Raw genomic sequence first — 143,057 nt, 5'->3', positions numbered from 1 at the left:
CTGCACGATCATCAGAGGCTGTTTTTTAACTTTTAAAAGCATTTTTTTGGCCAAAGAGGTTGTAGAAAAAATGCTTTTAAAAATTTAAAAAAAGCCTCTGATGATTGCGTGGCTCAACTGGGCAAGGGGGGGGGGGCAGGGATTTTTGCTACTGGTTCTCCGAGCCACCCGCCTCCATCACTACCAGATCGGGCGATCCGGTCCGAACCGGGAGCGTTTCACCTCTGGGGGAACATGTCCCACATGCACCTGCTCCACATGGAACAGGCTCCCACAAACCCTAGCTCGCGCACCCCTTCTCTTAGTGGCGTCCGCAAAGAGCGGCTGCAAAAAAAACTCTTGCCAACCCTAGCTCTGTCGACCTGGGACTGGGGCGAGTGGGACTGGCACCGGCGTTCGGAGCAGTGGCTGGTGTGGGCTGTCTACACAGCCATGAAGCGGGATCAGTGTGGCCGGTTCTCGCCCACAGCATGGCGGGTAGGGTGGCAGAGAAGCGAGACGCATGGAACAAGATGGGGCTCCCCTTGCCGTCTCTTCTTCCCCCCTTGCTGGGCATGGCAGGAGCTGGAAGTCAGGTAAGACACAGCGGAGAAGCGACCATTTGAACGTAAGGAACAGAGCAAAAGCTTTTTTTTTTCCCCATATATTGGATTTGTACACCGCCCTACTCCCGAAGGACTCAGGGCGGTGAACAGCCACAGAATAAAACACATAAATACAAAATTTAAAAACAGAATAAAACCGAATTAAAACAATTTGGCCGAGACAAATTAAAAACACCCAATAATTTTAAAAACAAATTAAAATTTACATTTTAAAGGGGAAAAGATTTAGGCCAGGCCGGCTTGATGGAATAAAAAAAGTTTTGAGAGCGCGACGGAAGGTGCGCAGATCCAGGATCCTCCGTATCTCCAGGGGGAGTTCATTCCAGATAGTAGGTGCCCCCACAGAGAAGGCTCTCCCCCTGGGGGCCGCCAGTCGACATTGTTTGGCTGATGGCACCCGGAGGAGCCCCTCTCTATGAGAGCGTACCGGTCAGTGGGAGGCTATTGGTGGTAGCAGGCGGTCTCGTAAATAACCAGGTCCTAAGCCATGGAGCTGTTAGGCGGAGAGCGCTCCAACTTCGAACTTTAATCCAAGTTTAGAAAAGCGGTCCGAGTCTCCCTTTGCATCTCCTCATCCAGCCTTCTTCTGCAAAACCATGGCCGACGACGAATTCGCGTAAGTGGACGTTGTGACCGAGGCAGCTCTGGAGGGAGGTAAAGCCAGAAAGTTGAATCGGTTTTCTGTTAGTCAAAAAAGCTGGGATGGAAGACCATGCCGCGAGTTGCAGCCGGCTCTTTCCAATCTGCTTCTTTGTAACTCTTGGGTTCAGTTCATGTGGCCGGGACATTGAAGGCTGGGGGGGAGGCTTCACTCTGCTGTCAGGTTCGGGGCTGAGGGGGGTGAGCATCGTTTTAAGGCCATTTGTGCAGCTGAAGCAAGAAACGCCTCGTCTCACACCCTCCCCTCCTGGTTAAAGAATGAAGTTGTGGGGTGGGGGGAGAGAAAAGCAAGGCGGAAAAAATAGTCACCTCCCAAATCTCCAAAGGATCTGGAGTTGAGATCTGGCTAAATGGTCAGCGTGCCATTACCAAATAAAAACAGACGGGAGGATATTCACTCCTGTTGCTTCTCTCCCTGTCTGTCTCTCTGCCTGTCTTCTCCGCCGTGTCTTACCTGACTTTCAGCTCCTGCCATGCCCGGCGAGGGGGGGGGAGAGAAGAGATGGCAAGGGGAGACCCATCTCGTTCCATGTGTCTCACTTCTCCATTGCCCCACCCCTTCCCTTCGCCGGCCTGAGGTTGGCAAGCCAGATTCAGGAAGCTGAACATGCTACTGCCACCGGGAGGAGAAGAACATCAGAAATGGGCTCTCTCGCAGCACCTCCTCTCTCTCTTCTTCTCCCAAGTGGCAGCGGTGTGTCTGGCTCACCGAATCTGGCCTGCTGATCTCAGGTGGCAGCAGCAGCAGTGGCTCTGACCTGATCCTCGCCGGCAATGCTGCGGCAAGAACCAGCCACACCGATCCTGCTTCATGGCTCCCCAGACAGCCCACACCGGCCACTGCTCGGAGCTCCGGTGCCAGTCCCCACTCCCCAGTCCCAGGTCGACAGGGCTAGGGCTGGCAAGACTTTTTTTGCGGCCGCTCTTTGTGGTCACCACTAAGGGTCGCATAAGCTAGGTTTGCTGGAGCGGCCTCCATGAGGCCATTCTGCATGGATGGCAGGTGCATGTGGGGCACGTGGGGCATGTTCCGTCTCTCTGTCCCCCCCTCTCCGGCCTCACCTCCTCACGTCGTGTTGTTTGCGTGGCAGCTGCACATGCGTCTAAGTATTGGGGGGAGCTTATTTTCGGGGGGGGCTTATTTTAGCACATGCACTCGAAAGCCCAATTGGGCTTATTATCCGGACATGTCCTAGTTTCGGGGAAACACGGTAGTTTAAGAGGTACAGGCTTCTGTACCTTCTGGGATTTGTGTGAAGCATCTTTGCAACCCTTGCACTGATGGAGTTACCTAGTTTGGTATCAAAATGTCTGCAAGCAAACAGGCCAGGTCAGAGAGCACCAAGGACCACGTCTGTACATGTTTACCCCCCAACCAGTGACTTCATCTTTTCTTCTTCCTCTCCCTGTTTGCTTGGTGGGCTCCTCCCCAGATTGGACAGGTCCAACATGTGGACGCTATGGACTACCAGAAAAGTTTTGAGAAGCTGACCGAAATCAGCATCCAATGGACTCAGAGGAATTCCCTCCCGCAGCAATCCGTGTGCCTGCAAACTGAATCCTTCTCCCCTGGCTCCAGTATTGATGAAATTGGTCCACGAGTTGCCCAGAGCAGCGATAATGAAGATTTGGGGGTCTCCATATCTATAAGTAGCAAGGTCGAAGAAAAGCAAGAAATTCCTATTGAGGGTGAGATTGCGGAGATGGTCTCAACATTTTCCACAGAGATTCACTACAGGGAGGAGATTGAGGTAGTGCCGAGCAAAGAAGTCACGCCGCCTCCAGACGTCAGCTCTGAAAAGTTGCCAAGTCCTCCAGCAGAAGTTGAGCCGGAGGCGCCACCAAGCCCTCCAGCAGAGGTTGAGCCAGAAGTCCCACCAGGTCCTCCAGAAGAGGTTGAGCCAGAGGTACCAAGTCCTCCAGAAGAAGTTGAGCCAGAAGTCCCACCAGGTCCTCCGGAAGAGGTTGAGCCAGAGGAACCAAGTCCTCCAGAAGAGGTTGAGCCAGAAGTTCCACCAAGTCCTCCAGAAGAAGTTGAGCCAGAGGTACCAAGTCCTCCAGAAGAAGTTGAGCCAGAAGTTCCACCAAGTCCTCCAGAAGAGGTTGAGCCAGAAGTTCCACCAGGTCCTCCAGAAGAGGTTGAGCCAGAGGTACCAAGTCCTCCAGAAGAGGTTGAGCCAGAAGCTCCACCAAGTCCTCCAGAAGAGGTTGAGCCAGAAGCTCCACCAAGTCCTCCAGAAGAAGTTGAGCCAGAAGTTCCACCAAGTCCTCCAGAAGAAGTTGAGCCAGAAGTTCCACCAGGTCCTCCAGAAGAGGTTGAGCCAGAGGTACCAAGTCCTCCAGAAGAGGTTGAGCCAGAGGTTCCACCAAGTCCTCCAGAAGAGGTTGAGCCAGAAGCTCCACCAAGTCCTCCAGAAGAGGTTGAGCCAGAAGCTCCACCAAGTCCTCCAGAAGAGGTTGAGCCAGAAGTCCCACCAAGTCCTCCAGAAGAGATTGAGCCAGAGGTACCAAGACTCCCAGAAGAGGTTGAGCCAGAAGCTCCACCAAGTCCTCCAGAAGAGATTGAGCCAGAAGTTCCACCAAGCCCTCCAGAAGTTGAGCCAGAAGTTCCACCAAGTCCTCCAAGAGAGGTTGAGCCAGAGGTATGTTACAGTGGTTATGTCTGCTGTGTAGGCAGCTCTATTCTGAGATGCATTTCCTGCCTCCCTAGGAGTTGCCTTTAGCTGCTCCTGTGAGGCATTTTCCGATTCCTGTCATATGCATATATATATATATATACTTCTAATGATGGCTTATCACTGTTAACTGCATTTTGATTAAACTTCTTGAAACATGGTGTCCGAAGTCTGAATCCAAGTCTTGAGGCATACTCCCGAAAGCCAAGCAGTTGAAGGCAAGGCACGCACCAGCATGGCAGCTGCTAATAGCATACCTCTGCCTGAGGCCATGAAGGTGAGTGGAGACTGCAGCAGGAATTGGGATACGTTGAGGGCAGAGTTTGAAGACTATTTCTTAGCTACAGGCTTGAATGATAAGCCAGCAGCAGTACAAGCCGCCACATTAAGGAGATTGATGGGCAGTGAATGCCTCCACATTTATAAACACAACAGTAACCCTTATTGAGGAGCAAAAAAGCAACATCAAAGCTATCCTAGATGCTTGAGAGGTCTATTTTAGACCTCTTAAAACTGTCATTTACGAAAGATATATATTCGGCAGCTGCAAGCAAGAAGAAGGTGAAACAATAGATAGCTTCGTCATACGCTTAAGGGAAAAGGCTGCAAGCTGTGACTATGGCCTCTTAAGAGACGAACTTATTTGGGACAAAATAGTTTTGGGCGTTTCCAGTGAAAGCACACGCCCACCACCTCTTGAGAGAGCATAATTTAAGCCTACAAGCAGCAATTGAGATGTGTTGGACTATAGAACTTACTGACAAACGGCTGAGAGATCTAGAGCGGATTAAAGATTGTGTCAATACAGTCTCTAAACAACAGCCAAGTATGACGAACTACCAATACAAGCGCCAGCATAAAACACAGCTGTATAATTCATTTGCAAATAATCAAGTAGCATGCAAGTATTGCGGCCTTGTGCATATACAAGAGAGAGAGCAGTGCCCTGCATATGGAAAAACCTGCAGAGTGTTGTTGTTAGTTGTGAAGTCGTGTCCGACCCATCGTGACCCCATGGACCACGTTCCTCCAGGCCTTCCTGTCTTCTACCATCCTCTGGAGTCCATTTAAGCTCATGCCTACTGCTTCAGTGACTCCATCCAGCCACCTCGTTCTCTATCGTCCCCTTCTTCTTTTGCTCCCAATCTTTCCCAGCATTAGGCTCTTCTCCAGTGAGTCCTTCCTTCTCATTAGGTGGCCAAAATATTTGAGTTTCATCTTCAGGATCTGGCCTTCTAAAGAGCATTCAGGGTTGATCTCCTCGAGGACTGACCAGTTTGATCGCCTTGCAGTCCAAGGGACTTGCAGGAGTCTTCTCCAGCACCAGAGTTCAAAGGCCTCGATTCTTTGGCGCTCGGCCTTTCTTATGGTCCAACTTTCACAGTCATACATTGCAACTGGGAACACCATAGCCTTGACTATACACACTTTTGTTGGCAGGGTGATGTCTCTGCTTTTTAGTATGCCGTCTAGATTTGCCATAGCTTTCCTCCCCAGGAGCAAGCGTCTTTTAATTCCTTGGCTGCAGTCCCCATCTGCGGTGATCTTGGAGCCTGGGAAAATAAAATCTGTCACTATCTCCATTTCTTAGAATTGAGAATTGAGACGAATTGAGACTGCAGAGTGTGTGGGAGGTTAAATCACTTTGCAGGAGTGTGTAGGGCACGTAAAATGGAAGTGAGGAAGCTGCACACAATTGAGCAAATATCAGACTCGGATGATGCATCCTTGTTTACCACTGATGTGGTTTATAGGAAAGAATGTATTGGCGCAGTACACTCTAAGGGCAAAAAATGGTTTGTAAATCTCAGTTTTAACAACATAATTCAACACTTGCCAGCTGGTCTCGGGTGCAACATGTGATGTTATGAGTCTAAAGGATAAAATGAAACTGGCACCTGAGATACTTCTTCGGCCTAGTAGTACTAAACTGAAGTTATATTCAGGGGAACTAATGGACTCACTAGTCCTATTTCAAACAATGCAGCATATGTGGGGATATTTATAAACTTGAATTTGAGATTGTGGAAGCTGATCAGAAACCGCTATTGTCGGGACCAACATGTAAGTGCTTGGGGTTAATGCAGTTCACCATTCCGGCCAAGTTACACAATGTTGTGAGTTAAACCCCCCCACAAACCTCTGGCGAGGCCATTGACAAAACAGCAAATCCTCCAAGTTTACAAGGAGGTGTTTGAGGGCCCCATAGTATCTGTTTTAGGAGAAGTTCATTTTGAACTTGATTCTACCATTTCTCCAGTACGAAGTGTGCCATGTAATGTACCTATAGCTATTAAGCTGCAGGTTAAAGAACAACTGGATAAGTACAAGGCAGAAGGACATATTAAGTCAGTATCTGAGCCCACCGATTGGATAAGCAATGTGGTTGTAATTAGGAGGCCGGAGAAGATTAGAATCTACATTGATCCTAAATTTCTGAATATGGCCCTAAAACGGTCACACTACTTAATGCCAACACTTGATGACGTTTTGCACTAGCTATCCAAAGCACGGGTTTTCATGCTTGTTGACACCAGAGATGCCTTCCTACAGTGTAAACTGGATGAAACGAGTAGCTACATGACGACGTTCTGGACTCCATGGGGCAGAAAGAGATGGCTCAAATTACCCTTTGGAGTTTCCGTAGCACCAGAGGTGTATCAACGAAAGCAGCACGAATTACTAAGTGGGCTGAGTGGAATTGAGCCAATAGCTGATGACATTCTTATATAGTTGGCTGTGGTGAAACAGACGAAGAAGCTGAGCATGACTATGATGAGAAGCTAATAGCACTATTAGATCGGCGTAGGCAGGTGAGGTTAAGGCTCAGTGTAAAGAAGTTGCAGTTTAAGGTTCAAAAAGTCCGCTTCCATGGGCATATCTTGTCCTCACGAGGTTTAAAGGCTGATCCAGATAAGATTAGAGTCATTGTGGAGATGCCACCGCCTGCTGATGCTAAATCAGTGCAAAGATTTATTGGTTTTGTTATCTATTTAGCAAAATTTCTGCCGCACCTGTCAGAGGTATGTCAGCCATTGAGACGCCTTCTGGACAAAGATGCAGTTTGGCATTGGCTCCCCAAGCAGGACCAGGCAGTATAGGAGATAAAACGCTTGGCCACCATTGCTCCAGTGTTAAAATATGATGATGCTACAAAGACCGTTACTATTCAAAGCGACTCAAACAAAAATGGCCTAGGATGTTGCCTATTGCAAGAAGGTCAGCCTGTTGCAAATGCGTCCACAGCGCTCTCTTCTGCCGAGTTGAATTATGCTCAAATTGAAAAGGAATGCTTAAGTATTGTACTTGCCTGCCAGCGTTTCCATCATTATCTTTATGGCCGGGATACAATCAGAGCCGAAACTGATCACAAGCCGCTAATAGCCATATTCAAGAAGCCCCTTTTGTGCGCTCCCAAGCGGCTGCAGAGCATGATGCTTAGCTTACAAAATTACAACCTTAATGTTGTCTACAAGCCAGGATGCGAAATGTGTATCAGTGATGCCCTGAGTAGGGCTACGTTAGATCAGGTGACACTCGGGAGGAGAACACGAGCCTCAGATGATTTGCTGGTTGCAACAGGAACAAACTTTCTTCGCCGAAGTTAATCAAGCAGACTATCTACATGTCACAAATCAGTGGCTATGTCAGTTTAGGCAGCACACAGGTACTGATGTAGCTTTACAGGCCCTGAAGGCTATCATTCTGAGCAGTTGGCCAGATGAGAAGGAGGCAGTTCCGGCAATAGTGAGGGAATATTGGTCTTTTAGAGATGACATCGCCGTACAAAATGAGATCTTGTACAAGGGCCCAAGAGTCACAGTGCCAAGGTCACTGAGAGCAGAGATGCTATTGCGCATACACTGGAGCCATATTGGCGGAGAGGCATGCTATAGACAAGCCCGTGACATGCTTTACTGGCCCAACATGCAAGGCGAAATTAAGGACTTTTGTTAGCAATTGTACCACCTGCAATGAATATGCATATTCGTCACAAAAAGAAACCATGATGTCACAAGAGATACCATCTCATCCTTGGCAGATTGTTAGTATCGACTTGTTCAACTATGCAGGAAAAGAGTATCTAATATTAGTTGACTTTTGGGAAATTAGAACCCATTCAGGACTGTTCGGCCGAAACTACCATTAAGAGATGCAAGACTCAGTTTGCACGTCATGGCTAACCAGATAAAGTGATCTCGGATAACGGTCCTCAGTTTACGAGCCTGCAATTTAGGAAATTTGCCGCTGAGTGGGAGTTCCAGCATGTGACCTCTTCACCGCATCATCCACAAGCCAATGGCAAAGCTGAACCAACTGTGAAGATCGCGAAGAATCTATGTAGGAAAGCTCACAGTGAAGATAAAGACTCATGGAAAGCCATTCTACATTGGAGAAATACCCCAACTGAGGGCATGGACAGTAGCCCGGCACAGAGACTGATGTCAAGGAGACTAAAGACATCACTGCCAGTGGCAGACAAGCTGCTTGAGTCCTCGGTGATGCAAGGGGTTCCAGAAAAGTTATGGCTGAAGAGACAAGCGGTCAAGGCAAGATATGACAAATCAGTGAGAGATTTGCCAGAATTGAAGATTGGGGAATGGATTCGGATAAGACCGCTGCCTGGGGATCGAACAGTCCGCTCGAAAATGGGTAGCTGCTTACAACAAGTGGCTCCATGCTCGTATGTAGTGGATGTTGAAGGAACTCTGTATCATCGCAATCGGGTAGATTTGCGCACAGCTGAGCAGCCAGATTTTACATATCCTGCAGACAGGCGAGATGCATCTAGTATTACTACGCCGCACTTACCCATGGACAATAAGCAACGCACAGGAATGAGGCCTCAGACAAATGTCGATGAGAGCTTGGAGCAAGCGGGTATACCCAATAGCAGTCGAACACCGGACGCCCCAGTAAGTGGCGAGAAGAGCCCAGTGGTCCCAGTGAAGCTGGAGAAGCCCGTAATGCAGAGAACCAGTCGGCGCCAAGAGAGCCAGTCGTCACCCGTAGCGGTAGATGTTTGCGACGACCTGACAGACTTAATCTGTAGAAAGTATTGATACGGTCCTGATCTGAATGTTTATAATGTTTCACAATGTTTTATAATGTCCTATAATGTTTATAATATGTGTTAGTATGAAAGGGGGAACATGTTACAGTGGTTTTCATCGGAACTTGTACAATGTTTTACAATGCAGATGCATTTCCTGCCTCCCTAGGAGTTGCTTTTAGCTGCTCCTGTGAGGCATTTTTTTTTTAAAATTTGATTTATATGCCGCCCTTCTCCGGAGACTCAGGGCGGCTTACAATGCGTTAAGCAATAGCCTTCATACTTTTGTATGTTTATACAAAGTCAGCTTATTGCCCCCACAAACTGGGTCCTCAATTTACCTACCTTAGAAAGGATGGAAGGCTGAGTCAACCTTGAGCCTGGCGAGATTTGATCTTACTTTAATTGCAGACAGCTGGTGTTAAATTACAGAGCTCTGTCTGTTGAGCTATCCAGGCTTCTATTTTCCGGTTCCTGTCATATGCATATATATATATATATATATATACTCCTAATCATGGCTTATCACTGTTAACCGCATTTTGATTGAACTTCTTGAAACAAGGTACTACCAAGTCCTCCAGCAGAAGTTGTGCCAGAGGTGCCACCAAGCCCCAAACTTCCAACCCCTCCACCAGAAGTGGAGCCCAAGAAGCCGCCAACCCCTCCACCAGAAGTCACCACGCCCCCCAAGAGTGTATCGTTGACCCCTGTGGAGAAGGTCCACAGAGATGTGGCTCATATAACTCTAACAACTCCCGGTTGCGATGAAGACGATACTCTGCTTGTAAGGATGGCTAGAAGTGAAGAAGATTTCGCTTCTGAAGTAAGTGTCCCTCGCCCCCTGCTCCCTTCCCCCAAGTCATAACGCTCTCGGTGTCTCGGTGATCAATACGTTGAAGACACCCTACCGTACAAACTGGATAGGCTGCCTCTGCATGAGTCCCTGTTCTGGACTTCGAATCTTGGAACACAAAGTGCAGAACAGCAACTCATATCGAAGTACCCCTTTCAGTTAAACCTCCCCTCCCTCCCCCAGTGCAGCGAGGAAGTGGCTACCCCTTTCTCAACCTTGGTCACCTTAAGCTCTGAGAACTTCAACTCCCAGAATTCCCCCAGCCAGTCCTGGACTTTTATTTCCCTAATCTGGAACCCGATGAGAGTAGAACCTCTATATCACGTGGATCGCAATGGCAATCTGGCGTATTGATGAAGCGGCAAATTAGCGAAGGCAGATTCATTTCAGATACAGAGTTGGAAGGGACCTTGTAGGTCATCTAGTCCAACCCCCTGCCCAAGCAGACCTTACATGATTTCTGACAGATGGCAGTCCAGTCTCTTCTTGAAAGCCTCCAGGGATGAAGCTCCCATAACTTCCGAAGGCAACTTCTGTTCCACTGGTTGATTGTTCTCACTGTCAGGAAATTTCTCCTTATTTCCAGGTTGAATCTCTCCTTGTTCAGTTTCCATCCGTTATTCCTTGTCTGGCCTTCGGGTGCTTTGGAAAATAGCTTGACCCCCCCCTCCTCTCTGTGGCAGCCCCTCAAATATTGGAATAACTGCTATCCTGTCTCCCCTGGTCCTTCTCTTCACTAGACGAGCCATGCCCAGTTCCTGCAACCGTTCATCGTATGTTTTAGCATTTCGCACTTCCCTTAGTAGCCACTTACAGCTAAAAAGCCAGATTCTTCTTTAACTGGATTTATTGAAAGGGAAACCCAAAAGGGATCCAGTCTTGGCAACTGGATGCTTCCTTCAGTGTGCCAGTTCACTTCTAATTTTGTTAGGCTCAAGATGCTTTGATTCTTTTGCTCTAATCCTCTGTCGGTGCTATGGGTGGAGGGCTACCCATTTTCCTGATGAGGAATGTGCAGACACATGGGGTTTGTAGTACTTTGTCAACTGCTCTCCTCTGTCAAGAATCAGAATAGAGTTGGAAGGGACCCTGAAGGTCTTCTAATCCAACCCCCTGCTCAAGCAGGAGACCCTATGCCATTTCAGATAGGTGACATCCAGTCTCTTCTTAGAAACCTCCAGTGATGGTGCACCCACAACTTGTGGTGGCAAGTTGTTCCTCTGGTTAATTGTCCTCACTGTTAGAAAGTTTCTCCTTAGTTCTAAGCTGCTTCTCTCCTTGGTTAGTTTCCACCCATTGCTTTTGTTCGGCCTTCAGGTGCTTAGGAGAATAGCTTGACTCCCTCTTCTTCGGGGCAGCCCCAACAAAGATTTACTAAACTGCCATCTCCTCCTATCGATACCCTCTTGGCCCCAGCAGCCTTTTAACCTGCTTGAAGAAGACAGGTGATGTAATGTTCCCAGCTTACCACATCTTTGGCCCAAGGGTTTTATTTATTTTATTTTATTTATTTATGTAATTTATATGCCGCCCTTCTCCCGTAGGACTCAGGGCGGCTTACAAAACAAAACAAAGAATTACATAAACAATTAAAATCAGTTTAAAATTAAATTAAAATCAATTAAAAATTATTAAAATTATTTGAAGTCACCCCTACGGATTCAGCCCATTTGGTGAAAAAGCCACGTCTTCAATTCGCGACGGAAGTTTCTGGGCCTTATTGCAGAAGTTCTCTTGTTTCATGTGCTCCAGGAGGCAGGCCGGTGATTCTCACATCATCAATTCCAGGTTGCTTCTCTCCCTGATTAGATTCCACCCATTGTTTCTTGTCTTGCCTTCTGGTGCTTTGGACCACCTAACCTTGCTTAGGGTCAGTTTTATGATTGCAGGAATGTAGAACCTTGAGACTTAGTTCTCCAAGGTAAGCCAGAGACAACATATGGACCATACGAAGAATGGTTGCAGGAACTGGGCATGGCTAGTCTAGTGAAGAGAAGGACCAGGGGAGACAGGATAGCTGTGTTCCAATATTTGAGGGGCTGCCACAGAGAGGAGGGGGACAAGCTATTCTCCAAAGCACCCAAAGGCCAGACAAGGAACAATGGATGGAAACTGATCCTGGAGAGATTCAACCTAGAAACTTTCTGACGGTGAGAACAATCAACCCATGGAACAGAAGATGCCTTCGGAAGTTCTGGGAGCTTCGGAGAAAGGGGTGGAGTTTCCCACGATACCAGTCACGAAGAACCAAGCTCTTCGTTCTTATGCTGGCGGCTTCTTCTTAGTAGGCTCTGAAAGGAGCCAAAAAGCTGCCTTGTGGGGACAGCGAAGCTAAGGAGGGGAACCCTGTGAGGTCCCAGGAGAGAACGCAACTCTCCTGTCGAAATCCAGGGTTTTTGCTTTCTCCCTCTATGCCATGACGGGAAGAAGAGACAGCCTAAGGTGGCTGCTACAAAGCTGGGATAGCAGATGACCATCTAAGCAATATGCAGGAGCGGACCTGGTGAACAATGAACTGGGTGAGAAGAATTATTTTTATTCAATTTTTAACCTCAAAGAAACACGGAGAAACTATTGACTTAGAGCTATCAGTTCAATGGCAGACAAGCGCTTTGGAAAGTGATTAAGTGATTAGCAACCGGAAGGAGGAGATTTAAAGACAGAGGAAACAATTTACTCTTTAAAAACAATTTTAAAATGCAGGAACTATGGATTTAAAAAATTAACACTGCTTTTTCACTTGAATTTGAAAGTGTTGGAATTATTTACCTACAAAACCTATCCTGCTTTAATAACTGTTTTATAATTAACTATCAATGAGTAAACTGAAACTGAAATTTAATTGGAGAGTGCCACCTGCTGAGGAAAGGAAAAATTACAAATTTGGAAATGCCTATATGAGAGACAGTGCAAATACTTATTGAGGCTTTTTGATAACTTCTGGGACTATCTGTAGGGAATTGATTGTTTACTTATGTGACATAAAGAATTGGGACTAGTGCACTCCTTGAAGGGTAGCAGAAGGACTGAATAAATAGCTCTTGGACCGTGGATTTTCAATGGAAATGGAATTATTTTTTCAAAATACAAAAGACGCCATGGAGAAAGTATTTAAGGAGTTTATGGGGAAAATGGAAAATACCATACAAGGGATGATGAGCAAAGATCAAGACGCACAGGAAAGGGAGGAGTCAACAGAAGAAATGAAGGAAGAGGACAAAGAGGAGACAACAATGAAAATAATAGTGATTGATGAATTAAAACAGGGGGAAAATATATTAAGAGAGTTGGAAGAGGTGTTAGAAAGGGAGATAAGGATCTGGGTAGAAATCTTAGAAATTAGGCAGTGAAAGAAGGGAGAGGTGGGAGGAATATCCAGATTGATCATCCAAGAAACAAATGTAGACAGAGATAAAGATCTAAGAGAGGAGCGTGGAAGGCAAGTCCAAAAAAAAAAAAAAAGAAGGAGCAGCACAGCAATTAAAGTATTGAAGCGGGCAAGAGACAATGGATAGATGATGATGATTGTTTTTTTAATTGTTGTTTTGATTTGCCTTTTCTTCTCCCTCTCTTTCGCTTAAAGCAGGCATTGGCAATCTTAAACATGCAAAGAGCTACAAAGGTCCTAACCGGAAGCCCCTGTTCATTTCTTCGTTGAAGTCCAGTTCCCCCATCATACTCCTTGTGCGGTGTACTTTTTTCTCTGTTGACTGGAAGTCTGGTTCCCCCACCAAAGAGTGTCGTCCTAGCGCAGCATCCTTTTTCCTCTACCTGTCCTATCCGAAAGCCCTATCAATTGTGGAGCTGACCAGCAACAGGGAGCCGCAGCAGAGGGATGAAACAGCCACATGCGGCTCCAGAGCTGCGGGCTGCTGACCTCTGTCTTAAAGCATAGCAATTAAAAGTATCAAAGCAGGCAAGAGACGATGTATGGATGATTTCTTTTCTTTTATGTTGTTGTTAGGAGTTGCTCCTCCCTTTCTCTCTTTTCTTTTCTCTCTCTCTCTCTCTCTCTCTTTTTGGTGGGTGACATGATTAGAAGTTAGAAAGGAAAGAAAGACTTTTAATAAAGGGTGATATGATTAAAAGCTAGAATAGGTGATAGAAATAAGAGAAGGGGAATATCAATGTCTAAATTTTTACATAACGAAAGCAATAACAAGAGAAAACGTGGAATAACTGAACAATGATAGATTGCAATCTAAGATAAATGTGTATTATTTACTAGAAACATATAAGTTGATTGAATATAATAATTATGATTAACTTTGATAGTTTTATTTGTATTAGAATGCATGACACCCAGATGTCACACCATTCATGCATTGATTTGTTACATTTATAAAAAAATAAATTAAAAAACTTGATTAAAAAAAAAAGTTCTGGGAGCTTCATCCCTGGAAGCTTTCAAGAAGAGACAGGACTGCCATCTGTCAGAAATGGTGTAGGGTCTCCTTCTTCCGCGGGGGTGTTTGGATCAGATGACCTACAAGGTCCCTTCCGACTCTGTTGTTCTGTTCAGATCAGCGGAATGGCTTGCCTTCAGAAGCTGTGGATGCACCGCCGTGTTCCTATAGGTATCCCAAGGTTGACCAAGGAATTCTAGGAACTGGTCGGAGAAGCACTGAGCTACTGAAACTCTGTTATCATAAGATATAAGAACAGATTCTCGGGAGCCTGACGATTTCTTTCCATCATTCTTAAACCAAAGAGAATCAACGTGAAGCAATCTTGAGTTTCTTCCTCACTTGCTTCTGTTTTCCCAGCTAAACTGATTCCCCCCCCCCCAATGATTGACCCATTTCAAGGCTATAATCAGTACCCTCTCTGCTGGGAAATAAAATATCCTCCTTGAATTTAGAGGCCTCCAAATCCCTAAAATTCCCAATCAGGATTCTGGGATGCTATCGTGTTTCCCTGAAAATAAGACCCTGTCTTATATTTTTTTTTTTGAATCCCGAAATAAGTGCTTGGCCTTATTTTCGGGGAGGTCTTATTATTTTGGGGCGTGTAAAGCAAGATGGGGCTCCTCTTGCCGTCTTACCTGATTTCCAGCTCTGTGTTTAAATATTTTCAGGGAGGGCTTATTTTCGGGGGGAGGCTCATTTTAGTGCATGCGCTGAAAAGCCCGATTGGCCTTATTATCAGGGGATGTCTTATTTTCAGGGAAACGGGGTAACATATTCCAAGGGTGCCAAGTCTCAAAAGGAGATACAGGTAGTTCTCGACTTACGACCACCATCGGAACTGGGATTTCCATTGCTACCTAAGGTGCTTGTTAAGTGAGCTGCAAACTCCGTTTCCTGACCCAACTAGGCAACATCATCAGGGCTAGAAGGGAGAGGGGCTTGCTCTCATTTTTATAGATCAATGGCTTGCCTTGTCAGTGTGGGTGGGAGTGGTCTTGGTGGCCCCCTGATCAGGCTGCTGTTGACTGTTAGCTTGTTTGTCTAAGTTGGTAGTTCTTTGGTAATTAATACTAAGATTAACACTAGATTAATATTCAAGAAGTAAACAATTGTCCAATCAAGCACTGATGATGTAACCTAGTTTGGTCACGAGACCTCTGCAAGAAAATAATCACACTCAGAGAGCACCAAGGACCCCAAAACTGTCATTCTCCTCCTCCTCCTCCTCCTCCTCCTTTCCACAACCCCACTCCCTACTAGCACTGAGGATGTTCCCTAGTTGGGTCATGACACATCTGCAAGAAAACAACAAAGTTCAGAGACCATCAAGAACTCCACAGTCTTCCTCTCCCCCCCTCCCCCGCCCACAAACCCCATTTCCCTTTAGCCCTGAGGATGTTCCCTAGTTGGGTCATGAGATGTTTGCAAGAAAAGCACCAAATTCAGAGGCTACCCAGAACTCCAGAGTCATCGTCCTCTTCTCCACAAACCCCACTCTCTTTTAGCCCTGATGATGTTCCCTAGTTGGGTCAGGAAACGTCTGCAAGAAAACCACCAAGCTCAGACAGGACCAAGGACCCCACCGTTCAACCCTGAGCTACTACAAATATCCTCTTCCATCCATATTCCTTGATTCTCTCGCTAATCACCTGCTTAATGCAGTGAGGAGGAAGTTATCCCTCTTCCTGATAGAAATAGGCCAAACTTGGGTTTTAATTGGTTTAATTGCTGGTCAGGGCTGCTACCTACTCGACGAGTAGGTAGGAAGGAGTATGCATCTGAAAGAATGTCTTTTGGTTCCAACAGGTAGAAACCAAAACCCTAGAAATGTCCCGGAGCCTGACCAGCAACTTGAAGAACACCTATGAGAGCCTATTGACCAACCTGAAAGACCTTCCCTCTAATCTCCAAAACAAGCTGTACCAGACCTGCCGAGATATGAGCGAGCTCCATTCCACCTTTGCCTCCGCCCACTGTTTCAGCGACCTGTCCAGCGGCCTCTTGAACAAGAGCTTCGCCATCATGGCCGAAGCCCAGGGCTCGATGGATGAACTCATGGAATTCGCCTTGCAAAGCCCCAAGGCCTTGCTTTGGTTGAAGGACTATCTCCCTCCCATCTTGACCAAGAAGCGGGAGACCCAGGTAGAGGCGGCGGAGAGCAAGGACGAAGCCAAAGGAGAGGTCCCCCCGTACGACATGAGGGATACCGAGAGCAACATCTTGAAAATCCAGAAAGCGTACGAACCTCGAGAGTGCTACAATGACACTCTTTTTGTGAAGAAGGAGGAGGCGTCCGCGGCCGAAGTGGTCCCACCTTCTAGTTTAAGAGAATCGGAGGACATCCTCAAAATCCAAGAGGCATATGATCCTCAAGGTTGTAAGGAGGACGTAACTCCTAGCAGGGGAGAAAAGGAAGAGGAAGAGGAAGAGGAAGGGCCATCCCCGAGAAAGGAAGGGTCTAAAAATTGGGGCATATTGAAATTGCTGGTGACCTACGTGCCCAAAATCTCCACCATCCACGCACTGCTAGAGAAGAAGAACATCCAATCTTCTGGCCAGAAGGAAGAGGAAGAAGTTCCTGCTCAGGAAGAGGAAGAAGCCTTGCCCAGCAGGGATGACATCTTGAAGCTCCTCCAAGCTTATGACCCTAAAGGTTGCGAAGAATCGTTCAACGAAATGGAAGTCTCAGATCCTGACCAAAGAGAATTCCTTCCACCGAGCAGGGCAGACATCCTGAAACTCCTGAAGGCTTATGAGCCTCAAGAGTGTCTTGACGACACACTGCCCAGCAAGGAGGAGAAAGTGGAAATGGAGGTGTCCCGAATTTCTATTAAGGAAGCACCTTCCATTAAGAAGGTAGAGGTCCCACCTCCTGTCCAGAAGGAAGTAGTCATCCCACCTCCTATCCAGAAGGAAGAAGTCATCCCATCTCCTGTCCAGAAGGAAGTAGTCATCCCACCTCCTATCCAGAAGGAAGAAGTCATCCCACCTCCTGTCCAGAAGGAAGAAGTCATCCCACCTCCTGTTCAGGTGGAAGAAGTCCCACCATCTACCCAGGTGGAAGAAGTCCTATCATCTATCCAGATGGAAGAAATCCCATCATCTATCCAGGTGGAGGAAGACGTCCCACCATCTGTCCAGGAAGAAATGTCACCACCAGCCTCTCGTTCAGGGCTGGAAGTCCCATCTACTAAGAGCCAGTTGATTTCAAGCATGGATAACATTCTGAAACTCGAGGCCAATAAGAGCAACAACAACAACGAGGTCCCACCTTCGACCATGGAAGAAGAGAAACAGCCACTTCCTGAGAAACCCAAGAACCTCCTGGACATCCAGAAAGCCTACGAACCCAAAGAATGTGAGGACGGGTCCTCTATCAGGAGGCAGGTGGATGAGGCTTCCTCTTCTGCTCCAGGGGACCAGGTGGACATCCTCAAAATCCAGCGGGCCTACGACCTCAAGGAGTGTGAGGAAATGACTCCTTACAGGGAGGCGGAGGAAGAATCCTCAACAGCAGCATCCCCAACTTCCGGAGGTCAAGGGTGGAGCATCTTCAAACTCGTGCAATCCTACCTCCCGAAGAGTCTCAAGGAGGATCCTTCTAAGAAGGAGGAAGACAAGTAGGAAGATGGAAGGAAGCGGGGAGGGGGGGTGAATGCTTCGGAAACAGGAGTGCTTAGCGGGGGCTGCAAATGGCGGTGGACTCACCCTGGAGAAGGTCCCAGGTGGTCGGTCTCCATAAAGCCAGATGTACAGCATGAACCATTAAAGAACGAGATGTTGAGTCAGAAGCTCACTTGACCGGTGCTCATGTGTTTGCTCCTGACTATCGCACCCCACTTGTCACTCCCTGTTCTGACCCAGCAGAACCAAGAAACAGAACCCCTTGTCCCAAAAAAACCCTCTTTATTTAGCTACTGGAAATTCATGGCGTTCCCACACAGAAAAGTCCAGGCAATAATCCTTCCAAGGGTTAACTGCAGTACAGACCTTATCAGTTCTTGGATAATTGCCAAGCCCGGAGCTTCCAGCCACAAAGCTGTAAATCAAACACTTTCAAATAGTCTCTGAGACACGAATCACTAAATTGAATGGTTGTTTTCCACGGACGCCATTCCCCTTTAGCTTCTATACACATCTATAACAGGCCCCAGCTGTTCTTCTTCCCCACTTATCTCCGACTCCGAAGGCAGCTGGGAAATGTCGGATGGCCCTGGCTCTATCTCTGCTTCCGACACAGAGCCTCCATCAGAGCCTTCCCCAGACTCCAGGACTGGCCCAAGTTCCTCCCCAACCTCCTCATTGTCCGAGTCACAACACTCCCAGGTTCCGTAGGTTAGGAACTACAAGGTCCACACAGGTTTTCTGCTCAAAACAGCTGCAATTCAGACTACAGGATAATAGAGCTGAAGGGACCTTGGAGGTCTTCTAGTCCGGCGGTCCCGAACCTTTCTGGCTTCGTGGACCAGCGGAGGGTGGGAGGGGAGGGTTCCGCGCGAGTGCCAGGCACGTATGGAGCTTGGTGTGCACACAGAGTTGTCTGCTGCTCACACAAATTGAGCTGCGCACATGCTCGCCTGCCACTTCCACTGCCTGGTTCTGAACGGGCCACTGCCCAGTAGTGGGTCGCAGTCCCAGTGGTTGGGGAACCCAGTTCTAGTCCAACCTCCTTCACCATTTCAGATAAATGGCTGTCCAATGTCTCTTGAAAGCCTCCAGTGATGGAGCACAACTCGTTCAGAAGAATAGAATAACAGGCACGTCGTTCAGAAGAATTCGCAAATTCGGTCGTAAAATGGGACAAAGATTATTTTCACAACTCTTGCTTCGCAACAGAAATGTTCGGCTCAATTGTAGTAAACCAAGGACTACCTGTAATTGAAAAAAGAACAGTGAGTGGTGGACGGGAATCCCGTTGGCACAATTTGGGCACACCGTCTGCCCTGTTTCCATTTTTATCCCATTTTCAGACGTGTCAGACTACAGCTCCCAGCCTCCATGGCCAATGGTGGGGCTTCTGGAAGTTGCAATCCCACCATGACACCCAAGAAGTCAAAATCCACCTTTGTTCCCAGATGTCAACCCACAGGGCAGAATAATAGAATAACAGAGTTGGAAGGGTCCTTGGAGGTCTTCTAGTCTAACCCCCTGCTCAAGCAGGAGATCCTCTGCCATTTCAGACAAGTGGCTGTCCAATCTCTTCTTGAAAGCTTCCAGTGGTGGAGCAGCCACAACTTCTGGAGGCAAGCTGTTCCACTGGTTAATTGTTCTCGCTGTCAGGAAATTTCTCCTTAGTTTTAGGTTAGTTCTCTCCTTAATTACTTTCCATCGTTTGTTTCTTGCCTTCTGGAGTTTTGGAGAACAGGTTGACCCCCTCCTCTTCTTTCTGGCAGCCCTTCAAATATTGGAAGATGCTATTGTGTCACCCCTCGTCCTTCTCTTCAGTAGACTATAGGTAAAGGTAAAGGTTCCCCCTCGCACATATACTGTACGCTAGTCGTTCCTGACTCTAGGGGGCGGTGGTCATCTCCGCTTCAAAGCCGAAGAACCAGCGCTGTTTGAAGACATCTCCGTGGTCATGTGGCTGGCATGACTCAACGCCGAAGTCACACGGAACGCTGTTACCTTCCCACCAAAGGTGGTCCCTCTTTTTCTACTTGTATTTTTTATGTGCTTCCGAACTGCTAGGTTGGCAGAAGCTGGGACAAATCATGGGAGCTCACCCCGTTATGCGGCACTAGGGACTCGAACTGCCGAACTGCCGACCTTTCCATCGACAAGCTCCGCATCTTAGCCACTGAGCCACCGCGTCCCCATCAGACTAGCCAAACCCAATTTCTGCAACCAATCTTCATATGAACAAAATAACAGAGTTGGAAAGGACCATGTAGGTCATCTAGTCCAACCTTCCCGCCCAAGCAGACCTTACACCTGTGATGGCGAACCTATGGCACGGGTGCCACAGATGGCACACGGAGCCATATCTGTGGGCACGCGAGCGGTGCCCTAACTCAACACCAGCGTGCGTGCGCGTGCCAGCCAGCTGATTTTGGGCTTTCTGGGCCCACCGGAAATCGGGAAATGGGCTGTTTCCAGCCTCCAGAGGGCCTCCAGAGGGGTGGGGGAGGCAGTTTTCACCCTCCCCAGGCTCCAAGAAAGCCTCTGGAGCCTGGGGAGGGTGAAAAACAGGCCTTCTGGGCTGACTGGAAGTCAGGAACCGGGCCATTTCCGGCCTCCGGAGGGCCTCGAGGTAGTGGTGGGGGAGGCAGTTTTCACCCTCCCCAGGCTCCAAGAAAGCCTCTGGAGCCTGGGGAGGGTGAAAAATGGGCCTTCTGGGCTGACTGGAAGTCAGGAACCGGGCCATTTCCGGCCTCCGGAGGGCCTCGAGGTAGTGGTGGGGGAGGCAGTTTTCACCCTCCCCAGGCTCCAAGAAAGCCTCTGGAGCCTGGGGAGGGTGAAAAATGGGCCTTCTGGGCTGACTGGAAGTCGGGAAACGGCCATTTCCGGCCTCCAGAGGGTCTTGGGGTGGTGGTGGTGGTGGTAGTTTTCACCCTCTCCAGGCTCCAAGAAAGCCTCTCGAGCCTGGGGAGGGCGAAAAAACGGGCCTACCGGGCCCACTGGCAACCTTTTTGCCGTTGTGTGCCAAAAGCAGGGGGATCGTGGGCGGGACGTGGGGGGCACTGAATTACGGGTATGGCCATGTCATAAATCACATTCTCCAATTAACCACTTTGGCTGGCTGTGAAACCTAACACCCTCCTTCTGATTGCGGTGAGAAAGAATGTATGGAATTCACTTCAGTTCTCCCTCCCTCCTGCTCATGGCAACTTGAAAGCTTTGCAAGCTGACATTCGGCTCCCCTCACTTCCCGAGGGCGACCTGCACAAAGCAAAACAATTCGAGTACAGATGCAGAGTTTAGGGATGTGACCCCCCCTCCCACCAGGCTTGTTTGGATTTTCTTCAGTTCTCCCTCCCTCCTGCTCATGGCAACTTGAAAGCTTTGCAAGTTGACAGCGTGTGACCCCCCCCCGTGCTCCCCCCCTTTTGGCACGCGATGGCAAAAAGGTTAGCCATCACTGCCCTACACCATTTCTGACAGATGGCAGTCCAGTCTCTTCTTGAAAGCCTCCAGTGATGAAACTCCCACAACTTCCAAAGGCAACTTCTGTTCCATCGGTTGATTTTTCTCACTGTGAGAAAATTTCTCCTCATTTCCAGATTGGATCTCTCCTTGGTCAGTTACCATCCATTATTCCTTGTCTGGCCTTGGAAAACAGCTTGACCCCCTCCTGTCTGTGGCAGCCCCTCAAATATCGGAAGACGGCTATCCTGTCTCCCCTGGTCCTTCTCTACACTAGACTAGCCAGGCCCAGTTCCTGCAACCGTTCATCCTAAGTTTTAGCCTCCAGTCCCCTCATCATCTTGGTTGCTCGTCTGAAATTGGAAGAGAATTTCTCAGCCACTTGTCTGAAATGGCAGAGGATCTCCTGCTTGAGCAGGGGGTTGGACTAGAAGACCTCCAAGGTCCCTTCCAACTCTGTCATTCTATTATTCTGCCCTGTGGGTTGACACCTGGGAACAAAGGTGGATTTTGACTTCTTGGGTGACATGGTGGGATTGCAATTTCCAGAAGTCCCACCATTGGCCGTGGAGGCTGTGAGTTGTACTCTGACACGTCTGAAAATGGAGTAATTGTGCCAACGGGATTCCCGTCCATCACTCACTGTTCTTTTTTCAATTACAGGTAGTCCTTGGTTTACGACCACAATTGAGCCGAACATTTCCGTCGTGAAGCGAGAGTTAAATAATCTGTCCCATTTTACGACCGTTTTTGCCCCGGTGGCTAAGCAAATCACTACCGTTGTTCAGTGAGTCACGTGGTTGTTAAATGAATCTGGATTTCCCTATTGACTTTGCTTGTCAGGTCATAAAAGGGGATCACATGACCCCAGGACACTGTGACTGTCATAAATACGAGTCAGTTGCCATGCATCTGAATTACGATCACGTGATCATGGGAATGTTGCAATGGCCATTAAGTGTGAAAGAGTCATAAGTCTGGTTTTTCCCCCTATGCTGTTAACGTTGAACAGTCACTAAATGAAAACGGTTGTAAGTTGAGGATTACCAATATACCAGGGGTCAGCAACCTGTGGCTCTGGAGCCGCATGTGGTTCTTTCACCCCTCTGCTGCAGCTCTCTTATCACTCAAAATATGCGTCACAACCGCCAATGTGCGACACCCGCCGGCACGTGATTTATTGAGCTTTTCAACCCCTGGTAAGGCCAACCATGGATAAATTCAAGAAATGAAAAGTTTCAGAAGAAAACAGAACATTTAATTCAACTACTGTACCTAAGCTAGTTTTGTGGCCGCTCAAGAAATAATCAGGCACAGGAAGGGTTTTGTGGCTCCCGGTGTTTTCTTTTCTGTGGGGAAACAGATCCAAATGGCTCTTTTGAGTTTTAAGGTTGCAGATCCCTGACCTACAACATTTCCAGACTTTTGTTCCCTCTCTGGGTGGGAGGATATATTAGGTTTTTGATATGGGGGCTTTGTGTGCTCTGCAGAACATTCCTCGGCTTCCAAAGGGAACAGGTGTGAAGCTACCCTAGCACAGGTAGTCCTCGAGTTACAACACTTCCTTTAGCGACCGTTCAAAGTTGCAACGGGACTGAAAAAAAAAAGTGATTTATGACTGTTTTTCACTTATGACAGTTGCGGCATCTCCATGGTCAAGTGAACAAAATTCAGACGCTTGGCAATTGACTCACATTTACGACGGTTCCACTGTCCCGGGGTCATGTGATCCCCTCTTGCGTCCTTCTGACAAGGCAATGGGGAAGCCGGATTCACTTAATAACCGGGTTGCTAAATTTATCAACTGTAGTGATGCACTTATCACAACTGTAGCAAGGAAGGTTGTGAAATGGGGTAAAATTCACTTAACCAATGTTCTCACTTAACCACGGGAATGTTGGGCTCAATTGTCGCTGCAAGTCGAGGACTACTCGTACAAGTAGTCCTCGATTTAATGACCACAATTGAGTGTCAGACCTCTGTTGCTAAGTGGGACAAGCCAAGCAAATGAGGAAGCCAGTTTCACTTGAGAACTGTGTCACTCATTTAACCACTAGTGATTCACTTAACAACTGTGGCCAGAAAGGTCGTAAAATGTGGCAAATTTTACTTAAGAAATGTCTCACTTAGCAACAAAAGCTTTCATCATTCTTTCACTGTGGGAAGCTCACATTAGAAAGAGAGGAATTACTGTGTGAGGCTCTTACCATCTCCCCAGAATTTCCAATCCAGGTAGTCCTCGAGTTACCACCATTTGTAGTTACAACGACCGTGAAGAAAACAACCGATGAGTCCTCACACTTACATCCTTGCAGTCCCATGAAACAAAATTCGAGTGCTTGGCATCCGGAGTGTGTTAATGACAGCTGCGGCATTGTGTGATTGCCACTTGTAACGTTTCCAGGGTGGTGGTGGTTACAATAAGCCGATGGGGCAAAAGCTGGGTTCGTTTAACAACGGTGTGATTCGTAAACGAAGCTGGATTCGCTCAAGAAACATGCCGTTTGTGACCAACCAGAAAAAAGGTGGTAAAATCAGACACAACTCACTTAACGACTGTATTCGTGATAGAAGTGTGGTCGCAAGTCGAGGACTACCTGTACTAAACGACAGAATGGTCTGCTTTATCGATGGGGAGGGGCTGAAGTCAGAGGGACATCCTCCCCTCATTTTGGGGGTGGGGGGGGAAGAGAGAGGAAAGCAAAGGTCCTTGGCTGAATGTCCAACCCCAAACTTCTTCATGTCAGAGGAAGTTTTTCAAAAGGAAAATAAGCAAGATTGATTGAAAAAAAACCCGCCAAATCTCCTGCCCCACACGGAAGCTTGTGGGTCCAACCAGGTCCCCAGGTGGATTAGTCAGGCCTGACCCATGGCAAGAAGATCCGGATATGGTTTGGTGTTTGGTCCGAGCCAGCGGTGGGTTTCACATTTTGTTACCACCGGTTTGCCCCGCGTGTGCCTTCCGTGCATGCACCCGGCTTCAAAAACGTGCCTAAACAGGACAGAATAGACCTGGGGCGGGCCCACCCGCAATTTTCGCTACCGGTTTGCCCAAACTGGTCTGAACCAGCTGAATACCTTTAGTCCAAGCGTTCTTCATGATAGCAGTCTTCTTTCTTGTGCCAGAGTCCAAACACCTGCAGAGAAGGCTACCTGTGCAGGTGTTCCCTGTAATCTCTTGATCTCTGATCTTCAACCTAGCTTGTTTTTAGCAACAGGGACAACCCCCTTCTTATGACCTGCAGGCTTCAGACATTGCAGGGGTTCGAAGGAGTTGCGGGGAGACGTCAAAGAAATATTGCATCATCCATAAACAGAGGGAGAGGGGGAAACACTGCTAACGAACAAAACATAGGGGTCCAGAAGGAGGCCAAATATTCCATCATCCATAAACAGAGGGAGCGGGGGAAACGCTGCTAACAAACAAAACATAGGGGTCCAGAAGGAGGCCAAATATTCCATCATCCATAAACAGAGGGAGCGGGGGAAACGCTGCTAACGAACAAAACATAGGGGGCCAGAAGGAGGCCAAATATTCCATCATCCATAAACAGAGGGAGCGGGGGAAACGCTGCTAACAAACAAAACATAGGGGTCCAGAAGGAGGCCAAATATTCCATCATCCATAAACAGAGGGAGCGGGGGAAACGCTGCTAACGAACAAAACATAGGGGGCCAGAAGAAGGCCCCCCCAAAGACTGGGCCCAACTCAGCCAGGAAGTTAAAATGATAGAGCATTTCCCCCTCTGAGTTTTTCTTGAAGTTTTGATACCAAATTGGGTAACGCCATCAGTGCTAGAAGGGATTGGCCCTACCAGAGTAGACGAGGGTGTGGTTTTCTCCTTGGTAGTTCCTTGATTAGGCTATTGTTTTCTGCTTGGAAGTTTGTCTGGTGTAAATCCCTGCTTATCTTAGTAGAGACTGCTGGGGGAAGATCTGTTCCTTTTGTTTTCATTTTAGGCCTTTTTGGCTTTTCTGAATGGCGTATACCGGTCCTCGACTTACAACCAGTCACTTAACAACCTGGTTTCAAAGGTCGATTTCCCCGTGGCCACATGACATGTTGGGAGCTCAGCAACCGACCCACATTTACAGCTATTGGCAGCAACCTGCAGTCACATGACTACATTTTATGATGGTTCCCCCCCCCCCAAAAAAAACTGGCTTTGGCCAAAACTGGCCCATAATGAACAATTGTTTCATTTTACGACTGCTGTCTTCACTTGAAACCGCCACAAAAAGGTCATGAAATGGAATTGGCCGATTTACAACTGTCATTACTTATGACCGTGACGGGCAGGCTCCCTTAGAGTGGTTAAGTCAAGGAGTACCTTTAAATGTGGTTTCTTTCTGTCATTAGCACTATGTCCAGTTAACACTGATGACGTTACCTACTTGGGTCGTGAAATGCCTGCAAGAAAATAATGAAGCTCGGGACACCAAGAACCCCCGAGTCCTTTTACTTTCCCCTTCCGCCTCCTCTTCCTCCTGCCCTTCTCATTCTCCTCCACTCCGCAAACCCTACTTCCCTTCTAGCACTGATGATGGTCTCTAGTTGGGCAATGAAATGTCTAGAAGGAAACAACCAAGCTCAGAGAGCATCCAGGGCCCCTCCCCTTCTCTTTCCCTAACCCCTCCCCCCACAAACTTCACTCCCTTTAGCACTAGTGATGTTACCTAGTTGGGTCATGAAACATCTGAGCACTAAGGAACTCACAGTCCTCCTCTTCTGCTGCTGCTGCTTCTCTACTCCAAAAAACCCACACACACCCTTTCTGGAACTGATGATGTTATGTAGTTGGGCGATGAAACGTCTCCAAGGAAACAACCCAATTTGGAGAGCACCAAGGACCCCAGTCCTCCCCTTCTCCGCAAACCTCCCTCCCTTCTAGCACTGATGATGTTATCTAGCTGGATCATGAAGCGTCCGCAGGAGAACCACTAAGCTCAGAGAGTATCAAGGACCCCCACTGTCATTTTCTTCCTCCTCAACCCCAGGGTGTCAGGATACAGTTGCAAGAAAAAGTATGTAAACCCTTTGGGATTACGTGGAGTTTTGCCTGAATTGGTCATAAAACGTGCTCTGAACTTCATCTAAGTCACAACAATAGAAAAACACAGTCTGCTTAAAATAATACTACACAAACATTAGATGTTGCCATGCTTTAATGGAACATAACATGTAAACATTCACAGTGCAGGGAGGAAAAAGTATGTGAACCTTTGGACTTAATAACTGGTTGACCCTCCTTTGGCAGCAATAACCTCCACCAAACGTTTCCTGTAGTTGCAGATCAGACCTGCGCAACGATCCGGAGTAATTTTGGACCACTCCTCTTCACAAAACTGTTTCGGTGTAGTAATATTCTTGGGATGTCTGGTGTGAATCGCTCTCTTAAGGACATGCCACAGCATTTCAATCGGGTTGAGGTCAGGACTCTGACTGGGCTACTCCAGAAGGCGTATTCTGTGCTGTCGAAGCCATTTTTTTTGTTGAATTACTTGTATGCTTTGGGTCATTGTCCTGTTGCATCACCCATCCTCTGCGGAGCTTCAGTTGGCGGACAGATGGTCGTAGATTTTCCTGCAAAATGTCTTGATAAGCTCTGGAATTCATTTTCCCATCAATGACAACAATCCGTCCGGGCCCTGAGGCAGCAAAGCAGCCCCAAACCATAATGCTCTCTCTGCCATGTTTTACAGTGGGGATGAGGTTTTGATGTTGGTGTGCTGTGCCTTTTTTTCTCCACACACAAGTGTTGTGTGTTCTTCCCAAACAACTCAATTTTGGTTTCATCTGTCCACAGTATATTTTGCCAGTAGTGCTGTGGAACGTCCAGGTGCTCTTTTGCAAACTTCAAACGTGCTGCAATATTTTTTGGGGACAGCAATGGCTTCCTCCGTGGTGTCCTCCCATGTACTCCATTCTTGTTTAATGTTTTCCTTATTGTAGATGTGTCAACAAAAATGTTAGCGTGTGCCAGAGATTTCTGTAGGTCTTTAGCTGACACTCTAGGATTCTTCTTTACCTCGTGAAGCATTCTGCGCTGTGCTCTTGCTGTCATTTTTACAGGACGACCACGCCTAGGGAGAGTAGCAACAGCGCTAAACTTTCTCCATTTGTAGACAGTCTGTCTTACCGTGGACACATGAACATCAAGGCTTTTGGAGATACTTTTGTAACCTTTCCAGCTTCATGCAAGTCAACAATTCTTGATCGTAGGTCTTCTGAGAGCTCTTTTCTGCGAGCCATGGTTCACATCAGACAGTGCTTCTTGAAACCAGTAAACCCAAAACAGGTGTGTTTTTTTAAAGGGCAGGACAGCTGTCAGCAACACATCCAACATCATCACACTGATTGGAGTCAAGGTTGGCTCACTCCTGGCTCCAATTAGCTCTTGGAGAAGTCATTAGGCTAGGGGCTCACATACTTTTTCCTCCCTGCACTGTGAATGTTTACATGTTATCTTCCATTAAACCATGGCAATATCTAATGTTTGTGTAGTATTATTTTAAGCAGACTGTGTTTTTCTATTGTTGTGACTTAGATGAAGTTCAGAGCACATTTTATGACCAATTCATGCAAAACTCCACGTAATCCCAAGGGGTTCACATACTTTTTCTTGCAACTGTATAGACATAGCACCAGCACTTAAGACTTATATATACCACTTCACAATGCTTTCCAGCCCTCTCTAAGCGATTTACAGAGTCAGTCTCATGGGCCCCAACTGTCTGGGTCCTCATTTTGCCGACCTTGGAAAGATGAAAGGCTGAATCAACCGTGAGTCGGTCAGGATCAAATTCCTGGCAGTGGGCAGTGTCAGCCTGCAATACTGCATTATAACAACTGTGCCACCATGGCTTCCTTCCTTCCTTCCTTTCCTTCCTTCCCAAGCAATCACACTTACATACCGCTTCACAGTCCTCTCAAAGTGGTTTACAGAGTCAGCCTCTGGCCCCCAACGATCTGGGTCCTCATTTTGCGGACCTCAGAAAGACGGAAGGCTGAGTCCACTTTGCGCCGGTCAGGATTGAACTGCTAGCAGTGGGCAGAGTCAGCGTGCAATACTGCATTCTCACCACTGCTTCACCAGGTGGGGCTCCGTAGGGTGGAGCTCCGAAGTTTTAAGCTCCGTTGCGAATCCCTGCTCTTCTCGTACCTCAACCCAGCGAGGAGGAAAAAGAGGGGGAAAAAAAATAAAAATAAAAGAAGGATGGACAAAGATCGTCGGCCTTTTCTTTTCTTTTTTTTCATTAAAAAACAACCCTTTATATATTCATTTCGTGTCTGTGGAAATCACAAGATTAAAGGCGAGAGGCAGGAGAGGACGGGAAAGGGACACGCAGAGGAAGGGGAACGTGGGGCCAATACAAACGTACCGGGGGGGTGAGGGTGTGGGGCTGCCCCCCGAAGTTCATCATTCTCAAGGGAGCGGAGGGGGAGAGGAGAGGAGAGGAGAGGAGAGAGGGGGGAAGAGTTCTCGGGAAGGACATGACCTAGAACGCCGTCTACTGCGAGGCTTTTGAGAAGCATCGCGGAAACGCCGGGCGGAGGGCGCCAGCATCGCAACAATCCGGGGCCACTTCCTCGCGCGGGTGGGATGAGGGAGGGGCGCCTTTCGTCCGCCCTCAACTCTCCTCGTCTTCGTCCGCCGAGTCCGACTCTGGCTGGACTGTGCCTCGCTCCGTCCCTGCCCGGTCCGTCTCGGGATAGTCTTGCGCTCTGCGGAGATCCCAGGGAAGGGAGGAGAGAGGGAGAGAGAGAGAGAGAGAGAGAGAGAGAGAGAGAGAGAGATCAGGGCGGAAGGAAAGGCAGGGAAACGGTGATCAGAGGCCACCTTCCTAAATTGGGAATGGTCCTCTTGGAGGCCGGGGAAGGGAAGAACAGTTTGCAAGATATTCCCTCCTTCCCTTCTCCTTCCTTCTTCCCACCTTTCCTCCCTCCCTCCCTTTTTCATCCCTCTTTTTCCTTCCTTCCATCTCTTCCTCCATTTCTCCTTCCTTCCTTTTCCTTCCTTCTTCCCTCCATGCCTTCCTCCCTCCTTTCTTCCTCCATTTCTCCTTCCCTCCCTCCATCTTTCTTCTTCCCTCCCTCTTCCTCCCTTCCCTTCCTTCTTTCCTCCCTCCCTCCCTCTACATGTCCTCTCCTTCTCCCTCCACTCCTTTCCTTCCCCCCTCCATTTCTTCCTTCCTCCCCTCACTTTATCCGTCCTCTCCTTTCCCTCTCCTTCATTTCTCCTTCCTTCCATTTTTCCTTCCCTCTCTCCCCTCCCTCTTTACCTGTCCTCTTCTTTCCCTCTCCCCTCCATTTCTCCTTCCTTCCCCCATTTTTCTTTCCCTCCCTTCCTTTATCTGTCCTCTCCTTCTCCCTTCACTGTCTTCCTCCTCACCCTTCCTTCCATCTTCCTCCCTCCCTCCCTCCCCTCCTCCCTCCCTCCTGTGCCTGCTGGCCACCCAGACGGACTTACTCGTTGTGGGTGTCTTCGGGCGACGTCCCCCTCTTGCCATCTCCCGAAGTCCAGTCTTCCCCTTGGCCTTTGTCCTCTGCTCCCCCTTCGTCTTTCTGGCCGGCTGATTCCCCATTCACAGGCGCTGGGAGATCTGGAAGAGGAAGAGACCTTCTCACACCAGGAGAAAAGGAACTAGGCAAGCGAAGGCCACAAGCCAATGGCCGGATTTCTCTCCCCTTGGCAGCCTTGGATGGCTTCTCAGGAATGGGGGTCCTCTTTGGGTGGGTGGGTGGGTGGGTATGTTCCAAGATGAGAAGCCAGGAGCTCAACAGCGTCTCCTTTTCCAAGGAACAGTGCAAATCCCATCCAACTCACAGTTTTCAGAACTGCCTGACTACCCGAAATTTCCTGAATTTCCTGAAATCTTTGGATGTAGGAGCCCTGGTGGCGCAGTGGCAGAATGCAGTATTGCAGGCTATTTCTGCTGACTGCCGGCCGCTCGATCCTGACTGGCTAAAGGTTGACTCAGCCTTCCGGGGTCAGTAAAAGGAGGACCCAGATTGTTGGGGGTAAGAGGCTGACTCGCTTAGAGAGAGAGAGCTGTAAATTGTCAAAGGGGTTTTAGTTTTTCAATGTTTTATATTTTTGGGCCACAGTTATTTAATTCTTGTAATAATTTTAAATTTTGTATTGATATGTGTTTTAGTTCTGGCTGTGCACTGCCCTGAGTCCACTTGGAGAAGGGCGGGATATAAATTGAATAAAATAAATAAAATAAATAAATTGTCAAGTGGTATATAAGTGCTATTAGCAATAGCACTTAGACTTATATCCCACTTTACAGTGCTTTACAGCTCTCTCTTAGCCGTTTACAGAGTCAGCATATTGCCCCCAACTATCTGGGTCCTCATTTTACCCACCTCAGAAGGATGGAAGTCTGAGCCAACCTATCATCTATCTATCCATCTATCCATCTATCCATCTATCCATCCATCCATCCATCCATCCGTCCATCTACAATCTCTCCTTGTCCCTCTATCTCATGGCGCAGTGGCGGGAATGCAGTATTGCAGGCTGACTCTGCCCACTGCCAGCAGTTCGATTCTGACCGGCTGAAGTGGACTCAGCCTTCCATCCTTCTGAGGTCGGTAAAATGAGGACCCAGATTGTTGGGAGCAAGAGAGGCTGACTCTGTAAACCGCTTAGAGAGGGCTGTTAAAAGCACTGTGAAGCGGTCTATACAGTAAGTCTAAGTGCTATTTTGATTCCCTCCTGCAAAGGGCCTTACCAGCGTTCTCCTCCTCTCTCCGTTCGTTCTCCGTTTCCCCTGCCGGCAACTTCTCCTTCTCTTTGTCCCCTTCGTCTTTCTCCTTCTCCACCTCAGCCCTGTGCACTTTCTGGTTGGCCCCAGTTTTTGGGCCCAGGACACGAGATTTCAGGCACGTGTAGACTTCGGCGGCTTTCCCCATCACATCCTTGTTCGCTTTGTAACGTCGAATCTGATGACGACCGAAAGAAAAGAAGAAAAGTTCAACCCGGGAAGGTCTGGAACAGCAGCTCCAAAGGGCTCTCACGAGGGCAGCTATCTGAACCCTTCAGGCACCATCAATTAGGATGGTTTCTTAAGTCTACACACACTCTGGTCAGAGTGATTTTAGCTGATGTGGGCTTTGCTAGACCTAGCCAGCATCTCTCAGCCAAATAAATGTCTATGGAAATTCTTGGTCATCCAGGTCAGGATTTTCCAAAAGGCAACTCGACTTTTTTTTTTTTAAAAAAAAACTTTATTAACACTTAAAATCCAAAAATACAAGTTAAAATACCTCTATAACAAAAATACATCCATAATAATTATACAATTCAACGTCTTTCTGACAGTAGTTAATTCTTAACTTTCTTCAACTATTCCCACATATTCCTACTTAATCGACATATTTAATCACATTTTATATCTTATTTTGCTCTATACATACCTTATTTTTAATTTCTATCCATTGATACCAATTATCCCAAGTTAAGTAATATTCTGAGTCTTATTTAGTTCTAAAGTAAGTTTGTCCATTTCTGCACATTCGAAAATTTTCTGGATTATTGCACAGTCTGCTGGAATAGTGGACATTTTCCAGGCTTGCGCAAGTACGATCCTAGCTGCTGCAGTTATATGTATAATTAAATATTTTATCCTTTTAGGATAATTTTCTTTAATAATCCCCAGAAGGAACAGTTCAGGTTTAAATTCTATTTTATAGTGTATAATTTCTTTTAGCCATTTTTGTATTTTAATTCAGAATTTTTTAACTTCTGGGCAAAGCCACCATACATGGAAATAGGTGCCTTGTACTTGATTGTATTTCCAGCAATTAGATTTTAGGTTGGGGTACATTTTTGCGAGTCTTGTTGTGGCTAAATGCCACCGATAGAACAGTTTATACTGGTTTATAATTCTTGGTCATCCAGGTCAGGATTTTCCAAAAGGCAACTCGACTTTCTAAGAACCCCCCCCCACCCCCCATCCCAGAAACTCTACTTGCCCTTTTGGAAAAAGTACCTTTGGGATGACCTTTCTAAGCCACGCTTAGAAAGATGAATGCGATCTTCAAAGCTAGCCAGATTCAACTAACCATCATGTTATTATTAATTGAACAACTGTAGCGATTCGGTTAACAACTTTGGCCAGAAATATAAAACGGGGCAAAACCCCCTTTAACGAATGTTTAATGATGAACAGATGAATAAGATGCAATATCTTATTCATCAAGCTGGAATTGTGCAAACTTAACCTGAAGATAAATCTGGACGTAGAGCTATGCAAATGGTCACTCACAAAAGGATTTGGAACCCTGCCAGATTTTCAAAATTCACAACGGGAAGCAGGGAAGTAGTCCTTGACTTATACCACAATGCAAGTGAAACATGTGTTAAGTGAGTTTTGCCCCGTTTTACGACCTTTCTCGCTACAGTGATTAAGCGAACCACTGCAATTGTTAAACTGGTAACACAGTTGTTAAGTGAATCCAATTTCTCCATGGTGTTTGTTTGTCAGATGGTGACAAGGTCTCTCTCTCTCTCAATTTTACCCACCTCACAGGGTTGTTGTTTTAGGGAAAGTAGGAGGAGGCAAGAGCACAGGTAGTCCTCGACTTATGACCACCATTGAGCCCAAAATTTTTGCTGCTAAAGGAAGACCTTTGCTTTTGCCCCATTTCACGACCATTCTGGGCACAGTTGTTAAGTGAATCGTTGCAGTTGTTAACTTAGTCACAACGGTTGTTAAGTGAATCGGGTCTCCCCACTGACGTTGCTCCTCAGAAGGTCACAAAAAGGGGATGATATGACCCCAGGAGACTGCAACCGTTGTACATATGATTCAGTTGCCAAGCATCTGGAATTTTGATCACGTGACTATGGAGATGCAGCAACGGTCATAAATGTGAAAAACAGTAGTCAAATCCCTTTTTTCAGTGCCGTCACTAAATGAGCTGTTGTAAATTGAGGATTACCTGTACAAGCGGGGGGGGGGGGGAAGGGAAGGGAAAGAGAAAACAGCCACCACTACCACTGTCACCCTCTGTGGTACCACGTACCTTTTTCAGAGTAGCCACGACGTCAGTGTGCTTCTGCAGGATCTGTGAAGTGACTTGCAAGCTGCCCAGCTCTTCTAACGCGCTCAAACACCTCTTGATGTCCTAAAGGGAAAGGAGACAATCAGGTGAGCTAACGGGGCGGGTGGGGGGGGGGGTAGATGGGCTGAACTGGTTTGATAGTCCCAGGAAGAGCATTTCTGGCAGCGAATGAAGATTGCGGGAAAGAAGGGAGGGAGGGGCACAGGGAGTCAAGGCAACCGTGCTATATTAGCCATCCTTCAGCCTTGATTACAGAGACTCTGGCCGTCAATCAAAAGAGGGGCGTGAAGCAGAAAAATATACCTGGATGTTCAGGTGTCCTTCAAGTATGAAGGCAATATTTCTCAATCCTGGCGATTTGAAGAGGTGTGGACTTCAATTCTCAGAATTCTGGAAATGGAAGTCCACCCATCTTAAAGGATGCTGGCTGGAGAATTCTGGGAGTGGAAGTCCACCCATCTTAAAGGATGCTGACTAGGGAATTCTGGGAGTGGAAGTCCACCCATCTTAAAGCATTCTGGCTGGGGAATTCTGGGAGTGGAAGTCCACCCATCTTAAAGCATTCTGGCTGGGGAATTCTGGGTATTGAAGTCCACCCGTGTTAAAGCATACTGACTAGGGAATTCTGGGAATGGAAGTCCACCTATCTTAAAGCATTCTGGCTGGAGAATTCTGGGAGTGGAAGTCCACCCATCTTAAAGCATTCTGGCTGGAGAATTCTGGGAGTGGAAGTCCACCCATCTTAAAGGATGCTGACTGGGGAATTCTGGCAATGGAAGTCCACCCATCTTAAAGGATGCTGGCTGGAGAATTCTGGGAGTGGAAGTCCACCCATCTTAAAGGATGCTGACTAGGGAATTCTGGCAATGAAAGTCCACCCATCTTAAAGGATGCTGGCTGGGGAATTCTGGGAGTGGAAGTCCACCCATCTTAAAGCATTCTGGCTGGGGAATTCTGGGTATTGAAGTCCACCCGTGTTAAAGCATACTGACTAGGGAATTCTGGGAATGGAAGTCCACCTATCTTAAAGCATTCTGGCTGGAGAATTCTGGGAGTGGAAGTCCACCCATCTTAAAGGATGCTGGCTGGGGAATTCTGGGAGTGGAAGTCCACCCATCTTAAAGGATGCTGACTAGGGAATTCTGGCAATGGAAGTCCACCCATCTTAAAGGATGCTGGCTGGGGAATTCTGGGAGTGGAAGTCCACCCATCTTAAAGCATTCTGGCTGGGGAATTCTGGGTATTGAAGTCCACCCGTGTTAAAGCATACTGACTAGGGAATTCTGGGAATGGAAGTCCACCCATCTTAAAGCATTCTGGCTGGAGAATTCTGGGAGTGGAAGTCCACCCATCTTAAAGGATGCTGGCTGGGGAATTCTGGGAATTGAAGTCCACCCATCTTAAAGGATGCTGGCTGGGGAATTCTGGGAGTGGAAGTCCACCCATCTTAAAGCATTCTGGCTGGGGAATTCTGGGTATTGAAGTCCACCCGTGTTAAAGCATACTGACTAGGGAATTCTGGGAATGGAAGTCCACCTATCTTAAAGCATTCTGGCTGGGGAATTCTGGGTATTGAAGTCCACCCGTGTTAAAGCATACTGACTAGGGAATTCTGGGAGTGGAAGTCCACCCATCTTAAAGCCTGCTGACTAGGGAATTCTGGGAATGGAAGTCCACCCATCTTAAAGGATGCTGGCTGGAGAATTCTGGGAGTGGAAGTCCACCCATCTTAAAGGATGCTGACTAGGGAATTCTGGCAATGGAAGTCCACCCATCTTAAAGGATGCTGGCTGGGGAATTCTGGGAGTGGAAGTCCACCCATCTTAAAGCATTCTGGCTGGGGAATTCTGGGTATTGAAGTCCACCCGTGTTAAAGCATACTGACTGGGGAATTCTGGGAGTGGAAGTCCACCCATCTTAAAGCCTGCTGACTAGGGAATTCTGGGAATGGAAGTCCACCCATCTTAAAGGATGCTGGCTGGGGAATTCTGGGAGTGGAAGTCCACCCATCTTAAAGCATTCTGGCTGGGGAATTCTGGGTATTGAAGTCCACCCGTGTTAAAGCATACTGACTAGGGAATTCTGGGAATGGAAGTCCACCTATCTTAAAGCATTCTGGCTGGAGAATTCTGGGAGTGGAAGTCCACCCATCTTAAAGCATTCTGGCTGGAGAATTCTGGGAGTGGAAGTCCACCCATCTTAAAGGATGCTGGCTGGGGAATTCTGGGAATTGAAGTCCACCCATCTTAAAGGATGCTGGCTGGGGAATTCTGGGAGTGGAAGTCCACCCATCTTAAAGCATTCTGGCTGGGGAATTCTGGGTATTGAAGTCCACCCGTGTTAAAGCATACTGACTAGGGAATTCTGGGAGTGGAAGTCCACCCATCTTAAAGGATGCTGACTAGGGAATTCTGGCAATGGAAGTCCACCCATCTTAAAGGATGCTGGCTGGGGAATTCTGGGAGTGGAAGTCCACCCATCTTAAAGCATTCTGGCTGGGGAATTCTGAGTATTGAAGTCCACCCGTGTTAAAGCATACTGACTAGGGAATTCTGGGAATGGAAGTCCACCTATCTTAAAGCATTCTGGCTGGAGAATTCTGGGAGTGGAAGTCCACCCATCTTAAAGGATGCTGGCTGGGGAATTCTGGGAGTGGAAGTCCACCCATCTTAAAGCATTCTGGCTGGGGAATTCTGGGTATTGAAGTCCACCCGTGTTAAAGCATACTGACTAGGGAATTCTGGGAATGGAAGTCCACCTATCTTAAAGCATTCTGGCTGGGGAATTCTGGGTATTGAAGTCCACCCGTGTTAAAGCATACTGACTAGGGAATTCTGGGAATGGAAGTCCACCCATCTTAAAGCATTCTGGCTGGGGAATTCTGGGTATTGAAGTCCACCCGTGTTAAAGCATACTGACTAGGGAATTCTGGGAATGGAAGTCCACCCATCTTAAAGCATTCTGGCTGGAGAATTCTGGGAGTGGAAGTCCACCCATCTTAAAGGATGCTGGCTGGGGAATTCTGGGAATTGAAGTCCACCCATCTTAAAGGATGCTGGCTGGGGAATTCTGGGAGTGGAAGTCCACCCATCTTAAAGCATTCTGGCTGGGGAATTCTGGGTATTGAAGTCCACCCGTGTTAAAGCATACTGACTAGGGAATTCTGGGAATTGAAGTCCACCCATCTTAAAGCATTCTGGCTGGGGAATTCTGGGTATTGAAGTCCACCCGTGTTAAAGCATACTGACTAGGGAATTCTGGGAATGGAAGTCCACCTATCTTAAAGCATTCTGGCTGGAGAATTCTGGGAGTGGAAGTCCACCCATCTTAAAGCATTCTGGCTGGAGAATTCTGGGAGTGGAAGTCCACCCATCTTAAAGGATGCTGACTGGGGAATTCTGGCAATGGAAGTCCACCCATCTTAAAGGATGCTGGCTGGAGAATTCTGGGAGTGGAAGTCCACCCATCTTAAAGGATGCTGACTAGGGAATTCTGGCAATGAAAGTCCACCCATCTTAAAGGATGCTGGCTGGGGAATTCTGGGAGTGGAAGTCCACCCATCTTAAAGCATTCTGGCTGGGGAATTCTGGGTATTGAAGTCCACCCGTGTTAAAGCATACTGACTAGGGAATTCTGGGAATGGAAGTCCACCTATCTTAAAGCATTCTGGCTGGAGAATTCTGGGAGTGGAAGTCCACCCATCTTAAAGGATGCGGGCTGGGGAATTCTGGGAGTGGAAGTCCACCCATCTTAAAGGATGCTGACTAGGGAATTCTGGCAATGGAAGTCCACCCATCTTAAAGGATGCTGGCTGGGGAATTCTGGGAGTGGAAGTCCACCCATCTTAAAGCATTCTGGCTGGGGAATTCTGGGTATTGAAGTCCACCCGTGTTAAAGCATACTGACTAGGGAATTCTGGGAATGGAAGTCCACCCATCTTAAAGCATTCTGGCTGGAGAATTCTGGGAGTGGAAGTCCACCCATCTTAAAGGATGCTGGCTGGGGAATTCTGGGAATTGAAGTCCACCCATCTTAAAGGATGCTGGCTGGGGAATTCTGGGAGTGGAAGTCCACCCATCTTAAAGCATTCTGGCTGGGGAATTCTGGGTATTGAAGTCCACCCGTGTTAAAGCATACTGACTAGGGAATTCTGGGAATGGAAGTCCACCTATCTTAAAGCATTCTGGCTGGGGAATTCTGGGTATTGAAGTCCACCCGTGTTAAAGCATACTGACTAGGGAATTCTGGGAGTGGAAGTCCACCCATCTTAAAGCCTGCTGACTAGGGAATTCTGGGAATGGAAGTCCACCCATCTTAAAGGATGCTGGCTGGAGAATTCTGGGAGTGGAAGTCCACCCATCTTAAAGGATGCTGACTAGGGAATTCTGGCAATGGAAGTCCACCCATCTTAAAGGATGCTGGCTGGGGAATTCTGGGAGTGGAAGTCCACCCATCTTAAAGCATTCTGGCTGGGGAATTCTGGGTATTGAAGTCCACCCGTGTTAAAGCATACTGACTGGGGAATTCTGGGAGTGGAAGTCCACCCATCTTAAAGCCTGCTGACTAGGGAATTCTGGGAATGGAAGTCCACCCATCTTAAAGGATGCTGGCTGGGGAATTCTGGGAGTGGAAGTCCACCCATCTTAAAGCATTCTGGCTGGGGAATTCTGGGTATTGAAGTCCACCCGTGTTAAAGCATACTGACTAGGGAATTCTGGGAATGGAAGTCCACCTATCTTAAAGCATTCTGGCTGGAGAATTCTGGGAGTGGAAGTCCACCCATCTTAAAGCATTCTGGCTGGAGAATTCTGGGAGTGGAAGTCCACCCATCTTAAAGGATGCTGGCTGGGGAATTCTGGGAATTGAAGTCCACCCATCTTAAAGGATGCTGGCTGGGGAATTCTGGGAGTGGAAGTCCACCCATCTTAAAGCATTCTGGCTGGGGAATTCTGGGTATTGAAGTCCACCCGTGTTAAAGCATACTGACTAGGGAATTCTGGGAGTGGAAGTCCACCCATCTTAAAGGATGCTGACTAGGGAATTCTGGCAATGGAAGTCCACCCATCTTAAAGGATGCTGGCTGGGGAATTCTGGGAGTGGAAGTCCACCCATCTTAAAGCATTCTGGCTGGGGAATTCTGAGTATTGAAGTCCACCCGTGTTAAAGCATACTGACTAGGGAATTCTGGGAATGGAAGTCCACCTATCTTAAAGCATTCTGGCTGGAGAATTCTGGGAGTGGAAGTCCACCCATCTTAAAGGATGCTGGCTGGGGAATTCTGGGAGTGGAAGTCCACCCATCTTAAAGCATTCTGGCTGGGGAATTCTGGGTATTGAAGTCCACCCGTGTTAAAGCATACTGACTAGGGAATTCTGGGAATGGAAGTCCACCTATCTTAAAGCATTCTGGCTGGGGAATTCTGGGTATTGAAGTCCACCCGTGTTAAAGCATACTGACTAGGGAATTCTGGGAGTGGAAGTCCACCCATCTTAAAGCCTGCTGACTAGGGAATTCTGGGAATGGAAGTCCACCCATCTTAAAGGATGCTGGCTGGAGAATTCTGGGAGTGGAAGTCCACCCATCTTAAAGCATTCTGGCTGGAGAATTCTGGGAGTTGAAGTTCACCCATCTTAAAGCATGCCGGCTGGGGAATTCTGGGACTGGAAGTCCACCCATCTTAAATTTCACCATGATTGAGAAGCACTGACTTAAAGGAACCCCGAATATCAGCTGCCCCATTTCTAATGGGAGGAAGGGGGTTTGAAGCTCATGTGAATGAGCTGATTGGCTAGCCAACTCAGATACGGAAGATATCTGAAGTCTGATCCAGGGAAGTGATGCTCCTTCCCTCTGTACCCTTTGCTGGATGGAGCGGAGCAAGAAAGAATAGCCCAAAGAAAGATGCCATTGAAGAGGTCAGCCTCAATCGTCCTGCTCCTGACACTGGGCGCAAAGCAAGGAAAGAGAGCTTCCGACAGTTGGAATTTATTAGAATTTTTCTGACTTCATAACTCAGGGCAGCAAACATACGTTAACACACCTTCCTCCTATTTTCCCCGCAAACAACAATCCCGTGAGGTGGGTTGCGCTGAGAAGGAGGGGCTGGACCAAAGTTACCCAGTCGGCTTTCAACCCAAAGGCGGGACTAGAACTCCCCTCTCCTAGCAACTGGCCGAGAACTAGGTAGCTGACTTTTCTGCCCAAGATGGGACTAGAATTCACTGTCTCCTGGCAATACGTCCAAAATCATCCAGCCTAGGGCGGGACTAGAATTCTCCATCTCCTGGTTACTGGCCAAAAGTCACCCAGCTGGCTTTCATGCATAAAGCAAGACTAGAACTCTCTGTTTCCTGGTGACCGGCCCAAAGTCACCCAGCTGGCTTTCATGCATAAAGCAAGACTAGAACTCTCTGTCTCCTGGTGACCGGCCCAAAGTCACCCAGCTGGCTTTCATGCATAAAGCAAGACTAGAACTCTCTGTCTCCTGGTGATTGGCCCAAAGTCACCCAGCTGGCTTTCATGCATAAAGCAAGACTAGAACTCACCGTCTCCTGGTTTCTAGCCTGGCAACTTAACCACTAGACCAAACTGGCTCCAAACAGCTTACCGGATTGTCCACTTTGAGGGCAAACTTGATCTCGCTGTGCAATTTTTGGAGCTTCTCTTCAACTGTGGGCTCTGCAACAGGAGGAAGGGTGTTTTAAAAGTCTGCCCTGCCAGCCTGAATGGGATTCCCACAGCAGCTGCCTCTACGGGGGCGTTTTATTGGCTAGGCATATATCCTGCTCTAGGTCCAGTCAATCAAACAGAGACTGGACAACCATTTGCCCAGAAAGTTATAGAGTTTTCCTGCTTGAGTAGGAAGTTGGATTTGAAGACCTTAAAGTTCTCTTCCAAACCTGTTGTTCTGTTAAGGCCCAACCTCTGTCGATACGGATGCTAGGCCGCCATCATCTCTATGACCTCCAACATGCAACCCCACCTCCCAAGTAAATGATACTCAAGGCCCTCGGCCAACCCCACCCCCTCCTCCTATTTTCTTTCTTTCTTTCTTTCTTTTACCTTTTTTCTTTTCCACTTTTCTTTCTGGCAGATCGGACTTCTTCCTGCCTCGTTCGGATTTCAGAGACCTACAGAGAGAAAAAAGCAAAAAAAAAAAAAAAAAAAAAAAGGAGGAGAAATATGAAAGTATCCCAGATTTGCTCCGGCCTTCCCTGCAGCTGAAGAAAACTGGCAGGCTCCCAGCTCTGCTCTTTCTGACCCCTTGCTTCCAAAGTAGATAACCGCCCTCTTTCTGTGGGAATTGCTGCCAGCAGAACTGCCAACCAGATTGTTTTGCCCCAGCTACGGATCCCAAAGAACACAGCACACACAAACTCCGAACAAAACTTAGTTTACTCAAATAACGCAGTTTTAGCAAATGCCGGCTGTTAATAAGCGTTCTTAACAGCCTGCCGGAATTGCACAGATAAGATAGTCAGAGTTTTACTGGAGTTGGCAGAAAGCCCAGAAGCAATTTGCAGAGAATCCAGACGCGAAGGAGAATGAACTAAAGTTGTTCCCTACAAATTGCTTCAGTCGGCATTCCTCCTTAAATAGGCTAAGGGAGTGGCCAATTGGCCCCAAGCCTTACTCTCAGGATACCTCCTCCTGAGGAGCCACTTCTGCCTTTTGGCAGCTCTGCGTGCCCGTGCATTGAGAAGAGGCTCCTCCTCTTCATCCTCTTCAATTAAAGGAGCCTCTGGAGGTTCTGAAGGCCCTGACTGGATCTCTGCCCTCTGGCACCACATCTTCTTCAGCCTCCTCGCTGTCCGACTTGATCGCCGGCTGCACAGGCTGCTGGCGCGGCCCCACACCAGCCTCCTCCTCCTCGGAAACAGCAACAATCCGTGCAGGCCACTGGCGGGCCACAACACAGATGCCCCAAATTGCAGGGAGCATCAAAGACAGACGGACTGAATTCAGAGAGCTCACTGGACATATATTTTTTTTTAAAATTTAATTTTGATTTATATGCCGCCCTTCTCCGGAGACTCAGGGCGGCTTAGAATGCGCTAAGCAATAGCCTTCATCCTTTTGTATATTTTATACAGCTTATTGCCCCCACAAACTGGGTCCTCATTTAACCTACCTTAGAAAGGATGGAAGGATGAGTCAACCTTGAGCCTGGCAAGATTCGAACCTGCAGTAATTGCAGGCAGCTGGTCTTAATAACAGGGTGCTTTAGATCACTGTACTACCAAGGCTCTTATTTAGAAGAGCGGCTTAAAACAAAAACGTTCAATGGACACCAGTTTCGAAGTCTACAGAGATTCTCCATGGTTGTCTCAAAGGTGCTTTTTTTTCCCCAAGAGGCAACTGGACTTTGTTTTTTTCTTTGAAGACGTTTCGCTTCTCATCCAAGAAGCTTCTTCAGCTCTGACTGGATGGTGGGGAACGGAAGGATTTATATTCCTTGCAGAGAGCTGGTTGTTTGCATTCTTTGAGAGTCATTGAGGCCACCTGTCAAAATTGAAGAGCCCTCTCTCAACAGAGGGGAAGGGATAGGACATCATCTATCTCCAGTCTACAACAGAGTCCTTTCAGTAGTTCCAAGGAGGCTCCACACCCCTTTGCACCACTCAGGTGACCCTGAAGACACAGACAAACCTCCAAGTGGCCTCTGAAAAGGATGCAAAGGATCAATGTCTTTATATACAGTACAATGCAGGGAGCCATGGGCAGATCTGTATATTGGGGAAACAAAACAACCACTTCACAAACACATGGCACAACATAGGAGAACAAACCCATTAGGAATAGATTCAGCAGTCCATCTGCATTTAAAAGACAAAGGCCACTCTTTGGAAGAAAGCAAAGTCCACATTTTAGACAGAGAGGACGGCTGGTTTGAAAGAGAGGTCAAAGAGGCCATCTGTGTCAAAATTGAAGAGCCTTCTCTCAACGGAGGGGAACGGATATGACATCATCTATCTCCAGTCTACAACAGAGTCCTTTCAGTAGTTCCAAGGAGGCTCCACATCTATTTGCACCACTCAGGTGACCCTGAGGGCACAGATAAACCTCCAAGTGGCCTCTACGACTCTCTCAAAAGATGCAAATGACCTGCAATGAATATAAATCCTTCCATTTCCCCACCATCCAGTCAGAGCTGAAAAAGCTTCTTGGATGACAAGTGAAACGTCTTCAAAAGAAAAACCAGAAAGTCCAGTTGCCTCTTGGAAAAAAAAAAAGCATCTTTGAGACAACCACGACTGGGATGACCGAGAATCTCCATAGACGTGTCGAGAGTTAAGTAAACCTGCGTGGGCCCTCACCTGTTCCGTGTCTTCTCATCTCCGTGGCCTCGCTTCTCCTTTTGATTCGATTTCTTCGAATGGTCTGCGGACGGCTGCTTTTTCTTTTTCACCTGTGGGAGAAAAAGAGAAAAGATGCAGTCACAAAAAAACTTTTCCAGCCTTTAGAGGAGAGACAGATTGAACTTGATCCAAAATTCTCAGGGGCTGAGACACAGGCAGTCCTCCACTCGCAGCAGTTCATTTAGTGACCGTTCAAAGTTACGATGGTGTTGAAAAAAAGGAACTTAGGACTGTTTTTCACACTTACGACCACTCGCTGTGGTCACGTGATCAAAATTCGGATGCTTGGCAACCGGTTCATATGAACGACGGTTGCATAGAAGGCTGGTCCCCTTTTGCAACGTTCTGATGAGCAAAGGCAATGGGGGATCCGGATTCACTTAACCACTGTGTGATTCACTTAGCAACTGCAGTGATTTACTGAATAACTGTGGCAAGAAAAGGTTACAAAATGGGGCAAACTCACTTAACAAAGGTCAGCCAAGTTGGCTCAGGAATTCTGGGAGTTGAAGTCCACAGGTTGTAAAAAAGCCACACTTGCCCACCCCTGACCCAGACGGTTTTCATTCCTAAGGCGGGACTAGAACTCTCAGGCTCCTAGTGATTGGTCCAAAATCACCCAGAGGGTTTTCATTCCTAAGGCGGGACTAGAACCCTCAGGCTCCTAGTGATTGGTCCAAAGTCACCCAGAGGGCATTCATTCCTAAGGCGGGACTAGAACTCTCAGGCTCCTGGCAATAGGCCCAAAGTCACCCAGACAGTTTTCCTCCTTAATGTGACGCTAAAACACACTAATTCGAGGATCTACTGGCCCTCAAAATACAGGCATGTGCACCAACCACATGCCAGAGCCTTTTTGTGCTGCAGCGGCTACAGAACTGAAGCTCTGGCTAAGACCAGGACCCTGGAGACCGTCCCCCTCCCAGCCCCTTCAAGCTCACCTCTTTCTCCGCCTCCGAGTCCGAGGAAGAGGGGGCTGCCTTGGGCTGCCCCTTCTTGCTCCTCCTGGGGGCTTCGCTGTCCACGCTGCTGTCGCTCTCCGCAGCCTCCGCCTCCGCCTCCTTCTCGGCTTTCTCCCGCTTCCGCTCCTTCTCCTCCCGCTCCTGTTCCCGCAACCGGCGCAGCTCCTGCTCCTGCTCGCGCTTCCGCTTCTCCTCCAGTTCTCGCCGGCGCTCCTCGTCCCGCCGTTTCCACTCGCTGATGCGGTCCACGTCGCTGTCGCTGCGGGGAGGGGGCAGAAGAGGAAAAACAGGAGGGAGAGTCCAAGGCATGGGGGGAGTCTCAGCTGTTTGTTTGCACGGAAGCTTAGCTTGCGCCCCCCCCCCGTAAAAAGTGCTGTTCTAATGGAGCTCCTGGCCAGTCCGGGGGGGGGGGGGGTAGAGAAGCAAAGTCTGCGTCTCTTACCTGTCACTGCTGGAGCTGCTGGGAAGTCTCTCAGGTTTAGGTTTCCGGCCCCGGGGCTTGGGGGGAGGCTTTTCGGCAGCTGGGAAGGAGGGAGATGGTTAGTTTGGAAAGAGGCATCTTGAAGTACAGCCCTTCTGAATCCAGGCATCCCCACCTCCAGGCAAAGAAGAAGGCTAGTCTGGAGAGACTTCACACAAGGGAGGGAAGGAAGGGAGAAGGAAGGGAGGGGGAAAGGAAGAATGGAAGAAAGTGAAGGAAGGGGGGGAAGAAAGAAAGGGAGGGAGGAAGGATGGATGGATGGAAGGAAGGGGAGATAGAGGGAGGAAGCAAGGAAGGAGAAAAAGGAAGGGAGGGTGGGAGGGAGGGAGGGAGAAGGGAAGAATGAAGGAGGGAGGGAAGGGAAGAAAGAGGGAGGGAGGGAAGGAAGGAAGAGAGAAGGGAGGAGAAAGGAAGAAAGAGAAAGAGGGTGGGGGAAAGGAGCGGTGGAAGGAAGAATGGAAAAAAGTGAAGGAAGGGGGAAGGAAGAAGGGGAGGGAGGAAGGATGGATGGAAGGAAGGGGAGATGGAGGGAGGAAACAAGGAAGGAGAAAAAAGAAGGAAGGGAGGGGGAAGGAAGGAAAAAAGGGAGGAAGAAGGGAGGGAGGGATAAGGAAGAAATGAAGAAAGAAAAAGGAAGGAAGGAAGGAAGGAAGGAAAAAAGTGGAGGGAGGGAGGGAGGAAAGAAAAAAGTGAAGGAAAAAGGGAGGGAGGGACAAAGGAAGGAAGAAGTGAAGAAAGAGAGAGGGAGGGAGGGAGGGAGGGAGGAAGGAAGATGCTCCATTGCCCAAGATAAAAACTACCCACGATCAGCTCATCTCTGGCAGCCACCTGGGCTACTTACCAGGCTTCCTGCCCCGGGGAGGCTTCTTGACGGATTCATCCGAGTTGGAGTCAGAATCGGACTTGGGAGTGAGCGGCCGGCTGCCCTCTCGGTCATTGTCCTCCTCCTCTTCCTCCTCTCCCTCCTCGGAGTCTGCCTTGCTCTCCGAGTCGGAGGCCGATTCGATTTTCTGCTAACAGAAACTCAGTGAGCAAACTCTTCAGAAATACAAATTGTCGTCTGCTACGACAACCACTCGCCTTTCCTTCTATTTATTCCCCAGCCAGGGAGGGGCTTAAAATCGATCGATTTCTCTAGGGGAGAGATTGGAAAATCCTCTTACCTTTTTCTTCCACCCTCCAGCAGGTGCCCGTCGCGAAGCTCTGGCAGGCGTTTTTTTCTCTGGAGTGAAGTCCTACATCGGGAGACGCGGGAATCGACATTGAAACCCCCCTCGGTTCCAAAATATTTCCACCCCTCCCTCCCTCCCTCAACATCAAGGGTGGGCATAGGGAGAGTTCGTTCCCTCTTTCAAGCATGCAGGTAGTCCTAGAGTTACGACCGCAACGGGGGCCAGAATTTCTGCTACTAAGCAAGGCGGCGGTTAAGTGGCACCTGATTGTGCCACGGCTGTTAAGCTGAATCGTGAGATCATTCGGCGAATCTGGCTTCCCCCATTGGGTTATAGGTCGCGTTTTTTAGGGCTGTCGTAAGTTTGAATGGTCACTGAGTGAATGGTCGTAAGTCGAGAACTATGGTGCCTCTGCCAGCCAAAACGGGCTGCATGTGGCCCCTCTGCACCTCGATTTTGCCCTCCCCGGCCTCCAGCAGCACTCTGCTGGCCAAAAACGGGATGCACGGAGGTCTCCTGAGGTCCCCCCGTGGCCCATTTTTGCCCTCCCACAGCACTTTGCCGGCCAAAAATGGGACGCACGGAGGCCTCCACACGGCCCGTTTTTAGCCAGCAGAGTGCAGGAGGCCGAAAAATGGCCGCAGGGAGAAGGGCCATGCAGCCTGTTTTGGCTGGCAGATGCACTGCAGGCCGGTCCTTTTAATATTTCCAGGCCTGCCCCGCGAGCCGGATTTAAGCACCCCACGGGCCAGATCCAGCCTGCGAGCCTCGAGTTTGACACCCCTGCCTTCTGCCATTTTTTTTTGTTTTGATTTATATGCCGCCCTTCTCCGGAGACTCAGGACGGCTTACAATGTGTTAAACAATAGCCTTCATTCTTTTGTATATTTATACAAAGTCAGCTTATTGCCCCCATAAACTGGGTCCTCAATTTACCTACCTTAGAAAGGATGGAAGGCTGAGTCAACCTTGAGCCTTGGCGAGATTCGAACCTGCAGTAATTGCAGGCAGCTGGTCTTAATAACAGGGTGCTTTAGACCACTGTACTACCAAGGCTCTTCATTTCAGACAAACAGTTGATATCCTCTTCTTTAAAAAGCTCCAAGGATGGATATCTCACAAAGCTTAAATCCTGGTCAACTGGACCGAAGTTTGTTAAGTCAGAAATGTTTTGTTGCTCATCCAAATGAGTAACATCAGTCAAAATAAATAAATTAAAAAAAAAAAAAATAGAGTCTGGTTGGAATGTATCCAACTCTTGCCACACCATCTGCAGGGGGGTTTCTCCCCAAAATGTCTCCAGTTTGGTTTCTCCAGTGATGGAGCCCCCACGTCGTCTGGAGGCAAGCTGTTCCGCTGATTAATTGCTCTCACTGTCTGGAAATTTCTCCTGAAGAGTAGAATGACTTTTATATAAAAGGGAGAAAAAATATGTTTCCAATCCTGGGGGTGGGGGGGGGGGGAGAAGGAGGAGGGAACTACAACGGCACCCACTCATATTATGCTAGAGTTGTGGTGGCGAAGTGGTTAGAGTGCGGTATTGCAGGCTAATTCTGTTAACTGCTGACTGCCAGCAATTCCAGTCTCACCGGCTCAAGGTGGACTCAGCCTTCCGTCCTTCTGAGGTTGGTAAAATGAGGACCCAGATTGCTGGGGGCAAAAGGCTGACTCTATAAACCACTTAGAGAGGGCTGCAAAGCACTGTGAAGTAGTATATAAGTCTAAGTGCTATTTCTTTCCCTCTCTCTCTCTCTCTCTATCTATCTATCTATCTATCTATCTATCTATCTATCTATCTATCTATCATCTATCTATCATCTATCTTCCATCCATCCATCCATCCACTATCATCCATCAATCTATCATTTATCTATCATCCATCTATCTTCCATCCATCCATCACCTATATCTATCATCCATCCATCCATCATTTATCTATCATCTATTTTCCATCCATCCATCCATCCACTATCATCTATCATCCATCCATCCATCATTTATCTATCATCTATTTTCCATCCATCCATCCATTATCTATCATCTATCTTCCATCTATCATCCAACCATCCATCATTTATCTATCATCTATTTTCCATCCATCCATCCATTATCTATCATCTATCTTCCATCTATCTTCCATCCATCCATCATCTATCATCCAACCATCCATCATTTATCTATCATCTATTTTCCATCCATCCATCCATTATCTATCATCTATCTTCCATCTATCTTCCATCCATCCATCATCTATCATCCATCAATCTATCATTTATCTATCATCCATCTATCTTCCATCCATCCGTCACCTATATCTAACATCCATCATTTATCTATCAACTATCTTCCATCCATCCATCCATCCATCCATCATCTATCATCCATCAATCTATCATTTATCTATCATCCATCTATCTTCCATCCATCCGTCACCTATATCTATCATCCATCCATCCATCCATCCATCATTTATCTATCATCTATCTTCCATCTATCTTCCATCCATCCATCATCTATCATCCATCCATCTATCTTCCATCCATCCATCCATCACCTATATCTAACATCCATCCATCATTTATCTATCAACTATCTTCCATCCATCCATCCATCCATCATCTATCATCCATCCATCCATCCATCCATCATCTATATCTATCATTCATCCATCCATCCATCCATCCATCATTTATCTATCATATATCTTCCATCTATCATCCATCCATCTTTTATCTACGTTTATCTATCATCTATCTACAATATCTATCTTCTCTGTCTGTCTCTCTACACACACACACACACACACACACACCATCTAAAATATATATCCTCCCCTCTCCCCCCCCCCCCCCCCCCCCCCCGGCAGTGGTTAGAGTGCAGTATTGCAGGCAAACTCGGATCACTGCCAGGAGTTCGATCCTGACGGGCTCAAGCTTGACTCAGCCCTCCATCCTTTTTAGAGGCCAGTCAAACAAGGACCCAGATTGTTGGGGGGGCAAGAGGCTGACTCTGTAAACCCCTTAGAGACGGCTGTGAAGTGCTATGAAGGGGTGTAAGTATCTAAGTGCCCTTGCTACTGCTTCACCTTCCCTAAAATAACTCCACGGGTCACAAGCGAAGGCTCTACCCACACAAACCCTACCTGGTCACTGTACTTCTCCGATTCAGAAGAGCTTTCCGAGTTCTCCTCCTCCTCCGAAGGAGAGCCGCTGGCTTGCTCAAGGTCACTCGAAGATTTCCTGGGTCGTTTCGCTACCGGCATCTAGAACAGGAGCGAGGGAACAAAATCAGACGGTGCATCCGAGATGGCCTAATTTATTGATTTCCTTTATTTCAGTGGTGAAATCTAAAATTGGTTACTACCGGTTCTGTGGGCGTGGCTTGGTGGAGGGGGGGTAATGTGACTGGGTGGGCATGGCCAATTTTTTAAAAAAATTTAAAAAAATTTTTTTTAACTTTTAAAAGCATTTTTTCGGCCGAAGAGGTTGTAGAAAAAATGCTTTTAAAAGTTTTTTAAAAAGCCTCTGATGATTGTGCGGCTCAGCTGGGCATGGGTGGGAGGGGGGCAGGGATTTTTGCTACCAGTTCTCTGAACCACCCGCCTCCATCGCTACCGAACTGGGAGCATTTCACCCGCTATACATACCAGTCAAATCACGATTGATTCTACGTTGCGTACTTAACTCCGTGCAGGAAGCGGGTGGAGACGAAGTGCGTCAGAAATACATAATTAAAATCCCCCCCTGGACACCCCTGGGGACGATCCCAAGCAAATATTCCCACTGCGGGAGAATCAAAAAGGCATTGCAAAGCCCCAAAGCAGAGAGGCTGGTGTTTTGGAAAACTCGGGATCCCTGGGGCTGAGCCAATCCCCAGGGAAATGTATTCCAGAAAAGGGCATTCGGCAACTGGGGAGGCTTGACTTAGAATAGAATAATAGAGTGAGAAGGAGCCCTGGAGGTCTTCTAGTCCAACCCCCTGCTTAGGCAGGAAACCCTAGACAAATGTTTATCCAATCTCTTCTTAAAAACCTCCAGTGTTGGAGCATTTATAACTTCTGGTGGCAAGCTGTTCCACTGATTAATTGTTCTCACAGTCAGGAAATTTCTCCTTAGTTCTAGGTTGCTTCTCTCCTTGATTAGTTTCCATCCATTGCTTCTTCTCCTGCTTCAGGTGCTTTGGAGAATAATTTGACCCCCCCTTTTCTTTGTAGCAACCCCCCCAGAAATTTATTTATTAGTTCAATTTATATGAGACTCAGGGCGGCTTACAATGCTTTTAAGCAATAGCCTTCATACTCTTGTATATACCTGCTTAGTAGGGCTTTCCCCCACCCCAAGCGGTGTTCTTTTTTATACAAAGTCAGCTTATTGCCCCCACAATCCGGTCCTCATTTTACCTACCTCGAAAGGATGGAAGGCTGAGTCAACCCTGAGCCTGGTGAGATTTGAACTCGCAGTAATTGCAGGCAGCTGGCAGCTAAATACTACTTTAACAGCACTTAGTCCACTGCACCAAGGCTCCTTACAAGACTGCTATCATGTCAACCCTAGTCCTTCTTTTCATTAAACTAGACAGACCCAATTCCAGCAACCGTTCATATGTCAAGCTATTTTCCAAGGCACCCGAAGGCCAGACAAGGAATAATAGATGGAAACTGATCGAGGAGAGATTCAACCTGGAAATAAGGAGGAATTTTCTCACAGTGAGAACAATCAACCCATGGAACAGAAGTTGCCTTCAGAAGTCGTGGGAGCTTCATCACTGGAGGCTTTCAAGAAGAGGTTGGACTGCCATCGGTCCGAAATGGTGTAGGGTCTCCTGCTTGGGTGAGGGGTTGGACTAGATGACCTACAAGGTCCCATCTAACTCTGTTATTCTGTAAATATCTGTACATATCTGTAAAATAATATCCCACAAATACGCTACCACGACCACAGGGAATCAGCTGTTCTGTCCCCAACCCCATGCACACCCACCAACAGACGTTCAGGAGTTAAAGACCAAACCAGCCGGCAAAATCCTTTTCCTTATGATAACGGAACTTGGCAACAACCTAGTGGCTGCCTGCCAAGAGTTTATTATTTACAAAGAGGAGAGATAACTTCTTCCCACTTCTGATACATCAAAGGAAAGCAGCTCAATAATTACGGAATTAATCAAGTCCAGAGATAATCCAGCAAAGTCTTAAAGCAAAAGTCCGGCAATGCAGAATGGCATGGAAGCTTTCAGCTTTGTTCGTCACAAGGTTTGACTGGCCACCACGCTCCCTTTTATATCCTGTGGGGTGTGGTCCAGTGACTCAGCCTAATCTCGGGCATGCCCTTTCCTCTGTTGCACGCGCTTATCTCTGCGACGCTGGCGTGGGTCCAGCCAAGACTCATTACCCTCATCACTGTCCATCTGTGGCTGCGTGGACATGCTTGGCCCCGGCCCTATCTCTTGCCCTTTGGTGGACACCGAAGGCCTTTCCAGAGAGGAGGGTCCTGGAGAGGGAGGCCTTGCCAACTCCTCCCCTTCACTCTCGGAGTCCTCTCCTGGCGATGACACAGGCTCTGGTAACGGAGCCACAACATCAGCGTAGCACACTAGCCAACTAAAGCCCTCCAAAACATCTTAAGCAACCCCAGAAGAAGAAGAAAAAAATACCAGGAGTCATTTACAACGTACAATATAAAACTAGCCACAACCACTATGTAGGCCAGGGGTCTTCAAAAGGGCAACTTTTAAGACTTGTGGACTTCAACTCCCAGAATTCTGGGATTTGAAGTCCTCAAGTCCTAAAGTTGCCAAGTTTGAAGAGCTCTGATGTAGGCCAAACAGGCAGAAGGCTGGCAGAAGGCATCATGGTTAGATTATTGCAACGGGCTCTACATGGGGCTACCCTTGAAAAGTGTTCGGAGACTACAGTTGGTCCAGAACGCAGCCGCGCGAGCTGTCGTGGGTGCACCTAGGTACACCCACATTACACCAATTCTCCGCGAGCTGCACTGGCTCCCGATTGGTCTCCGGTCACAATTCAAGGTGTTGGTTATTACCTTTAAAGCCCTACATGGCTCAGGGCCAGGGTATCTTCGAGACCGCCTTCTGCCACATAGCTCCCAGCGACGGGTAAGATCCCACAGAGTTGGTCTCTTCAGGGTCCCCACCCTATTGGCCTTCCGAAAAGCGGTGAAGACTTGGCTCTTCCGGCAGGCCTGGGGCCGTTGATCTCGCTGTTGCGATTTGGCGAGATCCGGCCATGAATGGGTTTTAATTGTTTTTAATGGTTTAACTTTTAATGTTTTATGTATGGTTTTTAAATGCATTGTAAGCCGCCTTGAGTCTTCGGAGAAAGGCGGCATACAAGTTGAAATCAGGGTGGATAAAAATCAATGATTTTTTAAAAAAAAATCAAAAAAATCGGATTTTTTTGATTTAAATCGGATTTTTTTGATTTTTATCAAATTTATTTTAATAAAAAACTTTTGGGGTAAAAATCTATCCTAAGATAGTTTTCTATTTAAGATACATAAATAATTTAGTTTATTCAGCATGAAATGGAGCTTAGTTATGTAGCAGGAGGCTGTATATTCTGCAACCCTGGGACTATCAGTGAGTCAACAGTGGGTCAAAGGAGTAGCAGAGATGACAGTGGCTCTTTAAAAATTATGATTTAAATCGAGTTGATTTAAATCAAGCCTTTTTACTAGTAATTTAAATCATGATTTAAATTGTGATTTAAATCAACTCGATTTAAATCAAATCCACCCTGGTTGAAATCATCATCATCATCATCATCCAGGAACGCCAGGCAGAAGACATGATGAAAATTATTTTAATATCACAGCTGGTAAAACAGATTTAACCACAGTTTTGATTGGGAAAACGTGACTATCCTAGACCAGGCCAAGTCCAAAAATTGCCAGGGGATTTCTAGAAGCCTGGCACTCTGACAAATCAGGCCATCAACAGACACATAGACATTAACGACATCTACAGACTATGCAAGAGAGACAATCGACCAGTCCAAAAAGGAACACAAGGACTCCAGCGTCTCTCCGCCCTCAATCGGCACCCAGATCAGCACAGATCAACTCCAAGGTCAATTTACAATCAAGTAAGTGATACTCCCAATCAAGAAACTGCCAAAGAGCCATCAATAAACAGCCCCACCAAAGAATCTCCAAGACTGCCCTCACCCACACAGACAGGCAACGTGCCAGAATATAAACTGATAGCAAACAGCACTTCTCACTTAGCACTGATGATGGTACCTAGTTGGGTCATGAGAAGTCTGCAAGAAAACAAGCAAGCTCAGAGAGCACCGAGGACTCCTCATGTCAACCCAGAGCTACAAATATTCTCCTTTGTTTATTGCACCTTGCTCCTTTGAATTCGTAATTTTTGTTTGACAAACAAAGCAAATAACAATAAGAATTACTGCATTTTTTGGACTATAAGACGCACCTAAATTTAGAAGAGGAAAACAAAAAAAAAAGTTTTTGGTCTCCCTTTTTTCGGGCCTTTTTTCAGCCCATTTTCGAGGCTTTTTTCGGCCCGTTTTTTTGGGGGAAAAAAACAGGCTGAAAAAAGCCTCAAAAACTGGCCGAAAAAAGCCTCAAAAACAGGCTGAAAAAACCTCAAAAACAGGCTGAAAAAAGCCTCAAAAACAGGCCAAAAAAAGCCTCAAAAAGGGCCGAAAAAAGCCTTAAAAACGAGCCAAAAAAGCCGAAAAAAACTGGCCAAAAAAAGTCTCAAAAAGGGCTGAAAAAAGCCTTAAAAACGAGACAAAAAAAGCCTCAAAAACTGGCCAAAAAAAAAAGCCTCAAAAATGAGCTGAAAAAAGGCCTGAAAAAGGCTGAAAATAGGCCCAAAAACGGAGCGTGTGAAGGCCAAAAAATGGCCGGTGGGTGGGCAGAGCTTTGGTAACATTTGGTAAGATGCACAGACATTTTCACCCCCTTTTGGGAGACAAAAAAAATGCGTCTTATAGTCCGAAAAATTCGGTACATGGGTGAACCAACCGGCAGCTATAATTGCCTAAGCCCGACCTCCTGGAGCAGCTGAAGCTTGCAGCTGGTCTTCAAGGGCCGTCCCATGTTGGCTGCATTACAGTAGTCTATCCAAGAGATGACCCAAGGCGCGAAGGATGGCAAGCAAGATGCCGGGTTCCAGGAGGGTGATGAGCAAAGGCCTAATACAAGTCCACCCCACCCCACCCCAAATTCTGAAATGACTCTGCTTGGGGAAGCGTGGCCCCTCCCTCCAGAACTCAAAATGGACTTTCCCTGAACTGAGAAGGTTTTAATACACAGAGCTACAAGTAGTCCTCAACTTACGACCGCAATTGGCATCGCTAAGCCATGCGGCTGTTAAGGGAGTCACTCGCAATTTGATGACCTTTTTGCTGCGGTTGTTAAACGAAACACACGGTTGCTAAACAAATCCAGTTCCCCCCCTCCCCCCCATTGACTTTATTTGTTTGAAGCTGGCTGGGCAAGTTGCCAACAGCAATCATATGACCCATCAGGGACGCCAGATTTTGATCACATGACTGCGGGTGCGCCGCGACAGTCATAAGTGCGAGGACTGGCTATAAATCTCTTTTTTTTCAGCACCATTTCTAATGGTTGTAAGTCGAGGACTACCTGTTCTTTGTCTTGCTGGGATGAAGCTCTAGTTCACCCCCATTCAGACCTGACTAAGCTCCCAAGTGCTCAACCATAATTCAGGCTTGGCCTGGGGTCAAGAACCATCTGGTGCTGCTGCTTCCAATCGGCACCATCCGGAAACTGCTCACTTTTGTGGCTAACGATTTCCTTTTCATGCTGCTGTGATCGCTTCCTTTGTCCGACTCTTCGCTCTCTGCCTTCTCCACAGTCATCCCGGCTGCGCCGACACCTGCGGTTGGGGTCAAGTCTTCCTCCCCGGGAACGTCGCTGCCTCCTCCCCCTCCGACAGGATCAATGTCGCCAACTTCGCTGTCGGAGGAGCTCAGTGGCTATAAGGGTAAGGAAGGAGAGAAAGGGACAAAAGGAGAGTAGTGACTGGAAAAGTTGGGAGGCCTCTGGATAGGACCCGATTGAGGAATTCAGAGTCAAGATCCTGGCAAATGAGAAGCGGATTCAGGACCGCAGCTGGAAGTCTTGTGCAATGTTTTTCAAACTTGGCAACTTCAAGGTGTGCGGACGTTTAACTCCCAGAATTCCTCAACCAGCATCTGTGGATTTTCAGAATTCCCCAACCAGCATATGTGACCTTCAACTCCCGGAATTCCCCAGCTAGGAAGGGGCCTTCAATCCCCAGAATTCTGTAGCTGGGATGTTTGGACTTCAACTCCCAGAATTCCCCGGCTAGGAAGTGGCTTCGACCCCCAGAATTCCCAAGTCATGAAATGGGCTTCAATTCCCAGAACTCCCCAGCTAGAAAGTGGGCTTCAACTCCCAGAATTCCCCAGCCAGAATGTCCCACAGTTCAGCCCTTTGCTATAGAGATCCACCTCTACCGCAAAAACAGATGCGCAACTAAACGTGTCACGTCAGACTCACCGGTGGTGCGCTGTAGCTGGCGTGAGGGTTGTTCTGGATTTCCCACAATCCTTCATTGAAGCCTTTCCGTTTGTTGGGCTTCCCGTATTTGTCCTTGTACTTCTCATAAGGGAAGAGGTCCTTGGGGCCCAAAAACGCCCTGAGAGCAAACGAGAAATGGAAGGGTTTGGAGCGAAAGGGACGGTAATGGAACAGTTTATGCCTCTGACTCACTCGCAGAACCTCCCAAAGCTGGCACTTACGTCTCGTGGGTTCCGAAAAAGAATATGGGGTACTTGTTGGGGGGAGGCTTCACGGCCCCATCAATGATGTCGTCAATCTGGAAAGAAGAGGGAGACAAAGTCAATAAAAACTGGAAATGAACGAATGAAAAACCGGCCATATTCAAGCAGGAAGCAACCCAGCACCATGGTTTATGGTGTCACCCAAGAATCACACAGGTTCTGTATCTGCCTGAGAGCTGAAAAGGGAAGTGGACACTATGCGGGTAGTCCTTGCTTAACAACCATAATTGGGACCGGAAACTCTGATGCTAAGCGGTGTGACCTTCTTAGCTGGCTTCTGACAAGCAAGGCCACACTTCGAATATGGCATCCAGTTATGGTCGCCATCATATAAAAGAGATGTTGAGATACTGCAAAGAGTTCAGGGAGGAGCCACAAAGATGATTTGGAATCTAAAACATATGAAGAAAATTGCAGGAATTGGTTATGTCAAGTCTCGTGAAAAGAAGGACCTGGGGTGACAGGAGAGCAGTATTCCAGTATTTGAGGGTCTGCCCCAAAGAAGAGTGGGGGGTCAGCTTATTCTCCAAAGCACCTGAGGGCAGGACAAGAAGCAACGGGTGGAAACTCAACGAGAGAAGCAACCTGGAACTAGGGAGAAATTTCCTGACAATGAGAACAATTAATCAGTGGAACTCCTTGCCACCAGAAGTTGTGAATGCTCCAGCACTGGAGGTTTTTAAGAAAAGACTGGACAGCCATTTGTCTTGCACACCCATCTGATTGTCAAAATAAATACAGGTAGTCCTCGACTTACAGCAGTTCATTTAGTGACCATTCAAAATTACAACGGCGCTGAAAAAAAGAGTGACTTAGGACCGTTTTTCACACTTATGACCATTGCAGCCTCCCCATGGTCACACGACCAAAATTGGCAACTGACTCATACTTACGACGGTTGCAGTATCCCGGGGTCACGTCATCCCCTTTTGCGACCTTCTGACAAGCAAAAATCAAGAGGGAATTCCGCCAGATTCATTTTAACAACTGTGTTACTAATTTAACAACGGCAGCGATTCACTTAACTGTGTTAAGAAAGGTCGTAAAACGGGGCAAGGTTCACTGAACAACTGTCTCACTTAGGGAGAGAAATTTTGGGCTCAATTGTGGTCGTAAGTTGACAACTACCGGTATAGAGGTTTTTTTTAATAAAATTCATTGGACATCCATCTTATCACTGGCTTACAATCATAAAACATAGATAAATAGATAGATAATGGATAGATAGATATAGATGACAAAGATAGATAGATAGATAGGAGCTAGATAAAGATAGATAGATAGATAAAGATAGATAGATATACATAGATGACAAATAGATGATAGATAGATATACATAGATAAATAGATAATATAGATAACAAATAGAGACAAATAGATAATATAGATGACAAATATAGATAGATGATAGATAATATAGATATAGATGACAAATACAGATGATAGATAACAGATAAATAGATAATAGATATAGATGACAAATATAAATAGATATAAATGACAAATATAGATAGATGATAAAGATAATATATAGATGACAAATACAGATGATAGATAATAGATAAATAGATAATAGATATAGATGACAAATATAGAAAATAGATATAAATGACAAATATAGATAGATGATAAAGATAATATATAGATGACAAATACAGATGATAGATAATAGATAGATAAATAGATAATAGATATAGATGACAAATATAGATAGATAATAGATATAAATGACAAATATAGATAGTAAGTAGATAAATAGATGATAGATAATAGATATAGATGACAAATATAGATGACAGATAGATATGATAACTGATAGAGACAAACAGACATAGATGACTGATAGACAGATAGATATGAGAGAGAGAGAGAAAGAGAGAGAGATTCCTGTTAAAATAGGGTGCCCAGAACTGAGCAGAATTTGGCCTTCAAACAGGAGTCCCCAACCTGTGGGCCACAGCCCACTACCGGTCCATGACCTATTCACAACTGAGTCGAGTGAGTGGGCAACTGGTGCACACACAGTCCCATTCACATGAGCATCGTGGGTGTTCTCGGCCCCACTCGCACAACAGGTGCTCACGTACACGCCTACCCCTCCCACACAACCATCTCCTCTTCCCCCCCTCCCCTCACTCCGGGCCGCCAACCCCGGAAAAAGTTGGGGAACTCTGTCTTAGAAATAAACCACCTTCCGGATGAGTCACGTCCGACAACGGTTCCGATATCCAGTTATACAAACAAGCACATACAATTCTCCAGACTGGAATCGCTAATACCGAAATATGTTTTTTTTACAGGATGCACAGATTAAAGAACAGGCGTGTCAGGGCAGGAATACAAAGAGTTCTGTAGCTCCTGTTTCACTGTTTGGTTTATGCAAGGAATTATCAAATGTGGGAACAGGACGATGCTTTCCAATTCCCCAGGAAGTTCTTTGAAGAAAAACAGCGAATCGAGATACCATAAAAGGTAAAGGTTTCCCTCGCACATTATGTGCTAGTCGTTCCTGACTCTAGGGGGCAGTACTCATCTCCGTTTCAAAGCCGAAGAGCCAGCGCTGTCCGAAGACGTCTCCGTGGTCATATGGCCGGTATGACTTAACGCCAAAGGCGCACGGAACGCTGTTCCCTTCCCACCAAAGGTGGTCCCTATTTTTCTACTTGCATTTTTTACCTGCTTTCAAACTGCTAGGTTGGCAGAAGCTGGGACAAGTAACGGGAGCTCACCCCGTTACGCGGCACCAGAGATTCGAACCGCTAAACTGCCAACCATTCGATCGACAAGCTCAGCGTCTTAGCCACTGAGCCACCGCATCCCTCTCTCTCTCTTTCTCTCTCTCTCACACACACACACACATATACATATGGAATAGAAAGCTGGAAAAGTTTCAAATTTGAAGACCGGGGCATTGCCTAAAATGTGCATGGCTGTGTTTCGGAAATCGCTCAGAATTTTTGACTGAAGGGAGCTGTCACCATCCTGGGTTCACCCATCAGACAGAGCTGTCCAAAAAAAACCAACAACTCAAGATTGTCAGTCACAACTGACAAATCGGGCCTGTGGTTTAAAAACCCTCCCAACACTGTAATGCCAGAGTTCTTGATTTTAAGGGAGGTCAGAATTGAACAAAGCCCCAAAAATATCTTGAATTACAAAAAGAAAAAAGAAAAAAAAAGAGGGGGGGAACCCACTCTCAAAAAAGACCTTTTAAATAAATTCACAGCAATGATAACCAAAAAGGGGTAAGCTGTTCTAAGTCTATACAGGTAGTCCTCGACGTACGACCACAATTGAGCCCAAAACGCCTGTTGTTCAGTGAGAAATTGGTTGAGTGAGCGTTGCCTCATTTTCTTGCCACAATTGTTAAGTGAAGCACTGCAGTTGACAAGTGAGTAACCTGGTCGTTAAGTGAATCTGGCTTCCCCCATTGACTTGGCTCGTCAGAAGGTCGCAAAAGGGGATCACGTGACCTTGGGACACGGCAACGGTCATAAGTATGAGGCAGTTGCCAAGCGTCTGATGCTACATGCTACAAAGGTCATATAACTATGAAAAATGGCCATAAGTCCCTTTTCTTTTGTCAGTGCTGTTCTACCTTTGAATGGTCACTAAATGAACTGTTGTAAGTCGAGGACTAGCTGTAGAGCAAGCCCTTGGTCCTCTCTGAGCGTAGTGGTTTTCTGGCGGACGTTTCATTACCCAACTAGGTAACATCATCCATGCCACCTATCATATTGTTATCGTCACCTTACCAAGTTTTGGATAATGAAACGTCTGATAGAACAGGGGTTACCAACCTTTCGGAGCTCAGGGACCACCAAATTCATAATTTTAAATCCTATGGACCACTAACTAATATGATCTGCCTAATGACTGGCTGGGTGGGCGTGGTTAGGTGGTCATGTGACTGAGTGGGCGTGGCCAACTCGATGTCACTCGCGTCGAGGGGTGCCTCGCCGGCCTCTACTTGCCCCTCCCCTCCCAGCCACTCCTCGCCTGCCCGCCTGGGCTCCTTAGGGCCCAACAGGAAGCAGTTGTTGGAGCTAAGCAGCCACCACGAGAAAGAGTTGGCAAAAGAGTTCAGTTCAAATTGGATCTGACCGGGAAGGAGGCTCAACAGAAGCACCTCACTGAGGACTAGGAACATAGGCTTTCCAAGCAGACCTGCAGGAGTGCAAGGCCAGGTACTGGCATCTGGAGGTTCAGTGGACTGAGATGGTCAGCCAGTTCCAGGCCATGATTCAGTCCCACTGGAACAAGGTCCTCTTGCTCTTCGCCACCAGCGGCTCTTCCCTCCAGCCTTTGCCCAAAGCCCCCCACCAGGAGGCTGAAGCAGACCCCAAGTCGGAATTTCTGCCCCCCTCCGACCCACACAAAAAGACACCGAAGGGGGAGACTCTCTGCAGCAACACAAACGTTCATTGCCCATATCAGTCCCAGCGGCCGTAGTTTGAGCACCCCTGATTTAGTGCAATATAAAAAAATGCAAATAATTTTTCTGCGGACCACCAAAATTTTCTCACGGACCACCAGTTGGTGACCACCGTGCTAGAAGTCAACCGAGCTCAGAAGGCACCAAGGGACCCTCGTTTCACCTCTGAGATACACATATTTTCCTTTGTCGGAGTCTAATTTTGGGCAGCCTTAAACATCCCCGAAATAAATCCACAGCAAGAAAAGTTGATAGAAATAAGACACTCTGGACAGGTGTTGTTATTTCTAAAGAAGATTACCTAAAGTACACATTGCAAGGAGGTCCTGCGAAGGGGCAAAAAGGGGAGAGAAAGCTGGGGGTGGGAGAGGAATATGTCTTTATAAGAACTGAGTCAAGATCAGAAATGCTAAGAATCCCTACACAAAAAGAGCAACACGAAGAGGAAGCTGATATCATGAACGGAAAACTCAAACTGAGCGAAGAGGTTTGGTTAGGAGAGCTAAAGAAAAAAATCAAGGTTGATCTTTTTAGACTTTGCAGTGTAGGATGTCAGATTGTCCTCAATTTACAACAGTTTACAACAGAATTTACAACTGTTCAAAGTTACAACGGAACTGAGAAATGTGACTTACCGTACTTTTTGGGGTATAAGACGCAGTTTTTTCTCCTCTAAAAGAGGGTGGAAGTGTTGGTGCGTCTTATACACCGAATACAGCCATTTTTGGCCTCCCGAAACCCCACGGGACCGCCTACTACCACAAGCAGCCTCCCACCGGCCAGTATGCTCTCATAGAGAGGGGCTCCTCCGGGTGCCGTCAGCCAAACAATGTCGACTGGCGGCCCCCAGGGGGAGGGCATTCTCTGTGGGGGCACCCACTATCTGGAACGAGCTCCCCCCAGAGATACGGAGGATCCCGGATCTGCGCACTTTCCGCCGTGCTCTTAAGACTCTCCTATTCCAGCAAGCCGGCCTGGCCTAATTTTCTCCCGTTTTAAAATTCTTTTAAATCGAAATTTTAATCTGTTTTAAATTATTGGGATTTTTAATTGTCTTGGGCTAAATTATTTAATCTGGTTTTAATTATGTTTTTTAACTTTTGTATCTATGTATTTTATTTTGTGCCTGTTCACCGCCCTGAGTCCTTCGGGAGTAGGGCGGTATATAAATCTAATAAAACAAACAATAAAACAAACACCCTGTGCATCCCGTTTTTGCCAAAAACAGGGCCATTTTTCGCAAAAACAGGATGCACAGAAGGCTTGAGAGGCCTGCAGAGTGCTCCTGGGGGCCGGGGAGGGCAAAAACCGGACGCGCGGAGGCCAAAAACTATTTTCTTACTTGTTTTCCTCTTCGAAATCTTGGTGTGTTTTATAGTCCGAAAAATACATTACATTTTTCACAGTTGCGACCTTTGAAGAATCCCATCAAAATTCGGATTCTTGGCAACTGGTTCCTCTTTATGACCGTTTGCAATGTCCCGGGGGTCATGTTTTTGCGACCTTCCGACCATGGGGAAACCAGATTCACTCAACAACCAGGTTACTAACCGCAAGTGATTCACAACTGAACAACGGTGGTGAGAAAGTTCGTAAAACGGAGCAAAATCCATTGAACAAACGTCTCCCTTAAACAACAGAATGGTTGGGCTTCCGTTGTGGTCGTAAATCGAGAACTACCTGTAGGGAAGAAAAGAGCTGATTGTCTAGCACAGTGTTTCTCAACCTTGAGGGCATGAAGATGGGTGGACATCAATTCCCAGAGCTGAAAGTTAATTTCAATTCAAACTCAAAGCTGACTGCTGGGAGAATGGATTCTGGGAATTGAAGTCCATCCATCTTCAAGACCTCAAGGTTGAGAAACACTGGTCCACCGCTTGAAACCCCCTGGAAAAAGTGGTGCCAGGTGGCTGGGGAAGAGCAAATATTGTCCTTATTTTCCAAAAAAAAAAGGAGGAAAGTGGGGGGGGGGGGGAATCCAGAGAACTTGGAGAAGACTCCTGCGAGTCCCTTGGACTGCAAGGCGATCCAACCGGTCGGTCCTAGAGGAGATCAACCCTGACTGCTCTTTAGAAGGCCAGATCTTGAAGAGGAAACTCAAATACTCAAATGAGAAGGAAGGACTCCCTGAAGAAGAGCCTAACGCTGGGAACGACGGAGGGCAAAAGAAGAAGGGGACCGCAGAGAACGAGGTGGCTGGATGGAGTCACTGAAGCAGTCGGCAGGAGATCAAATGGTCTCCAGAAGATGGTAGAGGACAGGAAGGCCTGGAGGAACGTGGTCCATGGGGGTCGCGATGGGTCGGACACGACTTCGCCACTAACAACAACCACCAGCTGACAAAAGATCTTCAAGGAGATTCCAGAGCAGAAATCCTAAAAAGGACCCCAAATTTCCCAAGAATTAATCTTGTTTTTCTCGCTACTGAGATCCGGTTCACTTCCTTCGGACTCAGGGAAATGCTGTAAAACCCTCCGAGTAAATTTAGCCCGCAGACGGGAGCCTTTGACGGGAAGATTAGCAGGCTAATTAAGCGTGGAGCGGATGGCTTGACAATTAAAGCCTGGAAGTAATTGTTAATAATAATAATATAATAATTTTATTTCTATACCGCCCTTCTCCCGAAGGACTCAGGGCGGTGTACAGCCTATTTAAAAACACAAAAAACACGACAACAATTAAAATTTAAAATCATTAAATAATTAGGCTCCAATTAAAATCCCAGAAATTTAAAATACCCCAATTTAAAACATTATGTTAATAGCCCTGCCTGGCTAAGGAAAATGTTATGTTTCAAGGCTGCTCACTCAAACCAGAGAGGCCAGCAAGCGGAGCGACCTCCCCCAAAGGACCGGTCCTGGGTGGATTACAAGGTGTGGGGAGATGGGTTTAATTTAAAAAGGGACTGATGGTATCGATCAATCATTCAATTAATCAGTGGACCGACTTGCCTCCTGAAGTTGTGAGTGCTTCTGGAGGTTCGGAAGAGATTGGAACAACCGTTTCTCCAGAATGGTAAAAGAGTCTCCTATTTGAGTAGGGGTCAGACTAGAAGACCTCCAAGGCCCCTTGCAAGTGTTATTCTGTATTCTGAATACTAGCCTAAGGCTGTTTTATTTATTTATTTATTTATTTATTTTATTAAATGTCTATACCGCCCTTCTCCCGAAGGACTCAGGGCGGTGAACAGCCAGAAGATAAAACACAGAAATACAAAATTTATGTAATCCTTTGTGAATTCTATCTTGTGTGGCACCAGTGGTATCAATGGCTGGAAAAGAAAATCAGTACAAATATAGATGAAAGAAAATAGGGTAGAAAAATTAAAATCGGAAATAAATAAATAAAGAGGAGATGCAAGATTATTTCTAATCTAAAACACTTGAATTGACAATGTATTACTTATATATTAACTTATAAAGCAATATATATTCTGATGATGATCAAAACATATATGTAATGTATAGTGTGAGTAGGTTGGTGGTGGGAACTCGTTTGTCTTTGTAATGTCTTTGTATTTTTTGTATTGTCTTTATATCTCTGTTTAAAACTCAATAAAAAAAATTAAAATAAATTAAAACGAATTAAATAATTTAGGCTGAATTTTAAAATACCCCATAATTAAACAGATTAAAATTTATGTTTAAAATTTAAATTTAAAAGAGGAGATGATTCCCAATGCAACTTCTTATACAAACATTTAAAAAAAAAATAATTAAAACGCTGTAGGATCGTTGGTGCTCTCTGGGCTTCGTGGTTTTCTTGCAGACGTTTCATTACCCAACTAGGTAATATCATCAGTGCTAGGAGGAGGAGGAGTGGGGGATTTAAAATAAGCAAACTTAAAATAACCACCAACCTATAGGGCCAACTTTACACAAAACTGGGGGTGCAAGAAGACGACAGAAATTTTTCCTAATGCCAGCTATTTCTTGCTTAAAGCCTGGTTGCCATCAAATGGCAAGTATTCAAGCTTAGAAAACTATAAATATTTCAGGGACAGGAATGCTAATTTATTTATTTATTGCTTTTATTACTGTATTGATTGTATGGCCTAAGACGGTGATGGCGAACCTTTTTGGCACCAACTGTTGAAAAGGTCATGTGTAAACATCGCTCGTACACGCGTGCAGTCGTCGGGACCACGTTCGGGAAAAGCCAAATCTCCGTGTTCTAGCACGGATGCGCAGGCCAGTTTTTGGCACTGCCGCACGAACGAAGGGATTGCGCTCTGGAAAAGCTGAATATTCGGATTCTGGCTCGCATGCACAGCCGACAATCAGCTGGCCGGCGTGGATGCACACACCGGTTTTTCGTACTGCCCTACACATGAAAGACAGCTGATCATTGCGCGCGCATGTGCACCAGAAACTTTCTTTTTCTTTTATTTGATTTGTATACCGCCCTACTCCCGAAGGACACAGGGCGGTGAACAGCCACAAGATAAAAACACATTAGTACAAAAATTAAAACAGAATAAAACCGAATTAAATAATTTGGCTGAAGACCGATTTAAAACACCCCGATAAATTAAAACCAATTTAAAATTTGTATTTTAAAAGGGAAAAATGAGGCCAGGCCAGGTTTGCCATCACAGGCCTAAGACTTTGGGAAGAGAAGTGGGGGCAGACACAGAGTGTATGTGCATGTAAACTCACCCCCGTGAAAATCTCACGGAGTGTGACAGCAGGGATAATCGTAAATAAAAGCCAAGCACAAAATCTTGATTAGAAACAGGGAATTCCTTCTTACACTTCAAGTGATGGCTAACAAGAGAAGCCTAGTGGATAAAAAAAAAAATTAAAAATCCTTTTACGGCTTCTTGCTTTCTTCAGCAAAAGAACAGACGAGCTAAGACAGCTTGTGTGTCATTCTTTGGCACGGAGGACACTTTAACAGGGATGATATTGGGCATCCATTTGTCCAGAATGGGAAAGAGTCTCTTGCTTGAGCAGGGGTCAGACCAGAAGTCCTCCAAGGTCCCTTCCAACTCCTGTTATTCAGATATAGCTCCCAGCAACCGGTAAGATCCCACAGAGTTGGTCTCCTCCGGGGCCCGTCAGCTAAACAATGCCGGCTGGTGGGACCATGGGGGAGGGCCTTCTCTGTGGCTGCCCCAGCTTGTTGTGGAATGATGAGACCAAACAACATTCCTGGGTCAGCCAGAGACAGTTTTATTGCGCAAGGTTCAGAGCCAGTTTTGTACCTGAAGCTTTGAACAAGGAGAGAACTCTGATACAACTGGTTTTATACATTTCTAAGACACAGGATTCAGTGAGATCATACATTTTCCAAATATGGTTAACATGAGATCATACATCCAATTTTCCCTATATGGTTACATACATTGGATAATATGTTCATCTAATTACTTAAACCATTAATTTTAGTTTATAAAATTATCTTAGCCACACAACTTTTCTTAAGTGCTTGTAGTTGTTAATGGGAGAGTTACTGCTGTCCTTGGGTAAATTTATTGGATTAAGTAACTCTTTGTAACATATAGGTCTTTGTGTCATTCACAGTGAGGTCACTCAGATGTTTTTCCATATGGCTGTCCTTTCGCAACATCTAGGTCTCATCAGAAGATATATTACCACTTAATGAAGTTTAACAGTTAATGTAATTTCCAACAAGCACTTTTCTATCTTATAATAATGTGAATAGAGGTTCTCTCAAAGTTCATGTATCTAAGCACGTCTTCCCCCTATAACAATGTGAATAGAGAGGGTCCTCCAGAGCCCATATATCTGACTCTGTATGATTCCTTTCTTTTATCCACATTAAGCTCTCTGGAACCAATTACCCCCTGAGATCTGGACTATCCCCACCCTATTGGTCTTCCGGAAAGCGGTGAAGACCTGGGGCCGTTGATCTCGCTGTTGCAATCTTGCGAGATCCGGCCATGAATGGTGTGCATGGGCTTTTAATGTTTTTAAAATGTTTTTTTAATAATTTTTCTACGTTCATTGTTCGCATTATTTTTGCTGTAAGCCGCCCAGAGTCCCAAAAGGGAGTTGGGTGGCATAGAAATGCGATCAATTAAATTAAATTAAATTAAATAACTGCCAGAAGACTGACAAGAGCCAAGGTTCCCCAAACTCTCAAGCCTAGCTCCTCCTGATTAAATCATGGGGGCAATGCAAGAGAAAGTCAACAATTCTTTGGTAACAAGACCATGGACTATGCCACCCATGGACACAAAGGCAGGTAACTCTTCCACGTTCAAGCAGGAGCCCTTGACATTTCGTAAGGGTCAACACTGGCCTGATGCTTGGGCCAGAAGGAAGCTGCAGCTATTTTTAAGTGCTGGACATCATATATATTCTAAGACCAGAAAACACAGTTGAAAGGGGACCTCTATACCCATGATGGCAAACCTATGGCAGGTGTGCCAGAGGTGGCACGCATAGCCCTCTCTGTGGGCACGCTCGCCATGGCCAACTGCTCTTCGGGTTTCGGGTGGTCCGGTGCACACATGCGTTCCAATTTGGGCACTATTTCAGACAATCTCTTCTTTAAAACTTCCAGCGTTCACACCTTCTGGTGGAAAGGTGTTCCACTGATTAATTGTTCTGTGAGGAAGTTTCACCTTAATTCCCGGTTGGCTCTCTCCTTCCTAAGTTTCCATCCATTCTTTCTTGTCCTGCCTTCTGGTACTTTGGAGAATAATTTGACCCCTTCTTCTTTGTGACAGCCCCTCAAATACTGGAATGCTGCTATCATGTCACCCATCGTCCCTTTTCATTAAACTAGACATATGCTCTTTCTGTATATACATACACATATGCTGTATATATTTTGTGTGTGTGTGTCTATACAGTATACTGTATATAGTCTACAATTCTAATCCTGGCTTTATTACTTTGTGGGTAAGTCAAGATTGGCTCAAATCTCCCCAGTCACTTTCGTGACTAAGGCAGGACTAGAACTCCCAGTCTCCTGGTGATTGGTCCAAAGTCACCCAGTTGCCTTTCATGCCTAAGCCAGAACTAGAACTCACCGTCTCCTGGTTTCTAGGCCAACATCTTAATCGCTACACCAAATTGGCTTTAATGCACCCACATACAGGTAGTCCTTGACTTACGACAACCGAGTCCAAAATTTCTGTTGTTAAGTGAGACATTTGTTAAGTGAGTTTTAACAACCTTTTACGACCTTTCTTGCCTCAGTTGTTAAGTGAGTCACTGTAGTTCATAAGTTAGCAACCCTGTACACACATATAAACCACTACCTGTTCACAAATATAAAGAATTCTCTCTCTCTATAGGTAAAGGTTCCCCTCGCCCAAATGTGCTAGTCGTTCCCAACTCTAGGGAGTGGTACTCATATCCGTTTCAAAGCCGAAGAGCCAGCGCTGTCTGAAGACGTCTCCGTGGTTATGTGGCCGGCACGACTAAATGCCAAAGGCGCACGGAACGCTGTTCCCTTCCCACCAAAGGTGGTCCCTATTTCTCTACTTGCATTTTTTTACCTGCTTTCGAACTGCTAGGTTGGGAGAAGCTGGGACAAGTCACGGGAGCTCACCCCGTTACGCGGCACCAGGGATTCGAACCGCTGAAGTGCCGACCTTTCGATCGACAAGCTCAGCCATTGAGCCACCGCATCCCTTCTCTCTCTCTATATATATATATATCTATCTATATCTAAACACATACATACATATACATATATACACATACATCATATATATATATACATATATATATACATACATACATACAGATACATACACATATATGTTTTCATAGATTTTCACTGGTAGATTTTCAGGCCAAGCCTTGCATACATACACAAACACACACACACATATATACACACATACATACACATATATGTTTTCGTAGATTTTCACGGGTAGATTTTCACGCCAAGACTTGCATACATACACAAACACACACACATATATACACACATACATACACATATGTTTTTGTAGATTTTCACGGATAGATTTTCACGCCAAGACTTGCATACATACACAAACACACACACACACATATATACACATACACATATATGTTTTCGTAGATTTTCACGGGTAGATTTTCATGGTAAGACTTGCATACATATACAAACACACACACACACACATACATATACACACACACATATATACATATATGCAAACCACCTATAAAGTAGACAAACGTGCACACAATGGCAGGGACAAGTCGCAGAGGTATCTTGCAGCCATAGAAGATCAAGCAACCGTATCCTGCACCTGCATGCACGCCCACGGGGGGGCTCTTTTTCTTCTTTTTTTTTTTCTTTTCTATCCTTGCACGAAAACACGACCCGAGATGCACGCCGAGAGGACGGTGGGGGTGCATCTGCACGCCTTCCCCGTTGCACCCCCGCACGAAACGTGCATGCTAAGCAGGGGGATTTACAGCAACAGCCTGCAGATTTTGCACAATGCTTGCAAAAAGATTTGCAAAGGGAAAAGGTTTGCAAAGAGAGGGGGGGACGGGGGGACGACCCCCACTCATCCCCTCCTGCTGCCAAGCCTCCTGATTGGGGGGGCGTTTGCAAAGACTTGGAGGGAGGGGGTGCAGAGCCCCCAAAGCTCCCCCCTCCCCACTTTTGTCAGAGCCCCCGGGATGAGCCTCCCCGTGGAGCAGAGGGGGCTGCCCCCCCACCCCTTGAAGGAGTCACGTGGAGGGGCGCGCTCCGAGGGAGGCGAGGGGAGACGCCCCCCGCCACGAGGGAGGGGGGAGGGCGCGGTTGCTAGGCGACGGCTCTTCCCATGCCACCCCCGCCCGCCCGCCCGCCCCTCCCTCCCTCCCCGCGCTCCCCTCGCGGCTTTCACACTCACCCGGGCCGGCCAGTGCGGGTAGCCCTTCATCTTGGCGAACACCAAGTCTCCGGCTTTGAAGCCGTGCGGCATCGCGGCGACGGGCGAGCAGGCCCCGGCCAGGCCTCAGGCTTCGCCAGGCAACCGGGAGGGGCGTGGCCGCCGGCCTGTAGGGGAAGGAAGGCGGGACAGGCGCTTGGCGGCGCCTCATTGGTCCGCCCCGGTGTCGTTTTGACGCCGACGCCGCCCGGTCGGAGCGGCTGATTGGCCGGCGGGGTGGCGGCACGCGCGCCTCGCGCTCCCAGACTGCCGACCAATCGGAGCTCGCGGAGGGAAGGAAAAGGGGTGGGTGGGAGCAGCTGCGGGGAACGAAGACGGGATTGGCTAGAAGAGGCGGGGGAGAGCGGCAGGGTGGGGCTTAAGGAGGCACGGAGGGGGCGGGGCGTCTTGGGGTGGGGAGAAACTCTGCACATGCTTGGAAGCCCTGCTTTTGCAAGGAGCTTTTTCAACTGGCAATAAACTCTACAGGTGGTCCCCGACTTACAACAGTTCGTTTAGTGACCGTTCGAAGTTACAAGGGCACTGAAAAAAGTGACATGACCATTTTTCACGCTTAATGACTGCCGCGTTGGATCACGTGATCAAAATTCGGCCTGACTCATGACGGTTACCGTGTCCAGGGGTCACGTGATCCCCTTTTGTGACCTTCTGATAAGCAAAGTCAATTGGGGGAGCCAGATTCACTTAACAACCCTGTCACTAAACAATTGCACTGATTCACTTAACAACAAAAGTCGTAAAATGGGGCAAAGCTCTCTTAACAAACGTCTCACTTAGCAACATAAATTCTGGGCCCAATTGTGGTCGTAAGTTGAGGACTACCTTTATCTGAGCGGCTGCCGAAGATTGACCCCCAAGGAAGGGGTGTATCCCATGCAGGCAGGAGGGCAGGCATCTTCTGCCCCTTGTGCACAACACCCCTGCAAGGGAGGCCAGTCTGAGAAGTCTACCTTTTCTGTCCGAAGTGGGGTGTGTAGGCTTTGCCTTCCACAACCTGGTTACTTCAAGAAGTGTGAATCCAAACTCCCCTACTGCTTAGGTTGAATCTGGCAGGGGATTATGAGAGGTGTAGTCCAGCCTCCCAGCAATCCTGGCCCATGAGTGATCTGGACTTGGCCAACGTCTGTAGCAAGAGTTGGCTTGTGGCTTAGGGACCCCGAGGGTGCAAAGTTGATAATGGCTTCTCCTGGTGGCCTCCACACCCACAGCAAACTTGCTCCGGGCTGTGAAAAGGACATTTTCCTTTATTTACCCAGGAGCTGACAAAGGAGAGGAAGAACAAAGCCCAGTAAGGCTCTGGAAATAATTGACTTTGGTATTGCCCAACCGGTTTTCCAGCTTCCTCTTCCCTCCGGATGGAAACGGCCTAATTAAATAAACTGCAGTTTGCGGGCTGAGCCCATCTCCCTGGCACGCGAATGGGATCAGCCAAGCTCGGTTCTCATGCCAGGTGGGCACCAAACAAGCCCCCTTGGGAGACTGGCATCTGGGCACATAGCCTCCTGCTGCCCCTTTTCCTATCTGTGCCTCTTTAAAGCTAAGCAACAGAACAGAAAAGTAAGGTTCTACATTTAGGCAAGAAAAAGAAAATGCACAGGTATAGTATATGTGGTACCTCACTCAATAGTAACTGTTAGGTGAGATTTGCTGCATTTTACGACCTTACTTGTCACAGTTGTGACCCTGGGACACAGCAAAGGTCATAAATATGAACCAGTTGCCAAATGTTTGAATTTTGATCATGTGACCATGGGGATGCTGCAAAGATAGTAACTATGACAAAACGGTCGTAAGTCACATTTTTCAGTGCTGTTGAAACTGAATGAACTGATCACATGATCCCGGGACAATGCAACTGTCATAAATGCATGCCAATTGCCAAGTGTCCAAATGTTGATCACATGACCATGGGGAGCCTGCAACAGTCATAAGTGTGAAAAATGGTCATAAGTGTGAAAAACTCATAATCACTTTTTTCAATTACATTGTTACTTCAATCGGTCACTAAACGAACAGTTTTAAGTTGAAAACTACCTCCATGTGAATTCAATCAATATTTTATTTCTTAAATTTTATAGCTACCCAACTTACACATAAGTGACTCCCGAATAGAATAGAATAGAATAGAATAGAATAGAATAGAATAAATAGAATAGAATAGAATAGAATAGAATAGAATAGAATAGAATAGAATAGAATAGAATAGAATAAGAGCCTTGGTGGAGCAGCGGACTAAAGCGCTGTTAAATAGTACTTAGCTGCCAGCTGCCTGCAATTACTACAAGTTAGAATCTCACCAGGCTCAAGGTTGACTCCATCCTTTCGAGGTAGGTAAAATGAGGACCTGGATTGTGGGGGCAATAAGCTAACTTTGTATAAAAAAGAACACCGCTTGGGGGGGCCGAAAGCCCTACTAAGCAGGTATATACAAAAGTATGAAGGCTATTGCTTAACGCATTGTAAGCCGCCCTGAGTCTCTGGAGAAGGGCGGCATATAAATCGAACCAATCAATCAATCGATCTATCTATCGATAGATAGAAATGTTGGAAGGGACCTTGGAGGTCTTCTAGTCCAGCCCCCTGCTCAAGGAGGAACTCATTGGCATCCTTCAGTCTCAAGAGACTATGGTATCATACTGTGGAAAGAGGTCCTAAAAGAGCATCTAGTGTGACTAAAAAGGCCAATTCGAGAGTGGCAATCCCTTCCACACTGAGGGCAGATACATTCTGTCCCCTGCCCAGCCCCCAGATTTCGCTGGTTCCGGGACTGCCTCTTTGCCTCAGCCTGCTGAACAAGCGTCTCTTTGAATCGGAGAAGGCCATGCTGTGTCTTTAGCCTCCAAGCTGAACGTTCGGAGGTCAAGGTTTCCCAGTTGTTAATGTCCATTCCCAGGGCCTTTGGATCCCTCTTGCAGATATCCTTATATCGCAGCTGTGGTCTCCCTCTGAGGCGCTTTCCCTGCACTAATTCTCCATACAGGAGATCTTTCAAGGAGGAGAACCTATACAATTTCAGACAAGTGACTGTCTAGATTCTTTTTAAAAACATCCAGTGATGGAACGCCCACGATAATTAAGCTTGTCCATGTATTTGCGGTTGCTATTAGAAGAAATTATCTAGTTGTGATGTACAGATCGTCCTCGACTTTACGAACAGAATGGAGTCCAAGATTTATGTTGCTAAGTAAAACATTTGTTAAGCGAGTTTTGCCCCATTTTAGAATCTTTCAGGCCACTGTTGTTAAGTGAATCTGGGTTCCCCATTGACTTTGCTTGCTGGAAGGTCGCAAAAGGGGATTGCATAACCTTGGGACACAGCAACGGTCATAAGTATGAACCAATTGCCAAGCATCCAAATTTTGATCACATGACCCAAGGGATGGCTACACCGGTCGTAAGTTTGAAAAACGGTCATAAGTCACTTTTTTCTGTGCCGTTGTAACTTTGAACGGTCACTAAATGTCATCTGTCATCTGCACCTCTATAACTGTCTGGTTTGGTTCTGCAACCCAACAAGACAGATACAGACTTCAGAGGATCATTAGAACTGCAATGGCTACCAACCTGCCTTCCATGGAGGACCTGTACACTGCACGAGTCAAAAAGAGGGCTGTGAAAATATTTACAGACCCCTCACATCCTGGACATAAACTCTTTCAACTCCTACTCTCAAAACGAGGCTATAGAGCATTGCACACCAGAACAACTAGACACAAGGACAGGTTTTTCCCGAGTGCCATCACTCTGCTAAACAAATAATTCCCTCAACACTGTCAAACTATTTACTAAGTCTGCACTGCTATTAATTTTCTCATCGTTCCCACCATCTATCTCCTTCCACTTATGACTGTAACTTTGTTGCTTGTATCCTTACGATTTATATTGATAGTTTCCTGATTGCTTATGTTATTTGTTCCCTATGACTATCATTAAGTGTTGTACCTTATGATTCTTGATGAACATCTCTTTTCTTTTATGTACACTGATGTGTGTCCAGTCACACTTGGCCAATAAAAATTCTATTCTATTCTATTCTATTCTATTCCATTCTATTCCATTCCATTCCATTCCATTCCATTCCATTCCATTCCATTCCATTCCATTCCATTCTATTCTATTCTATTCTATTCTATTCTTAGTCCATTCCATATTCTATTCTATTCTATTCTATTCTATTGCATATTCTATTCTATTCTATTCTATCCTATTCTATTCCTATTCTATTTTATTGCATATTCTATTCTATTCTATTCTTCTATTCTATTCTGTATGAACTGTTGTAAAGGAGGACCATGTGTAGTGGTTCAGGTACTGGCCTGAAAAGTAGGATTCTAGTCCTGCTTGAGGCATGAAAGCCAGCTGGGTGACTTTGGGCTAGTCCCTCTCTCTGAGCCCGTCCTACCACACAGGGTTGTCGTTATGGAGAAAATAGGAGGAAGGAGGAATGTTATGTATGTTGGCCGTCTTGGATTACATTTCACCAAATAAAAGTAAAACGAGAAAAGAAAGCAGTTGGGGGGAAAAATATACCCCCCAAAATACGTTCTTTAATGAGCTTTTGTGGGAACCCCATAGAGAAGGACCTCCTATTGCCTAGAACGCCTGGTTGACCGACCGCGAAATCGCCCCTTGGGCCACCCAATCAGTGCAGCTTCCGGTCCACCGCCAAACCAACCCACCCCCGACCCCCTCCTCTGGGCTTCAGGGCAGAGGTGACTTCCGCGCACGCTCCGCGACGCATCCCTTCCGTCCCTTCGCCGCTCTGACTCAAGATGGCGTCAGAAGCGGCGCTCGGCACGTGACCGGAAGCTACGTTGGCTTCCGTTTCCTGTTGTTTTGCTGCTGCTGCGGCTGCTGGTTCTGTATTTATACGCCCAAGACGCCCGTTTTACCGTTTCGAGGCCGTTTGCGCTTGTTTCGGGAGGGCTTCGGAGGTCGCGGGCGGGAGGCGGCCATGAAGAAGTTCTTCCAGGAAATCAAAGCGGATTTGAAGTTCAAGTCGGCCGGCTCGGGCCAGAAACTCAACGAGTCGCCTAGGTAACCGCCCCCCCCTCATTGTAAACAGAGGGTGGGTCCCGGTTGGGTCCCCAACCTGGCGCCCGCGAACCCCCCCCACCTCCTTTCCCAGCCCTGGGAGTTGCGGTCTTTCCAACCACAGGTGTTGGTGTTTGGGGGGGAATGGAGTAAAAAAAAAGGATTTGGGGAGAGGGGAAGGGATTGTTAATAGCAAAAGGGTGGAGGGACCCCTTGAGGTCATCCAGCCCAACCCCCCCCTTCCACCACCACCACCACCCAGATTGGAAGCCCAACCCCTGATTCTAGTTCTGACCTCGTTTAATTTCCTCCCTCCTTCCCCCAATTACTCCCAGTTTAACTCCCGTTAAACTGGACTTGAAGAAGTTTCTTTGGATGTGAGAAAGCGAAACGTTTGCAAAGGAAAATAAAAATAATTATAAAAAAAGAAAGTCTAATTGACTTTTGGAGGGAGGGGAAAAAAAGCACTTTTGGGACAAACCTATGATCTTGGATTGATTTTGATTTTGATTTTATTAGATTTATGTACCTATATATAGTAGGTATATAGATTATATATCTACTCCCGAAGGACTCAGGGTGGTGAACAGCCAAAAAATAAAACACATAGATTACAAAGTTTAAAAGACAGTATAAAACCACATTAAATAATTTGGCCCGGGACAAATTAAAAACACCCCCCCATGGTTAAGACAAATTTAAAATTTACAATTTAAAAAGGGAAAAAGTTAGGCCAGGCCAGCCTGTTGAAATAGAAAGGTCTTGAGGGCGCGGCAGAAGGTGCATGGATGATTGAGACTCTCCCATAGGTGTCACAAGTAAATTTAGAAATATTGAAAATATGACCAGTCTGTCTTTCTCTCCCTCTTCTTCTCCAATGTTAGTAGTTAACAAATGGATACACGCAAATACATATAAATATACCGTGTTTCCCCAAAAATAAAACCCTCTCTTATATTTTTTTGAACCCTGAAATAAGTGCTTGGCCTTATTGCCATGCGCTCCAAAGCCGGATTGGTCTTATTATCAGGGGATGTCTTATTTTGGGGGAAACGGGGTATATAAAACACATCACATAACATTAAATAGTTGGCCCTTTGAGGTAGAGCAGACTTGAGGCCCAAAATCATGAATGCTAAAGCTACAGGTAATCCTCATTTAGCAACCACAATTGGGACAGGAAACTTGCTCATTAAGTGAAGAGGTGGCTAACTGAAATGCAGCGCTGCCCATGATATCTACTTTACTTTTCCTGTGCTTTACACACCTGTGAAGATAATTAGGATGATGACCTTCTGCGAGGCTGGGTTGTAAAGTTTTATGTCTTCGACCCTGTCATAACTGCGAATGGTTGCTAAATGAGGCAGTTGTTAAATGAAGGACAACATGTAGTTTGATTATGGGATGATAGTAACCAAATCTTGCAGCTTCATGGTGGGCAGAAGATGCCTGTTGCATCAGCTGCCCTTCCAGTCCCACGTTAGGCATAAAAACTGTTTCAGGGATTTGCAGCTGATCACCAGGAGATTGTGAATTCTAGTCCCCTCTTAGACAGGAAAGCTGGCTAGGTGACTTTTGAGCCAATCACCAGGAGATGATGAGTTCTAGTCTCATTTTAGGCATGAAAGTTGGCTGTGTGACTCTGGGCCAGTCACCAGGAGAGTGTGAGTTCTAGTTCTGCTTTAGGCATGAAAACTAGCTGGATGATTGAGCCAATCACCAGGAGACTGTGAATTCTAGTAGCACTGTCGGAATGAAAGCCACCTGGGTGATTTTAGGCCAATTACCAGGAGATGATGAGTTCTAGTCTCATTTTAGGCATGAAAGCTGGCTGGGTGACACTGGGCCAATCACCAGGAGACTGGGAATTCTAGTAGCACTAGAAAGTCAGCTGGGTGAAAGGAATGAAATTCGGCTGGGTGACTTTGAGCCAATCACCAGGAGCCGGTGAGTTCTAGTTCCTGTCTTAGGCCCCAAAGCTGGTTGGGTTACTCTCGGTCAGTTACTTTGTCTCACTTCCCACAGTTGTTATTGTTGGGAAAAAAGGAAGAGTGTTATGTATGTTCTCTTTGCACTTCTTTTTTTTTTCTTTTTAGGTTTTTCCTCAGTTTGCATTAATTTTTATCTTTCTAAACTTTAATCAAATTGTTTATAAAGAGAGAGAGAGAGATGACTATCTTCTCTTCCTCTTTGGGGCACAAGACCCCAAGTATGCCAATAAGCAGCCTCTTCTTATGAAGGAGAAGAGAAGTCTTAACTTCGGAGCTTTTGTAGAGTTTTAATCCAGCTGGCGTACTGGGTTGCTAGGAATTTAAACCTAGACTGCACAGGGTGATCCCCTTGGCCCTTTATGATGCTGTAGGGAGAGATGTGACAGCAGGGAAGGGGACACATTGCATTGGCTTGTTTACTGAGCCTGGGTATGTCAGAATGAGCCACAGGCCCCAATGTGTTATCCAGTTCATTCCTTTGTATTTGCTACTGGAAAGTGTCCTGTGATTTGCCTGCGACTACCCCCTCTATATGAATAGGTTTGTATCTTTTCCTCTCTAGGATAGGTAGAATCATAGACTGAGCTGGAAGGGACCTTGGAGGTCTTCTAGTCCAACCCCCCATGCTTGAGCAGGAGACCCCATGCCATTTCAGAGAAGCGGTTGTCCAATCTCTTCTTAAAAACCCCCAACTTCTGGAGTCAAGCTATTCCACTGGTTAATTGTCCTCACTGTTAGGAAGTTTCTCCTTAATTCCAGGTTGCTTCTTTCCTTGATGAGTTTCCATCCGTTGCTTCTTATCCTGCCTTCAGGTGCTTTGGAGAATATGTGGACCCCCTCTTCTTTGTGGCCGCCCCTGAGAAATTGGAACAATGCTATCATGTCTCCCCTAGTCCTTCTTTTCATTCAACTAGACATACCCAGTTCCTGCAACCGTTCTTTGTATGTTTTATCCTACAGTCCCCTAATCACCTTTGTTGCTCTTCTCTGCACGCTTTCCAGAGTCTCAATATCTTTTTTATATGGTGGTGACCAGAACTGGATGCACTATCTCAGGTGGGGTCTTTGTAGCTTCAGGGTTGAACGGTGGGGTCCTCGGTGCTCTCTGAGCTTGGTGGTTTTCTTGCAGACGTTTCATGACCTAACTAGGGAACATCATCAGGGCTAAAAGGGAGTGGGTTTTGTGGAGAGGAGGAGGAAGAAGAAGAGGAGGAGGAGGAAGAGGAAGAAGAAGAAGAGGAAGAAGAAGAGGAAGAAGAGGAGGAGGAGGAGGAGGAGGAAAAGAGGAGGAGGAAGAGGAAGAAGAGTAGGAAGAGGAAGAAGAAGAGGAAGAAGAAGGAGGAGGAGGAGGAGGAGGAGAAAACTGTGGGGTCCTTGGTGCTCTCTGAGCTTGGTTGTTTCCTTGCGGATGTTTCGTGACCCAACTAGGGGACATCATCAGTGCTAGAAAGAGGTGGGGTTTACAGAGAGGAGGATGAAGAAAAAGGAAGAAGAAGAAGAAGAAGGGGTGATGAGGAAGACGAGGAGGATGAGTATGGCAGTGGGCCCCAAACTTTTGAGCACAAGGGACCAGTTCCATGGAGAGAGTTTTTGCGTGCATCCCACGAATGGGGCTTCGCTTGTTTGCGCAGCCCGGTTTCTGGCATGCTGCAGGGACCGGAGGTTGGGGATCCCTAGATTATGGGGTTCGTGGTGTGCTCTCTGAGCTTGGAGGTTTTCTTGCAGACGTTTCATGACCCAACTAGGCAACATAATGCGTGCTAGAAGAGAGTGGGGCTTGCTCTCTGTTTATATACTAGTGGCTTGCTTTATCAATGTTGATGCGAGTGTTCTTGGCGGTTCCTTGACTAGGCTGCTGTTTACTCTTTGATTGCCTGAGTTGGTAGTTTTTTGAGGTGTTATTTACTGCTTGATTGTTGGTCCGGTGTTCATCTTGATGCTGCTTATTCAGGTGTTGATGGCTGGCGAGACGGTGCCTGGCTTCCTGTTTAGCTTTTTGACTGTCTCTTTTGAACGGTGTGTAGATGTTGCTTATCTCTCTGTGCCTGTTGATGGCTGATTTGTCTGAGTGGCCAGGAATTCTGTAGCGTTTTTGAACTCAACTTGATCTAAGTCAAGATAGTTGTCAGATCCCTAATGTGATACAGCCATTCAAATGAAGGGAATGGGGAGCATGGGGATAAGCTGTACTTTATAACCTTTTTCCTGGCGCCTAAGCGCCCTGCAGTATTCTCACCTTTTTTGGAATGTAATAAAGAGGGAGGGTCATGTAGATTGTTTCAGTTTGTTGGAAGCCGAAGAAGACCCTGGGAACGGCTCCTTATCTCTTTCTCAGGGCGGGCCATCACAATAACATCTTCACACCTGTGGATTGTCTGGACTGGAGGGAGGGTTTCTAAAGTCCGATTTCTAGCTGTATTGTTTGGGAGGGAATTTAGAGTCTGCTTCGCCTTGTCCTGCTATCACTTCTTCTCAGTAAAAGGTTCCTTTTGAAATACCACGTTTTCAAGAGTCTATACTTTCTTGGGAAAGGAGAAGAGGCAGGGCCTTACAATAGTTTTCAAGCTCTAGTTTCTGTTGAACTTTGGGGCAAAAGTAATAATCCACGAGTGGGAGGCCAGTAGACAACAACACTGGCCAGATTAGTTGTTGTCTTCTGGATTTGTGGAGGGTTTGAAGCCTGTTGGGGCTCTGAGCCCTGTCAAGGATTTTCCTTCTGGTAGATCTGCTGAACTTCTTCGCCCAAGGAGGAGGAGAAGTCCTGCATTAGCTGAGAGACAATGGGACATAATTTTTCTTTATTTTTAATTATTCCCTCGATGGATGTAGAGCGAGAATCTTTTCTCAGTGCTGTAGAAAAGGGGAAGGGAGGAATGGAAATTGTTATACAGGTAGTCCCAGATTTACAACAGTTCGTTTAGTGACCGTTCAAAGTTACAACGGCCCCGAAAAAAGGGACTTACGTCCATTTTTTCCCACACTTTGCAACCATTGCAGCATCCTCACGATCGCATGATCAAAATTCAGACGCTTAGCAACCGATTCATACTTACAACGGATTCATACTTACTTGCGTGACCCCCTTTTGCCACCTCCTGACAAGCCACGTCAATGGGGAAGCTAGATTCACTTAACGTGTTGCTCACTTAACAACCGCAGTGCTTCATTTAAGAACCGTGGCAAGGAAGGTCATAAAACAGAGCAAAATCCGCATACATTTCTCAGTGACAGAAACGTTGGGGCTCAGCTGTGGATGTAAACCAAGGACTGTCTTTGATCTAAGAACAGGGACAACCATTGTGCCTTAACCTTCTGACTTTTGATATTCTGTTGTTTTCCAACAGGGAAAAATCCACCAAGGAGAAACCCAAACCGGACACTGCCAAATGTCGCCAGGGGCCCACCAACGAAGCTCAGATGGCTGCAGCCGCCGCCTTGGCCCGGCTGGAACAGAAGCCCAAACCTCGCCCTCTCTCGTCCCAAGACGCCATCCGGAATCAGGGTAAAAGTCTTCGGAGGCTGAGGGTGTTTGGAGTTGCTGCAGTGTTCTGTCTCCAACCACACGCACACACACCAACAGACGTTCAAGAGTTAAAGACCAAACCAGCCGGCAAAATCCTTTTCCTTATGATAACGGAACTTGGCAACAACCTAGTGGCTGCCTGCCAAGAGTTTATTATTTACGAAGAGGAGAGATAACTTCTCCCCACTTCTGATACATCAAAGGAAAGCAGCTCAATAATTACGGAATTAATCAAGTCCAGAGATAATCCAGCTAAGTCTTATAGCAAAAGTCCGGCAATGCAGAATGGCGTGGAAGCTTTCAGCTTTGTTCGTCACAAGGTTTGACTGGCCACCACGCTCCCTTTTATATCCTCTGGGGTGTGGTCCAGTGACTCAGCCTAATCTCGGGCACGCCTTTTCCTCTCTTGCACGCGCTTATCTCTGCGACGCTGGCGTGGATCCAGCCAAGACTCATTACCCTCATCACTGTCCATCTGTGGCTGCATGGACATGCTTGGCCCTGGCCCTATCTCTTGCCCTTTGACGGACACCAAAGGCATTGCCAGAGAGGAGGGTCCTGGAGATGGAGGCCTTGCCAACTCCTCTCCTTCACTCTCGGAGTCCTCTCCTGCCGATGACACAGGCTCAGGTAACGGAGCCACAATACGCAGAAGGATTTCAGCCGCCATGCAGGATTACAGCAGCTGAAATCTTTCCAGAACCTGGTCTGGAAGCGGTTGGCCAAACCTTGGCCCGCTTCGCCCTGGCTGATGGAATCAATCAGCAGGCATTTTGCTATTTTCACTCGGCAACAGAAATTTTGGGCTTCATTGTTTATTTATTTATTTATTTATTTATTTATTTTATTCGGCTTATATGCCGCCCTATCTCCCAACGGACTCAGGGCGGCTCACAATAATAAAAACACAAGCCACAATACAAAATAAAATCTAAAATCTAAAAAAATGTAAAATTTAACTCTTAAAACCCCCCATCAGACCAGGTCAAGCGATTTAAAAAGCCAATTGTGGTCGTAAGACAAGAATTACCTGTATAGGTAGTCTTGGACTTACCACCGTTTCCCTTAGTGACCGTTCAAAGTTACAGTGGCATTGAAAAATATGGACTTCTGATCAGTCCTCGCACTTGCGACCGTCGCAGCATCCCCATGATTGCCAGCTGGCTTCTGACAAGCCAAAGCCCGCCATCTGGAACAACCTCCCCCCAGAGATACGTACAATACCAGACCTCCGGACTTCTCGTCGGGCCCTGAAAACTTATTTATTTCACCTAGCCGGGCTGGCTTGATCCCACTGTTTTTGGTTAAATTTAATTGATTCTAATTGGGTTGTTTTAAATTGCGGCCAAAATATTTAATTATTTTTAAACTGTTTTTAAATTTTGTATGTTCTGTTTTATTCTGGCTGTTCACCGCCCTGAGTCCTGCTGGAGAAGGGCGGTATACAAATTAAAACAAACAAACAAACAAACAAATGAATAAATGGGGGAAGCCGGATTTGTCTAACAACCACGTGATTCGCTTAATAGCTGCATCAGCTCCCCCCCCCCAAAAAAAGGCGATTCAAGACGATTGTCTCGCTTAGCAATGGAAATTCTGCTCCCCGTTTTGGTCGTAACTCGGGGGCTTCCTGTCCTTCGCTTCCTCCATTTTAAATCTTGTTATTCATCAGGTTATTTCCTTTTTTTGTTGTTGTTGTTTTGTGCTTCAGTGAAAAAGGAGCTTATGGCTGAAGCGGCTGCGAGTGATAAGGGGCTACCTGTGGATCAGAAGGTATGAAAAGGGAATGTATATTTAACTCTAGATGTCTTGGGTCTCTAGCAAGAATTGTATTTGCACAACCCTGGAAAAGTGAGGAAACCCCTTCAGATGAAAACATAATAAAAAACATATTCAGATTGTGCGGAAATGGATAGGTGAACGCTAAAGATAAAGGATAAAGAAGACGCAGAATATTTTTTTAATTTGGGATTTGTTTTATCAATGGTTGGATAATAAAGGTAGAAATTAGAAGCTGGAAGAATACTATTGTATACAAGTAAAGAATATCATTAATATTCCCATCGTGTACTCCCATCGTGTACTCCCATCGTGGAGTACAGATGGGCTTGTTGGTCACGTACCTGGCTCCCTGCCACGTGGCAACGGCCCTGCCCGAGCTGCTTAACGTTATAGCCGAGGTGGCGGTGGACACCCCCAGACTTGTCATCATGGGGGATTTCAACCTGCCATCTATCGGTGAAACGTCTGAGGTGGCTCGAGAGTTCATGGCTTCCATGACGGCCATGGACCTTACTCAGTTAATTCATGACCCCACTCACACAGGGGGACACACTCTGGACTTAGTTTTTGTCTCTGGTCAGTGGTTGAGTGGCCTTGATATAGGGGATATAGCCATCGAACCCTTGTCATGGACTGACCACTCGCTCCTTCGACTGGACTTTCTAACCGCTACACCCCGCCGCAGGGAGGCGGGACCGACCAGGTGGTTCCGCCCCAGGCGCCTGATGGACCCTGATAGGTTCCAGATGGAGCTTGGGCCATTTCCTGAGATTCTGGCTCATGACTCGGCTGAGGACCTGGTGGCTGCCTGGGATAGCGCGGCTGCCGGGGCCTTGGACCGAGTCGTGCCTTTGCGGCCTCTGACCCGGCACCGAACTCACTTAGCTCCTTGGTTCTCCGAGGAGCTTAGGGAGATGAAGCGCTGGAAAAGACGCCTGGAGAATAGTTGGAGGACCAGCCGCTCCGAATCTGACCGAACACTGGTGAGGTCTCATATTAAGACCTACCTAGTGGCGATAAAAGCGGCGAAAACTAGCTATTTTGCCGCTCTTATCGCGTCATCAGATAATCGCCCGGCCGCCCTGTTTAGGGTGACCCGCTCCCTCCTCCATCTGGAAGTGCGGGATGACCCCTTGTTTATTGTACCCCTGTCCCTCCTGGTTGGTACTGGCTTCCCGGGAGGTGACACGAGCTGGCTCCAGAAGATTGTTAACGCTTCTTTGAGTGAGGGGGTCCTGCCGGCCGCTTTGAAAGAAGCGGTTGTGCGGCCCCTCCTCAAGAAGCCCTCTCTGGATCCGGCTGTTTTGGCTAACTATCGTCCAGTCTTCAACCTTCGCTTCGTTGCGAAGGTTGTTGAGAGTGTGGTGGCGCAACGGCTTCCCCGGTACCTGGATGAAGCTGTCTATCTAGACCCGCTCCAGTCCAGCTTCCGGCCTGGGCACAGCACGGAAACGGCATTGGTCGCATTGGTGGATGATCTCTGGAGGGCCCGGGATAGGGGTTGCTCCTCTATCCTGGTCCTGTTAGACCTCTCAGCGGCTTTTGATACCATCGACCATGGTATCATGTTGCACCGGTTGGCGGGGTTGGGGGTGGGAGGCACCGTTCTGCGGTGGTTCTCCTCCTATCTCTCTGACCGGTCGCAATCTGTGTTGACGGGGGCAGCGGTCGACCCCGAGGCACCTTGCTTGTGGGGTGCCACAAGGGTCGGTCCTCTCGCCCCTTCTGTTCAACATTTATGTAAAGCCGCTGGGTGAGATCATCCGTGGCTTCGGGGTGGAGTTCCATCAGTACGCTGATGACACCCAGCTGTACATCTCCACCCCAGGCCACCCCAATGATGCCCTTGAAGTGATGTCCCAGTGCCTGGAGGCCGTGCGGGCCTGGATGGGGAGAAACAGGCTCCGACTCAACCCCTCCAAGACCGAGTGGCTGTGGCTTCTGGCATCCCGATATAGCCAGCTGATGCCATCGCTGGCTATTGGGGGTGAATCACTCGCCCCCACGGAGAGGGTTCGTAACTTGGGCGTCCTCCTGGACGCATGGCTGTCTTTAGATCATTTGACGGCCGTGGCCAGGGGGGCTTTCTATCAGGTTCGCCTGATACGCCAGTTGCGCCCCTTTCTAGATCGGGACTCCCTACGCACAGTCACTCAGGCACTCGTCACTTCCTGCCTGGACTACTGCAATGCTCTCTACATGGGGCTCCCCCTGGGGTGCACCCGGAGGCTCCAGCTGGTCCAGAACGCGGCCGCGCAGGGATTATGGGGGCGACGAGGCGCTCCCATGTGACACCTCTCCTGCGCAAGCTGCACTGGCTCCCGGTGGTCTTCCGGGTGCGCTTCAAGGTGTTGGTGACCACCTTTAAAGCGCTCCATGGCTTAGGGCCGGGGTACTTACGAGACCGCCTTCTGCCACCAATAGCCTCCCACCGGCCAGTACGCTCACACAGAGTGGGCCTCCTCAGGGTGCCGTCCGCCAGACAATGTCGGCTGGCGACCCCCAGGGGGAGAGCCTTCTCTGTGACGGCGCCCACCCTCTGGAACAACCTCCCCCCAGAGTTACGTACAATAACAGACCTCCGGATTTTTCGTCGGGCCCTGAAAACCCATTTATTTCAACTAGCTGGGCTGGCTTGAGTCAAATTTTAAATCGATTTTAAATTGGAACACTTTTAATTACGGCCAAGATATTTAATTATTTTAATCAGTTTTTAGATTTTGTATGTTTTGTATGTATGTCTTGTTTTTACTTTGGCTGTTCACCGCCCTGAGTCCTTTATTGGAGAAGGGCGGTATAGAAATTTAAACAAATAAATAAATAAATAAAATAAATAAATATTATTATTATGTAGATGTAAAATGACCCATATATGTATTTAATAAAACGCTGTTTATTAAATACATATATGTTAAAGAAAAATGTATATGTGTGTGTGTATATATATATATATATTTTCTGAGGTTTTCGCGGGTATTTGTATGTAGGTCTTTGGTTATTCGGGTTTTCTCCCGCGTAAAATTGGAAGTGTCTTGGTGACGTTCGACGAAGTCTCATTCCTTTTAAAAGGAAGAAACAGCTGCAATCACACATTGCTCCTAGAAACACATCCACTCGATTCTGGGCTTTTTTCCTTCTGGCAGCCAGCAGGCTTTTGCTGCCTGGTGAGAGACTTATATAGATCTATTTCTGGCTCGTTAGCCATCATCAGTAAGCCACACCCACATCTCATGTATCCTCCCTGTAAAGGTACAGTATCTATTTTCTTTTTTTTTCACCTGGCAGCAAGAACTTGCTGGCTGCCAGAAAGAAAAAAGCCCAGAATCGAGTGGATGTGATTCTACTGAGCTAGGGCTGCAGAAAAACCTTGGTTACGTAGGAAAAACCTGGCTAGAGGAAAATCATATATATATATATGTGTGTGTCTGTGTCTATATATATATATTAAAAAAGAAGAGGCTGCATTTCAGATGACTGTTGGAGAGAGGCCTTGTTTTAATGGGCCTCTTTTTGATTTTAATGGGCCTCTTTTTGATTACCATATTTTTCGGAGTATAAAACGCTCCGGACTATAAGACGCACCAATCTTTTTTTGGTGAGGAAAACAAGAAAAAGTAATCTGCCTCATTGCAGCAAACAGCAAATAGCCTGCTTTACTTTCGTTTTCGTTTTCAGCATAGGTTGATTAGCACAAGAAAAAAAAAATGCTCCCAGCAATTTACCTCCTCGCAGCAAGCAGCAGAGGCCCGCGCAGCAACAGGCAATGGCAATCCCTGCAGCCTGAAACAGCTGAGAGTCGGGAGGCCGATCCAACCGACAATCAACTTGTGCTAATCAGGCTGTGCTGAAACTGAAATGGGCTGTTTCTTCTTGCTGCTTGCTGCAAGGAGGTAAATTGCTGCGAGGCAGAGGCCAAAGGGTGGGCGGGGCTACATTTGGTATATAAGACGCACCCAAATTTTCACCCCCTTTTAGGGGGGAAAAAGGTGCGTCTTATACTCCGAACAATACGGTAGTTTCCATTCGTTGTTTCTTGTCCTGCCTTCGGGTGCTTTGGAGAATAGGTTGACCCCCCCTCTTCTCTGTGTCAGGCCCTCAAATATTGGAAGACTGCTATCCTGTCACCCCTTGGTCCTTCTTTCCATTAAATTAGACCTACCCAATTCCTTGCAACTGTTCTTTGTATGTTTTGGACTCCATATCCTCTTCGTTGCTTTTCTCTGCACTCTTTCTAGAATCTCAACATCTTTTTTTTTTTTATTATTGAAAAAGTTTTCAAATACAAATTTTTTCCCTTTTTTCCCCCTCCCCCTCCCCCTCCCTAACCCCCCCCTCCCCACCCATCCCCCCCGTGACTTCTTCGTAACAAAAAAACCTAATTCATAACAGATTACTTACACCCCCTCTAAATACTGACCTTTGCTTACTAAAAAATATTATTAATATTATAACATTCCCCTTTATCCCTACATTTCAGGAAAGAAAAAAAAACATTATACTATAACATTGTATAATAACTTCTAATTTAGCAAAATAGTATTATAACTCCCAATTTGACAATAATCTGCCCTTTTTCTCCTCTCCCAAACTTATATCTATATATTATTACAAGAATTCAAGACCACCTTCCACTTTAAAACTATACAAAAAATCCTACTTTAACATTTGATCTATATATATTACTATGACATTTCAAAGCGGCCCTCCCCATAAAACCTAATTTAACATTTATTCCACTCTATCCATTTCCTCCACTCCCCTAAATATATCACTTAAAAATCCCTTTTCTTAAACTGATCAGTCTACAAACTGGCTTATTCACCCACTATCCTGCAAGATTACCATACACAACAATTCTTAATATCTTTAATTCATTGCCCACTCTACTTAGAAATATATGTATATATATTCCATTATATCTAAATAGAAAAGAAAAGACAATAACTTTAAATTTATAATCCATCTAATATCTTCTTTAAAGTCTTTCCACTGCATTGTTAAAACCATCATCCATAACAGGGTAACATAACTTGCTGATGCAACAGTTTATTCAAAATCTTCAGTCATATCTGCCCCCATCAGTAGTTAATATCCTCTTATATGTATAAAAGTAAAAACAACCACCCGAGTGACATTATAATTATATTCCATGTAGTAATAATTGTGGCTTTCATCAGGATTATTGATTCCCATCATCGTAGTGGGTAACAACCCGATCTTCTGCATGCCCCAGCGTAACTCTTTTGCCTTATGATTCAAGATAATTATAATATAGTTATCAGCACAAAAAAGAATTCCAAAGTAGATAATTCAAATCCATCAGTTTAAGGCTCTTTTCACATCCCAAAATTACGGCAATGCAGAGATCTGTCACTATCCTCAGGATAATATTTGACCAATACGTCGCCTCCTCTATATTTTCACATACTCATTCATTTTTTAAAAAATCACTGGCTTCACTGTTGCTTGATTTAGAAATTTCTATTTTTATGCGACCTATTTCTTTTTTTTCTTTTCTTTTTGCGGGTTTGGTTTCCATCCTGGTTTCCTTTCTACGGATTGTATATCATCTAGTCGATTTTGATTCTGCTTTGTAGATTGATCTTGTTGGTTTTGTTTTTGTGTCTCATATTTCTTTTTTGCCCCTTGTATATCACCTAATTGGTTTCCATGCTTGTCCTTGGCTTGATAAGTCATCACATTAAAGTCAGATGCCACTTCTCTCAAATTTGTAAATAATCCAGCTGGGGTATCCAAAAAATCCAAAGGCAGTTTATCTGGTACAGTCTCTGTAGTTCGATATTTTCCCTTTATTTCCAGCTCCTTCTGCTTAATCTGTATTATACCTGAAGATGTTAAGTTCATTTTCAACCTATTTTGATAAAATTCTTCCGCACTTTCAACAGTATTTAGCTGGTATCTTTCTCCTTGATATCTCAATATGATACCAACTGGGGCGTCCCACCTGAATGGGATATTTCTCTTTTTTAACTCAGTCACCAAAAAACCAAAATTCTTCCTTTCCATCAATATCTTAGGTGGGAGTTCTTTGTAAATCCAAATCTTTCTTCCATGCATTTGCAAATTAGAATTGAAGGAATTTTGCACAATATTATTCCTAATTTCTTTATCTGTAAAATAAATCACTATATCTCTAGGCAGTTGCCTTTGCTTGGCAATCCAGGAATTTATTCTGTACACTCTGTCAATCCTACAAAACACTTCGTCAGGTTGAACCTTTAAAATCCCAGCTAGAAATTCAGAAGATATTTTCCTTAAATCATCTCTATTATTTTCCTGCAAACCTCTCAGTCTTATCGCATATTCTGTGAAATTATATTGTACCATTAGAACCTCTCTTTCAATCCTCTGTTGCAGATTTTCTACATTATTAGACTTTTGATCAGCCTTCATTTTAGCCTCTCAACATAATAGAATTTCTTTTAGAGGAGATTGTAAGAAGGGATGAGATTGTGAATCAGCATCTTGAAAAATTTAAGCAGGAAATTAAAGAATTGGTGAAATCTAAGTTTGATTTTTTGGAGCGAAAAATTTTAAAAGTGGCTAATGGTTTTTCAGAATTTATGATACAGTTGGGTACAAATACTAATTTACTAGAGTCCAAAATGGAAGAAATTCAAGATAAATTGGACAATAGAATTCAAAAAATTGAAAATGATTTGAGAAATACTCAGGATAACAGCTCAGTAGAATCTCAACATCTTGTTTATATCATGGTGGCCGAAACTGGATGCACTATTCCGAGTGTGGCCTCACCAAGGCCTTATAAAGTGGTACGAACACGTCACGTGTTCCATCCATTCGTTGAGTGAGTGAGTGAAATTACCGCAGCAGGGAAGAAAGCCACTTATGACTATTTTTTCACACTTAATGACCGTTGCAACGTCCCCAGGGTCACGTTGGAGAAAAAGAGTCAAACTTATTTCTCGCCCATGTTTCTAGGAATCCTTCACTCGTTTGCATAGCTGGCTGGGGAATTCTGGGAGTTGAAGTCCATCCATTTCGAAGCTGCCCAGGTCAAGAAAACATTACTTTAATTTAATTCCTTTTTTTTTTTTTTGGTTAGAATTCCTTGCCCGATGTCGAAGAAGACCCTTCCACCCTGTCCGTCTTGGGCGTCTACTTCACTTGCCCGCTGACCGGCGTCACCGTCCGAAAAGACAAAAGGGAGGCGCAGATCAAAAACGCCATCCTTGAGGTAAAGCTTTGTCCTTCTGAGGATTGTGGGAGAATCTCCGCCGGTCCCTTGTCTCACCGGCTCTTCTTTTTCCTCCTCCAGCACGCGAACAGAGATCCCGTGGCCGCCTCCGTCATGCAGATCCACACGTTCAACAGGGACCGGGAGAAGGTCAAACTTGGCGTGGAGACCATCGCAAAGTAGGTGGTGTGGTCTGCTGGCTTCAGAAATTTACCCTTCCTTCCTTCCTTCCTTCCTTCCTTCCTTCCTTCCTTCCTCCCTCTCTCCCTCCCTCCCTTCCTCTAGTTCCCTCCCTTCCTTTCCTTTCCTTCCTCCCTCCCTTCCTCTAGTTTCCTTCCTTCCTTCCTCTAGTTTCCTCCCTTCCTTTCCTTCCTTCCTCTAGTTTCCTTCCTTCCTCTAGTTTCCTTCCTTCCTCCCTTCCTCTAGTTCCCTCCCTTCCTTTCCTTCCTTCCTCTAGTTTCCTTCCTCCCTCCCTCCCTCCCTCCTTCTAGTTCCCTCCCTTCCTTTCCTTCCTCTAGTTTCCTTCCTTCCTTCCTCCCTCCCTTCCTCTAGTTTCCTTCCTTCCTTTCCTTCCTTCCTCTGGTTTCCTTCCTTCCTCCCTCCCTCCCTCCCTTCCTCTAGTTTCCTTCCTTCCTCCCTCCCTCCTTCTAGTTCCCTCCCTTCCTTTCCTTCCTTCCTCTAGTTTCCTTCCTTCCTTCCTCCCTCCCTTCCTCTAGTTTCCTTCCTTCCTTTCCTTCCTTCCTCTGGTTTCCTTCCTTCCTCCCTCCCTCCCTCCCTCCCTTCCTCTAGTTTCCTTCCTTCCTCCCTCCCTCTAGTTCCCTCCCTTCCTTTCCTTCCTTCCTCTAGTTTCCTTCCTTCCTTCCTTCCTCTAGTTTCCTTCCTTCCTCCCTCCCTCCTTCTAGTTCCCTCCCTCCCTTTCCTTCCTTCCTCTAGTTTCCTTCCTTCCTTTCCCTCCTTCCAGTTCCCTTCCTTCCTCCCTCCCTCCCTCCTTCCTTCCTTCCTTCCTTGGCTGTGAGCTCTGGCTGTTAATTGTGAATTGATTCCAGGGTTTGCAGAATGGTGGGAGAGGACAGCCCATATCTCTGGGGTGTCAAGATCATCCTTTTCTTTTAATGATACCCATAAATCCCTTGCGGGGTGGAGTCTGGGCAACTGAATGGAGCTGAGTGTTTACTGGCCGGATGCCCTTCCTGTCGCCAGTGCAGAGTTATATTCAGAAGATATATTCTCATCGTGCCCAGAGAGAGAAATATCTGCCTCTACCTAGGATCGAACTCACAGCCTCCTGATCGTTGAGGCGAGAGCTCCATCCACCTCTAGGCCGCCGCACCACTCTATGGGGCTGTCAAGATCTCAATGGGAAAATTTTTTTTTTTTTTGGGATGTGAAAAGAGCCTTAATCTGTTGGATTTGAATTATCTATTTTGGATTTCTTTTCTTGTACTGATAAATATATTATAATTATTCTGAGCTACAAGGCAAGAGAGTTACGTTGGGGCATGCAGAAGATCTGGTTGTTACCCATTACGATGATGGGAATTAATAATCCTGATGAAAGCCACAATTACAACTATATGGAATACAATTATAATGTTACTCGGGTGGTTGTTTTTATTTTTATATATATATGAGGATATTCATTACTGATGGGGGCAGATGAAGACTGAAGACTTTGAACAAACTGTTGCACCAGGATGCTGTGTTACCCAATTATGGATGGGGGACTCAACAATCTAGTGGAAAGACATCAAAGAAGATATTATATGGATTATAAATTTAAAGTTATTGTCTTTTTTTTTTTTAAATAACGGAATATATGTATATATATATATATATTAGTAGAGTGGGCAGATATTAAGAATTGAATTGTTGTGTATGGTAATTTTGTAGGAAAGTGGGTGGAAATATGTTAGTCTACTGATGGATTAGCTTAAGAAAAGGGATGTTTAAGTGATATATTTAGGGTAGTGGAGGAAATGGACAGAGTTGAATAAATGTTAAATTAGGACTTATGTGGAAGGCTGCTTTGAAATGTTATATTAATATACACAAAGAATAAATGTTAAAGTAGGATTTATTATACAGTCTTAAAGTGGAAGGTTGTTTTGAAATGTTGTAACAATACATAGATATAAGTTTTGGGGAGGACAAAAAGGGTAGATTATTGCTAAATTGGGGGTTATAATAATATTATGCTAAACTAGAAGTTATCATACAATGTTATAGCAGACTGCTTTTTTTTTTTTTTTTTTTTGAAATGTATGGTAAAAGGGGAAAGTAATAATATTAATAATATTTTTAGTAAGTAAGGGTCAGTATATAGAGGAGAGAGTAAGGCGATGGTAAAATATTATGTAATCTGTTATGAATTAGGTTTTTGGTGTGAAGAAGTCACGGGGGGATGGGTGGCGAGGGGGGGGTTAGGGAGGAGGGGGGGAAGGAAAAAAGGGGAAAAATTTGTATTTGAAAACTTTTTCAATAAAAAAAAAAGATCTCAATGGGAAAAATAGACGATTGGCACCCAAGGTTTTGCTGCAATGGTCAGTTGAAGGAAATACGTCTAGTCCTCCGCGTTTCATTTAGTGACCGTTCAAAGTTTTCAACGGCGTTGAAAAAAAGTGACTTATGACCACTTTTCAGACTTTCGACCGTTGCAGTATCCCTGTTTTCACGGGACCCAAATTCAGAGGCTCAGCAACCGACTCACATTTATGACGGTTGCAGCATCCCAGGGTCACGTGATCCCCTTTTGCGACCTTTTGACAAGCAAAGTCCATGGGGGAAGAAGCCGGTAACAACCATGTTACTAACAGAGCCACTGCCAGCGATTCACTGAACAGCTGTGGCAAGAAAGGTCGTAAAAATGAAGCAAAACTCACTTAACGACTGTCTTGCTTTAGCAAGAGACATTTTGGGCTCCGTTGTCGTAAGTTGAGGATTATGTGTATTTGGATATTATCCCAGTCACCGGGCAGTTCTCAAGTTAGCGCCATAACGGAGGCTGTCCGTTATGATCATAAAGCAGGTCGGTCATATTTTATAGGTTTTTTTGGGGTGGTTGTTAACAAGTGCTGCTTATGTGATTTTCGTTAAGCGAATGCCACCGTCTTTATGCCACCGTGGCGGCTGTTAAGTGAACCTACGGTTCGCAATGGCCTGGTTTTCCCGTAAACCAGCATCGACTTCTGGATTTTTGACAAAATCATTGTAAAACACCACCAAGAGCCTTGGTGGTACAGCGGACTAAACTGCTGTTTAAGTAGCACTTAGCTGCCAGTTGCCTGCAATTACTGCGAGTTCAAATCTCACCAGGCTCAAGGTTGACTCAGCCTTCCATCCTTTCTAAGGTAGGTAAAATGAGGACCCGGATTGTGGGGGCAATAAGCTGACTTTGTATAACAAAGAACACCGCTTGGGGGGGGGGGCCCGAAAGCCCTACTAAGCAGGTATATACAAAAGTATGAAAAGTATGAAAGTATGAATGCTTAATGCATTGTAAGCCACCCTGAGTCTCCGGAGAAGGGCGGCATATAAATCGAACCAATAAATAAATCATGTGGGCCACGGGAGACTGCAAATGGCTGTATATGTAGCAGTGGTGAAATCCAAATTTTTTTTACTACCAGTTCTGTGGGCATGGCTTGGTGAGCGTGGTGTGGGCATGGCAGGGGAAAGATATTGCAAAATCTCCATTCCCACCCACTCCAAGGGAAGGATACTGCAAAAGCCCCGTTCCCTCCCCACGCCAGGAGAAGGATACTGCAAAATCCCCATTCCCACCCCACTCCAGGGGAAGGATACTGCAAAAGCCCTGTTCCCTCCCCACTTCTGGGGGAAGGATATTGCAAAATCTCCATTCCCACCCCACTCCAGGGGAAAGATACTGCAAAAGCCTCATTCCCTCCCCACTTCCTGGAGGAAGGATATTGCTGTCGGAATCAGCTACTAGCTGCACAGGCCGCTGACGGGCCACAACAGAGACAGAGCAATAACAGAGTTGAAAAGGGACCTTGGAGATTTTCTAGTCCAACCCCCTGCTCAAGCAGGGAACGCGCATACACACACCTTTATTACTTTTCCTTCCCAGGTATCTTGATAATATCCATCTCCATCCGGAAGAGGAGAAATATCGGAAAATTAAGATGCAGAACAAAATTTTCCAGGTGAGCTGAAGCTCTGGCAGCAGGAATCCGTGCGCCAATTCCTTCTATAAGAGCAGCAACAAATAAAGAGAATCCTGGCCTCTCGAGACGGCAGGCGGAGCTCTTGGTGTCCTGGTAGAAGTTGGGGATAAAGCTCACCTGAAAGAAGAATTAGCCTTCATGAATCTTCTCCAACTTTTCTTGCTTTCCAGGAAAGGATCCACTGCCTGGAAGGAGCAGACCAGTTTTTCCAGGCGGTCGGGTTCGAGAAGGTTGCTCTGGATGTCGCCGGACAAGGTAAGCCTTCATGTGGACTAGTGTTCCCTAACCCCAATAGAGCCACTTCCGCTGTTGTGCCTGTTCTATCATCCTCTACCTTGGGGACACTCCGTTTGGTTTTGGGGTGTCTTTTCAACAATAGCCAATGGGGTACAACCACAACATTTCCGTTGCTACGCAAGGTGGCTTTTAATTGGCTCTCTCCACATGTCATCCTCAGTGAAGCGTGCAAACAAGTGTCTGCATTTCCTGCATCGAATGAGGAGAGCACATCTTTCTCCTGTCCTGGCCACTTTTTTACAGAGGCATGACTGAGAATGTTTTAACAAATTACATCCCTGTTTGGTTTGGTGGCCGCAGTGGCTATGATAGAAAGTCCGTACAGAGAGTGGTGAGGACAGTGGAGAAGATTATAGGAAGCTCGCTTCCTGTCATTCAGGATACTGCTTATAAGTGCTATGTGCGTAGAGTTCAAAGCATTGTTAGAGACCCCCACCATTACACAGTCTGTTGCTTCCCTCTGAGAGCAGGTTTCGAAGTATTTCTAGCAGGATTACGAGATTCTGTAACAGCTTTGTTCCCTATGCCATCTGTCTGGTAAACTCGCAAGATTCATTTTTCTCGCCATGTACACGTATACGAAGACCCTGTTGTTCCGCCAGGCAGGGCTGTCAATATAATAATTTTAAATTGGGGTATTTTAATTTTTGGGATTTTAAATCGGCCAAATCTATTTAATTATTTTAATTTTTAATTATTGTTGTGTCTTGTGTTTTTAAATTGGCTGTACACCGCCCTGAGTCCTTTGGGAGAAGGGCGGTATAGAAATAAAATTATTATTATTATTATTATTATTATTATTATTAGACTGTTGTTTCCCTGGGTCATATAATATATGTGGGCATATGCATAATTTTGTATTTGTTTATTTATTTTGTCATTTTTATATAGTGTATAGTGGAGGTGGAAACCTTTTGAGAGCTGTAGGCAACGAAATTTCATTTTAATGTATGCCGATTAGGGTACATTCAAAGTGACAATAAAGTTAATCTAATTATGCCTGATTTTTGCGACTTTTTCTGCCACAGTTGTTAAACAAACAACCGTGGTTGTTAAGCAAATCACATGGTTGTTAAGCGAATCTGGCTTCCCCCCGCCCCCATTTACTTTGCTTGTGGCAAGCTGGCTGGGGGAGTTGACCAAGGGTGATCATGTGACCTTGGAATGCCACAACCATCATAAATAACACAACCGTTGCGGCATCCCACCCCCCCCCCCGGTCACGTGATCAAAATTCGGTCATGTGATTGACAATCGGTTCCTATTTATTGGGGGGGGTAGTGTCAAGTGATCTCCTTTGGCGGCCTTCTAACAAAGTCAACAAGAAAGCCAAGATTCGCTTAACAACTGTGTCGCTAATTTAACAACCGCAGCGATTTCCTTAATGGTGGCAAGAAAGTGTCGTCAAAGGAAGGGAAGGGGAAGAAAAACTCAGCTAATGGCTGTCTGACTAAGCCATGGAAATTTGGGGCTCCTTTGTGAGCTGTACGTCAAGGAATACCTGTACGCGGCAAGCCAAAAAAAACAACCCCCTTGTGGCCTGTTGGCCACCGGCCCCTCAAACCCGTCTAGCAGCTGAATCAGAAAAGGAGGAGGAGGTGTGGGAGTTAGGGTCAGTGTCAGCGTTCCAGGAGAAGCTTGAACTTTTGCCTACTTAATTCCTTTGAACATTCTGTTTCCTCGGAGATGGGAGGAGGGGGCACATTCCTGTGATCTGACGGAGATGGGATGAGGAGAGTGGCTTGGAAGATAGCCAATGAGACGCAGAGAATTGGGGATCGGAAAGGGAGGGCTTGGGGGGGGACAAAGGTCAGTGCTGACCGCGAAAGAGCCAGGGTCAGATCACTATGCTCAATAAAGAGAAAATTTCCTCAAAGATCGGCAGTTTGGAAATTCATTTATTTTGAGATAGCATCGAAACCTGACAGACAGCGTCAGGGCAACCTGAGAGCTCCGAGCGGGAAAAGGGAATGAAGCTGGCAGAGAGAGAGAGAGAGAGGCGGAGTCTGGGTCGTCCGTCAGCCCTCAGATGGAGAGTCAATAGCATCCAGGTCTGGAGGTGGCTGATGAGGAAGAGGAGGAACAGCTGGGTCCAGTGCCTGATGCACAGAAGGCAGAGGAGAGGAGAGCAGTGGAAATCTATGGGCCGATCCTTGGGACGGAAGAGCCACCGCTGCTAGCGAAGCCCCATCCTCGTTCTGGGAATAAAAGGCAGGGGATAGAGATGAGTAGGTGGGGCAGACAACTATTCATCTTCCGGACGGATGGACTTGTTAGCCTGCGGCGAGAGAGAAACTTTTTACTGAGGCTGCCGGCGCTCCTAATTAAAGGAATCTTTGAGTTTACCTCAGAGGGGTTTGTCGTGTTTGAGGAGCTGGCTCAGAACAGGCCCATTTTTTTCTTCCAGAAGAAGCCACGGAGGACTTCTATGTGTTGAAGGACGAAGCCTTGGAGAAGCTGGAGGACCTGAAGGACCACAAGGAGAAGCTGCTGAATGGGGAGCCGGTGAGGGCTAAGCTGGATCGACAGCTCCAAATTTTCAAGCCTTCCCCACAAGCGTCTCACTTCGAGCTGCCGAGCGACTTCTTCAACCTCACCGTGGAGGAGCTGAGAAGGGAGCAGAGGATACGGTGAGTGAGGGACCCCGTCGGTCAGATCTGGTGGGTCGTAAAACCAGCCTTTCTCGACATGCCGTTTTCCTGGCTTGGCCTGGGCTTTGTTTATAGTCTTTGGCTTACAACAATCCATTTAGTGACCGTTTAAAGTTTACAGCGGCACTGGAAAAAGTGATTTGTTTGCAGGGGGTCCTCGGCTTAACAACAGTTCATTTAGCGACCGCTCAAAGTTACAACGGCACTGGAGAAAGTGACCAATGACCGGTCTTAAAAGTTGCCAAGGTTGGAGACCCCTGACTTAAGGGACCAGTCGTAAGCCGAGGACTCTCTGTCCTTTCCGCTTTTGACCCTCTTCTCTTCTCTCTGAAGGACAGACGCGGTTGAGAAGGCCTCCATGCTGAGGACGAAAGCCATGAGGGAGAAGGAGGAACAGCGGGAGCTGAGGCGATACAACTACACCCTCTTACGCATTCGCCTCCCTGACGAGTATATCCTGCAAGGTAAAGTGGGGGGGGGCTGACGGTTGGCCGCGCAGCACAGGTAGTCCTCGACTTAAGACCATAATCAAGCCAGAAATGTCCATTGCTAAGCAAGACACTTGTTAAGTGAATTTTGCCTCATTTTACGACCTTTCTTGCTATAGTTGTTAAGTGAATCCGGCTTTCCCCTCCATCGGCTGTGTTTATCAGAAGGTCGGAAAAGGGGATAATATAACCCCGGAATGCTGCAGCCATATGAGTCAGTGGCCAAATGTCTGAATTTTGATCACATAACCGTGGGGATGGTGCACTGGTCGTAAATGTGAAAACAGGTCCTAAGTCACTTTTTTCGGTGCTGTTGTAGCTTTGAATGTCACTAAGTGAATGGTTGTAAGTCGAGGACTACTAATAAATAAATTAAAATTAAATATATTATATAAATATATATATATAAGTAAATGTATTTTTAGGAGTATAAGACGCACTTTAGTTTTTGGTGAGGAAAATAAGAAAAAAAATTCTGCCTCTGCCTACCAGCATCCATCGGTATTCATCTGGCTAGCGTCCTGTCAGTGTGTAAGAGTTGAGGGCTGTTTGGAAAATGAAACAGTATTTTCTGTGTGAGCAATAAGGAAGGAGACAGCAAGGAGCCTGGGTGTGTCCTTAGGTCTGCAGCTCTGAGTCTGTGCTGAACTAAATAGTCTGCTGCTCAAAACTGAAACTCCTCTCTTCTGCTTGGGTTTTGCTTGTATTTACTGCCACGTTGGAAAACCTGCTTTTGGTATTGTATATTTACTTCATGTGTTATGTTATATATAAAGAGAAGTTATTGAATCCTGCTGAATCAGTTACTTGTGTGTGCTTTCTGGATGTGATTGCTGCTGCAAACTCTGAGTCCGTGCAGCAAATAGTGAACAGCCAGGTCAGCTTCAGCACCTTATTGCAGCCTGATTCAGCAGAAGCAGCTGATTGGGGAGGATCAGCCTCCAGGAATACCCCCAATCAGCTGTTCCAGGCTGCAGGGATTGCCACAGAACATCGCCGCCTCCGTGCCTTGCGTTTTTGGCTACATTCGGTATATAAGACGCACCCAAATTTTCATCCTCTTTTGGGGGGCGGGGGAGTGGTCTTATACTCTGAAAAATACGGTAAAAGTAGTCCCCAACTTACGACCACAGTTGAGCCCAAAATGTCTGATGCTAAGCGAGACAGCTGTTAAGTGCTCCATTTTCCGAATTTAAGCGAATCACTGCCGTTGTTCAGTTAGTAATAGGGTCGTTAAGTGAATCTGGCTTCCCCGTCGATTCGGCTTGTCAGAAGGTCGCAAAAGGGGATCGTGTGACCCCGGGACACTGCAACCGTCATAAATGTGAGTCAGTTGCCAAGCATCTTTGATCACATGACCAAGGTGATGCCGCAACGGTCATTAAGTGTGAAAAACAATCATTAAGTCGTGTTCTTTCAAGTGCAGTTGTAACATCAGACGGTCACTAAACGAATGGTTGTAAGTCAAAGATTACCTGCAGTCAGCGAAGGCTTTACTGGAGTCAGGTGTTCGATGCACCTAGCCTGGGAACTCCGGGGAATTCTGGGAGTTGAAGTCCACAAGTCTTAAAAGTTGCCAAGTTTGGAGATTCCCGTCCTACGTGAAATCCTGAAGAACCACTGCTGGTCTCTATGGTCTATTCCTTACTCACGAGTGATCCTCAAGTTACGACTGTAATTGAGTTCGGAATTACGGTCGTTAAAAGTCATGGCAATTGTTTAAGCAACTTGCCATGGGACTGTGCCTAATTTTCTGAGGTTTTTTTTTCCCCCAGGGCGTCATTAAGCAGATGCTGCGGTCGTTCAATGAACACCGCCATTACGACTCCTCTCCGTGCTACGAAAGGCGGCTGAAAACTCATATTTTTTTCCTCCCTCTTCCTCCTGTTCCCGCAGGGACATTCTACGCCCGGGAGCCCATTTCAGCCGTCTTCCATTTTGTCCGGGAGACTCTGCAGAACGATTGGCTGCCGTTTGACCTGCTGGCCCCCGGGGGCCACAAACTGACCGACGAGAACTTGGCGCTCAACGAGAGCGGGCTGGTAAGGATCCGGTTCCTTTAGAGAGAAGGAACTGCCAATTCTCCGTTTTGCCTGAATTTCTGGGGATTAAAACAATTGAACAGGGCGGCTTCATATTCCCTCTCAAGACGGGCAGTTGCTTTCTTTCTTTCTTTATTTATTTATTTATTGAATTTCTATACCGCCCTTCTCCTGAAGGACTCAGGGCGGTGAACAGATTAAGATTTCATATACATATAATAGTTGTGTTTTTTTTTTAATAAACAGTAAATAATAAATTGAGCCAATTTGGTGTATCTGCTAAGACCTTGGCATAGAATTTAGATGTTTATGCTAGCCCTGCTTGTTGAAACAGAAAGGTCTTCAGGGCACGTCGTAAAGTGCGAAGATCTGGGATTATTCGTATTCCAGGGGGTATTCTGTTCCAAAGATTAGGTGCCCCCACAGAGAAGGCTCTCTCCCTTGGAACTACTAGACGACATTGTTTTAATGATAGGACTATGAGTAGGCCTACTCTGTGAGAGCGTATTGGTTGGTGGGAGGTTATCGGTTGCAGCAGGTGGTCTCGTAAGTACTCAGGTCCTAAGCCATGGAGCACTTAGAACCAACACCTTGAAGCGCACTTGGAAGGCCACCGGAAGCCAGTGCAGCTCGCGTAGAAGAGGGTGTTACATGTGAGCGCCATGTTGCTCCCATAATTACTCGCGCGGCCGCATTCTGGACCAGTTGGAGCTTCCGGGTGCACTTCAAGGGGAGCCCCACGTAGAGAGCATTGCAGTAGTCGAGTCGGGAAATGACGAGGGCTTGAGTGACTGTGCGTAATGAGTCCCGGTCTAGAAAGGGACGCAATTGGCGAATCAGGCGAACCTGATAGAAAGCTCCTCTGGCCACGGCTGTTATATGATCTTCTAGCATATAGATCTTCAGCATTATAGATAGTCTTCGGCTTACAATTGCAGCAATGGTGACATTCAATTTTTTCCCCTACTGGTTCTGTGGGCGTGGCTTGGTGAGGGTGGTGGGGTCCTCTGAGTGGGTGCAGCCAACTCGATGTCACTCATGGCCATGCCTACTCAGTCACATGACCCTGCCACCAAGCCACGCCCACAGAACCCGGTAGGAAAAAAATGTGTGTATGAGCACCAGAAGGGCTCATAGTAAATGCTGTGGCAGAGAGGAGATGAACTTCTCTCCCTCCATGCACAGCGGAGCTGCTCCTCCCTTTATGGTCTCCCCCCCGGCCCCCTCCCTCCTGGGGGTCGAAGTATCTTAAAGGGACAGGCTGCAGCAGCTCCACTGTGAATGAAGAGAGTGTTGTGGCTCCGTTGCCTGAGCCTGGGCTATCGACAGATGCAGACTCTGAGAGTGAGGGAGAGGAGTTGGCAAGGCTTCCCTCTCCAGGACCCTCCTCTCTGGCAATGCCTCCGGAGGACACCGAAGGCCAAACGATAGGCTCAGAGGCAAGCACGTCCCCGCAGCCACAGGTGGACAGCGACGAAGAAGATAAGTGCTGGCTGGACCTGCGACAGAGGCGCAGGGAGAAGCGTGCGCAGCAGAGGGGAAGGCGTGCCAGAGATTAGCTGAGTCACTGGACCACACCCCACAGGGTATAAATGTGGGTGTGGTGGCCGGTTCAGTTTGTGATGAGCAAAAACTGGAAATACTCCATGATCTCTGTGTTACTGGACTTTGCCTGCTTTATCAGACTGCATTTGGATTAATCCTTGTATTGTTGACACACTGCCTGTTTTATCGGAATGCTTGCAGTCTAATCTTTGTTTTGTGTGAGTAAAGTCTGAATTGGCAGCTAGCCACTGGGTTGCTGCCAGCTTTATCTTCAAAGAGTTTTGTCGTGTGGCTTATTAACTCCGGGCCGTCCGTCGGGGTGCGTGTGTGGTACGGGGACAGAACAGAGAGAAAACTTCAGGATTCTCTCTGTTGCAGCATTTAACGTTGAATTCTCTGGCAGAGAGAAGCTGCACTTCTTTCCCTCCATGCACAGCGGAGCTAATGCAGCCTGTCTCTTTAAGGTAGTCCCCAGGAGGGAGGGGGCGGGTGGGGGGGCGGACCATAAAGGGAGCAGCAGCTCTGCTCTGAATGGAGGGAGAAAAGTCTTGCCCTATAGGGCGGGGTAGGTGGGCTGGGTGAGTGGCGACTGAGTGGGCATAGGCAGGGCCAACCAGGGTTGGTTTTTACCGGTTCGGCGAACCAATTCAAATCATCCCTACCAGTTCGCCCGAATCGGTCCAAGCTGGTCGAATTTCATCCCTGAATTGCAGGTTGTCCTCGAGTTACGACCACAACGGAGCCCAAAATGTACGTTGCAATAAGTGATACGTTCGTTAACTGAGTTTTGTCCCATTTTACGTTTTTTTTCTTCTTGCCACAGCTGTTAAGTGAATCACTGCAAGTTGTTAGGTTACTCACCCGGTTGTTAAGTGAATCCGGCTTCCCCGTGGACTTTGCGGGTCAGAAGTTCGCCAAAGGGGATCATGTGAGCCCGGGGCACTGCAACCGTCATAAATAGGAGTCAGTTGCCAAGCATCTGATCGTGTGACTGTGGAGACGCTGCAACAGTTGTTAAGTGTGAAAAACGGTCATAAGTCACTTTTTTCAGTGGCGTTGTAATTTTGAACGGTCACTAAATGAACTGTTGTAAGTTAAGGCCTGCCTGTACTCCTTTAGTGACTTTTTAAAATTAGAACAGGAATGAAAAAAAAAACCCATTTCACACACTTATGACCGTCGCAGCATTCCCGCGGACACCTGATCAAAATTTGGACCGATGCTTGAAAATTGGCTCATATTTATGACGGTTGCAGTGTCCCGGGGTCACGTGATCCCCTTTTACGACCTTCTGACAAACAAAGTCAACGGGGAAGCCACATTCACTTAACAACCGTGTTACTAACTGAACAACTGCAGTGATTCGTTTAACAACTGTGGCAAGAAAAGTCGTAAAATGGCAAAATTCACTTTACCAATGTCTCACTTAGCAACAGAAATGTGGGGCTCCATTGTCGTCGTAAATCAAGGACTACTTGTGTAATAAATTTACGTGTTTCTCCGAGCCCAATTCTGCTTCCAACTCTAAGCTAGTACCAAGTTTCCCTCCACTGTCGGTATAAAAGAGGATATTCAACCCTTAAATTCATCTTGGCCGATTCTTGTATCCATGGATTGATTTTTAAAGACCAGTGGACCTTCATCCAAAAGAAAGAAGATTTTATTGTTTCAAATAAAAGGCATTTTTAAAAAAACGGGGCCTTCGTAGAATGCAGTACGTTGCTTTGAATAAGCTGAAAAACTCCTGTTTTAATTCCCGGAGAATAATTAAAATAGGAGAGACAAGAGAGAAGCAGGTGAGAAGGACGGATAGGACATTTTGCCTATTCTGCATACTATTTCTGCCCAGGTTGCCCATCAGTAGATTTAAAACATGTAGGCCTTGAGAGAAACGGAAGATGGTTCAGAAGACGTAAAGTGAAACTTCTGTGCAGATATTGAGTTCTTGGTTGTATTAGATAAAGCAGGGATCTCCAACCTTGGCAACTTTAAGCCTGGTGGCAAAGCTGGCTGGGGAATTCTGGGAGTTGAAGTTCACCAGGCTTAAAGTTGCCAAGGTGGCCTGCTCTCAAGTTGCCAGGGTGGATGGGAAACCTGCAAAATGGCAAGGCAGCCAAAGACCGATGCACATTCCATGCTTATCTCTCTCAAGGCTGTATCCCAGGGTTACCCACAGCAGCCGGAGGGGAGTGACCTCTACAACCGTTGGCGAACGTGATTGATGACACACCCTGGGGGGAGGAGGGAAACAGGGTCATAATTGGGGCGTAAATTACGTAGGGTCAGAGCTGGCTTCACTTGGGAACATGCCAACATGAAGCTCCTAATAAATAACTGGATTTCTTTTGAAGCTTGGCTCGAGGCTCATGATTTAATTAGGACATCCTTCAAGACCTTCAAGATATAAAGGAAAAAGTAGGTTGAGGGAGAAATCGGGACTCCTTACGCACGGTCACTCAGGCACTCGTCACTTCTCGCCTGGACTACTGTAATGCTCTCTACATGGGGCTCCCCTTGAGGAGCACCTGGAGGCTCCAACTGGTGCAGAATGTGGCCGCGCGGGGGATTATGGGAGCGATGGGGGGCTCCCATGTGACACCTCTCCTGCGTGAGCTGCATTGGCTCCTGGTGGTCTTCCGGGTGCGCTTCAAGGTATTGGTTACCACCTTTAAAGCACTCCATGGTTTAGGGCCTGGGTACTTATGGGACTGCCTTCTGCCACCGATAGCCTCTCACCGGCCAGTACGCTCCCACAGAGAGGGACTCCTCAGGGTGCCATCAGCCAGGCAATGTCGGCTGGCGACCCCCAGAGGGAGGGCCTTCTCTGTGGCAGCACCTGTCCTTTGGAACAACCTGCCCCCGGAGATACGTAAGATCCCAGATCTCCGTGCTTTTCGCCGTGCCCTTCAAACTTTTTTATTTCATCAAGCTGGGTTGGCTTGACCCCCCCCTTTAGATATTTTTAGATATTTTTAATTATAAATTGATTTTAGTTGGGGTGTTTTAAATTTTATATCGGGCCAAAACTTGTTTAATTCTTTTAAAATTAATCTTAAATTTTGCATGTGATGTTTTTATTCTTGGCTGTTCACTGCCCTGAGTCCAGTAGGAGAAGGGCAGCATAAAAATCTAAATAAAAATATAAATAAATAAATAAATAAATAAATAAATAAATAAATAAATAAATAAATAAATAAATAAAGGCAATCTGTGACCCATTCGGTCACCATTTCAGAGAGATTTCCTTACCAGGTTCACCAATTGCCTTCTACAATGGCAAAATGCCTAAATTTTCTGGGAAAGTTCTTAGGAATTCAGGGAGATATTCCCGAGATGGATCTGCCTTGAAAAAAAGCCTATGTCAAATCACGTGTAGCACACAACCAGAGGGTTGACCACAAGAAATATTTTAGGATGTTCTGTATTATGTCATAAATAGTACTGTGATAATCTTTGTCATAATTACATGGGCTAGTTTCAAGGCAGATACATATCGGAATATCTCCACAGACGGAGATATTTAAGATATTTAAGAACTTTTCCACTGAAATCACAAAGGTGCTTTTTTTCAAGAGGCAACTGGACTTTCTGGGTTTTTCTTTGAAGACGTTTCGCTTCTCATCCAAGAAGCTGCTTCAGCTCTGACTGGACGGTGGGGAAGGGAAGGATTTATACTCCTTGCAGACAAAGCTGGTCATTTGCATCCTTTTAGAAAGTCGTTGAGGCCACTTGGAGTTTTATCTGTGTCCTCGGGGTCACCTGATTAGTGCAAATGGGTGTGGAGCCTATTTGGAACTGTTGAAAAGAACCAAGTTCTAGACTGGAGATAGATGAGGTTGTATCCTTCCCCCTCTGTTGAGAGAGGGCTGTTCAGTATTGACACGGATGGCCTCTTTGACCCCTCTTTCAAACCAGCTGTCTTCTCTGTCCAAAATGTGGACTTTGCTGTCTTCAAAAGAGTGGCCTTTGTCTTTTAAAGGATGGACCGCTGAATCTAGTCCTGATAGGTTTGTTCTCCTATGTTGTGCCATGTGTTTGTGAAGTGGCTGTTTTGTTTCCCCAATGTACAGATCTGCAGATGGCTCACTGCATTGTACTGCATATACCACGTTGCTCAGTTTGTATCTTGGGGTGGACCAAGCTTAGTGTATTCTCGGGTTTAAAATCTGCACGTATGTTGTGTGGGCTGAAGATCCTCCTGAGCTTTTCCAATATACCTGCAACGTATGGAATGACAATGTTGCTTTGTCTATTGTTCTCTTGGAGTCCAGTTGCCTCTTGAAAAAAGCACCTGTGGGGACAACAATGACCTGGAGAATCACCATAGACATTTTCCACTGAAGGCAGCATAGTTAGGCCTTGACTTGCGACCACAATCAAGGCCAAAATGCCCACGGCTAAGCAAGACACTGGTTGAGGTTTGCTCCATTTTGTGACCTTTCTTGCCGCAGTCGTAAGTCAAGGATTACTTACATCTGCATCAGTTCAACGCCGGTGTTGTGGTCTGCCGGTGGCCTGCAGAGCTGGCAGCAGAGTCAGACATTGAGGAGGCTGGGGAGGAACATGGGGCCAGTCCTGGAGTCTGGGGAAGGCTCAGATGAGGGCTCTGCGTCGGAGGCAGAGTTGGGGCCAGGGCCATCTGGGAGATATGTGCTGCCTCCGGGGCCTCCAGATCGGACTTCAGCAAGGCAGAGGAACAGGGGGAGCCTGTTCCCAGTGTGCGCATGCGCAGAGCTGCCAGAAGGCAAGAACAGTTAAGACGAAAGGGACGACTCGAGAGTAAGGCTTGGAGATGATTGGCCTCTCCCATAAGACAAAAAAGAGGAGCAAAGCCATGTGAGCCTTTGCAGGAAGCAACTTTGTTCATGTTGATCGGTTTAAATTCTGAAGCTCCGTTTTGACTCTGTGCTCTGTATGGCCTTGCAAAGCTAATTGCCAATTTTTTTTAAAAAAATTGATTTATATGCCGCCCTTCTCCGGAGACTCAGGGCGGCTTACAATGCGTTAAGCAATAGCCTTCATCCTTTTGTATATTTATACAAAATCAGCTTATTGCCCCCACAAACTGGGTCCTCATTTCACCTACCTTAGAAAGGATGGAAGGCTGAGTCAACCTTGAGCCTTGGAGAGATTCGAACCAGCAGTAAATTGCAGGCAGCTGTGTTAATAACAGGGTGCGTAGACCACTGTACTATCAAGGCTCCTAGGTCTTGGTAGCGTGTCAAGGGAGATAAAGGTGGGTGCTTATCAGCCTTATCCCGAAGGACTGTGGCAGACTTCTGTCGGACTCTTTACGGGCTGTTTGTGACTCATCACGGGATGGTAATGAACAGAACTCACAGCCGTTGAAATAAAAAGAGAGTTTTTGGGACTAATTGTGTGCTTTTAATTGTATCACAATTAAAATGCACACAATTGAAAATGCCTGCTAAGCTTTTTTTTTTCTTCCTCCTCCTCCCAGGTGCCCTCGGCACTTCTGACCTTCATCTGGGACGCCGAGGTCATGGAGGATATCAAAGCCTCCAGGGGCGAGCACATGGGAAGCGTGCTGAAACCCGACCTGCTGCTCACGGTGCAGATGCTCTCCTGAAAATAAAGGCGCAATGGGGTTGGATCCGGTTCCGTCCTGTGTGGTCCCCGACTCTTCCGAAGCCGGCCTCTGACTTTCCCTGCTTCCTGCCCACTCGAGCCACAGACGTGACTTTTCCGGTTGGTGTCAGCCGGCTGGCGAGAGGGCAGCTGCCGGCAGAACAGCTGATTCGGCTTCTCCCCACCCCTCCCCCTGGGCTTGGCATGTGGAGCTGTCAAACTTGGGAGGATATTTTTCCAGCGTCGCTTCTTCTGTTTTTTTGTGTCTGCAGTTTCATCGATCCCCGTTTTTACTGATCTTTTTCTCGCTTCGAAGCACCTTTTGGGGTGGAAAAAGATCAACGCAGCCAGGCTGAACAAACGGGAGCATGTCTGCCTAAAAGATTTCCCCCGGTTACGGTGTCGGTGCCGCTGGCATTTCTTCTGGCAAAATGGTTGCTTCACTCAGCACTTTGTTCACGGGGGAGATACAAGGCCCGCAAGGAGGTCCCGAATCACGTCGAATTTATTATTATTTTTTAGGTCGTAGATAAGCTGTTAGCCTTATAGGGGAGAAGGAGGAACGTACGTACACTACTCTAGCCAACGAGTGCGTTGTCGCTGCTGCTAAGTTGTAGGTTGTGGGAAAGAGTTCTGAAGAATCCGATCCCATAGTTTTTTGGATTTTTTTCCAGGGGAAGTTTCGGGGAAGAAATTGTTGCAAGAAATGTGGGAGATGATTCCTCTGGGCTGTACAGTTGCCTTGAGTGTCTCTGCCCCGTTTTTGTGGACTTGAAGCTTCCTCTGTTAGTTCTTTGGGAGGAATAAGGAACGCCGCTTTAGATTTTTGTTTGATGTTGCTGGGGAGGGCAGGGCAAGGAGATAAAAATGTGGAGCCACACAGTGCCCCCCCACCTCACCCCATTTTAGCAGTGTGGGGTTAACAATTTTTGATTTTGTCGGTGGCTCCAAGTAGAGCCTCCTTTCAGAGTTCAACGGAGGCGACAGCGGGGAGCTAAAATGCCACTGTTATGATGTACAAAGATACACGTCAAAAAGGGGAGGTTGTTATTTATTTTATTTTTTTTTACCTCTTATCCCATGGTCTGGGGAATCTCTTTGAATTGGAAGCAGGACTCTTAAAACCCACTTAAATGCAGCCCTTGGAAAAGTCACTTGCAAAAAAATGTCATTTTCTTCTCCCCCCCCCCCCCACTTTCCAGGAAGGCTCTGGATTTAAGTGATGTATTTTTTTTTCCCCCGAGCAGATTCACAACCAAAGTGTGAGGTATAAAAACTGTACCACTAATCTTGTTTTGATGATGTTTAAAAGCAAGGCAGCTGTTTAAAATGTTTGCTTGGCTCTGTGTTTGGGGAGGGCTGATTAATTATCTAATGGCCGTAGGGAGTAGCCCCTTGGAGGTGGATCAGATACTGCGTGGGCCAAGAGTTGCAGAAACACACACACGTTCCTGGAATAGAGACTCGGCTTCTTTTAATAGCATAAGGCTGATGCGTCTGGTGCAGGGGTGGGTTCTAAATTTTTTTACTACCGGTTCTGTGGGCTGGTTTGTTGGTCATGTGACAGTTCTTTAGGATTTAGCAGAGGTACTGGTCTACCAGGCTTTTAACTGCTTGCAGAGCTGTACCGGTCTACTCATTTGTTTTTGGAGGCACCGGTCTACCACCACACTGCCTTTTAACACTGATCAGCTGTAGGGCGGCCCTTTGAACCCCTTTTTCCTTCTAGCCGATCAGCTGGGACTCAGGAGGCAGCAATAGATTGGGGGTGGGGCCAAATAAAAGGTAAGAATAACGCGGGGATTGGTGGGTGGACGGGGGTGGGGCAGAACCAGTTTGGTGATGTCATATCGTCACCGCTACCGGCTCGGCAGAACCGGGAGGAACCCACCACTGGTCTGGTGTGCCAGAAGTCTTCTGATTGGCCCTTTCTAGCAACATCTTTACAAGATGGTTCTTGATCTGAATTCCTGGAACAGTCCCAAATTATGAGCTAGATCAGCAGGGTTGGCTAGGGAATTCTGGGAGCTGAAGTCCACAGATTGCCGAGATTGGGAAACATTGGCTAAAATTCTCTGCCTTGAAATCTCAATGTAAGTACGTAGCTGGGTGGGGAATTTTGGGATCTGAAGTCCACAATTCTTCAAGCGGCCAAGTTCAAAAAGCACCGGGCTAGATGAATTGACGCTGTAGAGCATGTAGAGCTGGGGTGTCAAACACAACTCCTGTGGGTTGGATCTAAACTGGTCAGAACCGGCCCTCGGAGCTGTCCTGGAAAATGTAAGGGGTCGTCCCGTGTTGGTTCAGCCCCGTCTATCCAATACCCAAGTTTGGGGAGTGGCGTCAAGCTGGCCACGCCTCCCCAGTTGGCCATGCTCCCCCAAGTCAACCACAGCCCTGATGCGGCCCTCAATGAAATTGAGTTTGACACCTTTGAGTAGATCTTCCTAAACGGAGCTTAAGAAAATAACATTTGTCCCAAGAATTGTACCACTTCTTTTTTTCCTGCTTGATGTGCGGGGAGGGGATTTGGTGGGAGGCGCTTGTTGAAAGCCCAGAAGGAAGAGGATTGGGGCTTTTAGAGGGGGCAACAAGAACAAGGGGCACAGTGGGACATTTGCAGAACGCACACCTCTGCTTGTGGCAGCCATGAAGGAGAGGAAAAAAACAAACAAAACACAAGGTTCGCTTGGAAAGGCGAGTTAGAACTCAGAAAAAGTGTAAGATGCAGAGAGCTCTGTCAATAGAAGGGAATATTTGTAGCTCGGAGTTGAACTGTCAGGTCCTTGGTGCTCTCCTGCTGACATTTCATGACCCAACTAGGTAATATCATCAGTGCTAGTTGTGGGGAGGAAGAAAAGGACTGGGTCCTTGGTGCTGGCTGGGTCCTTGGTTGTTTTCTTGCAGGCATTTCATGACCCAACCGGGTAACATCAGTGCTAGAAAGGTTTGCTCTGTTTATATACAGCGGCTTGCACAACCAATTTGGACCAACAAACTTATACTGACCTAGGCTCCCTTAAAAAGCAGGAAGCAGGAATTGGCCCCGGCAAAACCCCTTTTGTTTACACAACCGTGAATTTCATTCATTCACAATCAGCAAGGTTTGTCCAAACAGTTTTTCAAAGGAATATTTATCAACACAGACCTCATCTCTTTTGGCAAGCTGCCACGTAACTTGTTTCCAAACGCAGAGTAAGGCAAGACTTGGCACAGAGTCTCTCAGAGTCACAAACAGAACTTTCCACTTTTGAAACGACCGACCGAACAAATTGTTTCCTGGAAAAGCCTCCCCCCCTCTTTTGTTTCCTATGGGAGGGGCCAATCACCTCCAAGGTGTGGCTTTACTCCCAAGTCGACCCTGCTTTCTGAGTTGATCTTGTCTTCTGGCAGCTCTGTGCATGAGCACACTGGGAACAGGCTCCAGCTGTTCCTCTGCCTCACTGCTGTCTATCTCCCTCTCTGCCTCCGACGCAGAGCCCTCATCCGAGCATTCCCCAGCCCCCAGGACTGGCCCAGGTTCCTTCTCAACCTCCTCACTGTCTGACTCTGCTGCCAGCTGCCGGTCCACAACAAAACAATATATAACAGCGTAATCAAGGAACCACCAAGAACGCTCCCACCAATACTGACGGGACAAGCCACTTGTTTATAGAGAGCAAACACCACACACCCTTCGAGCATTGATGTTACCTAGTTGGGTCATGAAACGTCTTCAAGAAAACAGCCAAGCTCAGCCAGCGCCTCAGAGACCTCTATTTTAGATGTCATGTGAGCAGCCATAATAAACCCAGATTAAACACTTTCAAATTCAGGTGAAAAAAAAAAAAATCACGGCACCACTTACTGAGCCCATCAAAAATTCAATAATGCTTTTATTAGAAGAGATTATATGCCCTATGTTTTTATTCACCTACACCCTCCCCACCCCCGCCTTCCTCTAAAAAATATGTCTTGAGCTTCCACCAGTTTGGTGGAACTGGTGGAGGAGCCGAACAAAGTGCTGTCTTCTCTTTACAAGGAACACAGTATGTTCAAGTATCTCGTACAAAAAAAAATAAGATACACGAGGGTTTTACAATAAGCTAAAAGAATTCTACATACGTACAAAAGGGGGGGGGGAAAGAATAGGGATGCGTATATCAAAAGGTGTTCGGGAAGTTGCTGGTAGCCGTGGTGGCTGGCTCTGCTTCGGAAGTCGTCCGTTCGGGTGCTGCAAAGACACAACGGTTTCACTTAAAAAACAGCTTCCCCGTTTCTGTAAGGCACAGAGGGGGAAGACCGGCATCTTTGCCAGGGCACCCGTTGTGAAAATGAGAAAACTTGAATATAAATATGGGAGATCAGTGCGAGAGAGAATGCTGCTTCTATTCTACTAGCTACTTGTTCTGTCGGCTGCCGGCCCGGCAGGAGGAGGAGGAGGAGGTGTGGGAGTCAAGGTCAGCATCAGGGCAAACTGGGAGCTCTGAGGGGGAAGAGGGAATGGAGCTGGCAGAGCCTGGGCTATCCGTCAGCCCTCAGATGGAGAGTCAACAGCCCCCAGGTCTGGAGGTGGCTGATAAGAAGAGGAGGAACAGCTGGGTCCAGTGCCTGACACATGGCTGCACAGAAGGCAGAGAGGAGGAGAGCAGTGGAAATGTATGGGCTGGTCCTTGGGACGGAAGAGCCACCGCTGCTAGCGAAGCCCCACCCTAACTCTGGGAATGAAAGGCAGGGGGGGTTGAAGATGAATAGGTGTGGTAGACAACTATTCATCTTCCGGCTGGATGGACTTGTTAGCCTATGTTGAGAGAAACTTTTTGACGGGGCTGCCGGCACTCCTAATTAAAGGAATCTTTTGAGTTCACATCAAGAAACTGGTAGTAGCACATCAAGAGCCTTGGTAGCACAGTGGTTTAAAGCACCCTGTTATTAACACAGCTGCCTGCAATTACTGAAGGTTCGAATCCTACCAGGCTCAAGGTTAACTCAGCCTTCCATCCTTTCTAAGGTAGGTGAAATGAGGACCCAGTTTGTGGGGGCAATAAGCTGACTTTGTATAAATATACAAAAGTATGAAGGCTATTGCTTAACGCAGTGTAAGCCGCCCTGAGTCTCCGGAGAAGGGCGGTATATAAATCAAATTAAAAAAAAAGGGGGGGGGATTGTCATGTTTGGGGAGCTGGGTGAGAACATAGCCCTGTTGAAGCTTGCTGTGTAGCAGGACCTATTATAAGAGTCTATGGAGATTCTCCGTCATCCATTGTCCCAAAAGGTGCTTTTTTTCAAGAGGCAACCGGACTTTTGGGTTTTTTTCTTTTAAAGACATTTCGCTTCTCCTCCAAGAAGCTTCTTCAGCTCTGACTGGACGGTGGGGAAATGGAAGGATTTGTATTCCTTGCAGACAGTTGGTCATTTGCATCCTTTTAGAGCAGGGGTCTCCAACCTTGGCAACTTTAAGCCTGGCGGACCTCAAAGCTGGCTGGGGAATTCTGGGAGTTGGTCTGCCAGGCTTAAAGTTGCCAAAGTTGGAGAGTTATTGAGGGTCATTGAGGCCACTTGGAGGTTTGTCTGTGTCCTTGGGGTCACATCTTCAAAGAAAAAACAAAATCCAGTTGCCTCCTGAAAAAAGTACCTTTGGGACGACCTATTATAAGCAACTCAAGGTGGTAGACATCTGTAACATTCCTTCTATATTCTTCACAACAACCCTGTGAGGTGGGCTGGGCTGAGAGTGGTGAGCCCAGTCACCCGGGGAGGGGGGGGGATTTCATGCGTAAGGCAGGACTGGAACTCGGACTCTCCTGGTGACTGGCCCAAAGTCACCCAGCTGGCTTTCATGTCTAAAGAAGAACTAGAACTCGCTGTCTCCTGGAGATTGGCTCAGAATCACCCAGCTGGCTTTCATCCAGGACTATAACTCCTGTTTCTGGACACCTTAACCACTACACCTTGAAGGAATATCCTGCTTTTTGTGAGGCAGTGGCAATTTTTTTAAAAAACTATCACTGCTTATTGAATATTGAAAGCCGTTTCTGAAAAGATGACGGACGGTTGCAGCTAAGATGAAAAAATTCCATCCATGTTTTGGATGTAATTGAACTGGGGTTTATTTCTTGTTTATTTCCAATTTTCTTTACTGCCTTGAGTGACTCTGGATTCCTGGTGACCACCTGGACTAACCAGTATCCAGGCTTCTTTGCAAGATTTGGGCAAGTGCAGGGGTGAAATCGACTTACCTTCCCTACCGGTTTGGAAGTGCACGCGCCGTGCGCTCGCATCACATGCACCCTTGGACCCTCTGTGCATGCACAGAGGGTAAAAAACAGGTTACTTCCTGGTTAAAACCAGGAAGTAACGACATCCCGGCGGGTGGATGGAGCCTTGTGCTGCCTCTGCAACCAGTTCGCCGAAACCAGTGCGAACCGATAGCATTTCACCCCATGGCAAGTGGCTTTGCCCTTGCCTGCTTTATGGGGCTGAGAGAGAGGGGGACTGGCCCAAGGACAGCTAATTGACTTCATGCCTAAGGCAGGACCAGAACTCGCAGCCTCCTGGTTTCTGTACATTTGACCACACCAAACGGACATTGCTGGTTTAATACAAGTTATTGTTCTGGGACTGGCAGAGGGTCTTAACTAGTTTGGATTAGAAGTCTTCCTCAACTTAGTTGGGTCTGATGGAATTGTCTCCATGCAACACTGATGTTTAGCCAGCTTGGTTTTCCCCCTCCGACTGTGGGACTTTGAACAAGCAAGGATCTACCTGCATTAGCCGGCTTGCCTTGGCTTGGCTGTACATCTATGATGACGCAGTCGTCGTCGTCTTCCTCCTCGGTGTCTGCCTGAAATCCATCCATCTCTGTCATTTCCGCCTTGAACAAAAGAGGCATGTCAAACGTTGGCGTCAAACTTGGGAAAGAAATGCTGTCGAGGCCATTGTTAGCGAAAATAGACTCTACTAAAGCCAAGTGGTTACACCGAAGCAAAGCCGGATCTGAGTTTTTCGCACCCAAAGTAGATGGCAAAATTGGAACCCGGTCTTATGATGACCCATTCAATGACTGTCATGACTTACAGCAGGGGTGTCAAACTCAAGGCCTGTGGGTCGGACCCGGCCCATGGGGTGCTTAGCTCTGACCCGGGGGATGGATAGGCATCCTGGAAACAGTGAAGGACCGGCCCGTGGTACCTAAGCCAGCAAAAACAGAGCTCCATTTTTGCTGGCAGAGTGCTCAGGCCACCATAGGCGCTCCCGAAATGAGTGACATCGAGCTGGCCACGCCCATCCCAGCCCCCCAAGATCAAATACAACCCTGATGTGGCCCTCAATGAAATCGAGTTTGACACCCCAGTCTTAATTGCTGGGCTCAATTACGGTCGTAACTTGAGAATTATCTGTAACTACTTCACTATGCCCATTGGCCATACAATAAAACAGTGAGCCAAGAGAGGAGACTTGTGTGTGGGGCTTTCTTGTAAGAGGAGTGGGTCCACTTAATGACCATCACAATAAATAAATCAAGATGGCAAAGCTGAGTCAGTCCACACGATGACTAGCTTTGCGACCTTAATCACCTGAGGCTCAATTGTGGTTGTAAGTCCAGGACTACCTATATCCTATGTCAGTGATGGCTAACCTTTTCAACACTGAACACCGAAACGGGGGCTCGTGTGTGCTGGAACCTGGAAGAGAGCAGCTGGCTGGTGCGCATGTGTGCAGCGGCCAGCTGCTCTTCCGGGTTCTGTCACGTGCATGAGCGCCAGCCAGCTGCTCTCTTCCAGGTTCCAGCACGTACATGTGCTCCAATCAGCTGGTCTTCACGCAAAAACCAGCTGCCACTGCGCATGAACACGCCGGAACCCGGAAGATCAGCTGGCCACTGCGCGCATGCTCATAGGGAGGGCTCTGTGTGCCACCTGTCACGCATGCCATTACAAGAGCCTTGGTGGTGCAGCAGACTAAAGTGCTGTTAAGTAACACCAGCTGCCTGCAATTACTGCAAGTTTAAATCTCACCAGGCTCAAGGTTGACTCAGCCTTCCATCCTTCCGAGGTAGGTAAAATGAGGACCCGGATTGTGAGGGCAATAAGCTGACTTTGTATAAAAAAGAACAATTTTTTATAGGGGGGGGCCGAAAGCCCTACTAAGCAGGTATATACAAAAGTATGAAAGCTATTGCTTAACGCATTGTAAGCCGCCCTGAGTCTCCGGAGAAGGGCGGCATATAAATTGAACCAATAAATAAATAAATAAATAAATAAATAAATAAATAAATAAATAAGTTTGCCATCACAGTCTGTTGTGGGCCGTACAGGGCCTGTGAATAAGACGCAGCTTTTCGGATCAGAGAGTCAGAATCTCCACCACAGTCGGTAAACAAAATGTGAAGCAAAGAACGAGGATGGCACAGCTTGCTAACAACCAGCAAGGGGGGAGTTACTAACTTGGGTACAGAAGCCCGTCCTTACCTGCTCGGTCCCCGGAGGTCTCCTCATGAACTTGGTTATTGACATGCTTTGCGTTGACTTCCGTTTTGCGGAGACTGGGGGGGTTTGGGTTGCCGCCCCTCCTTGCAAACTGCTCGCTTCTTCCTTGGCCACGGATGGAAGCTGGGTGATGTAGTTCCACTGGCAAGGCACCGGCAGATGCTCCTGGCCAAAGTTCTTCAGGACCTCGGATTGCACGTACCAACACATCCGATACTCGGGCCTCTTCTCGTAGACGGAGTTCTCGGAGATGATCCTCTTCAGCCTGGCCTTGGAAGGAACAGTGTTCTCACAGGCCGGAGCCTGGCCTTGGGAGACTTTGAGGCTGGCATCTCCGCTGCCCAGGGAGGAGGCCGGACTATTGGGGTCTGACAGCAACGCCAAGCGGCAACATTCCTGGAACTCCTGAATGATGACTTTGCTTCCGTTCACATTGCCGTGAAGTAGCGGAAGCAGCTGGGCCAAAACTGAAATGGAGTGAAAAACAGAATCTTAGTTACACTGAGGGCATCCCTGGCTGCTGGAGCAAACAGAAGCCACAAAATAACTGTGGGGCACAGAAGGGACCTTCTGGAGGTCTTCTAGTTCAACCTCCTGCTCGAGCAGGAGATCCTATATCATTTCAGACAAGTGGCAAGCAAAGAAGAGGGAAGTTAGATTCACTTAACAACCCTGTTCCTAACTTTAACAACTGCAGTGATTCACTTAACAATTATGGACACAAAGGTCATAAAATAGGGCAGAATTCACCGAACAATGATCTTGTTTAGCAACAGAAACTTTGGGCTCAACAGTGGTCGTAAGTCGAAGACTACCTGCAGTGTGAAACTGATTGCTACTTTTTGACATCGAAGAGAAGGTCTAAACTACCAACGTAAGAAGCCAAAATTAATAATCCGTTCACCGCACATTCCAGAAAAGACCCTCATTCTGGGCAGGGGACCCTGGTTCTTTGCTCCATCCACCCGCCACTTACTTTCTTGATCCTTTGTTTTCTTTTTGTTGCTTTTCTCTATCAAATCTTCCTCGGCAAAGCCGGAATCGAGAACAGAAGCTGTAAATTGCTGCAGGATCCCCATTTCTGCCATTGTGACGGCACCGTTCTGCTCGCCTTCCCAAACGCAACCGATCTTCACCGGCTGCAGGATGCGGAATCTTTTCCCCTTGGTGATCAGCTCGTCCCACTCCATGGCTTTCAGCTTCTGGCGGACTTTGTAGTTTTCGGGATCGCATTCCTGGGATAAGGAGGGTGGGAGGGATGAGTTTAGCAATAGCAGTAAGACTTATATACCAATTTACAGTGCTTTATAGCCCTCTCTAAGCGGTTTACAGAGTCAGACTATTGCCCCTAACAATCTGGGTCCTCATTTTACCCACCTCAGAAGGAAGGGTCAGACATGACTGAATGGCTGACGGTAACAATTGTATTTCTATAGATTTAAAACCACAGTTAATTCGATTTCCAAAACTGGTTTCAAATTATACAATTATTAGCAAAATTTAGTGATTTTGTCTATTGAACTCACTCCTTATGTTATTTTGAATAGTATTCAAATGGCTTAGGACAGGGGTGTCAAACTTAAGGCCCGTGGGCCGGATATGGCCCATGGGGTGTTTAGATCTGGCCCGCAGGGCCACCCTCGAAACAGCGAAGGACCAGCCCACAGTGCCTCTGCCAGCGAAAACTGAGCTTGGAAGGTCTGTGTGTGCCCAAAAACTGAGCCTGGTAGCCCATTTTCGCTGACAGAGCACTTGGGCCACCACAGGCGCCCCCCCACGTGACGTCAAGCTGGCCACGCCCACACTGCCCCCCCCCGACACAATCCTTATGTGGCCCTCAATGAAATTGAGTTTGACACTCCTGGCTTAGGAGGAAAACAGAAGGGGATATTGGGATATTGTGTGCTTTTTGTATTATTAAAAAAAAAAAAAATCTGATATTTTTTTTTTTTAATTTGATTTATATGCCGCCCTTCTCCGGAGACTCAGGGCGGCTTACAATGCGTTAAGCAATAGCCTTCATCCTTTTTGTATATTTATACAAAGTCAGCTTATTGCCCCCACAAACTGGGTCCTCATTTCACCTACCTTAGAAAGGATGGAAGGCTGAGTCAACCTTGAGCCTTGGCGAGATTCGAACCAGCAGAAATTGCAGGCAGCTGTGTTAATAACAGGGTGCACTAAACCCCTGTACTATCAAGGCTCTAAATCAAGGATTTTCCAGGATCCATTATAATTTTAAACTAAGCTTAAGTCAAAGACTACCTATGTTACGTATGTTCAATGAGTTCATAATGCCTAAAACGAATCCATAAGAAGGGATATAACTTATAGTTAGTGGATGTCAGGAGCCAGGATTGTTCCAATGAGTACAAGTGTTATTTCATGCCCTCCGTAAACAAGAATGTGAACTGCTTAATTGGTGGTAGATAAAGAGTTAATGGCTCTGATTTTGGCCATGTCATGCAGGGGAATTCACCGGAAAAAGCAATTAGGCTTGGAAGAGGAGTTAGAGGTAAAAGGAAACCAGACCATCAGAGAACACGGCGGCTGGACACTCTCAAAGCTGACCCAAGCCAGAGCATAGAACAGCTTGAAGAAATAGTTCAAGATCGGAAAATGTGGAGAGACCTGGCCCAGAGAATCACCGAGAGTTGGATACAGCTGAATGGAGAACATTGACACCAAGAATCAATGGAATTCAGCGGTGGGGGTGGAGGGGGGAACGGACGGACGAGTGAGACATTTGTTTAAGTGAATTTTGCCCCATTTTATGACCTTTCTTGCCACACTTTGTTAAGTGAATCACTGTAGTTGTTAAATTAGTAACATGGTTGTTAAGTGAATCTGGCTCCCCCGTTGACTTGGCTCATCAGAAGGTCTTAAAAGGGTTAGGGTTAGAATGAACTAATATGAAAGTTGAAAGAGAATATGTATGATTAACAATGGATAAGATAATATAATTAATTGAAATAATGTTCAGAAATTAGGATTGGATGATGATACTGTTTATATAATAAGTATAGAAGATATTAAGACAAGATAAAAAAGTAGGGAAAAAGAATACTTTGGCAGAAATTGAAATATGTAGATTGTATTTGGATATGACAAGTTGTATAAGACATGATTCGGTCAAGACTCTGTTCATAAAATATGAATGTGAAAGAAAAAAACAATAAAACTTATATATATAGAGAAGCCTGAGTGGCGTAGGAGGCTAATGCCTCCTACTAAGGCAGCATTTAACATCCAGCTGCCTGCAATTACTGCGAGTTCAATTCTCAGCAGGCTCAAGGTCGACTCAGCCTTCCATCCTTTCTAAGGTGGGTAAAATGAGGACCCGGTTTGTGGGGGCAATAAGCTGACTTTGTATAAAATATACAAAAGTATGAAGGCTATTGCTTAACGCATTGTAAGCCGCCCTGAGTCTCTGGAGAAGGGCGGCATATAAAAATAAATAAAAATAAAAAATATTTTTTTTAAAAGAACTTAAAAGGGGATCGCGTGACCCCGGGACAATGCAATTATCATAAATATGAGTCAGTTTCCAAGCGTCTGAATTTTGATCATGTGACTATGAGGGATGCTGTAATGACCCTGTGAAAAAACAGTTATAAGTCACTTTTTTCAGTGCTGTTCTAATTTGGAACAGTCATTAGATCAGTGTTTCTCAACCTTGGTAGCTTGAAGATGGGTGGACTTCAACTCTGGCTGGGGGATTCTGGGAGCTGAAGTCCACCCATCTTCAAGCTTCCAAGGTTGAGAAACACTGCATTAGATGAACTGTAGTAAGTCAAGGGCTACCTGTGATATCAGCCCACCCACAATAATGATTGTGCATATGTAACAGACACACTGGGAAAAACTCCTATCATGTATCTGATACATGTGATCCATTGAAGCTTACGATTGTTGTTACGTTTTGTTTTCAGTCTTAATTCTACTCCTGCAGAATCAAATAGGGAAGCGCAATACATTTGTGGGTTTTAGCTTTGAGTGGCAGCCTTTTGACAGAGGTTGTCTCTGGCTATCAGTCCTGAGGGCTACAGGTAGTCCTCGACTTACAACAGTTTGTTTAGGGACCATTCAAAGTTACAACGGCACTGAAAAAAGTGATTTAGGACTGTTTTTCACACTTACGACCGTTGCAGCATCCCCCCCAGGGTCACGTGATCCAAATCCAGATGCTTGGGAACTGACTCGTATTTATGACTGCAGTGCCCCGGGGTCATGTGATCACTTTCTGCGACCTTCTGACAAGCAAAGTCAACGGGGACACTAGATTCACTTCACAACCGTGTGACTAACTTAAGAACTGCAGTGATTCACTTAACAAATGTGGCAAGAAAACTCGTAAAACCGGGCAAAACTCACTTAACAAGTTTCTCGACTTAGCAACATCAATTCTGGTCTCAACTGTGGTCGTAAATCGAGGACTACCTGCTGAGGTAGACCAACATCTACTGCCTAGCTCATTTTTCCAGCCTCTTAGTCTTAGCAAAACGCCCTTCCATTTGGGGCTTACTTCAGTCACGCCTTCATCCTCCGAAAGGTATCCGTGGGGAACAAAAAAGCCATCATCATCATCTTCCTCCTCTCCACCATCTTCTTCCTCATCCTGAATGACAGGAAAACCGGGAGAGATTACAAAGTGGCTTTGGAAGAGCACTTTTTTCTCAGAACAACTTCAGTGGCAGATCTTTCGAAAAAGGGCTGGTTGGGAAGGAAAGGGCATTCTCAGTTGTGACAAGACGTTTGTGGGTATTTTTGTATGTTCCATATACAAGATTACTTTATGCAGCAAAAATGGAAGGACATTGCGATACCCACAATGGACAAATGGCTGCAAAAGATAGCAGAGATGGCCAAATTGACTGTTTTGGTCAAAGAAAAAAAGAAACCACTATTACTTTTGTTTCTCCTTGGAAACCATTTATGGACTTTGTGCTTGAGGTGGGGTAGGGGGGAGATGAAACTTTGATTTTGGATTTTACCGATTAGATAGATTCGTTGTTATAGAAATGGCTACTTTATACTATTATGAAAAAGTAAAAAGTTGAGATTGGATGTTATTATTTTATTCTACCGGACCAAAGGGAGTTGGAAGTCAATGCCTTTTCTTTCATTTTTCCTTTCTTCTCTACACTTCTCTTTTCCCCTTTCCCTCCCTCATTTTTCCTATTATTTGCTTTCGTATTTTATAATAAAAACTGTAAACATGACACTGGGGGAAAAAAAGGGGTTTCTGGGTATTTGAAAGAAATGCATCTCTCACATTTAGGAACGAATTCCCCCTTCTCCCCTCTCTCAAAAGGTCTGTGCCGGCCTTCAGGAATATCAGAGATTAAAGAACACAAGATAAATTCCAATTATGGGGCAGCTGCAGTTGGAAAAAGTCACAAATCAGAACTGGTTTGATTCACAAGGAGGAATTGCCCTTGCAGTCATCCATCCATATAGTGTGTTTTTCACCCCTAGATGTAAGGATGCCAGGTCAAGATTAATTATGCTGGAGAGCCAGTTAGGTGTAGGGATTAAGGCCTCAGGCTAGAAAGCAGGAGACTGCGAGTTCTAGTCCTGCTTAGACACAAAACCAACTGGTTTCTGGTTTCAGTTTCCGTCAAGGAGGCAATGGCAAACCATTTCTGAAAAACCTCGCCAAGAAAATTGTGGGGACTTCTCCAGGCAATCTCTGATAATTGGACACAATTTAATGTAAGAAAAAAAACCTTTCTGGCTATTTCTGTTAGACACTGTTCCAATCATCTTCTCCCAGAGCGCCAAGAGATTGGGGTATGTGGCCAACTGTGGATGACCAATTTCATTTTCATTTTCATTTTATTAAATTTGTATACCGCCCTACTCCCGAAGGACTCAGGGCGGTGAACAGGCACAAAATAAAACACATAAATACAAAAGTTAAAAAACATAATTAAAACCAAATTAAATAATTTTGCCCGAGACAATTAAAATTCTCAATAATTTAAAACAAATTAAAATTTCAATTTAAAAATTTAAAAGGGGAGAAAATTAGGCCAGGCCGGCCTGCTGGAATAGGAGTGTCTTCAAAGCACGGCGGAAGGTGCGCAGATCCAGGATCCTCCGTATCTCCGGGGGGAGCTCGTTCCAGATAGTAGGTGCCCCCACAGAGAAGGCCCTCCCACTAGGGGCCGCCAGTCGACATTGTTTGGCTGACGGCACCTGGAGGAGCCCCTCTCTATGAGAGCGTACCGGCCGGTGGGAGGCTGTTTGTGGTAGTAGGCGGTCCCGTAAGTAGCCAGGTCCTAAGCCATGGAGCGCTCTAAAGGTGGTAACCAAAACCTTGAAGCGCACCCGGAAGACCACCGGGAGCCAGTGCAGCTCGCGCAGGAGAGGTGTCACACGGGAGTGCCATGTTGCTCCCATAACCACCCGTGCGGCATTTGTATGCCTGATTCCAGATGTTACCTGCAACCCCATAATCCCTTGCGGGTGGAGTCTGGGCAACTGGATGTACAGGGTTTACTGGCCGGATGCCCTTTCTGTCGCCAATGCAGAGTCCCCCCACCCCTAGTAGATACATTCTCATTGTGCCCAGAGAGAGAAATATCTGCCTCTACCTACCTAGGATTGAACTCACAGACTCCTGATTGTGAGGCGAGAGCTCCACCTCTAGGCCACCGCACCACTCCATATTACCCACAACATTTCAACCACTAGTCTTTCAAAAGTTTTGTCATTGAAGGCGGGGCATGTTGCTACTTCAGGGAAAAGGCTTAGTCTTACCCCTTCACTGTGAGAGAGGGACTCCCCCGGTTCCTCCTCCTCCCACTCTTCATCACTCTCAACTTCATAGTCCAGGAGCTTCTGCAGGGAAAGAAGCAAGAACAATGCAAACTAAGTAAGAAGAGCTTCCAGAAGGACTGTGCAACGGGGGGTGGGGAGAGAGACTGATTCCAAACAGCATTAATGGCAAAATAGAAACACGGAATCCTAGAACTAAGAATTCCAATATTTGATGGGCCGCCACAAAGAAGAGGGGGTCCACCTATTCTCCAAAGCACCTGAGGGCAGGACAAGAAGCAACGGATGGAAACTAATCAAGGAGAGAAGCAACCTGGAACTAAGGAGGAATTTCCTGACAGAACAAAGAGCCTTGGTGGCGCAGCAGACTAAAACTGCTGTTAAAGTAGCACTTGGCTGCCAGCTGCCTGCAATTACTGCGAGTTCAATTCTCTCCAGGCTCAAGGTTGACTCAGCCTTCCATCCTTCCGAGGTAGGTAAAATGAGGACCCGGTTTGTGGGGGCAATAAGCTGACTTTGTATACAATAGAACACTGCTTGGAGGGGGGGGGGCAAAAAAGCCCTACTAAGCAGGTATATAGAAAAGTATGAAGGCTATTGCTTAACGCATTGTAAGCCGCCCTGAGTCTCCGGAGAAGGGCGGCATATAAATCGAACTAATAAATAAATAAATAAAACCAGTGGAAAAGCTTGCTGTCAGAAGTTGTGGGTGCTTCATCACTGGAGGTTTTTAAGAAGAGACTGGACAGCCACTTGTCTGATATGGTACAGGGTCTTCTGCTTGAGCAGGGGGCTGGACTAGAAGACCTCCAAGGTCCCCTCCAACTATGTTATTCTGTTATTCCATCTGCTGCTTAGTGCAAGATTCCAAGGGTCTCCAAACTTGGCAACTTTAAGACGTGTGGACTTCAACTCCCAGAATTCCCCAGCCAGCATGGGATGCTTTCTTTCCACTAAGATTTACTGCCATCTCCTCCCATCGATACCCGCTTGGCCCCAACGGCTTTTTAACCTGCTTGAAGGTGATGTAATGTTCCCAGCTTACCACATCTTTGGCCCAAGGGTTTCTGGGCCTTATTGCAGAAGTTCTCTTGTTCCATGTGCCCCAGTAGGCAGGCCGGTGATTCTCACAGAACTGCAGGAGTTTCATTCTGCCAAATTTCTTCCTTTCGGGCGCATCTTCTGCCTGGTTGCTACTCACAATGACCACATCGCTTTTGAACAAAAAAATAAATAAAATAAAAATAGGGCACTCAATATTTGGTGTCGCCCACCAGGGTTTAAGACACCGAAAGAAAGGAAGGGAGGGGGGAAGCTGAAAATCTTCCTTGATCTCCACTGAAATGAAGTTTCTAATTAGTACTAGGATAATAATGCCTGACTAACAAGAAAAGGACTTTTGTCCACTTCTGTAGAGAAGCTTCAATTAAAACTGAACTGGTGGGATTGTGTCACAGCTAGAAGGAGTGAGTGAAAGTTAAGGATACCGGGTGTGCTGCAAACCACCCCAGATCAAAGAGGAATGGGGGAAGTGGGAGATAGAGCAGTGAGAGGGAGGGGACACTAAAGCTTTCTATACTGGATGCATAGAAATGCCAGAAATGCCCCCTGCCGTGAAAACATCTGGGCAGGATGACTAAGGATTAAGGGATCACAATAGCACACCCTCTTTCAGCAGGGAAGTTGTGAGTGCACAGCAGGGTGCTTGCAGCCAAGAGAAGCCGAAGTTTAAAAGTTGAGCAAAGAAGAGGCATCTTGAAATGGGTCCTCGCACCCGAGCGATAGACGCAGTGCAATCTCAACGTCAGGCGAATGTATTTCCGTCGATTGTCTATGGAGATTCTCAGTCATCTAGGCCAGAGGTGGGCAACGATGGCCCTTTTATGACTTGTGGACTTCAATTCCCAGAATTCCTGAGCTAACATGGCTGGCTCAGGAATTCTGGGAGTTGAAGTCCACAAGTCATAAAAGGGCCATAGTTGCCCACCCCTTGATCTAGGCCATGGTTGTCCCAACGGTGCTTTTTTTTTTTTTTTTTTTAAATCGAGAGGCAACTGGACTTTCTTGGGGGTTTTTTTGAAGACAGATGGGGAGGGATACGGCATCACCTATGGTGACACAGTGCTTAGAATGCAGGACTGCAGGCTACTTCTGCTGACTGCCGGCAGTTTGGCAGTTTGATTCTGACTGGCTCAAGGTTGACTCAGCCTTCTGTCCTTCCGAGGTGGGTAAAATGAGGACCCAGATTGTTGGGGGCCAGAGACTGACTCTGTAAACCGCTTAGAGAGGGCTGTAAAAGCATTGTGAAGCGGTATATAAGTGCTAATGCTATCATCTGTCTCTAGTCTACAACAGTCCTGTCCACTGTTCCAAGAAGGCTCCCCACCCATTTGCACCACTCAGGTGACCCTGAGGACACAGCTAAACTTCCAAGTGGCCTCAACGACTCTCTCCAAGGATGCAAATGACCAGCTGTCTGCAAGGAGTGTAAATCCTTCCGTTCCTCACCATCCAGTCAGAGCTGAAGAAGCTTCTGGGATGAGAAGCGAAACGTAACGTCTTCAAAGAAGAACCAGAAAGTCCGTTTATTCCCATTTGTTCCTACTTTGGGTAACAAGTTCTTATGGGCACAGCAGCTTGTCCTTTTATTCCTGATTTTTATCCAAAGTGTTTTGCTAAAGCCACCTCTGTCCCAGGACAGACCTCCTTTCCGAAAAGAGCAGCTAACCTGTTAATCCCGTCGGCGCTGGGGCTGAAGACAAGGGTGGGCTCCGATTTCCTAGAATCCCGACTCTTCAGCTCTTCCAGGAAAGAAAGCTCGCAGCTCTGCTCTTCCACGGAGAGGTCCATCCGGTCGGAGAGCTCCTGATCGAAGGGCACCCGGCAAAGCGGAGCAAGGACCATGTTCTCCTTGATCTCAAAGGGAGCAAACTTCCCACACCAGCCCGCCAGAGTCTGAAAATAAAGAGAGCAACTTTGTTACACTGTTCCTCTTGGAATGCAATGTACAATGGAAGTTTCATCCTTGAAGCCCAGAAGAATCAGACACTTAATATATATATATATATATACACACACACACACCGTATTTTTTGGACTATAAGACACACTCCCTCCCCTAAAAGAGGGTAAAAATTTTGGTGCGTCTTATACTCCGAATGTAGCCCCGCCCACCCACTGGCCCCCACCCTTTGGCCTCTGCCTCCCAGCAATTTACCTCCTTGCAGCAAGCAACAAACAGCAAAACAGCCCATTTTAGCTTCAGCACAGCCTGATTAGCACAAGCAGCTGATTGGGCCTCCCGACCCTCAGCTGTTTCAGGCTGCAGAGATTGCCATGGCCTATTGCTATGTGGGCCTCCGCTGCTTGCTGCAAGCAGGCAAATTGCTGGGAAGCAGGGGTTGTTTTTTTTTTGTGCTGAAAATGAAACTAAAGCAGGCTGTTTGCTGCAACAAGGCAAACTGGGAGGCAGAGGCAGAGTTATTGTGAGTGTTTTATGGTCTTATTTTCTTCTTTGTGTCCTTTTGTTGTAAAATTTCTGTCTAGAATCAACAATTAGCTGGAATTTAAAAAGCATTTCACTAACTTAATTAAAATGTTACCTGAAGGAAAATAAAGATTGCATGCTGAATAATTTACTGATTCTGATTACAATACCAATCTATGCAAAGAAAAAAACTTAAAACAGTTCCAAACTGGTAAAATTTCATATTATTTCCCATATCCATGCATTAGCGTATATCTTGTTTTCCTCCCCAAAAAGATAGGTGTGTTTTATAATCCGGAGCGTCTTATACTCTGAAAAATACGGTAGGTTGTCATTCTGAGGTTGTCATCATTTTTGCTGTTTAAAGCGAAGTCCAAACAGAAGAAACATCACATCACACCCACGTTAGGTTGTTTTTAAACTGCAATGCTTACAGGTGGTCCTCGATTTACAGCCATTCGTTTATAGTGGCCGTTTGAAGTTATAACACATTGAACAAAGTGACTTATGACAGTTTTTGACCCTTACGAACGTTGCGGCATCCCTGGGGTTATGGATGGAGATGCTTGGCAAGTGATTCATACTTATGACCGTTGCAGTGTCCTGGGGGTCACGCGATCACTTTCTGTGACCTTCTGACAAACAAAATCAATGGGGAATTCACTTAACCACTGTGGCAAGAAAGGTTGTAAAATGGGGCAAAACTCACTTAACAACTGCCTTGTTTAGCAATGGAAATTTTGGGCTCAATTGTGGTCATAAGTTGATGACTACCTATCTTTTTTTTTTTTTTTAAATTGCAGGTTGATTATACAGGTTTCAGGTTGATAGGCTGTGCAACGTTCTGACTCTGGGGATGTGGGCCTTAAATCCTCTTATTTTAGCTAACTTTACAACAGTTGTGCTATTTTGGCCAACAATTCTGTTAATAGTTCCTGAAACGCATGATGATGACCTTCTTGTCCAAATATTTTATGGTATTACCCAGGAAAAGGAAAATAGTTTTAAACACCTCAAAGGTATACATAAATGGTTAGAAAACTTACTTTTGGAGCAGGCGGGGTTTTTGGTTTTTGAAAGAACCGGGTGATTTCAGCCTTTTCTGCTTTGAGGCGCTAGAATCAGAATATGAAAAAAAAAAGAGATATGTTACAATCCATGAGATTAAGAACATCACTGCAAACAAAGCCTTCTCTAATACAGAGAAGGCAAACATTGTCTGATGTCCAAAAGCACTTCTTTTGAGCTCTTGTATTCTTGCTAAAATAGAATAAAGGAAAGCACTTCTGGTTTTACCTTCTCTTCTTCTTTTAAGCGTTTTTCTTCTTCCTTTTTTCTTTTCTCTTCTAATTTCGCCCTTCAAAATAAAGCCCAGGTTTAAGAAAATATAATCCCGGTTTATGAAAACACAAGCACCGGGAGCATTCAGACATGACTCAAATATTCTCCACTCCCCAAAATTCTGGGGTAAAGGGAACGTTTTGCAGATCCTTTGTTTAAAGGAATTTTTTGGGGGGGAGGGAAAAGCTTCCATTTGAATTTCTAATTCAAATTGATTTTACAATTAAGTGGTCCAAGAGGCAGCCTTGAAAATATCCATCACAACTGGAGAGCAAATTGCAATGGAGCACAGATTGGTGAGATGTAAGGAAGGAAAGAAGGAAGGAAGGAAGGAAGGAAGGAAGGAAGGAAGGGAAGGGAAGGAAGGAAAGGCAAGGTGGAAGGGAAAGGAAAGGAAAGGGAAAGGAAGGGAAAGGGAAAGGGAAAGGGAAAGAGGAAAGGAAAGGAAAGGAAAGGAAAGGAAAGGAAAGGAAAGGAAAGGAAAGGAAAGGAAAGGAAAGGAGGAAGGTCCTCATCGTGATACTCTGAGCAGCATTAAAGCAAAGGAGCCAATCAGAAGAATGTGATCCTATAACTGTCCAATTATATTCAAACAAATAGTTTTTGTAACAGGCTTGGTAACAGTTCCTGGCTTGGTGGCCTGGACAGTGTTGCCTTCATTCCATGAAAGGAATGGAAAGGCTAGCAGCTCTCATGGGTAGCCTCCTCCCTTTACCCCTCTCCGTAGCTCCCTCCCTGTTGTGTATGGGAGACTGGCATCTGGTGAAGCATGGCTGGCAGGCAGGCAGGCAGGCAGGCCATCAATGATACTCCGAACACCATTATAGGAAAGCAGCCAATCAGTAGAATGCGATCATATCAAGAGAAAACAGCAACCAAGTCCAGCTAGCAGAATCCCAGCAACCTATCCAATCGGAACAAGGGAAATCTATGTTGATTGACAATCCCATGTGACAATTTACTTACTCCAGAGCTTCTTGCCTCTCTTTCCGTTTTTCTTCTTTTGCGCGTTGCTTTTCAGCTTTCTCTTTTTCATCTTTCTCTTTTTTCTCCCTCCTTTCTTTATCCTTAAGCTCCTTCTCTTCTTCTTTCTTCCTCTTTGCCTCCTCTCGGGCACGTTCCTTCGCAGCCTGGGCTTCCTTTTTCAGCTGTCTCTTCTCCTCCCGTGTAGCTTCCAGCTTCTGAAGTTTTTCTGCACGCTCTTGGTCCTAGAAAGAAAGAAAGAAAGAAAGAGAGAGAGAGAGAGAGAGAGAGAGAGAGAGAGAGAGAGAGAGAGAGAGAGAGAGAGAGAGAGAGAAAGAAAGAAAGAAAGAAAGAAAGAAAGAAAGAAAGAAAGAAAGAAAGAAAGACCGACCAGAAAAGGCCTTTAGGAGGAATTCTTGACCCCGTCGTACCCCACCACCTTTCGAGCAATGCAATGTGTTAACAGGTTGCCTCGACTTATAATCATCCGTTTAGTGACTGTTTGAAGTTACAACTGCATTGAAAAACGTGACATTTCAACAGTCCCCAGATTTATAGCCAGAGCAGCATCCCCATGGTTAAGTGATTTATATTCAGACACTTGATTCACATTTATGATGGATGCAAAGCCCCTGGGGTCACCTAATCGCCATTTGTGACCTTCCCACCTGCCTTCCAACAAGCAAAGTCAATGGAGGAAGCTGGATCTGCTTAATAAATATTTGATCCATTTAACTGACGGGATTCACTTAACAACCACAACAAGTCCTAAAACCGAGTTAACTGCCTTGCTTAGCGATGGAAATTCTGATCCCGATGGTGGTCGTTAAGTCGAGGACTACCTGTATATGTTTCCAGGGGTGCTTCCAGAACCTGCTATTCAGCAGGTTCTGGAAGCGAAAATTTTGAGCAGTTTGGAGAACTGGCAAATGCCACCTCTGGCTGGCCCCCAAGTGGGGTGGGAATGGAGATTTTGCAGTATCCTTCCGCTGCCACGCCCACCAAACCATGCCCACAGAACTGCTGGTAAAAAAATTTGAATTCCACCACTGTATGTTTCCCAGGCTCATCCCCTGTGCATGACCAGGATGGTGAGCCCAACAGAGGGAAATCAGAAGGGGATGATGCAGTCGTAAATGCAGCCAGGCCCAAATTTTGTTTTCGTAACTGTGTGGGTGGTGCAACGGACAGAACAGAGGAATGGTCATAAGTCCCTTCATTCGGTGCTGTTTCTAACTTTATTTGTTATTATTATTAGAAAATTTATATTGCCACCTATTCGCACATGGCGACTCAAGGCGGCTTACAAGGATATAAAAACCTCATATAAAAAACAATACAAACTAATAAAAGAGAGAATCATATAATAAATTAATAAAATGATATAATAGCCCCCCACCCCAGCAACAGCAGAGCACACGAGCCATTTAATGGGCTCCATCCCGCTCTGGGTTCCCCAGGCCCACTGGCAGAACCAGGTCTTCAGCGCCTTCTGGAACAGAGTTAGAGTGGGAGCCGTTCTAATCTCTGGGGGAATGATGTTCTAGAAGAGGGAGCCACCACTGAGAAGGCCCTTCTTCTGGGTCCCACCAGGTGTATCTCCCTCCATTCCTTGCCTTTGGTCACTGAACAAAAGGTTATTAAGTGGAGATTACTGGCGTGTTCATAGATTGAATAAATAAAACTTTCCACATCATAGGTACCAGAATAAGAGAGTTGGAAGGGACCTTGGAGGTCTTCTAGTCCAACCCCCTGCTCAGGAAGGAAGGAAGGAAGGAAGGAAGGGCTATACCATAACCCAATGTCAAGGTTTAAACTCACACAACTATCTGAATAACCTATTCATTCTGTCCCCTTTTTAAAATGATCTGTCCTTCAAAATTAAAATGAAATTCTATTTACACTGGGAAATCTTGAAAGAAGTATTGACACAGTTGCCACCCTCAAATCCTTTCCTGGTTTGCTACTTTTTTTTATTCTGTTTTTGTAGCTGTGGGAAATAACATGGCTACTGTAGCTGGAAGGTAGGAAAGACTCAGAACAACTCTGTCACTTTGTTAATATTGAAACAAAGAAATAAGTAACTTAAAAGGGGTTACAAATTTTGTTTCATGGTGTAACATTCTGCCAATCCTCGCCTTCTTTGGCACTAAATACATTCTTACATTTATCACTCTAATACAGAGGTCTTCAAACTTGGCAGCTTTAAGACTTCTGGACTTCAACTCCCAGAATTCTCCAGCCAGCTATGTTGGGAGTTGAAGTCCACAAGTCTTAAAGCTGCCAAGTTTGAAGACTTCTGCTCTAATAGGAGGAAGTTTTCACAGGACTCTGAAGCTCATTTCAACCTGTCCTTCCACCCCTTACTTCTCAAATAATTGCTCCTATAGTTTCCTCTAGGAGGAGGAGTCTTGATTTAGAGAAAAAAAATGTATTAACTTTCAGGAAGGGATAAAATACAAAAAGCAAAACAGAGATTAAAAAGTAAGTAAACAAAATCATGAATGCAAAAGAAGGAAAAAAAGAAAAAGAAGGAAAAGGAAGAATAATTCCCAACTTTCTTCGGTACAGATGCAGATATAAAATACAATGCAATGTATAGATGCAATGTATAAAATACATTGACCTCTTATTATAAAACCAACAATGCACAGTATTTCTATAACCTGTGTGAATCATCAAATCCCAAAATTAAATCTTCATTTCTTTCCATTTCTAGCAAGAGGCCCAACAATGGTTTCAAATGAAGTTCAAATAGAAACAAAGGCCATTTCTTTAAGTCAGGGGTCTGCAACCTTAAACACTCCAAGAGCCATTTGGACCCGTTTCCCACAGAAAAGAAAACACCGGGAGCCACAAAACCCTTCCCGTGCCTGACTATTTCTTGAGCGGTCACAAAACTAGCATATGTAGTTGAATTAAACGTTCTGTTTTCTTCTGAAACTTTTCTTTTCTTGGATTTATCCATGGTTGGCCTACCGGGGGTTGAAAAGCTCAATAAATCGCATGCTGGCGGGTGTCACACATTGGTGGTTGTGATGCATATTTTGGGTGACAGGGAGCCGCAGCACAGGGGTGAAAGTGCCACAGGCGGCTCCAGAGCCACAGGTTGCTGACCCCTGCTTTAAGTAGTCAGTTTAGGACGTACCTTGCTTTGATTGGAAATCACACCATCCAATCACTGCAACCTCCAACCCCCAAATAGACCAAAACATGCCATAGCCCACTTGTTCCTGGATATTGTCAAATCCAGAAATAGCTGTATCACACAACATCTTTGATTATACTTCCAAAGTAGCATTTTAGCCATAAACACCTGGAAGATATGGGATGGTGGAAGAGGCCTTTTAAGTCAAGCCACATTCCCTCTGATTTAATATTGTCTTCCCCGGAATTTAAATCTTTTCTGGCCTAGCTGGATACGTCGGCATAGAAACTAGGACTTTTTCTGCCTGCAGCTCTGCTAAGCTGTTTCAGTGGACAAAATTTACAATTTATTAGGGATGCGCATGCATGAAAAACACTCTGGATCTCACTTCAGACTTTAAAAAAAAAAAAAAGGTAGAAGATCTGTTACTCATTAATGCAGGCATTTCTCAGGCTTCTGTGCTTGAACAGCCAGAGTGCCAAAGTCACTGGTGATGTGTCATCATCTCTTAGCAACAAAGACAATTCTTTTCTAGGATGATGACTGGTAATTAAAGTAGCTCAAATTTTAATGGGCTTTCACGAAAGCTTTATTTAAAACAAAACAAAACAAAAAAACCTCAGGCTGCTTTAGTGATGACCAAAGAAATACTGTCATTAAAACCATTTATTATTGTCTTCCGCATCACTTTCTTAAGCCCCCACACTCTCACTTTTCAGCGAGTAAATTCAGTTAGTCAGTGGAATCCTCTCACCCTCTGTAGCTTGAGTTTCTCCTTCTCCTCAGAACTTCGATGGACCTTTGGAGAGGCCTGAAATGGGAAAGATGGAGCAGGTTATGCCATCAACATTTCTTTAAGCAATCAAAACAGAGACTAGGACTCATACAGAGTCTGGGGTTATGAAAGGCCTGCCCTTCTGCAAGCTGTAACTTGTAGCGTAATTCAACAAACCATGATTAAAGAAATTATGGTTAAGCACAGCGGTCCCCAACCTTTGCCGCTTGGCAGTCCACCTGGAGGGTGGAGAAGAGGGGAGCTGGGCCATGTGGTGGGCTGGTGCACGCGCACGAAGCCCTTGCAGAAGTGGTGGGCTGGTGCGCACACATGGGATTGTCCGCCGGCCCCCACCACTCAAGTTGAGCTGCAGGTGTGTGTACACTCCGGCCAACCACTCAGGTGGCCCAATTCCGAATAGGCCACAAGCCTGTAGTGGGCTGTGGCCCAGGGATTGGGGACCCCTGGTTTAGTAAAACCAAAGAGTCATTTTTGGCATGTTTAAAGACAGCCTTTGAACTCTGGTGCTGGAGAAGACTCCTGCGAGTCCCTTGGACTGCAACGCGATCCAACCGGTCAGTCCTAGAGGAGATCAACCCTGACTGCTCTTTAGAAGGCCAGATCTTGAAGAGGAAACTCAAATACTCAAATGAGAAGGAAGGACTCCCTGAAGAAGAGCCTAACGCTGGGAACGATGGAGGGCAAAAGAAGAAGGGGACCGCAGAGAACGAGGTGGCTGGATGGAGTCACTGAAGCAGTAGGCATGAGCTTAAATGGACTCAGGAGGATGGTAGAGGACAGGAAGGCCTGTCTCGGCAACGCTGGCTGCCAGAGCAATTCCACGAAGAAACATGCTTGGGTGGTGGTTCGAGGATGGTTTATTTGCAGCTAACAGCAACAGCTGGAGGAACGTTGTCTATGGGGTCACGATGGGTCAAACACGACTTCGCAACTAACAACAAAAGACGGACAGCTGTATTAAGGCAGAATGCTGTGAACTGAATTCCTCATCTGTATTTTAAGAAAACAGAGGAAGCACAGAGAAACACAGAGAGTAGAGTCAGGTGAGGTTAGACCCATCATTTTCTACCTATCTTCAGAAATCCTAACAGTTTAAAAAAAAAAAACTATTTTAGGCAAGGCGATTAAAAAAGCAACTTTGACATATAAAGTCTGCAATGAATTCCAGCCCTGCAACATGGATAAGAAAACCTAAAAGTGCTTCTCAATCAGAGATGGGCTGGGACTACATCTCCCATAATTCTTATTTAGCAGCTACAGGGAGTCTTCAATTTATGATCACAATGGAGCCAGGAATTTTGATCGTTAAGGTCATAAGTTGAGGTACCAACTTACTGGACTCAAGCTTACAACCATTTTTATAACAGACATAAGCTGAGTCATCATGGCTGTAAAGTGAATCTAAAAAAATATATAAGAATAAATACAAGTTTCATTTTATCATCATGACAAACAGGCAAACTAAAAATACTTATTTGCAATAGGGTTTAAATTTGAACGTTTTGGAGGGTGATGAAAGGATGGAGAATTATGTTCTGCAACGTTTGAGGATTGCTATTTTGGCTATCTTTTAAATGAAAAAATAACCCTGCCTCCCAATTTTAGTTGGATAGAATAAACCCAAGAAAACATACCCTTTAACTTTAAATCTTTTTAACTTTAAACAGGGTCAGTAAAAGAGGTATATTTCTGGAGCAGCAGAGAACTAACCCAACACAATTTGATCTGAATTTATACCAAAGTAAGAATCTTCTCCAAGTCTTTCCATAAAGGTTGTTAATTCCAGTCCATGAGTTGAACAAAAACAAAAAATAGGCAGTAAACCAACTTACAATTGCCACAACTGCAAATTGCACTGACACCACAGCTTCCCTCCAAGACTTTCCCATTCTTATTTGAAATCAAGAAAACAAGACTTGCCAATTAACTAAGTTTTGGCCAACAGAACAATTCAGGACTTCGTTTCCAGCTAAGGAAGAGCAACAAACAAATCCCAAAGGCTTGTGAATAAACTACTTCCCAAAAACAATGTAGGGCATTTTAAGTATTAGCTGGAGAGTTTAATGATATAATAGATACCTTTAAAAAAACAAAAACCACCCACATATACAATGGGTAACATGCCACGTTACACAGGCAGTTCGGAGACCCAATAACAACAAAACAGAGAAGTTTTTTAACACACACAGAAGTTGACATGCAACACACCAATTTATGCAATACACTAAGCAGTGAGTAAACCTTGGCTCACATACAGTGGATCCAGCTGCCTATTTGCTTCTGGAGTTAAGTTAGGGATGTAATTTTCAAGATTTTGAGTGTTTCTGATATAAAGGGAAGGTTTTAAGAAGCAAAAAGTGTGGTTTTAACATTGCAGAACATAGCCATAGATGTATATTAGTCAGAAGTAGATGCCTTCTATGTAAATTTCATTTCACATTGTACAGGGATACATTTAGCAACTGGACTTTGTGCTTTCCACAGTCCATAGTCCTCGACTTGCAACCATTCATTTAGTGACCGTTCAAAGTTATAACAGCAGTGAAAAAAGTGACAGGACTATTTTTCATATTTAATCTCCGTGGTCATGTCATTAGAATTTGGAAGCTTGGCAACTGGCATGTATTCCTGACGGTTGCCCTCTCCCGCGGTCACGTGATCACCATTTCCCAGACGGCTGCTGACAAGCAAAGGCAATGGGGGAAAACAGATTTGCTTACTGATCACATGATTCACTTAACAACTGCACAGATTCACTTAACTGTCACAAAAAATGTTGTAAAATGAGGCAACTGTCTTGCTTAGCAACAGAAATTTCAGGCTCACTTGGGGTCATAAGCCAAGGACTACTTGCAGAGAGAGTGCGTCTGTTGACTCAGCACTAAGTTCTGTATAGAAAGAGTGGATATTATAGCAAGGCCTAATAAGGCCTTAAACCCAAACATATCAAGCTGTATTATTATAGCATACAATCCTCTTACTCTTCACCTAGTAATTTTTGGCTGGTAGCTTAAGACATTCCTACGAAGGAATTTCCAAATTGTTTCCTGAAATAATTAAAAAAACCTACCAAGTCACATTATTCCACTAGAAGTTATCTATAGATAGCCTTTAATGGCCATAATCAAGGAAATTCCACACCACAAGCTGTTCACTTTGGATTTTTTTCCTTCCCTATCACGCCCACATGGTATCTGTTCTGTGGAACAGCTAGTTCTGCGGAAATTTCCCTGGGGTTTACTCCAGGGAAACAGAAGAATTTGAGCCTTTGTTCTCAATGGGGTCCCCTTACTGTGTTAATTTTTCTTTTATGAATAAGGTAAAGTAGTCGTTCCTGACTCTAGGGGGTGGTGCTCATCTCCGTTTCAAAGCTGAAGAGCCAGCGCTGTCTGAAGATGTCTCCGTGGTCATGTTGCCGGCATGACTAAACGCCATAGGCGCATGGAACGCTGTTCCCTTCCCACAAAAGGTGGTCCCTATTTTTCTACTTGCCTTTTTTATGTGCTTTAGAACTGCTTGGTTGGCAGAAACTGGGACAAGTAACGGGGAGCTCACCCCATTACGTGGCACCAGGGATTCGAACCGCAGAACTGCCGACATTTCGATCGACAAGCTCAGCGTCTTAGCCACTGAGCCACCGTGTCCCTTTTTCTTTTATGAATACTGATGCTATATCGGGAGCTAGTTTAGGGTACTAGTTAAAATACCGGGCTAGAAACCAGGAGATTGTGAGTTCTAGTCCTAGCTTGGTGAGTTACCTTGGACCAGTCATTTTCAACCCTAGGAAGGAGGCCATGGAAAACCATTTCTGAAATTTTGCCAAGACGACTGCAGACTGCAGAGACGTATCCAGGCAGCCATCAAGAGTCAACATTGACTGGAAGGGGAGTTCCACAGCTACAAACACACAGCTACTTCATTAATACAATAGACCTCCTCCACTGCAGATTTTCACAGGCAGAATTTCAAACTGTATTCCTTCTTTAGCCCTAAAATCCACTCTCATTCTCCAGATCAAATCCAGTAACAGAAATAATAGATTTGAAGCCAGCTCAGAAACTCTTGAGCAGTTTTAATTGCTAGGAGTCAGGCAGCATATAAATTTAATAAATTATTATTATACAGATGGGCTCAGTTTTCATAGTTTCCTAATCCTGTGTGCTACTGTAAAAACATTTCCATTCCATATTACAGGTAGTCCTCGACTTACAACAGTTCATTTAGTGACCGAAGTTACAGAAGCACTGAAAAGTGACTCATGACCATTTTTCACACTTATGACCGTTGCAGCATCTCCGTGGTCATGTGATTTACATTCGGATGCTTGACAACTGACTCACATTTATAACTCACATGATCAAAATTTATAGACACTTGCAGCAGGCTCATATTTACGACGGTTGCAGCGTCCCGGGGTTCTGTGTTCCCCTTTTTCTGACAAGCAAAGTCAATGGGGAAGCCAGATTCATTTAACAACTAGTTTACTAATTTAAGAACTGCGGTGATTCATTTAACAAACATGGTGAGAAGGCATAAGATGGAACCAAACTCACTTAACAAATTTTTCAGTTAACAACACAAATTTTGGGCTCAATTGTGGTCATTAAGTGGAGGATTAAATGTTTTCAATTCCTAAAAGTGCACAATCTTGTAAAACTGTTCACCCCTTTCATAAAAGATCTGTCGGCACCTTATCACCCTTAGGAAGAAGCCGAAATCAATTTCCAAGTGAAAAAAAAAATTCATTATATCCCATATTATCTTAGCAGGCTTCTGTTCGTGCAACAGGCTTTTAAGAAGAGACTGGACAGCCACTTGTCTTAAATTGTATAGGGAGCAGGGGGTTGGACTAGAAGACCTCCAAGGTCCCTTCAAGCTCTATTCTGACTGATAGGTTTCTCTTTAGAGCCTTCCAAACCTATTTCCAATAATTTAGAGAAGAATGTGCAGGAATTTACTAAGGAATAATCAGGCATTTCATAAGAAGTTGCTTTGTAACTGTTCAAATACTTGTCAAGAAAGCTTTTCCTCTGTATAAAACTGCCATGATATATTCAGTACTTGTTCCCCCCTTCAACTTCACCACATCATTTGAACAATTGTTTTACTTCACCCAGAAAGATTGTCAGGCAGAAAAGAAATCTATCGATGTGGCTGCTAAGGGTCCACATCATGAGACATAATTAATGTTGATTAAACCAATCCATCCTGAATTAATGTATTGTGCAAACTAAGAAAATAGGTTAATTTAAGGGTCAAGTTAAACTGCTACAGTAAGCCAAACCATTTAATTTATTCGGTATTTAAAAACAACTTTAGTTTTTTAAAAAATTCTTATTATAATTAGATGTGCACCGTATTTTCCGGCGTATAAGACGAACCCCAACTTTTCCTGTTAAAATATAGGGTTTGGGCTATACTCGCCGTATAAGACTACCCCTCTTCCAACGCACACCAAATAAAAATTAAAAAACATCAACTGGCTCACCCACAATGTAAAAGCAGCTGTGCTAGACCCAAAATGGCCTCTGCAACAAGCAGGAACCTCACACAGCCACAAAAAGCCCAAAAAAACAACTTTCACACTTTACACACACAAAATTCCACATACAGCTTTGTGAGATTTTGTGTGTTTGTGCAGTTAGAGGGAAACACTACAGAAACACACTAAATCTCAGAAAACTGCACAAATATTATTTTATTTTATTTTTCTATGAAAACTAAATTTAAAACTTCCTAAACTTTAAATGGCTAGGTCTAAAAAAGAACAACTAAAAAAAACCCCAATTAATTATTTTTTTTAAAGCTCCCAAAGGGGAAAAAAACTTACCCAATAGAACAGGGGTCTCCAACCTTGGCAACTTTAAGACTTGTAGACTTCAACTCCCAGAATTCCTCAGCCAGCTTTGTTTTGCTGGCTGAGGAATTCTGGGAGTTGAAGTCCACAACTCCCTGCCTGCTTGATTGCAGGCAGGGAGTGGCTTGCTGATGGAATGGATTCAGGCAAGCGAAGCAAGGCAAGCGTTGCGACTAGCAGCTAAGGTAAGCAAGGTGAAGGGGGAAAACTTTCCTTTTACATGGCTCTGGCGATCCCAGCTGCGTTGCCTGTTTAGCAGGCAACGCAGCTGGGATCGTCAGAGCTTGGATCGCCAGAGCCATTTAAGGCTCGTCAGAGCCTTTCGGGCTGGTCTGCCTGGTTACAGGAGAACGACACCCGGCGTATAAGACGACCCCCGACTTTTGAGAAGATTTTCATCGGTTAAAAAGTCATCTTATACGCCGGAAAATACGGTATTTATATTACCCAGAGAAAAACTGTAAAATGGCAATTTCCAACTATTTTTTATCTAAATAGATATTTCTCAACATATGACAATAGACCAGAATTTCCACTGCTAAGTAAGGCAGTTAACTCATGCCTAATTTTACCGTGTTTGTTCAGCAAATCACTGCAGTTATTAAGTGAATCAAGTGATCATTAAGTGACTATTGACTTTCCTTGCTGGAAACCAGCTGGAATGGTTGCAAATGGAAGTCACATGACCCCAGGACAGTGCAACTACCATAAATACATGCTGGTTGCCAAGTGCTTGTATTTTGATCATGAGACCATGCGGTCGTAAGTGTGAAGACCTTTTTTTTGTAAGTCCTTTTTTTTCAATACCGCTGTAGCTTAAAACAGTCGCTAAATGAATAGATGTGAGTCAAGCCTGTAAAAGCATAATCTGTTTTAAAAAAAGATAAATGACAAAGGCAAAAGAGTTAGCAAAAACAGCCAATTCTCTCCAAAGAAATGCTAAGAAAAGTTTATTTCCACCTTGTACAAACAAATTATACCTTGACGTACGACCACAATTGACCCCAAAACTTCCATTGCTAAGTGAGACAATTGAGTTTTGCCCCCATTTTACTACCTTTTTCTACAGTTATTAAGTGAATCACTGCAGTTGTTAAGTTAGTAACACGGTCGTTAAGTGAATCTGGCTTCCGCATTGACTTTGCTCGTCAGGTCACAAATGGGGATCACATGACCCTGGGACACTGTGACCGTCGTAAATATGAGTCAGTTGCCAAGCGGCTTAATTTTGATCACGTGACCGTGGGGATGCTTGCAACAGTCGTAAGTGTGAAAAACAATCCTAAGTCACTTTTTTTCAGTGCTTCTGTAACTTCGAACGGGCCACTAAACTGTTAACGGTTGTAAATCGAGGATTACCTGCAATACAGACCATAATGTGGCTTTCCTGAAGTGGATACCAACCTTCCACACCGGTGTTGAAGCAGCTAGTGGATTAACGTTATGCTCCTTGGTCGCCCGAGACTCAGGGGAGCTGGTAAGAGAGAGGGAACTTAAGGAGGAATTTGTACATGGCGTGTCCTCTTCGGGACAAGATTCCATGGTTTCGTTTTCAGAATTTGCGCTCCTTTCCAAAGCCGCAGCTTGAGGAGATCTGGTGGCCAAGATGTCCTCCAGAACCACGACTGGCATTTTCCGTTCAAATATGACATTCTGAGGTTTATCCTCCATGGAAGTATTAGTTTCTATCTCGGTGGATGCCTCGCTTGGTAATTCCTTATCTGTTACATCGAAGCCGGTTTCTAAGCAAGGATCCACCTCCTGAGCGGTACAAGAGGAATTTGGGGACGCAGCCTGGCCTTCTTTCTCCTTTGGGGTTTCCTCAGGAGATGCTACTCTGATGCTGGACTTGGTGCGACCCGTGTTCTCATCCCGTCTGTGAGGAGGGTCGTCGTCCGTCAAGTCTATGAAGAGCCGAGACTGACTTGTATCAATTTTTATACTTTTCTGCACAAAGTTATCGAGGGGACCCTTGCCATTAATCAGTTTTGGAACAGGGGATTCCGTTTCTTCCTCGCAACTGTTTTCCACATTGTCCGACAATGTATGCGGCGAGGCAGGGTAAGCCGTGTTTTGGTCGAGGGCGTTCTGCACGCTCCTGGCTTTTTTCACTTCGGGGTTTGTGTCATTTTTCTCCTTTGGTATGGGATTCAAGCGCTTGAAGGGCAGTCGAGCTGGAATAATAAGATCGATAAAATGAATATTATTGCTATTTAATTTGTACGGCTGCCCATCTCATCTAAGCCGCTCTGGGCAGCTTACAACAGATAAAAGCAACAATCTGAAAAAACCAGTTTAAAACAAACCAATTCACAAACATATAAAGTGAACAACGATAATTTTAAACAATTATAGTTTCATGTACATTATGACTGTGTGTGTGTGTGTGTGTGTTGGGATGTGATCTGGAGTCCCAGAAGGGAGGGGCCGCTTCCCAGAGGGAAAGGAGACAGTGAAGCTTGGAAAGTCTGTTAGGCGGGAAGAGGGCAAAAACGGACCCTCCCTAACAGTTCACAGATGTATCTGTAATTGTGCATCTGGCAAGATTCTGTCTGTAGGCAAACTACTCAGTCTTGGTTTGTGAGGCCTGACGAAAGTTTCTGATTGTCTTTCTGCCAGTAATCCTTGAAGGAGATAGATTTCTTCACTAACAATACAGAAGCTTGCGAGTAGCTATTAAGATTATAGTCCCCAGATTCTTTTGTCAAACTGGCAACCAATATTTATGGATGTATTCTCACGGCCCATCAGTGGACCCTGGACTACAGATAACTAAATTTGGATACAAGGAACAAAAATTTATTGTGTAAGGCTAAGGAGGGCATAGTTCAAATGTGTGCATTTTTTCTCTCTGGTAAAATACCAGAAGCTGGAGTCAGCCAAAGTAACTAAACTGAGAGAAACTGAACAGGTATTCTTTTTTTTTTTTAAAGAGCATAATTAAACCATGGAATTCACTTCTATCAAATGGAGCAATGGCAACTTGGATAGCTCTGAAGGGGGATTAGACAAATTCATGGAAAACAAAGAGGTTGAAGGCTGCTAAGGATGGGGGATACACATTATCATCTATATCAGAGTCATTAAAGCTTCTTGGTAGGAGTTGCTAGGGAACATGAGTGGGAGAGCATCCCAGCATCTGGCTGAACAGTGTGGTGGGAAGAGGCTGGTAATAGTAGAGCTTTTGGTTTGAAACCTAGAAAATTGGAGACAAAGGAAGTCCTTTTTTGAGAGCACATGTATCTTTCAAATCAGCAGAGCCTTTTAGAACACGATTTAAATTTTAACTAAGCCTAGACTCTACTATAGTTTCTCATTCTGAAATTATTGTTTGATTCTGCCTTCAATTAGAAGGAAATATTGTTGGATGTTTAAAGTATGTTGTATTTTGGCTTTTGTAAATTGCCCAGAAATCTATTAATAGCCATGCAAAATATATCCAAACTTTATTGACAATTAAATTTATTACTATTAAGACACAGAGAATGCTGTTAATTTAGCTCCAAAAGGGAATTTTGACAAATTCAAAAACATAAAGCTATCAATGCCAGCTATGAGCTTGGTGGTTTTGTATCCATCATATTTTCTCTGGTACCAGAGGCAAATAATATAGCTGAATTCAGACATAACATTCAGCAATGTAGTTACTTCCTTTTGACTGTTATATGAAGCAGCCTCCAGCCATCATTAAACCATGATTTACTGCTTAGTGACAGGAATTAATCCAACCTACTCTGGTTATTCCACATACAAAATATGACAATGTAGTATAATGTTCGACCTATTAATAGGAGTCCCTAGATTCTTAGGTACAGTGAGCTATCATCACTCGTCCCACAGCTCAAGGAAGTACAGGTGCAGTAGTGGGTTTCAATTTAGTTTGCTACTGGTTTGCTCATGTGTGTGTGCACACACGCTTCTGTCCGGGCGGGTGGGCAGAGCCTACCGCCGCTGTCGCTACCAGTTCGCCCGATCTGGGGTGAACCAGTAGCAACCCACCACTGTACAGGTGGTCCTCAAGTTACAACCATTCGTTTAGTGACCATTTGAAGTTATGGCAGCAGTGGAAAAAAATGACTTATGACCAATTTACATACTTACAACTGTTGCAGCATCCCCATGGTCACATGATCAAAATATGGATGCTGGGAAACTGGCTCATATTTATGACGGTTGCAGTGTCCCAGGGACATGTGATCATCTTTTGCAACCTTCTCACAAGCCAAGTCAAAGGGGAAGCCAGATTCACTTAATAACTGCAATGATTCACTTAACGATTGTGGCAAGAAAGGTCATAAAATGGGGGGGGAATTCCCTTAACCACTGTCTTGCAAAGCAAGAGTAATTCTGGCCTCAATTGTGGTTAAGTCGAGAATTACCTATAGTTTTGAAGGCGATCTAGGCTCCTGACTCCACAGATGTGCTAATGGTTTTAACAGAGGGGATTATTCTGAAGTCACTGCCCATATCAGTGCTGTTCAGAACTCTGCAGTGCAACAAAACCAAGATAGACTGATATCTTCCACCCCATTGAACAGTTAATACAATAGAAAAACAACCATTCTCCCTCAAGGTCCTTGCACTCCAATTTCTGCGACTCCGTGAAAGAATAAAGTTATGAAACACAGAACTGAATTCAGATAGGATTATAAATCCAAGTAATATAAAAAGCATAAGAAATTGAAAAGCCAGATTATATATTTGAAGAGAAAACAAGTTACCTTGGATTAGCTTCCGGGCTGGAACTCCTGTTTTATTTCGACACTCCATAGTTGCCTAGCAAAGGCAAATAATAATTAAATTTCCGCATATATTCAGAATATAATATTGCTCACTTCCGATTATTAATATTGGCCTTCACCCAATCCTTCTTGTGATCACTCAAGTTGTATCCACCCATACCAAGTCCTCCTTGTCATTCAACTAAACACACACACAATATTTAGTTTCGGTTTCAGATTCACCTACCCTATCAAGCACTGTAGCTTGCTTGGATTTAGTTTAAGCCCACCACTGCAATTTGCAAGTCATGACTGAAAGCGCTGGGGGGGGGCAGCATTTCCATAAGGGTCCCCCCACCCCACCCCAGCATCTGATTTGGCTATCTTCTCCTTTCCTGTGTCAATCACCACTCCCTTTGCCCAGTTCCCTCATCAACACCCTGACTTCTCCTCTAGAATGCAAGAGGCAGTTCCCCATGACACATTTGGCCCATCCTGGGATTTAAGCCCCGGTCAGGTTTCACACCATGCCTCAAGCCCCAGGCGCAAGGCCCCAGGGGAAGCCCCCCTCCCAAAGCTGATGAAGCCTATGATGTGAGACCCTCCTGCATTCTCGCGGCCCAAGCCCGCCTCAGTTTCCCCTCCTTCCTGTTTCCCCTAAGAGACCCCTCCACTCCTTTCCCCTGCCTCAGTTCCCTCTGAGACCCTTCCCCTATCTGCCTCAGTTTTCTCTCAGTACCCACTCAGCGGCCCCTCCTTTCCTTCCCTCCTGCCTCAGTTTCCCCTCAGAGACCTTCCTGCCTACCAGATTCCCCTCAGAGCCCCTTCCCTTCCTCCCTCCTGCCTCAGTTTCCCTTCAGAGACCGCTCCCCTCCTGCCTGTTTTGCCTTAGAGACCCTTCCCCTCCTGTCTGTTTCCCCTCAGAGACCCTTCTGCCTCAGTTTCCCCTCAGAGAACCTCCCACCTGCCTGTTTCCCTTCAGATACCCTTCCCCTCCCCGCCCATTCCCCTCAGAGATCCCTCCCCTCCTGCCTCAGTTTTCTTTTGGAGACCCTCCTGCCTCAGTTTCCCCTCAGAGACCCCTCTCCTCCTGCCTCAGTTTTCTTTTAGAGACCCTCCTGCCTCAGTTTCCCCTCAGAGACCCCTCCCCTCCTGCCTCAGTTTCCCCAGAGACCCTCCCCCTGGCCATTTCCCCTCAGAGTCCCCTCCTCTCCTGCCTCAGTTTTCTTTTAGAGACCCTCCCCCTGGCCGTTTCCCCTCAGAGACCCCTCCCCTCCTGCCTCCCCAGAGACGCTCCCCTCCTGCCTCAGTTTTCTTTTAGAGACCCCTCCCCTCCTGCCTCAGTTTCCCCTCAGAGACCCTCCTGCCTCAGTTTTCTTTTAGAGACCCTCCCCCTGGCCGTTTCCCCTCAGAGACCCCTCCCCTCCTGCCTCCCCAGAGACCCTCCCCTCCTGCCTCAGTTTTCTTTTAGAGACCCCTCCCCTCCTGCCTCAGTTTCCCCTCAGAGACCCTCCCCTCCTGCCTCAGTTTTCTTTTAGAGACCCCTCCCCTCCTGCCTCAGTTTCCCCTCAGAGACCCCTCCCCTCCTGCCTCAGTTTCCCCAGAGACCCTCCCCCTGGCCATTTCCCCTCAGAGACCCCTCCCCTCCTGCCTCAGTTTCCCCTCAGAGACCCTCCTGCCTCAGTTTTCTTTTAGAGACCCCTCCCCTCCTGCCTCAGTTTCCCCTCAGAGACCCCTCCCCTCCTGCCTCAGTTTCCCCAGAGACCCTCCCCCTGGCCATTTCCCCTCAGAGACCCCTCCCCTCCTGCCTCAGTTTCCCCTCAGAGACCCTCCTGCCTCAGTTTTCTTTTAGAGACCCTCCCCCTGGCCGTTTCCCCTCAGAGACCCTCCCCTCCTGCCTCAGTTTTCTTTTAGAGACCCCTCCCCTCCTGCCTCAGTTTCCCCTCAGAGACCCTCTCAGCGACCCCTTCCCTTTCCTTCCCTCCTGCCTCAGTTTCTCTTCAGGGTTCCCTCCACTTCCCCCTCCCCCGCCCTCCCACCTCCCTCGCAGCCACAGGCCCCTCCGGCTCCCCGCGGCTCGCTCTAGTCCCTCACCTGCCCGAGGAGAAGAGCGGCCGGGCGGCGGGAAACCTTCGCTCCCCCTCACATCCCCGGGGGGGGGCGGCGGGAGAGACAGCGAAGGTTCGCCGCCTCGGCCGGCCCCGTCCGGTTCGCTCTATGCCCAACCGCCCGCCGGCCCGTCCGCTCGCTCGCTCCTCGCTCGTATTTGGCGGGAGTTCTGCCGACCTTCGCGCTCCGGCGCCCTGATAGGGCGGGACGCCGCGCCCACGTGACCCTGCCGGCTGTGCGCGAGGGCGGGAGGAGCGGGAAGCGGCGGCTCAAGATCTCGCGAGAAAAAAAAAAAAGCCCCGACGGGAGGCGCGGCCCGGCTCCGCCTCGGCCGAGAGGTTGTAGAGATGCGGTGAAAATGCGACGCGAATCCACACTTCCGGTTTTGGAGAAATGGGGGGGGCAAAGAGAGCATCCTCTCTTATCTGCAACCGGGCCTGGGTCTTCCCAAATTTCCAGAAGGAGGGGTTGTACTCCAGAGGCTGCACTTTATACAAATGTAATATAGTATATTTTTATTTATTTAGCGTGTGGTTGGTCAC

At 46.2% G+C, this 143,057-nt stretch overlaps 3 protein-coding genes across 4 annotated transcripts; 1 reads left to right on the top strand and 2 right to left on the bottom strand.

The window, feature by feature from the left end:
• Positions 1–28,578: 28,578 nt before the first annotated feature.
• HDGFL2 (HDGF like 2) lies at positions 28,579–68,603 on the bottom strand. The gene is made up of 16 exons (XM_070944647.1): positions 68,459–68,603; positions 55,164–55,240; positions 54,922–55,060; positions 54,174–54,374; positions 48,534–48,653; positions 45,383–45,454; positions 45,061–45,229; positions 44,181–44,259; positions 43,718–43,997; positions 42,735–42,826; positions 40,480–40,547; positions 40,025–40,095; positions 33,379–33,480; positions 31,083–31,293; positions 29,813–29,945; positions 28,579–29,067 (listed from the first exon to the last, which is right to left on the bottom strand). The coding sequence occupies exons 1-16, from the start codon at positions 68,528–68,530 to the stop codon at positions 28,974–28,976; spliced, it is 1,980 nt and encodes a 659-aa protein (XP_070800748.1). The 5' UTR covers positions 68,531–68,603; the 3' UTR covers positions 28,579–28,973.
• A 4,764-nt stretch (positions 68,604–73,367) lies between these two features.
• UBXN6 (UBX domain protein 6) lies at positions 73,368–106,130 on the top strand. Of its 2 annotated transcripts, none has more exons than XM_070944635.1 (11): positions 73,368–73,534; positions 78,867–79,024; positions 80,757–80,818; positions 87,915–88,046; positions 88,128–88,225; positions 92,134–92,209; positions 92,401–92,485; positions 94,938–95,157; positions 95,512–95,642; positions 97,563–97,708; positions 104,715–106,130. In XM_070944635.1, the coding sequence occupies exons 1-11, from the start codon at positions 73,452–73,454 to the stop codon at positions 104,841–104,843; spliced, it is 1,320 nt and encodes a 439-aa protein (XP_070800736.1). In that variant the 5' UTR covers positions 73,368–73,451; the 3' UTR covers positions 104,844–106,130. The 2 variants fall into 2 exon arrangements, with proteins under 2 accessions (XP_070800736.1, XP_070800725.1); XM_070944624.1 differs by having other exon boundaries at positions 94,935–95,157.
• A 2,615-nt stretch (positions 106,131–108,745) lies between these two features.
• On the bottom strand, positions 108,746–142,514 carry CHAF1A (chromatin assembly factor 1 subunit A). The gene is made up of 15 exons (XM_070931900.1): positions 142,501–142,514; positions 140,407–140,461; positions 137,090–137,859; positions 129,787–129,843; positions 125,888–126,129; positions 124,877–124,937; positions 124,627–124,695; positions 122,822–123,048; positions 121,139–121,307; positions 120,076–120,156; positions 117,836–117,928; positions 114,287–114,545; positions 113,293–113,777; positions 111,587–111,695; positions 108,746–109,055 (listed from the first exon to the last, which is right to left on the bottom strand). The coding sequence occupies exons 2-15, from the start codon at positions 140,453–140,455 to the stop codon at positions 108,985–108,987; spliced, it is 2,742 nt and encodes a 913-aa protein (XP_070788001.1). The 5' UTR covers positions 140,456–140,461; positions 142,501–142,514; the 3' UTR covers positions 108,746–108,984.
• Positions 142,515–143,057: the final 543 nt, after the last annotated feature.

Source organism: Pituophis catenifer, unplaced genomic scaffold (assembly GCF_029215685.1).
Source record: "Pituophis catenifer annectens isolate HBS135680 unplaced genomic scaffold, rPitCat1.0.hap2 SCAF_1, whole genome shotgun sequence".
Lineage (NCBI taxonomy): Eukaryota > Metazoa > Chordata > Lepidosauria > Squamata > Colubridae > Pituophis > Pituophis catenifer.
The sequence above is the reverse complement of the archived record's forward strand: the minus strand, read 5'-3'. Positions and strand labels throughout refer to the sequence as shown.

Bases quoted from the DNA above. Each gene is read 5' to 3' on its own strand.
- HDGFL2 (XM_070944647.1), bottom strand. From the start codon at position 68,530: ATGCCGCACGGCTTCAAAGCCGGAGACTTGGTGTTCGCCAAGATGAAG. The intron at 33,481-40,024 runs GTAAGCTGTTTG...CTTTCCCTTTAG, and splicing joins CCCTCAAAGTGGACAATCCG to GACATCAAGAGGTGTTTGAG. The intron at 29,068-29,812 runs GTAAGTCCGTCT...GGATCTCCGCAG, and splicing joins CCCGAAGACACCCACAACGA to AGCGCAAGACTATCCCGAGA.
- UBXN6 (XM_070944624.1), top strand. From the start codon at position 73,452: ATGAAGAAGTTCTTCCAGGAAATCAAAGCGGATTTGAAGTTCAAGTCG. The intron at 92,486-94,934 runs GTAAGCCTTCAT...TTTTTCTTCCAG, and splicing joins TCTGGATGTCGCCGGACAAG to AAGAAGCCACGGAGGACTTC. The intron at 97,709-104,714 runs GTAAGGATCCGG...TCCTCCTCCCAG, and splicing joins CGCTCAACGAGAGCGGGCTG to GTGCCCTCGGCACTTCTGAC.
- CHAF1A (XM_070931900.1), bottom strand. From the start codon at position 140,455: ATGGAGTGTCGAAATAAAACAGGAGTTCCAGCCCGGAAGCTAATCCAA. The intron at 126,130-129,786 runs GTGAGAGGATTC...CTTTCTTTCTAG, and splicing joins AGAAACTCAAGCTACAGAGG to GACCAAGAGCGTGCAGAAAA. The intron at 111,696-113,292 runs GTAAGGACGGGC...CTTTTGTTCAAG, and splicing joins GACCTCCGGGGACCGAGCAG to GCGGAAATGACAGAGATGGA.